At 37.0% G+C, this 144,179-nt stretch overlaps 1 non-coding gene across 1 annotated transcript; it reads right to left on the reverse strand.

Annotated features, from left to right (window-relative positions):
• Positions 1–79,926: 79,926 nt before the first annotated feature.
• LOC115524319 lies at positions 79,927–80,034 on the reverse strand. The gene has a single exon (XR_003972032.1). It is a non-coding gene; the product is annotated as a U6 spliceosomal RNA (small nuclear RNA).
• Between the last annotated feature and the right edge of the window lie 64,145 nt (positions 80,035–144,179).

Raw genomic sequence — 144,179 nt, forward strand, 5'->3', positions numbered from 1 at the left:
TGGACGCTTAATCGACTGAGCCACCCAGGCGCCCCTAAATGTATATACATTTCTATGTACATATAGACTTACATAAAATATTACATACCACATTTAGGAGAGCAATTATTCCAACAGAGAAAAAGGGTTCAGGAATGAGTACTCAAAAGGTTGAAACTACATCTACAATGTTATCCTGCTTCAAAAGTGTAAAAGAAATACTAAAATAAATTTGGTACACTTAATATGATTTAGCAAGTTTATAATGGGTTCTCACATCTTTACAATATCATTTCTTTACTTTTTTGTAGAGATGAAATACTTCATAACTATGGAAGACAAAATATTACATATTTGTCCTAAATTCACAATTTGGCAAACTATTTAAGATACCTAAAGATATGTAGAAACAATAAAACTAAATGACCAAGAGTCATTGTCTTAAGTCCCCATTTCTCCATAGCTCAAATGGATTCTACTCCAAGAAGTAAGATCCACACTAGAATCTTTGAACAGTGCATTTTAAATTTAATATTGTTTTTGGCATTCTAATCAATATCAGGTGCATACTTCCAAGATTGACTGCTGAATATTTTGATGAATGAAAGCATTCCAGGGTTAGTGCAAAGAAATTTAGGTTTATTTTTGGAGGGACACAAAAAATAACTGAAGGTCTTCCATTCCTGACTGCCCTTGTCGTAAGGTAGATAGCTTCAAGACAACCAGAAAATAAAAATTTTCCATTTTAGAAGTCAGTAAAGGTAAAGATAGTAAAACCAGACTGTAAGTCTCCCCCAGCTGCTTCTTTCGGAAGAACAGAGAAAAGGTACACACACAACTGACATTTTTCCAGAGTCTACTGGGAATATCTCAGATTGTTTGGGTCATCTAGATTTATGACTAAAAAAAAAATTAAATTCAACATAGACTTTCATCTGCTCTGGATCATCATGAAGAGCAAATAATATTTCACAGGCATTAGTTGTTTTTCTCCTCGTTTTCTCTAATACTACTTCTTATTTGGGAAATTTTTAATATCAACATTTTGATTAAAATTTAATAGTATCTGCATTAAACTAAATTGAGAAGATCTTGACTATGCTACTCAACGTTTTATCTCCCTACTTTGGTGTAGAATAGGCTTACATTTTTTTTCCTATTGATGCCTCAAATGTAACTATAATCCACAAAGGCAGAGATACAAATGACTCCATAATACTTTATTTCTCATATACATGATTTTAAGTCTTTTTAAAATGCTATATTTACATAATGCCTGAGATTATTTTCACAAGAACAAAACCCATTTTTAAAGCCCTGAAAATCCTGCTTTAATAGCTCAGGGGAAGCATCAACATAGAGGAGTTAATGGTAAATTATATAAAGGGAATAAAACTGATTCCAGGTATAAGACGAATATCAAGCCTTCATCTCCCAGATGTAACATTTACCTGCTGTGTAGTCTGATGGGTAAGAACTAAGTCTATTTAGATGACAACCTTGACCCGTACTCAGGTCTTTGGGACTTTCCATCAAGTCTGTCTTTCTGAGGTAGTAATGTCTCCTTGCTGGATCAAAAGAAGCTGAACTCAGCTATGTGAAGGCAACTGTCCTGAGCATTTCCCCCTTTTGACACAGAGCAGTTTGATTCAAGAAGAGAAAATGATACTGTGCACAGGCTTAAGTTAGTTTTTGAACTTCACTTCTGTTCTCATAAGGCTAAATTCCTTGCTAACTCTGAGGCATAAAGGAAACTGACTCCTCCCCTTCTGTTGGGTTGTGCTTTTAGGTTTATTCTTGATTTCCTGGAGTGCATCAGTAAAACTGAAGCAACATTGGAAGGTTCCATAGAAGTACCAGCCCTCTATCACATGTGTCACTGTTATCCCTAAATCTGTAAAACTAAAACTTTGTACAAGTACCTAAGAATGTCATTCTTGTTCTTCTTTGGAGAAATAAGTGCTGACTTGTTTGGGGTGCCTGGGTGGCTCAGCTGGTTAAGTATCAGACTTGATTTCAGCTCAGGTCATGATCTCATGGTTTATGAGCTCAAGTCCTGCATCAGGCTCTGTGCTGAGAAGCTGCTTGGGATTCTCTGTCTCCCTCTCTCTCTGCTCATCCCTGTTTGCTCTGTGCTCTCTCTCTCTCAAAAACAAACAAACATTTAAATGCTGACTTGGTCACTATAGTCAAAATGTGTGTTACTAAGCTGGATGGAGGGTCAAAGAAATCAACTGAATATGTAAGAGCACTTACTATGTGTTGTATCAGTCAATCTCCATGCAAATACTGGGAAATGCCATCATCTTTTTGTTCAAAGTCATGTTAAATAACTTGGCTAAGTGACACACTTTGTGGTATAAAACTTGGATTAAGCATCCAACTATTTCCAACTATGAAACATTAATTATTTCCATTCCGTTATCCTTCCTGTAGCATTGGAATTTTAGTGATTGAAAAGCAAAAGAATTATATTCCCTTTTATACATTGATAAAATATGTAATATGCTTACCAATGTACTAACCTAAGTTTTTTTTTTATTTTTTTTAACGTTTATTTATTTTTGAGACAGGGAGAGACAGAGCATGAACGGGGGAGGGTCAGAGAGAGGGAGACACAGAATCTGAAACAGGCTCCGGGCTCTAAGCTGTCAGCACAGAGCCCGACGCGGGGCTTGAACTCATGGACCGCGAGATCATGACCTGAGCCAAAGTCAGCCGCTTAACCAACTGAGCCACCCAGGTGCCCCCTAACCTAAGTTTTTATGACAGCATTCCATTCACCCTCAAAAGGCTTACAGTCAAGTTGAAATAAATAAAGTATAGCAACTATGACGTAGTACTGATACCAGACGTACCCTTTAATTGAAAACAACTCTAACAGGTTCATTAAAACCTGTGATATTGAAGAAATTGAGAGCATTTTAGGCACCCAACACTTGGAGAGCTGAGATCCCAAGAGCCTCTGAGAAATGAACCAATGTTCTACATGCAATTTCCCCTAGAGATATTTGTCAGTTTCTAGCTGTGCGTATGCAATATAAAATGCCAAGACCAACCAGAAAGCAATGGCTAAGGGGTTATAAAAATAATCAGAGATTTCTGTAATTTCACAATTCTTAGAAGACAAACATTGCTGTTCAAGGATTCCCAAGGAGGAGGGCAATTGACTCCACTCCTGGCTGTCTATTTAAGATCCCTGTAAGATTCTGCCATAGGAGAAGGCATAAACTGAAAATACACAGCAAGAAAGAAAGAAAGAAAGAAAGAAAGAAAGAAAGAAAGAAAGAAAGAAAGAAAGAAAGAAAGAAAGAAAGGAAGGGAGGGAGGGAGGAAGGGAGGAAGGGAGGAAGTAAAGGCAAAGAAAATACACAGCTTAACAAAAACCGACAAAATTAAAGGTAAAATAGAAAATGCAAAATCTAGATTGAATGTTTCAGCAGCCCCCTCTTTGTAATTGACTGAAAAAGTAGAAAACAATATACACAAAGTATGTTTTCTGACCATGATGAAATTGATCAAGAAATAAATAACAAAAGGATAACCAGCTCATTTAAAATGAATAAAATATAAGTATCACTTGGGCCAAAACAAATTTAAATTGATAATTAGAAAGTATTTTGAGGGGCACCTGGGTGGTTCATTGGTTAAGCATCTGACTTCAGCTCAGGTCATGATTCCAGTTTGTGGTTGGAGCCCCACGTCAGGTTCTGTGCTGACAGCTCAGAGCCCAGAGCCTGCTTTCGATTTTGTGTCTCCCCCACTCTCTGCCCCTTCTCCCCTCTCTCGAAAATAAATAAACATTAAAAAAAGAAATTTTTTCAAAAATATGACTAATTTCTACTCATAGAATGCAATGCTTATATAGCTTAGCTATATAAAGTTTCAAAAAGGCTGAAAATCAATTATCTATGCTTCCATCTCAAGAAGCAAGAAAATATTTTTTTTTAAAGAGCAGAGATCAGTGGAACAAAAACCTCACATACTATGGGAAAAGCAAACAAATGCAAAAATTGGTTGCTAAAAAATATTAACAGGTGTAAATTCTTGGCAAACTGATGAAGAAAAAAAGAAAGAACACAAATTACCAACATCAAGAATGAAGGAGGGCATTTTACCACAGGTTCTCCAAAAATTAAAAAGGTAATAAAAATATTTTATAACTTTATGCCCAAAATATGATAGTGAGTTTAAATAGACAAATTTCTTAAAAAAAAAAAAAAAAAAAAAGAACCACAACTTGCCAAATCTGACACAAGGAAACATAGAAAATCTGATTTGTTCCTTAGCTTATAATGGAATTTAATCTGTATTTTAGAAACTTCTTATGAAGATAATTTCATGTAATATTACTGGCAAATTCCTCCAAGTATTTAAGGAAAAAATGAGACCAGTTTGATACAAAACTTTCTAGAGATTAAACAGAAAATGTTTCCAATTTATCCCAGGAGGCTATGTCATCCTTAATATACAATGAGAAGAATACAAAAGAAAATAAAATTACAGAGTAATGACATGAACTTAGATGCAAAATTGTCAAACATAATACCAAATTAAATTCTAATTTATGTAAAAGAAATAAACCAAATTAAGTTTATTCTAAGAGTCCAAATTTGGTTTAAAATTTGAAAATCAAGTTATTTTTTCACATTAACAGAACAAAGGTTAAAATATATGATAATCTTGGGGCACCTGGGTGGCTCAGTTGGTTGAGCATCCAACTCTCCATTTTGGCTCAAGTCATGATTTTGTGGTTCGTGAGATCAAGCCTCACATCAGGCTCTGTGCTGACAGTGCAGAGACTGCTTGGAATTCTCTCTCTCTCCCTCTCTCTCTGCCTGTCCCCCACTCATTCTCAACATATATCTCTCTTACTCTCAAAATAAATGAATAAAAAACTTTAAAAAAATATATAGAGAAATAATCTCAATAAATAAAAAAAGATAAATACTAACACTCTTCCAAGTTACAAATTTTTATCATATTAGTAATAGACAGGAGCTTGTTTTCTATTAAAGAATATTCATAAGCATATATAATAAAATTATACTTAATATGAAATATTTTTAAATATCTTTTTAAGTTCTGGAATCAAACATAGAAGCCTATGCTATCTCTATTCCTATTCAGCACTGTATTTGAAGTCCTAGCCAATACATTAAGGCAAAAAATAAAAATAAAAATAATAAATAAAGGCACAGGGCTTTTCACAAAATCATAATGTTGTCATTATATATAGATAATAAGATTGTGGAAGACAATTCAAGAGAATCTATAATTCAATATCTACGAGAATTAAGAAGTAAATTTTAGCAAAGTCATTATACACAAGGTTGATATTCTAAAATCAAGCTTATTTCGGTATGTTAATAACAATAATAAATTTAAAAAAACATTTTAACATTTATTTATTTTTGAGAGAGAGAGACACACACACAAAGAGAGAGAGAGAGAGAGCCTGAGTGGGGGAGGGACAGAGACAGAAGGAGGCACAGAATCTGAAGTAGGATCCAGGCTCTGAGCTGTCAGCACAGAGCCCGACACAGGGCCTGAACTCACATACCATGAGATCATGACCTGAGCCGAAGTCGGATACTTAAGCAACTGAGCCACCCAGGTGCCCCATAAAATATTTTTTAATGGATACTATTTTCAATCTTCAGAAAATACTAAGTAACACAGATGTCATGACCTTGCTCCTGATTGTGGGAACCCACTTAGTATGCTATTAGCTGCAGGTTTGTCTTTGATCTCTTTTATAATGTGGAGGAGGTTTCCTCTATAACTTAATTTACTGAGAGATTTTATCAGCAATGAATGGTGAATACCAAATGTTTTTTTCCTTCTGCATCTATTAAGATGATCATACGGATTTTCATATTTAGTCTGTTAATGTAGTAAATTACATTTATTGATTTATGAATACAAAAGCAATATTATATTTCTAGGATAAAACCTATTTGGTCATAGGGGAGCCTAGTTTGCTCAGTTGGTTGAGCATCCAACTCTTGATTTCAACTCAGGTAATGATATAAGGGTCATGAGAATGAACCGTGCATCAGGCTCCATGCTGAGCATGGAACCTACTTAAAATTCTCTCTCTCTGTCTCTCTGCCCCTCTCCCCCACTCACACTCTCTCTCTAAAAAGAAACAAATAAACCAACAAACCATTTGGTCATGATGCATTATCCTTTCTATATATTGTTGGATTCTATTTGCTAAAATTTTGTTAAAAATCTTTGCATCTATTTGTTTGGAGATAATTCTCATGGCTGTTCTGTATGTCTCTAGAGTTCCTCTCTCCCATTCTCTCCTCCCATGAACTTTACCTTGAAATCCCTGGCATCTCTGGCTTCCCCAGATTCCTAGCTCTGTCTCTTCAGTTTAGGAATATTATCAGGTTTTTCCTGGGCTTCCTCTCCCTGTGTAGAAACCTGGAAACTCTCCAAGGAAGTAAGCTGTGGCAAGCATAAGGCTCACCTCATTTATTTCCAGTCTTTCAGGAATGGATGAACCTTTTATTGATTTATGGCCAATGCTCTGACAGTTATTGTTTCATGTATTTTGTCCATTTTTTAGTTGTTTCAGGTGGGAGGGTAAATCCAGTTCCTGTCACCTCAGGATTAAATTAGAATTAGACTTTTTTACTACATTAATTTTATCCTACAATAGACCTCCCATGCTCCCAATCTCAGGAACAGGCATCACCATCTAAACAGTTGCTCATACCTGAAACTTGGTGTCATCCTTGATTCTTCCCATTTCCTCACTTGTATAATACAATTTATCAAATCTTACTAAGTCTACTCCAAAAGCTACCAATACATGGACATTTTTCCACTAATACTGCCACCACCCCTAGTTCAAGTTATAAGAAATCTTCTAAAACACAAGGTAAATGTAGGTGTTTCCACATTTATACTGGTCCATATGGCAGTGAAAACAAACTTCATGAAATGTAGAAATAGTAAGAAATCCAAATTTTGACAGAAAGAGGGCAAGAGGAAAATTTCCCATTCTTCTCAATATATTTTAATCTGAACAGAATTCTTTGCAAGTATCTAGCTACCAAGAATATTAGCTCAAAAATTCTCCCTCCCACTCCATCCTCACTCCCATTCAATTAGGGAAAAAACAAGTTGGGAAACAGGGGCAAGAATGTACCTTCATATTTGTCTTAGATATGCCATCCATGGAATTACTGCTTACACTTGTAAGGTCAAAGGCACATGCCAGTTACTCAACATGCTATTCATTCATTCATAAAAATGTCTTTGGGTTTCCTCTATGTGCCAGTATTTTGAGTTCTAGGATTATAATATTGAATAAGATATTATTCTCAACTATTTCATCTTCTAATAATGAAAGTAGGCTTATGAACATAAAAACAAAAAAAATCTCTGGAAAGTTAATTTTTAAAGGATAATGGTTAAGAAATTTTTATACGCAGTCTCAAATTTCAAAACTTGAGGGTGCAGGACATGAGCAAATATTTCCACCAAGATCATCTTCTACCACAAAAGAACTCTTATCTAAGAACAACAGTTTGGCTACTTTACAACCAAAATGATTAAAGTACCACTTATTACTGCTTTAGATGAAAAAAACAATCAGTAGAATACCTAACATCTCCTTAAACTCGTAGGGGAAAAGTTGCATAACTGAAAGATAAGAGGTGATCAACCGCAGACATTTATATGCTTTTCAACTTCAAATTAATATACATACATATATTAATGCACATGTAGATTAGTCTCTGTACATGGCAAACATGTTTAGAAATGGTGTATAAATTCATATAAAGGTGTATCATATTCTACTACTAGAAAAAGACATTTAGCATAGTAGAAAAGACATTTAGTTGCATAGTGATTCCAATTAAATAAAAATTAAATGCTTAAAAGTAATTACAAAAGGTTTTATAGTCTCCACAAAGAAAATCATGTACTTTTTATTGAACTATATACGTTTTAGTTTGACTAATATAATCAGATAATAAATTACATTTAAGTACTCAAGGAAAGGCAAAGCCTCACTTGACCCTTTTTTGTCAACTATGTATCTAGTTCACGGAATAGTTCTATTTAAAAGTATATTAAAACATTTATTTTTGTTAAATTAATATAAAGTATTCTAAAATTAATGTCTTTATACTTTGTGTCAATATTATAAGTACTATATGACCACTTTCACTATATAGACAATAGAACAAAAGCTGAAAATACAAATATATATTAATATATTAAAATATATATAACTATATACATTTGCATATGTATATAAAATATATAACTATATATGACTATATATAGGATGACTTAATTTTGGTACCATCTTTTTAAAGCTTATTTTTGTAATTTTATTTATTTATTTTGATAGAGGAAAAGAGAGAGAGGAAGAATCCCAAGCAGGCTCCACATTGACAGTGCAGAGCCTGATGTGGGGCTCGGACTCACAAACCATGAGATCATGAACCTGAGCTGAAAACCAAGAGTCGGATGCTTAACCAACCGAGCCACCCAGGTGCCCCTTGTACCATACTGAACTGATTAACAGTACCATTTCTGGTATCAAACAGACCTGGGGACTCACCTGGTTCTGTTACTTACCAGGTCTCAGTTTCTCATCTATTAGCTATAACAAGAGTATCCAAACAATTGGGCTGTTGTGAGGACTGAATGAGATAAATCCTGTAAACTGTCAGGCTTAGTCTCATCTGTGTGCCTGTACTTGACAACTGCACTTCCCTTCACAAGTATATCCGGGTCACATTTCTTTACTATGTTAAACGAAAGGGTCTTGCTTATCCTCAAACTTGCATTACTTAGCACATTTACCAGGGCAGAGCCTGATGCTCAATCCTGTAGAAGGGAACTGGCACCAGGCACCCAGCTCAGAGCCTGCTGCAGGATTGTCATGTAAATATGGCAGGCTTTTCCTTCCAAGAGTTTTAGAGCAGCAGAAGGCTCACACCTCTCGGGCAGAAACCTGGAGAAGCCTGGAGAAGGACAGACTCAAATCTAAGATAAAGCAAGTATGTGGATCAGCAAGGAGATAAGCCATCAGGAGTACCAAATCCCCTAGTGGCTTCTTTACAATCAATTCCATCTTGGAACATCTGTTCTAAAGTTTTAACTTTGCTCCACATCTCAGTAGGCAATCCAGATTTGCACAGAAGTAACTGTGATTCTAGCCAAACAGTCTGGCAGATTTAGTGCTCTGAGGCTAAGGCTATCTACCCACTGTGTAGTCAGACACATGAATTCCAATGCTTCAGCAATATTCTTGGAAACTTTATGGTCAAGATTTCTCATTTACCAAAAAAAAAAAGTAAAAATTTCTACGAAATTTGGTCGTCTTAAACTAAAAGAGATTAATGTAAAGTCTGCATCTCATACTTGGGAAATCAATCAATCAATCAATAGCTATTAGAACAATCATCAGCAAACTGTAGCAAAAATGGGAAAGACAGGTAGAAAGGGAATAGGTAACAGAAGATTTCTGAGAAGAAAATTTCAAGTAGCTGACACCTCCAGCAAGGGAGCAGAAGTGCTGGGTATCCTGGAAGAAGGGCAGATGACTGTGAGTTATCAGAGTGTGTGATTGGAGGAGAGAGAGGAGAAAGCTAGTTGGAGTTAAGTTTGGAAAGAAAGGGTCAAGAGCCAACCCATAAACCTTATTTAAGTTAAGCTCCATAAACCCATTGGGGGTGTCATCATTTCAAATACCAGGGATTCTACAATAGAAGAAGATACAACCATAGCTGAATGTATATTGAGAATGCATTAAAAATTTGGCTTTTTTTTTTTTTGCTTTCACTTGTGTAGTTTGCATTTTAATCCTCTAAGGTTTCCTTCTAGTGTGATAAAAATATTCAAAAATTAGATGATGGTAATGGTTGGGCAACTCTATGCTAAAATCATTGAAATACATACACACTTTCAATGGGTGAACCTTTGGTATGTAAATTGTATCTCAATAAAGCTGTTAAAGCAGAATGAAGAAAATAACTTTTTGTTAATTTATATTTCTGGGAAGCAAGATAGAATAGTGGAAAATAAGAACTTTATAATCTGAGAAACCAGGGCACACATTCTTGCTAGCCATCTACACCTGAGTGACACTAATAGCTGCTTGTCACTTAGAAGCTTAGAGACTTGACAATGGCAAGTTATTTGACCATTCTGGTATCATTTTCTTCATCACTACAGTGAGGTGTAATACTCTCCTTGCAGTAGTGTTAGGATTACATGAGAAAATAGATGTAAATTCCCACCCCAGTCCCATGACAGCTACTCAGCAAGTGACAACTATAATTTCAACTTTATTATTTGTAAATTGCAGCACTCTTATACATTAAGGCTAATGCAAAGCAGCATGACAAACTTTCATGGTTCTGAGTGTGTGAACCAAAACCCAGAGCAAGTCAGTTTATGGTCAGGCCAGAGTTGGCGGGTGGACCCTTGGGCCATTTTCTAAGTTCTCCCTACCAGCTCCTGTCAGGCCTACTCAGACCTACATATACAGAAGCATTAAAAAATCCTTTCTTGACTATTTCAGCAAGGGGATGTGACACTGGACAAAACATAGTTGATTTTCACTTTCCTCTACCACAAAACCTGATATTTCTCACAGAAAATGTACCGGACAGACTTGCTTTCCAGTCAGCAGAGACTTCCACACTCACGCAGACTGTGCTGCCCTGCATTATTTATTTAAGGAAGGTGAGGCAAACGAAAAGAAGCTAAATATGGAAACTGAAATTTCCCATAAAAAGCAAAAGCTACCTTCTAAATTCATAGAACCTACATGCAACAGAAAACAAAGCCATTACCAATGAAACTTGAAGCAACTTCCAATATTCTTTGAAAATAGAGCCTGAGATTTTGGTTAATTGCCACATCTCATTTTATTTGATAGGTTCACCTTCTTTTTATAATAAGCACACAAAAAATGCGATAATGTACCAAAATTATTTCAAATTTAATTCTAACCACTCCTAAAAGCATGTGTTGATGTTTAGTATTGCTCCGGTGATATGTTGAAAGGCATTCAATCCATAAATACTGAGTATTTCTTGTATACTTGCCACCGATTCATATGTTCTCTACTATATCCTACATAACAACCCAGGAAAGATGTTGTTATTATCACTCATGTTTCACTACTAATAAAGAATCAGGTTCAAAGAGGAAAAGTGACTTACCTAAGGTCACATAGCTACCAAGGGACAGAGACAAGACTCCAACCCAAATCTGATTTGGGCTAATTTTTCAGTAAAATCACCAGAGTATGGTACTTACTGAGATTTCACATAACTTGAACTCCATGTCTCAATATATGGGAACACACAATTTAAATATGAGGTAAAATATATGTTAAAATAGCCGAATAACCTGAATAAGCTATCTCCCTTTCTCAGAACTAACAACAACAAATCCAAAAAGAAAACAATTACCTGGCAACAACCAAAGACGGGAGCATTGTTCATACCCAAAACCTTCCAAACTCATGATCAAAGTAGGAAAGAAAGACTTTGAACAGAGGGAAGAGGTAACATATAATACAGTGTGGCAAAATTCCTAAGAACTTTCAGTAAAAGTCTTCAATAAAAGGAAGGCAAACTGAGTAAGTAGCATTGTCATTCCAATTCCAACTAATGAAAATAATTGTTGGGGAAAATAGGTAAATGAGGGAAGTAAACAACAGGGCTGACTGACAGAAATAAAGCTTCTAGGGCTCCACACTGACCTGGAACAATGGGCTGAAATCTAAGTGTCCCCTGTGGAAATCTAAATTCCATCTCCCCACCAAAAGGAGTCAAACAGTATACAATACATTTCATAGACTCTCAGAAGAGCATACCCCAAGTAAATCTGTGTACCTCCACAGCTGAGCTCTCACCCTGCCCCTGACAATTCCCAGGGCTACAGAAAAATAGAAAGTACCTGAAAGACTCTGTCTTCAAACTGCCATTGGAGGAGAAAAGGCACAATTCTCAAATACAGTGCGACACTGTATCAGACTGAATAGACAACTCGGACAGGACCACCCAAGCCTAAACAAGATGACAGAATTCACATGGCAACTAGGCAAAAGCACTGCAGTGAAAAGAAAAGGAAAGTCCTTTGCAAGGTAAATACCTAACCTAGAAGAAACATATCCCCCCAACAAAAAGAAAAGTTACCATGCTATAGAACATTTTATTGTGAATATGTATTGTACCAGCAGGAACTCAAAGATGAGATGATAAAGCAATAGAATGAGATGTTTAAAAAGGGGGAAGTTGGGGCGCCTGGGTGGCGCAGTCGGTTAAGCGTCCGACTTCAGCCAGGTCACGATCTCGCGGTCCGGGAGTTCGAGCCCCGCGTCGGGCTCTGGGCTGATGGCTCAGAGCCTGGAGCCTGTTTCCGATTCTGTGTCTCCCTCTCTCTCTGCCCCTCCCCCGTTCATGCTCTGTCTCTCTCTGTCCCCAAAATAAATAAACGTTGAAAAAAAAAAAATTAAAAAAAAAAAATAAAAAGGGGGAAGTGACTGCTGACCTATATCTATATGTATGATATTGTTGAGGATAATACTCATGTAACAACTAATGAATATAGTGAAAAGTTATGGGACAAAATAGACACATCTGGAAATCAATATCACAGAAGAAGAGTTTGAGAAAAATTCAGTGAAAGCGGAAACAAAACACAAAAGATTAACTTAATGGAAGGAAGTTAGTAGACACAAAGGACACACAAGTGCAAGCCCACCTCATATCTGGTATCCCTGAACTCAAGAATTAACAAATGGAACGGAAAAAAATACAATATATAATACAAAAAAAAAAAAAGCAACAATAATGAAATCCATGAGGTTTCAGGGAAATTTGGTATAAGATGCTCAACATGGAGATATATCTTGGGGAAGAGTTTTTAAGGGCAAGTAAGACCACTCCATGTATCTAGGGAGAACAAGCTAGTCACATGCAAAGGGAGAAAATAACAGAGTGGCCTCACGCTGTCTTCTGTAATATATAACAACAGACTCTGTGTACAATAATATGAGTAAAAGAAACTATTATCCAATGATATTATGTGAAGCAGAGTTACTGTAAAAATACAAAGCAAACAGGGAAGAATCCAGAGAACAGATGCCCATGAACCTTTCCTTGAAACACTACTTATAAATGAAATACAGCCAAAATAAAGAACAAGAAATGCTGGTGGGCACCAAATACAGTTAAATATAGAAATAACAGGAAACTGTTTTGTGGATATGCTTACAGGTCACAATATTATGTTTGTATACCTGGAGCAGGTAAAAATAAAAACAAATAAAACTGGAAATGTGAAGAGGATAGAAGAATTGTGAGGGTCTGTCTTTCATAACAGAGAGTCAAGTGATACAGAGTTAAATTGAGTCTAAACTCTGAACGGCTTTCATAACTATCTTTTTCATATGAGAAGAATCTTTAGGCAATAATATCTCTTTTTTATGTTTATTTTATTTTTGAGAGAGAGAGAGACAGAGCATGAGCAAGGGAGGGACAGAGAGAGAGGGAAACAGAGGATCGGAAGCAGGCTCTGCACAGAGCCCAACACAGTACCTGAACCCACAAGCTGTGAGATCATGACCTGAGCTGAAGTCAGACACCTAACCAACTCAGCCACAGGAGCCCCAATAATATCTCTTATAAGAAAAGTATATGAATCTGCAATGGCTCCAATCACTGAGGTTTTTCCCTCTGAAATATTCTAATACAATTAAATTAAGTATCTTCATTAAAAATTGTATGGTTGTATTTAATAAAAGTCTTCATATTAGTTCTCCTCACGGTATATATGTGTTAAAAGATTCCTGGAACAATGTAGAACAGATGAAAACAGAGATTATGTCTGGGTCATAAGGATTTCTCTCTTTTTTTCCTCTTTCCTCATTCCCATAACAATCTTGCATTATGCTTACCAAAAAAAAAAAAGTTGATTTTTGGTAATTAAAAAAAAATAAAACACAAGGAATAAAACTAAGGAATTTTAAGTCAAATGCTTTTAAATATACTAACACACAGCAATACCTGAGGGAATTTGGATAGAGGGGATATCATATGGGGAAAAAGGTGACCTGAATAAATTAATGCTAATTAGAAGATATTTCTTGAAGATAAATACTAATTTTCTGAAGGAAGAAATTAGAAAAGATGGATATACAGAAGTGAAAGTTTCCGTGAAAAGATCAGGGAAAGTGAAAAATACATCCAATAACATAGTGAATACATTTACCTAGACCAATGGTCCCATATTTCAAAAAGTAAGAAAAAGGAAAAGGGAGGAAGGAAGGATAGAAGTGGGGAAAGGGGCAGAAGGAAGAGGGGAGTATGGGGGGAAAGAGAGAGAATGGAAAGCAATGGAGGAGGAGGAAGAAAAGGGAGGAAGCGCAGGGGATGAGTTGAGCCCTTTCTAGATTTTCTTGTGTACTAATTATTACAATAGTGTGAGGTCTTGAAAGAACAATACAATGATAAAGAAAAAGAAAAGATACAGAGGTTTACAGAGATTAAGTACCATATCCACCTGTGGGTAGCTAATAAATATCACAGCCAGGATATCCCCCCCAGAAAGTGGTAGGATCTTTCTAGAATGGCTTCCAAACTAATGGGAGAATTTAAAGACTAAGTGCATCTACACACACCTTATATAAGCATCCCTCATGATGGGTTAGACTAGCTACTCAATTCCAAGAACTTAAAAAAGGAAGTAGGATCCATTGAATGGGTTTCGCGAATGAAGAAAAAAATAAAGAGACATTGATACAAATTGTCCATATTTAGTTTTCTCTGCCAGGTCACACAGAAAGATGCTTTTCTTCTCCGGGTATACACTCTGAAGTTTGAAGTAGCTGGCCAAAGAAGGGTATAACACTGACCCTCATGAACCCTGACTTGGCAGCTGTTGGCCTCCTTTTTCTGTCTACTCTGTTCTTACAGGAGATATAACTGGACTCATGTTGGATTTTGACACATCATCTTAACAACCAAGAGGTATAATCCTAACCCCTGGCCAGGGTTCAGTCTCCTGCAGTCCTCTGCCTACACCAAGCAGTTCTGCTTCAATCTGTTCAGTATTCTCTGAGGCATTTGCTAGGATAGATTAGTCCATGCTGTGATAATTTTTAAAGAGTCACTCTCATTATATGTCCTCTGGCACTGGTGGGTATTTCTGACCTCTGCCATCCTAACTTTGCCAGATTGATGAAATCTTTTCATCTGGAAAATCACAACAGCAGCAGCAAAAGACTGAAGTGGATAGCACCTCAAAACAGTTAAATTCTTCCACCGACATGTGACACATGTGATGGTGCCTTGATCAGAGCAAGTCAATTCAGCAGGCCTAATTTCAAGGAAAGGAGAAGCATAAGAACCCATATGCCAAATACCAGAGCAGAACCAAGCATCGGCTATTAGCTAAGATCTCATACAATCAAAATCATTGACTGATTTCTACTTAAGTCCTAAGTAGAGATATTGGGTTATATTATATAACGTTAACTTAGTTATCTTAAGTAAAAATTAAAAATGTATACAGTCAAGTATTGCTAAGCCAGTCAGTTATCTTTAATTTACCGTCAGTGTTTAACTAAAACGTGTATTATCCTGAACATAATCAACATAACGTTTATGTCTTTATCAAGAGGAGAAAATTGCAGTGACATTGTGCCATTCTGCACATACAGGCTGACACCCTGATTCCAGTTTTTCTTGGTCTCTCCCAGGTGACATCATCACAAACAGATTTTTTTTAATAGAAAAGAAAAAAGTACAGCTATTCTGAGACTCAGCTAGTGAAAATAAATAAGGTAAGGAGAGCTACTACAAGTTGTTAAAGAGGTGAACTTTGTGAGAAGATGCGTTTGAATTAAAATGTTTTAGACATTTAGGATAATATACAGTTTTAAGATAAACTAAAGAGACAGAAGAATTCTTTTTCTAGATTTACTGAAAAACTATAGTAGATAATACCAGAGTGAAACAAAAAATATTAATTCTCGAAAAATCAGAATCATTAAGAGATGAAAACAGAGAAGTAGTTCATGACTAGGCCTACATCAGCCAAACCCTAAATACTGTGTCAACATAGTAAAATAATCTCTAATTTATAGTAATAGGCCTAGAATGACGCACACTTTATAAATAACATAAACCAACTGGAGAAGTGAATTGCCATAGTTGATGATGAATATACAAATGTAATAAAAATTATAGCCTTTGCTAAAATGTCTCCAAATAGAGAAAATATGATGAGGGCAGAAAAGTTGAAACTGGAGATACCTGCCATAGCAATGGTCAAGGATGCACACTGCTTCATGTGTGACTTTTCTTTAGGGTTTTGCTTTCTCTGATTGTGCTATTATCCATGCAGTGGGAGGCTGCTGAGATGGGTGGCAGTGATAGAGAAAAGAAACATTTTTTAGAGATGAGAAACATTTTAGAGATGAGAAACATCTCAGCAACCTCCCACCGTCTCAGATTTTTGAGCACAGTATTCTGTTGTAGCTATGGTGCTTCCAGGGACCTGGACCAGTAACCAAAACTGGCCAAAAAAATATACAAAATTGGCCAGGAAATTGTTTCTTTCAAAGTACTTTATCCGTGACAGTTGGTGTGATAGTTAATTTTATGTTCAACTTGACTGGGCCATGGGTACACAGATATTTTTCAACAACATTCTGGGCATGTCTAGGAAGGTGTTTCTGGATGAGATTAACATTGGTAGACTGAGTAAAGCAGACTGCCTTCCCTAATGTAGGGGGCTCTTAAAAACAACCCACTGAAGGGCTGAGTAGAACAAAAAGTCTGGCCTCCCGCAAGAAAGGAGGGGATTACTCCTGCAGCAGGACTGAGCTGAGACCTGAGTCTTTTCATGTCTTCGTACCTGAACTGAAACATCAGCTTTTCCTGAGTCATGAGCCTGCCAGCTCTTAGACTGGAACTTGCACCGTCAGCTCTCCTGGTTCTTAGGCCTTTGGACTTGGACTGGACTTACATCATTGGCTCTCCGGGATCTCTAGCTTGCCAACTGCAGAGTCGGGCAGTTTCTTAGCCTCCATAATCTTGTGAGCCCACTCTTTATAACAGATCGCTTTCTATGCATCCTATTGATTCTGTTTCTCTGGAGAACGCTGACTAATATAGTTGTTAAACTGGCTAACGTTTCCAGTGACTGTATTATCCAACATAAGAACCAAGTAAAACTGATGCACCACTGTTTAGAACAGTGTTCTCAAACATTACTTTGCATAAGCATTCCTGGGGATCTACACAGATTCTGACTCGCAGGTCTGAGGTGGGGCCTGAGACTCTGCATTTCAGGCAAGATGCCAGGAGATGCCAATGCTAATGCCAATGCTTCTTTCTGATCCAGGTACATATTTTGAGCATCAAAGATGTAGAGACTCCATCTTTACTTCAAAACAAAGGGACTGAAGACTTCTACAGGCCTAGCAGACTCCACTGCACCATATCCAGTCTTGGGTCTCTTCCCACATCAAGTATCAAAGCTGTAGTTAAAAGTATAAATCAGAGGTCATCTGTGAGGGAAATGAATGTCACTCACAGTGGCTGGTCTCTGTTTCTGCTATCAGCAAGCCACAAATTGGTGCCTGTCTGTGCATGAAGAAGAAAAACAGAAATGGATAAAAACAAAAGCATCTCCCTTTGGGCAGAAACAATCCACTGTTCCAAGTATTATTTTCTGGCTACATAAGCGTGGCAGACAGAACCCTGTCCTCTAAGTGGAACTAAGTCTGTCCTGAAAACCTTTGCTTTCTCAGAACATCCCCGTATCAATGCATTCTCTTGACAAGTACCTGAGCTTGCCTGCCTATCTCGCCGGAACAGAGAAATGTGCATTTCTGAGTTACTTCTCATGGTATCAAGCCTATCGATGAAAAAGATTATGCCATACGTTAAAATGTCATTTTGCCAATTTTGGAAAGAAAAGCCTTCATTTGTGACAATCCAAATACTCTTTTCAATACCCATGTTAGAGTTCATAGAAAATGAAATGCCAGCTTCATTTCCCATTTAGTTTTAGGTTAAAATTTTGCAATAACTTGCCCTGACTTGACCAAAGCACTTGTTTAAGCAGTAAATGCTGCTGCACATTTACCTAGTAGACACCAGGTTAATGAAACATGAAAATATTTCGCCATGAATGACAAGAGGCAGCTGCGACTTTTATAAGAAAAAAACATGTTCTGTTTTATCCAGACTTCTAAACAGTCAGCCTCATGATTGGAAATAGCAGCCCAGGTTAGAAGACCTGGCGTTTCATCAGATGTATTACCTATTCTTTGGACCGCACAGTATTTTAAACTGTTTTGTGACAGGAAATATCATGCAGGTGTGAAACAAGGTAGTTGAAAGGTGCTTTCACTCACTTTACATTATGAATTCCATCCAGTGAAACCATTCACTTCTGCTCTTTCCTTTTAACATCATCCTGAGTTTCTCATTTCCTCAGCTGCTTTGGTAGATACTTTGACACTTGACACTTTTAAAAGGAGCAAAAAAGCAAAAGGTTTTTCTACAGAGACCTCTCTTTGTCTTCGAATACTGTGAAAGAACTCTTCCAGAAAATCAGATGTTCTGATTAGAGAATCTTCACATATGTGATTGCAACGCATTTAAATAGGGGTACCACTAAATCTAGACTGTGTGCAATGTAACATTTCTTTGATGACCCAAAGGCTTTAAAGGTTGCATGACAGATGTGTGGAAATACTGGTTAATAGTGCAGTCTAGCTGATTAAATGCAATGTGACATTTTTACTGAGTGCCAAGACAATAATGGTACCCAGTTGCTAGATTGCTAAAATAAAGTGAGTTACTGGCTCACATAGGTATTATCTAACATCTGGATCATGCTGTTTCTCAAACATAGAAAAATCATTAGTCTAATGAGTTAAGGTTGCTTGACACCTTATATATATGGGCTCATACATTTAGGTAAATTGCTTCAAAAGATCTGGAGAGGGTTTTCAGTCTGTTTAAGTTTCTAAGTAGAACCAGAAAATGCATTTGCATCCAAAATATTCAAGAAGTTCTGGTGCCATGAACTGAGAAATTTGAAACATTTGAACCCCAGAATTACATGCTACTCTCTGTCCTACAATCTCACATGACCCACTCTCTCCCCTGTCCCTTTCCTCCCCAGCATCCCTGCTTTGCACTACAGTAAGGAATTTCGGCAACAGTATACTTGATTTTTTTTTTCAACGTTTATTTATTTTTGGGACAGAGAGAGACAGAGTATGAACGGGGGAGGGGCAGAGAGAGAGGGAGACACAGAATCGGAAACAGGCTCCAGGCTCCGAGCCATCAGCCCAGAGCCTGACGCGGGGCTCGAACTCACGGACCGCGAGATCGTGACCTGGCTGAAGTCGGACGCTTAACCGACTGCGCCACCCAGGCGCCCCTATACTTGATTTTTAAAATCAGGCTTTTGTAACTATTTAATGAAAATAGAATTTTATACCTTTTATTAATAAAAAGTTATGAGTTCATAAAGGTGAACTAATTAAATGAAGTGAACATTTATAGAATGGCTACTATCTCCATTTGTGTACACATCTTATATGCATTAAATGCATGATCTCACTTAATCTCTACCAAAAATCTGTAGTGTGGTTATTAATTCCACTTTCCAGATAAGAAAATGGAACTTCCAAGAGTGCAAAGGTATCCCTGGTCACACAACCAGTTATCAACAGAGCTAAAATACAAGCCCATATCCATGTGATTCCAATACATATTTTGATCATATCATATTCTCACAAATGATAAATTAACTAAAATAAAGCATAATTTAACCTACCCTAAGCAGTTTATTTCCTTGTTTTACATCTATTCATTATCTAATTAACAAAGTTATAGTAATATAACTCATGATGAGAAAACTAGGAGCATAGAGAAAATTGCAAAGAGCATAAATATCTCCTGCTGCCCAGAGATAATAATTGCTAGTATTGAGTGATTTTATGTAAATTTAAATTTTACAAATTTAGGTTCATAATGTATCTTTTATAACCATATTTGCACTTAATATGTCAGGACCACTTTCCATGTTATTAAAAATGTTTTTAACCAGGATTTCCTACATGTTATTTTACATTACAGAGAAACCATAATTCAATCTGTTCTCCTTTGTTGAATGGTCCTGTTGTTTCAAAGTACAATTAGTCTTTAAAAATAAGAAAAAATAAGAATGCAATATGATACTATGAAAACTTGGCACTGGAAATACTGAAAATTGAATCCTAGATTTGTTATTTGCTGGCTCTGAAACTTTAAGAAAGTCATTTAACCTTTCTGGTATTGATTTTTATCTGCAAAATAAAAGAACCCGAGTAAATAACACTTTTTTCACATATCTTAGGTTCTATGATTCTAGGAATACCATATAAATTATTCTAAAACTCTGATGCTCAAAAGTAGGATATCTGTGTACTCTTCAGGCAATTGTTGACAGAGGGGAGGTTACAAACATACAGACATTGGATCAATGAGGCAGGCTTCACTTCCTGGTTTATCCAATCTACTCAAATGAAATTGAAACATTACTTGACAATTACTAATGTGTTACGAAATAAAATGTGGTATTTTCATGGATTTTACTCCTTAAACAGAAAACTTCAATATCAAACTGCAACACCCTAAGACATATAATATCCCACTATGCTATTAAATCCATTTTGTGGAGTGTTTTGAGTATTTAAGCCACACTGCCTAAAGCAACTGAAACTGATCCTAAAACACTGCAGTTACGTTAGTAACGTATCAGGTATTCCTGTGTAAATGATGCAGCTTATTGGCACAGATTTTCCTTGCAAATGTCTTCCTCCACATCCTAGAGACAGCCTAACATGCTCTATATTGAAATGACAATAGTAATACCTTTCTTTTGTTCCCTCAGATGGATTCTTCCAAAAGAATGGAATCTAAAATAATAATAATAGGGGCACCCGGGTGGCTCTGTCTGTTAAGAGTCCGACTTCGGCCCGGGTCATGATCTCATGGTTCGTGAGCTCGAGCCCTGCACTGGGCTCTGTGCTGACAGCTCAGAGCCTGGAGCCTGCTTCAGATTCTGTGTCTCCCTCTCCCTCTGCCCCTCCCTGCTCATGCTCTCTATCCTCCTGTCTCTCAAAAGTAAATAAACGTTAAAAAAAATTTAAATAATAATAATAGTAATGATTATAATGTTTCCTGAGCTCCACTTAAAAATATGAATTGTAGGGGCACCTGGGTGGCTCAGTCAGTTAAGCGTCTGACTCTCAGTTTCATCTTAGGTCACAGTCTCAAGGTGTTGAGATTGAGCCCCACACAAGGCTCTGCACTGAGCATGGAGCCTGCTTAAGATTATCTCTTACTCTCCTCCTGCCTCTCCCTCACTTGCACTCTCCTCTATCTCTCCCCTAAAAAAATGAAAGAAAAAATTAATTTTAATACCATTAGCAAAAAGTGGCTTTGAGAAGGAACTTAGTCTTTGTGGCTCCTAAGCATGTTTCTTCCTTATTCTTTTCCTGTTGTTATTTGATATTCTTTAGTTTGGTTCACTTGCCCCATCTCAGGAGTTACTTTCTCCTTTGGTTGCTATATTAGAGACAGTTTTTCACTAATTATTCCTTTAATAAATAAATCTGATATTTATGAAATGTACACGATGAATCTCTTTCAAACTACCTCTTCCGAATAAAAGTTAAAAACGTGTATGTGTACAACATGCACATGCAGACTGTTATACATGGAAATCCTTGAGATTTCTCTTTGAATGGTTTGCAAAGCAACCTATAATACTCTTGTTGAAATGAGAATCACCATCTGCACCAGTGAAGACAAGGTGAATCAGTTGGAATTATTCATTTAGATAGTCAGTCCATGAAAACTAGCAATTTCATACAGTGTAAAGAAACAAGAACTGGCCTTACTTCTGAAGAAATAAGAGTGGTCTAAAGAAATAAGTCAGGCATAAGACATAATGAAATTTAAACGGGGTCTTCAATAAAGGGATTTAATATGCTCTGCCCATCCTCCACGCAGAGCTTGCTTTGGGGGGAACCTATGATAATGGGGAAACGGTGCATTTTCACACATACACCTGTGTTTTCTCTTACCTGAGCATCTAGTGAGACTGAGATACTCCATTCAGTAATGAGAATATAAATATGCATGGCATACAACTTTTATCCTGAATGTGCTCAAAATATTTTGCTCAAAAGTGAAAGGTCCTAAACACAGGGAGATGGTGCTTCTGAGGGGATTTTTCTTGTTTTGCTTTGTATTGTTTTTTAGAACTAGCCCAACTCATAAAGCTATCTGTCAGTTTTCCAGCATCATGCAGATACCAAGGCTAATGTTTCAGCATTGATGATATGTTATGTTTGCGTAGAGATTTACAGTTCCTTTCCACAGACGATGCCCCCATTTGATCTCACAGCAGGCATGGGAAGTAAGGAAAGCAGCAGTCATCCACATCTGAGAGCCAAGCCAGAAAAACGAAGTAACTTCTTCAAGGTCACACAAGTAGACAGTGAAAGTCAGGACTCAAACGGACTGTTGCAGATTACCAGTCTAATGTTGTTTGCACTCTTCTTTTTGATACAATTTGATACCAAATTGTTTGGAATTTTTGGTCAATTTTACATTAGAATCAAGAATTAGATCCAAGAATCTAATACTTAGATTTAAGAATTAGATTAATGTAGAAAACAGACATGTATAGACAACACAATCCCCTATATTCCACCTTTGCTGGCCTCAGTTTTGCTAATCACTCTGAGAGGAGTAGAAAGATAGGGCAGAATTGGATGCCACGCAATGGTAACTTGAAGAAGAAATGCATTTATTGAATTAGAAATAGAAAATCAGTAGTAAAATGTTTTACATTTAGTAAGAAAGACTTGACAATTTGGAAATAAATCGCTGGAGGTGTTAACGGGTATGCTGAAATTATCCTGGCCAAACGATAAGGGAGAGGAGGCTATGAAATGTTCACAAGAGTGAAGTAAGTGGAGGAGCCAGACTAAGTGAGATGTGGGATTTTCCTTGCCAGAACCTGGACTCCACAGGCTCCCCTCAGCACCGCCACGATTAAAGACTCCTCCTCCCACTAAATACATTATAATAATAAAACTTACCTATAAAATAAATAGTAAATAGGGCAGAGCAATATTTAGCCTTGCTAGTTCCACTTTGGGGGAGGATTAAGGAGAAATCTGTGCAAAAGACAAAAGAATGATGTCATGAAAGTTGTGAGTAAAAGAGATTTCTATTTTTCTGTGCCAGCATGTCTGTCAACTTCTCAGATGCAGAGGTCAGCTGGATGTGCTTTTGGCTTTTTCAGTTAATGTATTCAGCTCCGTGTTGTTGGCATCTATGCTATGCCTCTACTTCTTCTACACGATGATCAATGGGAGGAATCTCAAGACCAGAAGGTTGAATACCTTGATGGGTTTGTCATAGGTTGTGTGTGGTTGTGATAGCGCTACCTGCAGGTATCTTCCTGGATCTACTGCTCCCAAGTGCACTGGAATAGCTAAGTGGGTTAGAGAGAACTGACGGGGACATCTCAAGTTCTACATCGCTGCTGCACTATACAAATGTGCCCCCACAGCCATTCCAAACCACTTCTGTGTTTAGTCATTGGTCCATACTCTGTAAGGGGAACCACCACAGAAATATTTAAATTATCCACAGAAACTCCTGTGACGTTGATTTTACCCTTTCTGTGAGCCAGAGTTCAGCAACAAAAACCTTTGTATGAAAAGAGTAGAAAAAAACGCCAGAACTCAAAATGTCTCCTGGTCAATGCCCTATTTCCTTTAGCACAGAGGGACAGCTTTGCCTTCGTCTATTACCAGATACGTCCTTCAAACTGAAGCCATCTGTTCCATGAACTTCTAAGACTTGGGCCAAGGGAACTTTAAACCAAGAAACCATTTCGCCAAATGTCAGTCAGAGTGTCTGGCATCTGGCTGAAACCTAAAAGCTCAGAATGTGATGTTTCAGAAGACTGCAGCCTTTTCTGGAATTTCACAAAGTGTAGTATGAACTTAAAAACAGCTCTTTATGTTTCTCATTAGAAAATGATTTGATATTTATTATAAAAAGTTTAAAATATAAAAAATGAAAGAAAATAAAAATGATTCATGATCATACCACACAGATATAACCATTATTATTACGTTGTTATATTTCCCCATTGTCTTTTATATACTGTTTGTTTTACAAACTTAACAACATCCTCTATGTACTGCTGTGTATATCTACTCCTCCCTATATATTTTCCATGTAATTTAATAGTGTATTAAAACGTTAATCTATTATAAGCCAGTGCCATTATTAATCAGTTCTAAACTGATGTACATGTAGATTTCTTCCAGTTTTAAAAGAATATTTTAGAGAATGTCTTTGTTCGCATAACATTATGTGTATCTTTGATTTCTGCCCTTTTATTTTCTAGAATTGTAATTACTACGACAAAGATCAGTGAATATTTATAGAGTTCTGACACATTTTGCAATATTGACTTCTGGAAAGCTAGTACTCTCTCACAAGCAGGGTGTCTAGACAGAGCTCTGTCTCACTCTTACCCTGTCAAGAGAAGAACTGCCCTGGAAGGATATCTGAAAAACATCCAAATATTGGTATTTTTAATTTTCACTAGTGAGAATAATTATCCATGTTTCTCTCTCTCTCTCTCTCTCTCTCTCTCTCTCTCATAAATGCTGCTTCCTACCACAGAAAAATGATCTAAATTCTGTGACGCATCCTGTTCCACAGCCTGCCCTAACCTGGCCATCGAGGACTCACTGGAGGAGTTCTGTCTAGATCTCCTCTACCCACCACCTGGTCTTTTGGCATTTCCAGAAGGGAGAGGTGCCTGGCAGCGCTCAGTGACACTATTCAATCTGATTACACCTACAGCATACACAGCAGAAATTCCTCAACATTTCCACCTTACAATTTCCAATTAGTGCAGGTTTCCTGCTATTTTTTAAAAAAATTCTGTATATATTTTAATTTGCATTTCTTTTAGTATGTTTACACTTTTCATTTGTACTTCATTCCACCTTTGAGTCTTCAATGTTCTGTGGTTTTGTTTTGAATGATCTGTACTTTCTCTTCTCCCAAATGCAGATTCAGCTTCTTTAGGGCCTCCTCCATCAGCATCTTTTCCTTCCTGCTGGAGACCTGTTCTTCCCAGTGGAATCCTCTCTTCCAAACATCTACTAGAAGCCAGGTTTATTCTCAGCCAGCATGAATTAATCCCAAATAGTGTTAGATGATAATCAATATATTAGCTCAATGACTAATTCTGTGCTTTATTTTAAATATTTTAAGAGAAATTAAAGAAACATAATAGCCTTCGAAGATGCAAGAAATAAGAGTTAATTACAGATATGGGGAAAACACTTTGGATCTGAGAGCCTCATTTGGTGTTCTCTGAGAACCTCATGTTGCTGCCTTTTGAAAGACTGGTACTTTGCCTTAAAATGTAAATCTAATTTTAAAAATACATAAATCTGAGTCCCAAGTATATCTTTTATTTTCTTAGACTCAAGTCCATATTTATTTCTGTTTTTAGCAAAATAAAAATCTTGTTTTCTGAAAAATGGCTAGCATTCACCGTTTTGTTTCCTCTAATGGGCTTCAGTCTGTAAGTTCATTGACAACAGAACAGGGCCTACTCTGTGAACTTTATCATAAGCTCAAGCTCAAAGCATTTTAAAAGGAGATAGTTTTCACAGAACTAGAACAAATAGTCCTAAAATCTGTATGGAACCACAAAAGACCCCAAGCAGCCAAAGTAATCTTGAAAAAGAAGAACAAAGCTGTAGGTATCACCCAGATTTCAAGATATACTGCAAAGCTGTCATAATCAAAACAGCATGGTATTGGAACAAAAATAGATACATAGATCAAAAGAACAGAATAGAGAGCCCAGAAATAAACCCACGATTGTAGAGTCAATTAATCTATGACAAAGGAGGAGAGACTATACAATGGGAGAAAGACAGTTGCTTCAACAAATGGTGGTGGGAAAACAACAGCTACAGCCAAGAGAAACTGGACCACTTTCTTACACCACACACAAAAATAAACTTGAGATGAATTAAGGACTTAAATGTGAGATCTGAAACCATAAAATTCCTAGAAGGAAATATAGGCAGCAATCTCTTTGACAAAAGCCCAAATCAACGATTGTGACTATGCCAAAATAAAAAGCTTTTGCATAGCAAAGGAAACCATCAGCAAAATGAAAAGACAATCTACGGAATGGGCGAAGATATTTGCAAATTATGTATCTGAGAAGAGGTTAGTATCAAAATATATAAAGAAGCTATACAGCTCAATACCAAAAAACCCCCAAATAATCCAATTTAAAAGTGTTCAGAGGACATGAATACAGATTTTCCCAAAGCAGACATACAGATGGACAACAGATACATTAAAAGATGCTCAACATCACTCATCATCAGGGAAATGCAAATCAAAACCCAATGAATCAAACACAAGAAATAATAAGTGTTGGCAAGGATGTGGAGAAAAAGGAACCCTCGTGCACTGTTGGTGGGAATGCAAGCTAAAGGAGCCATTGTGGAAAACAATACAGAGATTCCTCTAAAAATTAAAAATAGAACTACTGTATGATTGAGTAATTCCACTACCTGGTATTTACCCAAAGAAAATTTGAGAAGATATATGCAACCTTATGTTTATTAAAGCATTATTTACAATAGCCAAGATATGGAACACACACACACACACACACACAATGGAATATTACTCAGGCATTAAAAAAAAGAATGAAATCTTGCCATTTGTACCAACATGGGTGGATCTAGAAATCTAGAAGATATTATGCTAAATGAAAATAAATCAGTCAGAGAAAGACAAGAACTATATGATTTCACTTATGTGTGGAAGTTAATAAGTAAAACAAACAAACAAAGAAAAAAGAGAAAAAACAAAACTCCCCCTTAAATACAGAGAACAAACTGGTGGTTGCTGGGGCAAAGGGTGCAGATGAGTGAAAATAGGGGAAAAAAAGGAGGAGACCTTAATGTTATCTGAAGAACCTCAGAAAAACAAGATCCTGAGAAATCACGCAATTTGCAAAGTGATGCAGATGATTAATATCTTCCAACACTCAAACCAACTCTTTTTAAAATTTTTTTATGTTTATTTTTGAGAGAGAAAGAGAGAGACAGAGAGACTGAGCAGAGGTGGGACAGAGAGACACACACTGAATCTGAGGCAGGCTCCAGGCTCTGAGCTGTCAGCACAGAGCCCAATGCGGGGCTCAAACCCATGGACCGTGAGATCATGACCTGAGCTGAAGTCAGATGCTCAATTGACTGAGCCACCCAGGAGCCCCCAAACCAACTCTTTCTAATACAATTATGTCATCTTCTATGTTTTTATTGTTAAAAACTTCATGTGAGATATTTTCTAAAAGAACTCTTCAAGTGTATTTTGTCTTATGTTATTATCACAGCCCCAGGATAACCTATTTCTTTGTTACCAACCCCTCCTAAAAACACATCCTGTTCCTATGAAAAGAAGTCGTTCCTAGTTAAAAATAAAAGTTGTAAATACACAGGTGCAACCTCAGATGAGTCAAAAAGCTAGTGTGCCATTGCTACCGTCGTGCTCCTCACAATTACATTTTCTCTTAATCATGTGCTGTGCACCTGCTTCTAAGGGATAGGCTTCCAGGAACTCAAATGATTCTTCGTCTGAATCCACATTTATTCAGCTTAATGAGCTTTATGCATATGCTAATCTTTGAAATATCATACCTTAAAGAGATGTAAGCAAAGCAAAATATATATATATATATATAAATATAAATATATATATTTCTGTTCTTTATTGGGATATATATTTTCACTTATTATGTAAATATATGTATTATTTATGTTTAAATATATATATCCCAATATAGAGCCCAGATTTTCAAAGGCAACAAAAGTTCTAATAGTTCAGCAGTGTGGTATAAAATATGATGGCACAGTTGTTTCTCCAGTAAGCAGAGAGAATAGAGACATTCAGAATCAAGAATAGCTTTCCTCTTGGGTTAAGTTTTTTTTCTTCATATAATGCACAGGCTTTCAGTTTTGGCAGGTTTACTAGAGACTAAAAATGAAACATGATCATTGTCTTTCAGGACAAATAATTCTTGTCCTGTTTGACTAACCAAGGAAATGACATCGTAAGTACTGCCATTGAATTTGGAAGAGAGCTAAGCTGCTTAAGAGGGAGGGTTTTGCAGCAACAAGCCAGAGCGTGTGATCTGGGCAGATCCAATCCCCACACACTCACCTAAGTGAGAATGGGACTCTCTTAGTCTTCAGAATGTGTGCTTGGCAAGAGGATGTCCCAGATCCAAGGGGGACTAAAAGGTAAAATGACTTCCACTCTTTGAAGCCATGTGAGGTTGCCTGCTCCCTATTGTCATGACTCCTGCCCTTCAGGAGATGAAGTCAGGACAGTCTTGGTCTAATTTCATTCCATCTTTCACCAGTCCTTCCATAGGTCACTATATTTACACATAAGTCAGTTCATTTAACTTGAGAGATTAGCTTGACAGGGCTGATTAAGTTAACACATACATAAATCAGTAATTTGACTATATTTGCCTATGTTAGAATAAGGTTAAGTCTGACACAGTATGTCCATATCTTGAACCAGGACTAATTTTTTTTTCTTCCGACCTTTATTAAGCAGATTGAAGTTGGTTATTCGGAAGGTAAGTTCTGAACTCCGATGAACAGAACATAGACAAACTGGGCCCATTTTACTAAATTACGTATTTTACACCATTAAGGAAAACAGCAAGAAATGCAACAGGTAAAGTAGAATGGAGGGATTCTAGAAGAGTGAGCATTTTCAATTTACCAGGAAGAGACTCGTTTAAAGACAGGCAGAATGGGCTCTGGATTTCCCTTGGTTAGGAGTTTAGTCTTCATACCATGAAGATCACTTACATCTATAGACTTTAGACATTTAAGAACTGGTTCACCTACTTTATTTTCGTTGGTTCTTTCGAATAACTTATAAATTATTCGGAGAAGGGATTTTTATTTCAATTTTAAAGCCATGAAAACAAAAGCTGGGGTGGGGGGGGTAAGATTCTGTGCACTCCAGAAGGAAAGCCCATTGACAGTGGCTTTAACTTACAACTGAAGCTTATTACTTCTATAGGGAATTCAAGTCAAAACAATCCATCTTACCCCATTTACAATTACAATTAACAACTACTTGTTAAAGTACTTTCACATGTACATTATCTCCTTATTTGATCTAAAAGTCTTTAGAAGCAGGAAATATGTCTTACTCATCTTTATATCTTCTATACTGTTCAGCCTCATAACTTGCGCACCGTAACCTATCTTGACAAACTGGACTGTACTTTTAACAGATATTCATTATGTAATAATTAATAATAAATATATAATACTCATCCATTAATATTTATCACTGAGAAAATATTGCTTTCTCCATGTGAAGTCCATTTTAGAGGTAAAGCAAACAATTATCCAGCTCTGTTTTCTTTTTTTTTTTCTGCATTTCTCCAAGTTGGATTTTCCAAAAGATGGATTTAGACTGTCTTTTGGCTATTTCATCCCAAATCCCTTGTCCCACACATGAAAGTTGGGGTCCCTAGTGGATATTTAGCCTTCTACCCTCACTCAGAATGGGGTAACATTCCTTAGCATTTAATAAAAGTCTTCATTTTGGGGCACCTGGTGGCTCACTCAGTTAAGCATCCAACTCTTGATATCAGCTCAGGTGGTGATCTTGTAGTTGTGAGATCTAGCCCCATGACGGGCTCGGAACTGAGTGCGGAGCCTGCTTCAGCTTCTGTCTCTCCCTTGCTCTCTCTCTCTGCCCCTCCCCCACTCACTCTCTCTCTTTCAAAATAAATAAATAAACTTTAAAAAAAAGTTTTAAATTTGTTTTGGTGTTTATGTCCTATAGTCTTGTCTTTGTTTAGGCTGTTACATCAGAATACCATAGACTGGGTGGCTCAAATACCAGAAATTTATGTCTTACAATTCTGGAGGCTAGAAAGCCCAAAATCAAGTAGCCAATAGATCTGGTGTCTAGTGAGGCCTGCTCCCTGATTCTCAGATGGATATCATCTCAGAGCCTTTGCATGACATATAGCAGTGAGAAAGAAAAGCAACCTTCTTGAGACTTTTTATAAGGCACTAATCTCATTTATAAAGGCTCTGCTCTCAAAATCTAATCACATCCAAAAGCCCTCACCTCCTAATACCATCACCTTGGAGGTTAGAATTTCAACACATGAATTTTGGGGTGACACAAACATTCAGTATTAAGCCTACAAGTGCAATATTTTTGACACACTTAAAATTCCAAATCAGTTAAGAAACTACATATTATTCAGATTTTATACATTTCTCATTTGAAATGAAAATTTATATAATTTTAACTAAAATTTCTTAAAAGAGATATATTTCTTCTGCCAAGAAGACCTGATCAAGAAAATGTAAGAACGCTCATGTTGGCCCCAAACGTGGCGAATGCTATGATTTTGCCATAGGAAAAGGAGAAACAAATTTTGAATGATTCGTATGATTTTATGAGGCATTCCCTATCCAACCCCCAAAGGGTAACTGCAGATCAAAGTGACCTTGGGCAAAACGGTTATCATGCATGGTTGCCAGCTTTGGGGGACCTCTTCTATCCTAAGTTAACCACCATAAGTTCTAGGCTTCTTGCCAACACCACTGACCCCAAATATGTTCTCTAATTTCCCTTACACACGTGTTGATGCCAGGGATAATGAGAAACAGGGTGGGTATAATAATCTGAGGAGCAGTTGTGAGTGTTCGTAAACGAAGACCCCAATTTGTGGCACACATCTAGAACTAGTATATCTTGTCCCTTCATCCTACTCCTTGTTTCAAAGCCCATTCTCAAAATACAAGCATTATGGTCAAAGTTAGCAATTCTATATTGAAATGTGAAAAGGCATTTTGTTAAGACTTACAGTGTTGGCAAAAAGTCAAATGAAACCATGGTGATACAAAAGTAGCAATAAAAAACATAAAGCCTTGTGTTGTTTTAAATTTCAGAAGCTCAATTTAGCTCAACCAAAGCAGAAAGAATGTAAAATAATAATAATGAAACAGAAACCACAAATAACTTTTGAAAATCTATTTTGTACCACTAAGAAGTATTTTTCTGTTCTCAAAAACTCTTAATGCTTTAGTTTAAGAGCAAGCTCTCTATCGATGTTTGGGGCTAGATAATTCTTTGTTGTGAAGGTTGTTACGTGTATTGTCAGATGTGTACCAGCATCTCTTGTTTCTATCCACCCAATGCCATAGCATACCTCTCCTGCTCCTACATTTGTGAATAACGAAATGTCTCCAGACATTGGCAATTACCACTTGAGGGACAAATCTCTCCCTGTTGAGAATCACTGGCTAAGAGTAACGATAGAGATATGCACAAAAATGAATATGAATTCAAGTGTTACAAGTAAAATTTTGTGTGATGGAGACTATGGTGTTTATAGGAAAAGCTGGACCATTTCCTCATGAACTCTTCCAAGCATTAACTGTGCACTGGCTTATACTTGCTCACTTTCACATTAATTGACTTCAGGAAGGCAGTCAGGCCCTCTCATAACACAGTCCTCAGAGACACCTCTGAAAAAGGAACACCAGTTTGGTGGAACATGGGTCTGAAAGATTATTAAGCATAACCAGCTTGCTGGAGCAGAAAGACTCTGAGAAAGGAAGAGCACTGGCTGTGTTACCACAGCTGCATTACGAGGTATAATCTTGAGGAAGTCACTTGATGTTCCAAGCCTCGGTTTTCTCTAATTATTGATGAAAACACTAAGACATAGTGTGTTGAGATTTAAAGATAACATAAGTGCAATACCTGGCATATGGAAGGCATTACTTTCCATTACCATTACTTTCCATGAGTCATTTGCCAGGCACCTGGGTAGCTCAGTCGGGTAAGCATCCGGCTTCAGCTCAGGTCATGATCTCACGGTCTGTGAGTTCGAGCCATGCATCGGGCTCTGTGCTGACAGGTCAGAGCCTGGAGCCTGCTTCGGATTCTGTGTCTCCCTCTCTCTCTGCCCCCGCCCAGCTCACACTCTGTCTCTCTCTCTCTCTCAAAAATAAATAAATATTTTTAAAAAATTGTTTGCCTACTATTAATCATGTCCATTATTATATTATTATTATTTTCTCCACAACTATTACAGTTGTGCCAGGGAATTTGTGATGTTATCCTGTATCCTGAGTTCAAAGCCATATCAACTGACGGAAAATACTATTTATAGTGGTATACACTTTATTTGAGTCACATGAACAAGGTCATTTTATTCCTTCAAAACTAAGAGTTGAGAGTTCACCTGAACATGAAGGAATTGGGTTTGAGGGCCCTATTATTATCCTCTGTACATTCCTGGGCTGTAAATTCAATTCTTTTGTTTCTGTCTACTAACATCAACATATCTCTATTAGTACCTTTAATTACTTGGTTTCTCACTTTGTAAAATGCATTACTGCAATTTTTTTTTTTTTTTTTTTCAACGTTTATTTATTTTTGGGACAGAGAGAGACAGAGCATGAACGGGGGAGGGGCAGAGAGAGAGGGAGACACAGAATCGGAAACAGGCTCCAGGCTCCGAGCCATCAGCTCAGAGCCCGACGCGGGGCTCGAACTCACGGACCGCGAGATCGTGACCTGGCTGAAGTCGGACGCTTAACCGACTGCGCCACCCAGGCGCCCCTGGTTTCTCACTTTGATACAACCCAACTAAAATTCTATTTAGCCATCTTTTGATGGAAACTATTTGTAGCTGTCTTATCTTGAGGGAAAAAGATCCTCCATCATCATCATTGTGGTCTGGCATCCTTAGACTAGATTCATGCATCATTAAACTCTGTGGAACACCTTTATAACAATTTCAGGTTTTTCCTCCTCCTTAAAAATCCATATATGTTCAGGGTATCTAATTTTACAAATGCAAATATATGAGGGGCACCTGGGTGGCTCAGTCAGTTGAGCGTCTGACTTCAGCTCAGGTCATGATCTCACAGTTCGTGAGTTCGAGCCCCGTGTCAGGCTCTGTACTGACGGCTCAGAGCCTGGAGCCTGCTTCAGATTCTGTGTCCCACTCTGTCTCTGCCCCACCTCTGCTTGTGCTCTGTCTCTCTCTGTCTTTCAAAAATTAATAAACATAAAAAATACAAATGTATGAAAGGAATAAAATTTAAACCTTAATAACCCCTCCCTGAGGCATCCCACTACTAACACACACATACATACACACAAATGTATCCATATTGACAAATCAGACAGAATTATGAGATCCATATAACATGACTTCTAATTTTACAGGTATGCACAGAATGCTGTGAGCACACGGAAGGTTTCTTATCCATTTTTGGTTGATCATGAAGGATTCCTGGAGGTGAGCCCCAAAGGATGAGAAGCTAGCTAATCAAGGGAATAAGGATATTGGAATGAGGAGTCCAGAGGGTAATGGTAATGGCAGAGGAAGGCAATGGTGTGAGCAAAAGCCTGCCATGGAAAGAGTGTGAGAGGTCCTGAGATGTTCAGTGCACAGTATGTGGCTGGGGTGTGAAGGTGCTAGAAATGTGTAAGTGATAAGCCTGGTGACATACACAGGAGATAATATGCAAGACATGACAAACCATGTCAAGCAATCTGGTATTTCTCTTGAGAGTAATGAGAACCACTGAGAACTTTTTTAAACAGGAGGAAGATATATGCAGATTTTTGTTTCATAAAAAACCATTTATTGTGGAAAATGGATTGGAGAGAGCCACACTGAAGCAGGCAGTGTCAAAGGGCTGTTTGGTCACGGGGGGATGAGGAGAGCTAGGCTCTCATAATAGCTGTGAAGCTAGAGAAAAATGCATAGATTTAAGAGATATTTAAGAAGTAAAACTGTTTCCTTGTTTGTTTGTTTGTTTTTGAGAGAGAGAGAGAGAGAGAGAGAGAGAGAATGAGCAGAGGAGGGGCAGAGACAGAGGGACAGACTCTTAAGCAGGCTCCCCACCCAGCATGAAGCCCAACGTAGGGCTTAATCTCACAACTGTGAGATCATGACTTGAGCCCAAATCAGGAGTCAGATGCTTAACCCACCGAGATACCAAAGTGCCTTCTTTATTTTTAAGAAGAATAATTGCTTTGATAAGAGTGCTGAGAAAAAGAGGTGAATCAAAAATAATGCCCATAAATACTTCTGGTTTAAATGGTTAAATCAAATTACCTCACAGAATCTCCAGTTCCAAATACCTAACAAACTGAGCCAGATCAGCAAAGCCTCATATTCTCTCCTTCTCTCTCTCCTTAAATGCACATATAGCATCATTATATATTGTGTATGTACAAAGTATATTTGTGAAAGTATAGAAATACATATACAGAAAATAAACAGCAAATAAAGAAAGGAAGGGGCCCAGCCCAATGCCATAAAATTCAAAAAGTGGCTACCAGTTGGAGAAACCAAACTTCCTGAAGCAGAACAAACTGCAGGAACTCTCCTATCCCATCCCCAACCTCTGATACTTTTCAATTGGAGAGAAAAATTATATAATGATAATTCTCACTGCCACTCCCCAATCTGGGTATCCTGAAGCTTTCGAGGAATAACTCCTGGCTGTTTACAGAAGGGAAGTTTCCGGAATGGAAGAATGATATGAACACAAAGGTACCTCCACAGGTGCGGAACATCCTTCCCCACAAGGTAGCATGGAGTCCTAAAGAGTACATGTAAGTCAGGCACAATCACAGATCTGGTTATTTTTACTAAGTACAGTTCTGCAGCATCCCCCAAGACCCCACTCCTATTGTCATGCCCTCAGAGCTGGGTAGAAAACCGAACACTCAGAACTCAAACACTGTCCCTGTTTGGGTAGGTGGTGATGGGCACAGGTTTTATACACAGTGAGATGGTTAGTCAAAAGTTCCCTACACTGTGATGCAGCAAAGGACAGACCTGAAGAGCCGCCATGGTGTGCAAAAAAATGGCACAGCGTGCTAGCAAATGAGCTGAAGCAAGGAAACAAACAAAAATACATCATTTTTTAGAGAATAGAAACTTAACCCTCAGAACAAGAGATTTCCTGAAAGGACTTCGAGCTATAATATGATTTAGTAAGAACATTTATATAAGAGCTTTCAATGTAAAGATGTTAAAACAACAGAATGACACGCGTGGAGAGACTGTCGTTCTTAGGAAATAAAATTATTTATCTACAGAAAAAAAGTAAATTCAAAACATCAAGGAATGGAAAACTCGGTTAACTGACATAGAGAAATGGCTTGCTGTAAACAGTGCCAACGTAGATATGAAGGATAGAATTTAAAACAATCAAATCTAAACTAATAAATCTGAAGAAAAAAGACAATCCAGCATGGGTATTGTTAGTAGCTCTAAACACAAACTCCACAAATAGTCTGGAAAAGGCATTTTAAAATGTAACACAAGAAAGTTTCCCACAAAGGAAGGAAGGAGGAAGAAGAGGAGAAGATGAAGAAACACACACACATGTGCACGTGCGCACACACACACACACACACACACACACACACATACAAAGTATTTATGCAGAACTAGCTCTCTCAGGCATTGTTCTAGATGCTTTAAATATGGTAACTCAGTATGAAATAAATACTATTACTAACCCTGTTTTTGATGCCAAAACTGAAGCACAAAGAGTAAGTAACTTGCCTCAGGTCACAAAGAAAATGGCAGAGCCAGAATTTAAACCTAGGTAGACTAATATTAGAGAATAAAGCAAGACATGTTCCAGGAAGATAGGAAACAAAAATAAGTGAATCATTATTTGAACACTTGAGGCAAGAAAAGAAAATTTTAAATTATCCCTATTGTCAGAATTACCCTAGTGATTCTTCAAAAAGGAATTCATTTCTTCTATAATCTATGATTTCAAACCTGTCAAGACAGCAGGATACCAACTCTCCACCCCACCCCCAGGCTCTCTCTCAGCTCCTTCACCTAGAACATCAGAGGCAGTTTTCTCTATATGAAAAGAAGTTTTTTAAGTGATGGCCTGATTTTATAAATTATTTTCTAACCTACCCCCAAGCAGTGACCAGAGATAAAACATCACCCTAAAATGAAGCCCAAAGGCCACAAGTCTCAGAAACATGTTTGTGAGCATGCGAGCAGATATTTAATCTTAACCTTTAAACATAAACAGACAACCAACGGTTAACACATAGCTGAAGAAAGCTACTTCTGTGAAAGAAAAATAGCAGGCAAACAAACAAGCAAAACCAAGAGGAGACAGACTATGCAAAGAAGAAATGTTCAAAACCTTCCATTAAAATTGTAAGAGAAATTTGATGCATTAAACAAGAAGAGTTCCGGGTTTCAAAATTAACACGAAGCTACAGAAATCCACATAGTGTTATATTGACATAGGATAGATAAAACCCATAACCTGTCTAACCTTGAGAAAAAAGATTGGATTTCAACTGAAGAACACTCTATAAAATATCTGTTCAATAATCCTCAAAACTGTTAAGGTCAAAAAAATACAAAGAAAATCTGAGAAACTGTCACAGACCAGAGAAGGCTAGGGCACATGACAAGTAAATAAATATAAAGGGATGAGACCCATGAACAGAAAAAGGACATTAGGGGAAAATAGTGAATTCTGAATAAATTACAGAATCTAGTTATTAGTAATATACTACTGTTGGTCCTTAGTTTTGACAAATATACATAGTAATGTAAGTTTTTAATAGAGGAAATTGAATGAGGGGTATTTAGGAACTCTTTGTGTGACATGTCTTTACATGTTTTCTTAAATCTAAAACTATTCTAAAATAAAAAGATTATGTGAAAAATAATGGAGGTCTGCAATGATGTTCACCTAATGTTCAAAATGGTTTTCTCAGGGGGTAGGAGGTTGGCATCTTAAACTTCTCTTTCTTTCCTCTTTCTTTTTCTTTTCTTTTCTTTTCTTTTTTCTTTTGTTTTCTTTCCTTCTGTTCTTTATTGCATACATTTTATTTATTTATTTATTTATTTATTTATTTATTTATTTATAGAAAACCGTAACCTAGTTTTCCCTAAAAACAAATCAAAACTCAACAGTCATTATGCCCAGGATTCCAGCTTGGAGTACTAGATGAATAGTACTAGATGAATAGTGGTTATGTTAGCTAACTATTACTACAATGATACAAACCACTCCAAATTCAATGGCCTATATTGAACATTTTTTTGTTTGTTTGTTTGTTTTCATGAGTTGGCTCTGATTGGGTAGGCTGAGCTCCAGGCAACTGGTTAGGTTTAACTGAACTAACTCCCTATGTCTCTCGTTCTCCTTGGGCCAGTATCTACCTATTAGTTTTTCTCATGGTGACTGGTAAGACCACAAGAGAATGAGAAGAAATACATGATGTTTCTCAAGGCCTGTACCCCAAACTGGCCACTTTCACCTCACCAACATTCCACTAGTTTGCAAGTCATATGCCCAATGTCATCATTAATAAGCTAGAAAAAAATATATATTCTACCTTCTCCAGGGAGTAGCACAGCAAAGTAATATGGCAAAGAACACAGATGCACAATTATAATAAGAAAAGGCCATGGTAAATTAAGTGTGATGGATCATTCTATGTTAGTAGTACAATTTATTGAGAGGAGAACAAAAGTCATCCCTTACCTATGTTTTCATACAAAACAAGCATCAAGCAATCAATTTTGTCCTTTTGGGGATTAGGGGTATGAACCCCAGTAGTCAGCACCCGAAGAAGTACTAGCCTACTCCCAGAGCCAGATCACCTGATCTCTTTCTTTGGGAGTAGTGATAACTCCCCTTACAGTAGAGTTTAATGAAGAGTAGAACCAATATTGACACTGCCCCACTATGAATCTTCTCATCAACAAGCATCTTTGAATACTGAAATAACTGTGGCTTTCTCCCCATAAACCCTGATCATTTATTCCCCTTCCTATATAAACACCACTATTCTTTTCACGTTCCAAAAATATTTGGCTAGGATTTTCATCTTAAGATAATAACTAAACTCTTGAGTGTTAACAGACCAATCAAAATCCATACCCCATGGAAATACCAGTAAAAGTCTTTGACTCTATTTCCCATTCTGTAAAATGGAACAATTAGCACATGCCCTTCCTTCCTTGAGTGATTATTTTGAGAATCAATAACTTCATTCACCTGCAAATACTTTAGAATTTCTAAATTGATGTACAAATAAAATACTTTCTTGTTGAATTAAAAATAAATTTGAGGGGCACCTGGATGGCTCAGTCGGTTAAGCATCCTATTTCAGCTCAAGTCATGATCTGCGGTTCCTGAGTTTGAGCCCCGCAACAGGCTCTGTGCTGACAGTTCAGAGCCCGGACCCTTCTTCAGATTCTGTGTTTCCCTCTCTCTCTGCCTCTGCCTCTCTCTCTCTCTCTCTCTCTCTCTCTCTCTCTCTCTCTCCCTCTCTCTTTCTCTCTCAAAAATAAATACACATTTTTAAAAATTGATGAATTTGAGTCAGTCTGTATATCCCAGGAATTATTACAAAAACCTGATTTGATCAAAGGGTTAAAGGGAGGTAGTTTTGTTTTCTCCTCTCTTGTCAAACATATTGAACTGCAGAATTCAGTCTCATCAATTTCTTCTGCCTTTTTCTGACAGCTAATGCCGTTGGCAGACATCCAGTAAGAACAAGTTTTCAGGCTTTGCCCAAAGGTAGTCTATGATGTTATTCCTCGGGTAAATAATTCAGCTTCTTCTTGGCTGCTATGGAAATTAATATATAGCAGTATATTGCTAACAACTTAATTTAATGTTTTATTGCTTTACACCTAATCTTATGTTTTTATTTATTAATAGGCATTTTGCATTTTAAATAAAGAAATTTCTTTCACTTCATTATTCACTACTCATTTAGTGTTAGTTAAACTGAAGGTTAGATGTGACAGGAATAGCATTTTCTAAATAAGAGTTTGGGTAAAATATTCCATTATATCACCCACATTAAACCTTCTAGAAACTCCACAATTGGATATTAGTTACAGTCCAGTTATGGGCTACACTATGGATGGTTTTTGTGTGCAAAATTGTAACTTTAATTAAATGAAAGAAGTTGCTACTTATGCTTTATTTATGGATTTTTCATGCCAGAAAAAAAAAAAACAAAACTCAGTTTCAATACTAATAAAATATAACAAAATACAGTTCTTTCATCTATGATTTATATATTGGTAACTGTAATAAGAATGCATTAGTATTTTTCAATGCCCAGACAATGATGGATAGCTACTTAATTTTCCTTAAAAAAAAACCCTCTAAAATAAAAAAAGTAAATAAAAATATTAATGGCAAATGCGATACCAGACGATTTGCATAATATACATCTTGCTAAATAGAACTTGTACCATTTACTTGTTAGTGGTACACACAAAGTTAGGAATTCTATTTGATACTTTCATAGTCAAAAAAAAGACAAAAAAAAAGTTCTTCTTCCCAAAGTATGTTAATTCTCTGTTATAAATTCTGAGTCTTAAAACTAACAACCTCCATAGCGCAAACACAGCAAAGAAGGGGATAAGCAGCGATTAAACCAAGGCAGAATAAAAGATCCAAACGGAGGAGGGAGAGCCAAGTGGGACAACAGAGGGCCCCCACAGGCTTTTCACAACTCTCGCCACTATTACAATAGCCACAAACAGGAAGCTACAGAACATAAACACTAAGCCATTATTGAGGTGTATATATACATTGACATTTCCCTTCCAGTTGTCTGCTTCGCAAACATTCCGTCTACCAGAACAAAGCGGAGAGGAAATGTAACTGCAATATAAAGTAGAGAGATTGAGAGCTCAGGCCAGAGAGCCAGACTACCTGGCTCAACACTTACTCTACCAGCCTATTAGTTCTGTGTATGGCCTTGCACAAGCCACATACGACTTGTGACCCAACCTCAACAGGTAAGCACGTGCCCATTAGTAATAGTGGCACTCTGTGGGTTGTTACAAGGATCCATGGAACACACTGAAGCACTTTTTTGTACAGGGCCAAAATATGATCCTAAATATGTTACCTTTAGTGTTTGATTTATTTGAGAATCATTATCTCCAGATAATTTAAATTCCAAAGTGTTTTGGAGGCACATACATATCACTGGTCAAAAGTATGTTTCGACAATGTCTTTCACTCTGGCCATTTACAATCCAGTGAAATGGTCCAAGAGCCAAAAGAGCCACAAAAAAATAACACCTAAGTGCAACATCTTATGTGTCTGTTAAAACCCCTGGTTTGGCCAAAAATCATCAGTGTTAGGTGACCTATCTGGGGGAACATTTAATTGCAAGGCAAATCTGAAATGTGGAAAATAGTATTAGCTCACAAGAAAAGATATTATTGCTACTTCTGTTCTTTTCGGTTTAGATTATTCACAAGATCTCAGTCAATTCTTGTTTGGCAAATGGAGTTGAGACAATTAAACACTGAAATATCCCAGAATCTTTCTGATATATGACATATGGATCCATCTCCATGGGCTTTTCCTCAGAAGTCAGTGGGATTACTGCCTGGATTTCAAAATTGCAATTTGATTTATGCTATCCAATTCATTGAATCTCCACTTGTATGTGTGCACTGTAATTCCCATCTGGGTACACACAACCCACCAGCCTGGAGTTTGGAGCAGACAAGTAATTTCATTTAACAGCTGTTAAATAGGGGAATCCACAGGTAGCTTTCATTCAAATGTTAATTGCTCTCAGCGCTTTGCTCATAAACCCACCCTGAAGTCAGGTACTTTAAGCCCTTATTGCAGAGATATATAAAAGTAAGATGAGTTACAGGCATCCTGACAGAAAAGGAAGACGGATTCAGTCATAGGACTGTCAGAGCCTAGGCTCCTGGAACCAGTACCAGCATGGAAATTGATGGATGTTTGTTGGGCAATAGTTGTTTCCCAGATGGTAAGAGTGTGAAAAAAGACTCCTAGGGCCCAATGGTGAGTCAGTCAGAAAACATTTGCAAATTCAGATTGTTAAAAGAAGCTGGATGGAGTAAATTGGCAAATTACCAAACTATAAAACTATGCTGAGCCAGGACAGGGGTATCCTGTTGTCAGTTGTTTTGGAACACACCAAGTAAATTAAGCGTGGATTTGGAACTAAACAAATAAACGTGGTGATTTTATTGTAGCCAGTCGTTTTGAATGATGCATAGACAATCACTTTCTACATATTTTTTCAGCAAAGTGCCCGGACGGGATGTTGGATTATATTTTACTAGCAACTGTTCAGAGGAAACGAGTAGCCTAAGGGGGAAAAAATCAATAGCATGATTTGGAGTAAGTCAGTTTGCCACTCTGGACCTCAGTTTATTTCTGTCTAAAATGAGATGATTAAGCTAAATGGGTCCCTGAGGTCCTATCATGGTTCAGCTCTTGGGTTTCCAGTATTTGACCATCTCTGGGGTCACTAAAAAAAAAGAAATCAAATAATATTTTTTTATTATATTTTAGATTGAGAGAGAGAGAGAGAGAGAGAGAGAGAGAGTATGAGTGGGGGCGTACCAAGGGGGAGAGAAAGACAGAGAGACAGGGAATCTCAAGCAGGCTCCACACTTAGGGCAGAGTCCAATGTGGGGCTGAATCCCACAACCCTGTGATCAGGACCTGAGCCAAAATCAAGAGTCAGACACTCAAACAGCTGAGCCACCCAGGTGCCTCAGGAATCAAATACTCTTATTCAGATACTATAAAATGCTAATCTCTAACTGAATGGGCTAGAGAAATAGCCATGATCATCTGTAGGGACATTAAGTCTCGGAAAATAAAGGTGCAATTAGGGTCAAACTGGGTGATCCAGGAAAAGTGAGGACTTTCTGAGACTAATGCCTCGTAATTCTTAATCCGTTTTGTCCATTTTACTCAACCATCAAAATTTATTTGTTCATTTAGTTACATTTATTATTATATGCCAGATATTCTTAAGGTGCAAGGGTATACACAAAACCTAATGGTTAGTAATACAGATTTAAATCTTTTTAAATTTTTTTATATAAATGCACAATATTTCATTCACATTTCCACTTTAATTTTAGGTTGTGCGCACTTCTAGAGGACAGAATGCATTCAAACAATTTATTTTTACAATCACTTTGTTGATGATGGAGATGACATTGATGATAAGAAAGTATTTCATCTTGAGCATTTTCCGGTCTTGCTGGTAGTTGAGTATGTATGCTATTGGCCACAATCAGAGATTTGGGAAATTCAGTTACTCTTTTGAAAGCTGTCTTGAAGCTAGAGACAGAGGATGTGTGTGTGAGTGGAGAAGGGAAAAGGGGGAGTATTCTTTGTCAATTCAGAGATAATTTCTCAGTAATGGCAATTGATTTTTATATATTGTGTGAGTTTATAAAAATATCATTTCATTCATAACATTCATGATCATAGATTATTAATCCTCATGAAACTTCCAGACTCTGTTTTTTAAATGATTGAGTGCACATGAAAATAGCAAATATATATCCATACAGAAAATGTGGGCTTGCCTCATTCAAAAAATACAGACACTACAGAAGATAGAAAAATGATAGACAGAATATCTCATGATTTTCTAATTCTTCTAATATTTTTTTTCTTTCTCAATGTGCTTCCCTTCCATTCATTTGCTTTATTAGCCATTCTTATTTACTGCTTCTCTGTTTACCTGTATTTTCTGTCTTCACCATATTCTAAAAAAAATTCCCTCTATTTCTACAAGTTCATCTTCTGGGCCTTTCTTGGTGCTACACAGCCAGGATAAAATGAGATGTCCAAATTTGGAGATGTCAATCTTAGGAGCTCTGCCACCTATGGTTACAAGAATCCAAACAGCTAAACACACATCCACTGATTTTTGCCCCATCTCCTCATATGTAACTATACTGCTACAAATTACTCCTCAGTACATTAGAGAGTCCCCAAGAGATATTTCACACATGCTTACAAACCAGTCCCAATTCACTTGATGCTACTCCACTGGGTACCACAGTTCTCACTGGGAACCACCAAGCTCATTCCTCTAATGTAAATCCCTGATTAGCACAGCTACTACTACCAATATATTCTGCCACCATAATTGGTGCTCAGGGACCCAGAAGATATCAAAGCAACATGGCTCTGTATTATAGAGTTTCTCAAAGTAGCAAGTTCACAAGAGTAAGGAGGTCCTGCACTCTCTCCTTCAAGAACATCTTGCTATAATAAAAAGAAAAATATTAGCTGAACTAAACATTATGCTCAACAACATGGTTTATTATTTATGTTCTGACTCAAGCTCCTTTTTTCAACATAGACCAACTGATAGACTGGCACCAGTCCCTGGTCCACACTTTGCATAGCTCTGCTCTATTGTGCAGTGAGGAAGAACAATGCCTCTCTCCGTTATGATCTTCAAAGCTTTACAGGGTATCTGGAAAGTAATGCCGATGCCCGGTGCCTGAAGTTTTCAGGGAGAAAGTTTTCATGTTTATTCAAGTACAAGGACTCATGCTTGAGTCCAGTGGGAAGGGCCCTGGGATAGTGTCAAATCCCAATATCTCCTCATAGTCAGCCCACTCTTACAAATCACAAAGATCTCCTTCTTGGCAAGCTTATTATGCCAGATTCTTTCCTCCCTTATGATAACATCTCTTCCAAGAGGCTCCTTGATCTTCATGTAAATGAGCCTTTGGAAAATCTGTCCCACCAGATCACCAGACATGTCTTAATCCCACTTGGGACACAAGCTTGTAAGCAAACGGAACTCAAGCTGGATTCATTCTCAATGTCCTTACTCATTTATTCACCACTGATTGAGCAGTACGTGCTAAGTCATACATGGGGTAGAGTAGAGATGTGGATCAGGTATGGCATTCACATTAAGAAACCTGAAGAATAAGTGGGGATAAGATACGCATACAAATGCACAAACTATTACATTAACTCTAATGAGTATAATGAGACAAATATAAAATGTTTATAGGAAGCAGATGTGACGATTAAAAGAACAGAAAAATATTTGAGTAAGAAGCTACATTTGATCTAAGTTTTAAAGCATGTTTAGGATTTATGATTGGGCAGAAGGGTTAATGCAGAAATCACAGTAAGAGGACCGTGAAACTCTTGGACATTTTTGGTTGTGCTATTCTGTACCCACTCTGTGCCATGTGAAACCTGAGTTGATTGTTGATAATTGCTCATGCTTTGGTCTTAAATGACTATATAAAATAAAACCACCAAATGGTTCAAGGCTAATACTGTATCCACTAAATTTTTTGTCATAATCTTAGTTTATACCACATAAGCATTAAAAAAAGGAAAGAACATGATTTATTTCTGGTGTTTTGTCAGACCAACGCTTTGAGGATGTGAATAAAAGGACAATGATTGATCTAAATGATTCAAAAGTTAATTTCATAGCAGCTATATTTGTGCAAGACAGTGATTATTATCTTGGGAGGCCTTATCATTATTTAAAAGCATTTCTCCTTAAGTCAGAGAAAACTTTTATACCATCAGTAATTTCCTTGCATCCTTTCCCTACTAAACTTTAATTGCTTCCTGTGCTTCCAGTTAGATTGATTTGGATCTCATTAATGTACTGTCTAAAAGCTTTAGTTTATAAAAATGAATAATTTGATGAAGAATGGCAATTAGGACTTGTTTCTTTAACAGCAATTTCAGTCAATTTAATGCAAACCACTATGGTGTATTTGGCTCAATTTTGAGACTTCTGCTTCCGATTATATTTTGTGTGAACTAAATTTTTCATTGATCCCTGAAAAATAAACATTAGTAATAACTCACAAGGAAACAACCTCCCATTTCCTGTGGTAGTATAACAACTTAAGATGTTTACATATATGATCACATGAAAAGCAACTTCCCTCCCATCATATAATAAAAGACAATGGTTTCTCAGGGGCAGCTAAGAGATTCCACAGACTAACACCAGAGAATATTTTGTTCTAAGTTTACCTCTTAAAAGAAATTCTATGGTCCTTAATAAAAGAAAGTTAATAGATAAGATCCTTCATGATCAGTACCTGAAAGGAAAATCATTGGAGAGGACAACTTGGACTCCTTGGATCTCTCTATCCCCAAGATCCCCTTTTCTCTCAGAGACTCATTAATTTCCACTGTTGTCATCCTCAGTGGGGGGCGGGGGGCGGGGGGATGATTTCTCTTAACAGTGCCCCACACCTGTTCCTCTTGCACTGCTAAGGCAGTCTGGAACATTTAGATAAGACTTATGGAATGTTGGGGAATAACAAAAGGCATGTCAATGTGGATACTGTTGGCTTTAGATAAACTGACTAGCTTTTTCTCTATATTCTCAGGTCACATGTGTCCTTGTATGACCTCAATAAAAGGGGAATCTCTCTAAATTCCTCTCTTTCTAGTACAATGGTGAACATATAGAAAGACCCCATCATCTTTCACTGATCAGTAAAAAGATATAATCATCATATGCCTTAGGGTGAGGGAGTGAGTTTAATCCCTGTCTCCCACCTCCCAGTTCCTCAACTTTAGTGCCCACAAGAATCACTAGAGAGATGAAAGAAATGAGAATCTACAAACCCACTTCCAGAAAATTTGATTCAGTAGGACCAGGGTAGTGCCCAGAAATTTGTATTTTAACAGATACCTCAGGAGGTTTTAATGTAAGTTCTTTGAGCCACACATTGATAAACTCTATACTAGAGACTTTGCTATGACTTTTCCAGATATTTTCTGGTTATTGTCTTGGAATGATCTCAGCCAAACCTCATCACAAAATCTCAGCATGGTCTTACCATTTCAATAGGTTAAATTGAGCATAATGATCTTTTCAGAATTGAACTCAATTACATTTATATGAGACAGATACAGAATAATGAAGTTCCTTCTATATAGGACCTACCACCATGTTGCACCACAACCTTAGGAAAGTCATTTATCTATGTCCCTGAAATGAAAAGGTTTGGCTAGATCCAGAGTGAAGTTATTTACTCCACCATTCAACACATATCTGTTGAATGTCAATGACGTTGCTAGGCACTAAAGTTTCCAACTATTAAAATAGAACCTTTTAAGTTTTCAAACTATCACAGACCATATTCTCCAAAAGATTGCCAACAAATTTTTAGATTCCACTGATTAGGAAAGCATTGTCAAAACACCACTGCAACTTCAGAAACACTTTAAAATAACTCTATTTGATACTATTCAAAATAATACCTAAATTGGTTTCAAAACTACTGACAAACAGTTCATATAAATATGAGACTTCTTACTTCAGCTAAAGACAAGGATTGGTGTCCATATGGAATTATAGATTCCACACCACAACCCTGAGATCCTCTGTAGACCACAGGCCATACAAGGAAATCACAGGACTAGATGCTCTTCAAGACTCTCTTCAAGGATCCTTAAATTTCAGTTTGTTGAGACTCTAAGACTAGGATTATCAATAGAAAATATATTGATAAACTGGAAGAAAATCTTAAAGTATACAACTTGATTTCTTTCTGATTTCTTCTTTCAAAATGTCAAAACCTGGCTGAGAATGGAATGGAGTTCTCAAGATGCAAATTACTCTAGGAAGAGGCCTTTATGATGGGAGTAAACAGAACTATGAAATTAGCTTAATCAGGTTTATTTAAATCCATCTTAGGACACACTAATTGATTGTGTTGATCGGCTTGTGCCTATAAAACCAAGCCTAATTGTATTAAAAATATTAGAGTGGCATCCTAAGTAGCCCTCAATTTTTCATGATCATTTCTGGGAACCACAAAGAGTCAAGTGGCCTAATATCATCTTCATTACAATTTGGTTAATCTCAGCCTCAGGGAGGCATTTTTGTGTATAAATGCCTTTATAAGTATGGAGGTTAACAATCTGCACAAGTTAGTCAATTCAGTTGGGAGTCTGTTAAACTAAATACTTAAGTTTATTTTTATGATAATGTAAGCAAACACCTGGATGGAACTGCTTGGTTTTTAAGTCTGTTCATTGGGCATAAATCTGACTCTTATGCTATAGGGTCCTCAAGAGCAGTGGCCATGTGTTATTCAATGTGCTGATCCTCACACCTCAAGATCATAAAGGCCATACAAAAGACCCACAACTAATATCATCCTCAAAGGAGAAAAACAGAGCTTTCGCCCTAAAGTGGGGGAATAACACCAGCATTCTTCACAGAGCCAGAACAATGTGCTGATCCTGGCTCCCATCAGAGCATTCACACATAGTAAATGCTTCACAAATTTGCGCTGAATGAATAAACCAATAAAGGTACATAAAGGCCTTTTCTCTCAGCTTTCTTTGTATCATATGACAGATAGTTATGTACACTTGCTTTTTTTAAACCTTTATCCTTCCTGTGTTTTTGTGATAAATATTATCTAGTAACCAGGAAATTTTAACATTGATTCTTGAAGTGTCTATCTCGTTATCAGTGACAATCTTACCTGCTAAAAGAATTCAGCTCAAAAAAAAAAAAAAAAAAAGAAAATAAGAATTCAGCTGAATGTTCTTTACATACAAATGCAGGTCTTGAATTTTACTCCCACGAAACTGAACAGAATGTCAATTTATTTAACAATAATCCACTGAATACTAACAATTAAAGGTGAAATGAAGGACAAAAAGAGCATTCAGGCTAAAGCCCTACCCGCAAGATTTTAAAATATACTGGGAGACAAAAGGCTGATACACAAATACCTAACTGTTAATAACTACTATAAAGTGCAGGCAAAGTGTTATGAGAAGTAATTAAATCAGCTATAATTACCCTTAGCTGGATTTACATAGACTCAAAGAAAATGCCTAAAAGATTCAAGCCAATTTCTATAGTCCTATTTCATCTGTTCTTTATAAGCAAAAGTTCCCATTGCCTTTAATGCGCAACAGTTGATTCACATTTTATTCTCCTATCTCTACTATTTAATTATAATACTTAAGTATATAATCAAATGTTCATACCCAAATCCAGAATTCAAACTGAAAGGGCGGGCCTACGCCGGCCGACTCCATCTTGTTCTGTGTCCTTCACCTTGACCACACCTCCTCCCCTTAGGTAACCTCCTGCTCACCTGCCTAACAGAACTCCAACCCTTCCCCAGCCAATCGGCTGAGGCCACAGCCATTACCTCACCAACTGCCCCTAGGCCCCAATAAAACCTTTGTCCTTTTGAAACTCGCTCTCTCTCCCCGGTATCTCACCGCTGCGTTGGTGCAGGTAGGGGATTGAGCTCGAGCTAGCTCCAATAAAGGCTCTTTTGCTTTTGCATTGGACTCGGCTCCCTGGTGGTCTTTGGGGATCATGAATTCTGGGCATAACAAAACAAGTTTCTTTGCTTGAAATTGCAAGCCCTTAATTTTATATTCACCTGTCTACCTACCAAGATTCCTAATAAAACAATTTGGATTAAACAACAACTGATATTCAAATGTTTTATGTGGTCTGGGAAGTCCAATGTGGTATGGTACTGACTACTTCTCAATAGTGTGCCTGAAACCCACATTGTTTGCATTAGTAACCCTTAATTATAGATGATGTTATCTGAAGACTTTCCTTTATTCCTAAATTTGCAACTTAGTTTGTAGCATTTAGGAGCAGATGAATTACCTTCTATAGCTTTGCTTTTCCACTGTACTTTTAAAGTTTCAATCTCTATGTTATGTTTGGAGGATACAGAATAATTTATTTTCCTAAGCATCACCAGCATTTTGTAGAGTTAGATAGATTCTTAGGGGGAGGAATTTGGGGGAAGGGAAGGAGGTAAGTACGACATAAAATCCACTAAAATCCACCTGTTACCTCTCAAGTTGAAGTATTAAAGAATGTAGATAAATGTGGAGATGTAAGAATAATATCAGAATATAACACTAGTGTCATCTTTGTAAAAAAGCGATTGATAGCAATTTACATCTCATATTGGATAAACAAAATGTTGTCAAGCCTGATTAATATTAGAAATGACAATATATTTTTCAGTTTAATAACATATACTCCAATTACTTTACCTGCTATGATTAAGGAGAAACCACAAAACATTTGATAATTATAGACGAGATTGTGACAAATTTATTTACCAAGCTGAATTTTTCCTAATTGCTAAGATAGGTGCATACCATTTAGTAATTCCTGGAATGCAAACAATATACATACCTTACCCAGAGATGGATTCAGGTTTTAGGGACTTGAAGTTTGCACAAATTTGGGAGATCCTTTTAGGGTAAAAAAACAAAAAGAAAAACCAAACACAAAATCACGAATTCAAAATCAAGTACAGAGCCTTGGAAGGGTCCAGACCAAGTGAGAAAATATGAAGAAGAGCATCCTCAGCTTCATGGTAATCCCCTCTGACCAAAATTTATGTTTATTTTCCTGCAATATATTTGGTCTGAAAAGGCACACCCATGCACAGGTTGGCTTAGTCCTCCTTGATAATTTGCCCTTCTAAAATTAAGAAATGCTATTTCTACTGGCTGGTTGAACTGGACTAGTTCAACCTAGTATATGGAGTCATCTCCAGTCTTCTCCCAAGCAGCAGTAGCTAAGAGCTGTGTCTACAGTCAGATTGCTGGGATGTGAACCCTCGCTCTACCCCTACTTGTGCAACAATGAGCAAATCACCAACCATTCCTCAGGCTGCTTCCTCAAATGTAAAATGAGAATAACAATAAGAACACCTATTTCACAGGGTTGTCAGAGCATCAAAGCATTTAAAGCATGTGAACTATCTGATACAGCATCTTAACACCTACCAAACAGGTACTGGTTCTCACTAAAAAAATATACTTGTGGGCTTTAAGTACAGTGATAACATGATTATTCCTATGCGCTATTCCTAATAATTTCTACAGAGACTCCTTTGCCAGACAGTGCGATAATATAATACGCCTGGCAGTTTATGTAGAGTTTATCCTATTGATGGATACCAGACATAAACCTCAGAAGAGATGCATCAAATTGTTAAATTATTTTATCCTTTCATTCTATGTGAAAAAGTTTTTACAAAATTGCACAGATGACTGCATACATCAGACAAGCCTTAGATATTATTAAAATTAATAAATATCAGATTCAAGCTTTGATTTCCAGATACATTCATCAATGAAAGTAAAACAAAAAATCATAATTATTCATACATTTGACCTTCCTTTAAATCTAGTTGACCTCAGTCTCCAAAATATTTTTGATAGATTGGGACCAGAGCTCCGTATGTGGGTTGATTACTTCAAGGAAATTAAAACAGTGTAGAAAAGAAGAAAACTGTTGAATGAATTGCCCTGACTTTTTGATCACAGATAAATAGGTAACTGTTTTTCCATTTTCAGTTCTAGGGAATATGGATGAGGGCCTTGCAATAAAAGACTTTCTTAATTCTTAATATTGGAAAAGAAGTGATTGAACACTGTTCTCTCCTTTAAAATTTCCTTTCAAAGATTTTCTTCAGAGGCCATAGGGTTTTGATAGATTTTTTTTTCACTTAGCTAGTTCACAAAGTTTCAAATCCTTTTGCCTTCACAAATTTAAGTACATTAATCCATATTTTATTAAATGTGAGTCGATATGTTTCTGAGAAGCTGATAAAGAACAGGTGTGTGCAGAAAGTCTGTATGTGTGTTCATACATATACATTATATATGATATTCTCTCTCTTTCAATATATATATAGAGAGAGAGAGAGAGAGAGAGAGAGAGAGAGAGAGAGAGAGAAAGGCATCTATTGGTTTTAAGCAACAAAAGTAAATCAGATTTATTTTCTTATTGAGAAGTTTGGATATGGCAGGTCACTAGTGTTAATATAATTGGTTAATAATACCATAAAAGACTCAGATTCTGCTCTGCTGCTTTGCATACTTTGGATTGTATCACTATGTGCTGACTGCATCTGTCCCTTTTATCAGAAAAGCCAAAGCCTTCCCAGAATCTTCCTTAGCAGATGCCTGCTTAAACCTCTTGGCCAGAAATGTGTCACTTTTCTTCCATAGCTGAGAGGCTGAGGAAGTGAGTACCTGTCCTACAATCCATAGGGGAAGCAAGCCAGGATCAAAGGAATGGGGACGAATGTTATATTTGTCACCAAAGCAAACACAACATTAAAAATAACACCATACAATTATTATACAATATATACATCTCAAAGCATCTTCATATCTATCATATTAATTAGGGGAAGTAAGGTTCCTTGCTGGATAGTAACTGAGATTCTCTATTTGGGGCTAATTATTTAAAAACTTAACTCTTCATTCATTATTTTAACACGTTTTGAATGACAACTGATGACCAGACACTATACTATTAAGCACTGCAGTTACACAGATAAACTGTTCATAGTTCCCTTCCTCAGGAATAAGCAAACCCATTAAAAAATCAATTACAGTGTGTGGTAGGTAAAAATAAAATACCCCCTGTACCCAAAAATGGCCACATCCCAATCCTACAAACATACTGCTTCGCCTGCCAGAAGAAAATTAAGGCTGTAGATGGGATTGGAGCTGGGGAGAGTGTGATGCATTGTTTATATGGGTCCAATCTAATCGTGAGTCCTTAAACATGGAAGAAGAGCAGAAAGATGAGATGTGACTTGCTTGCTGACTTCAAAGATGAAGGAAAGGGGCCAAGAATGACAAAACGTGGTGAGCTCTAGAAGATGGCAATAGCTTTGTTTACAGCCAACAAGAAAACATGAATCTTGCTCCGATAACTGCAAAGAACTGAATTCTGCCAACAACCTCAACAGCCTGGAAGGTGATTCTCCCCTGGAAGAGCCTCTGGAAAGAGATGCAGCCTGCCAATACCTTGATTTTAGCCCGATGAGACTTATCTATATAGTTACAAGATCATCAATTTGTGTTATTTTAAGCCACTAAAGTCATCACCATTTGTTATAGAAACAATAACAATTAATACATAATAATATGGTTAATGGCTACATAAAACAAAAGATTATGGTGTAGCATGGTAAGAGTTTAAGAAATGTCTGGGATGTAATATTAAGAATTTTAGATTCTATAAGTAGTAAGTCACAAGAAACCAACAGTAACTTCACTATGGCTGAAGCCACAGGAGAGAAAAGTTGTAGAACTTCTACACAGCACTTTCCCAAATGACTACTTCCCTAAGTCCTACAATTCCTGGAACTTAAAATGGGTAACACCTATGGTTTGGATTTTTAACTTATTACGGAGAGCTCCATTTAGTAAATCTCTTTACTAATAAACATCTGATACGGGCATCTTCTGGAAAATAGACACACTATTTCTGTGAATTTGTTTTCAGAATTGTTAGTAGGATAATTCATGCTCCTATGAAAAGAATGTGTGTAATCACTAAACTAAATACAAAATATTATCTTTCTATTTGAGTTCTCTGGTTAGAATAAAGCAGTGCACATAGCAACTTATTTTCCTGTTTTTAGTACTGTGAAAACCCTTGTTTACCTATGGCAAGCATGCCTCAGGCACTAGTTTCTATTAAAGCTTATATACCAATGCAAGTTTGAAATTTAATAAGGGCCTCTACAGTGACCTAAATAGAAAGAATACATTTGTCTTTAGTTTAATTAGTGAATAGATCATTCTCCCTGCCATACACCACTGAAAATATTAGAGCAAGAAAAGACAATCCCAGCTCTTCCAGTTGAGGCAAGAAAAAGGCAACTCAGAATACATTGTTTAATTTAAGCAACAGAATTAAAGTTTTTAATATAGCAACATCAGTATCATCAGAACAAATCTGAAAAAAAAATGCCTGCTGTGTCTTTCAGTGTGATTTTCAAACTTTATATGTTTACTTTGTTGGAAGATGGCTGGAAATAGAGTTTACTACCAAGTGTACATGGCATGGCCAAATTCACTGGCTAAGCAGATTTGCAATTTTCTGTTGTCTTAGTAACTGGCTGTGAGGCTAACCATCAGCCCGCCTGTGTGGTAAGCCAATTTGTTCATCAAGGAGATATAAAATCCTGGTTCAACTGTGCCTCAGTACATTTTTTGCAGTTGCCTAGCTGTTAGGAATTCATGTCCAGTTTATGACTGGAGGGAAGGATTTGGGTCTTACATTGCAATTACTATCCTGCATCAGGATGCTTTAGTTGTTTACAGCAAGACAGTCCAGGAGCTGGCAGTAGACCCAGCCAATAAAGAAGGACAAATATTTGAGAGATGACAAAGGCAGAGGCTTGCAACAAAAGTTCAGTCTGGGGAGTAATTACTTCCTTTAAAGACCCAACAGTCTCCAGTTAAAATTGAGGCAAAGTATGTAATTGGTTAAAATATGTAATTCTATCTTAACAGCCTCCTAACTGGCCTGCTTGAATTCACTCTGATCCCCTCCAGTTCTCTACAAGGCTGTGTGAGAGATTTTCCCTAAGATATAAAGCTCAGCAAGGCACAACAATGCCCACCCTTCCACCTAAAATCCTCCAATGGCTCCCCATCCCCTTAGGATAAACACAACCCTCAGCAGAGGATATGTGGCTGCCACCTGCCTACTACCCATCTGATATCACTGGCCTTCCTTTCTGTTCCCCAGTTACACAGGTCTTTGTGTTCCTTGTACCTGCTGTGCTGTCTGCTGCCACAGGGTCTTTACATGCACTGTTTTCTCTAATTGGAAGGGGTCTTTACATGCACTGTTTTCTCTAAATGGAAGACTGTTTCCTCCCTATTTCCTAAATAATCTCTACTTTCCCTTCAGGCCTTAGCTCAAAGATCCTTTTCTCAGTGACATCTTCCCTGATCGTCCTAAGATAAATCCTTTTTTCCAAGTTCATACCCCCATGCACCAGTTTGTATAACTTTTACATATAATTATTTGACATTGTTTACCTCTGCCACTAATGGTAAGTTCCATGAGTGCGTTTTTGCTCGTTATCGTTTCTCTAAAACCTGGAAGTGCCCAAGACATAGGCACTCAAGAAGTATTTCTTAAACATACCAACAAATAAAGTAAGAATATTTTCAGGGATTCCTGATTACATAACCTCTATTACACATTGTTAAGCCATTATCCTCCACAAAGAAAATGAACCACCATATTGTCCAGCATAATCCTTTCAACTATCAGTTGCATAATGCATGTTTAAGAACTAAAATTAAAGTGATATGGACATAATTGTGTTTTACAGACAAAATTCTTTATACATAGCCCAGGGAAAGGTTCACAATGGTTGTTTCTGACCTATATAAGGTAAGAGCAGAGAGAAAGAGCACCAGTTTTCCTACCTGGAGTAGGTGGTTCTGGAAAACACAGCATATAATATCTTTACAAAGTCACTGAGAGGTAGCAGATACTCTTGGGTTGTACCTTATGTAGATCAGCCAATACTAAAAAATCAACTTAACCCTAAAGCAGGAGTTATAACTGAACAAACAGGTTAGGGATCCATGAACCCAAGAGTTAGAATATACTTCATAGATATACATCTTCATTCTCTTCATTCTGTAGTAGATAGACTAAGCCCAAAGAAATATGTCCAGGTTCACATCTCTTGGGTCAACATCAAGGCTAGAAGCTGGATGGCACAGTCAGACATTCTTGAGTGGTTTCTATGTCTAATACAAACTGATTCTTTAGAGAACTGAATTTTTAAAAACTCACCCATCCATTTGTGCATATGGAAAACATTATTAATAGATATTTTTAAAATATAAACATATAAATAAAATATAAATATAAATAGAAGTTCTGATTTCCAAAATCATAATCAAGGCAATTATTACTTCAAAAATAAAATTTGAAAAAAAATCATACAAGAATGAAACTATAATTATAGAACATTACTTGGCTGAATGGCAAACAATATTTCTATAGTCATAATAATGTAAGGAGTAACTATATTAATTTAACCAAATATGATATTACTATGGGGAAGACTGGAGAAATATAAGAATGGATAATGTCTAAAATTGATAAACCCAGAAGTATAGTGTAAATAAACTAAGTATATATGTATGAAATATGGAAGTATGTGAGACTATTAAAGTATTACTTCTGGGGAGTGGGGACAGGTGGTGTGGGGAATAAGCTTAGGAATTCCCTGAGCCTGCACTGATGGGTTAACAAGGCATAAAGAATTACAAAGCCACAGGATGTTCACACCCAAGTTTGGGTAAACAAGATTAGAAAAATAGGGATAGAGTGGGGGTGGGGGGCAAAGACCCCCAGGATAGAGTGGGGGGGGGGGGAGGGACAAAGACCCCCAGGATAGAGACAGTGGGGCAAAGACCCCAATACAAAGGTATATAAGGTAAGCAAGATCAGGTATTCAGGACAAAAGCTCCTCCCAATTTAGTACTGTAGCAGAATGCTACTTTCACAGGAAGGAAGGACCAAATTAGTTAAACAGGTAAATAGGGCCATTTAGATGCCTAGAGCAGAGCTGATTAACAAAAGAAAGGTGCCTTGTTAACCCTGAGGTTGCGTGCTCTGTCTTATCCCCTAGGCTAGCTAAGATAAACAGACACAGCGCCTCCTGTCTGCCGTTAACAACCATCTACCCATCTGTCCGGCGCCAGGATTTTGTTTTATATTAACCCAAACCCCTAAACCCGAATATCTTCAAGACCCCCCTTTCCCTCAGATCCATGAGTTAATGTTCACAGTTTCATTGTCTTTTTGTGCATGTCCATCACCATGTTTGTAAGCCTTCTGATCCTAATAAAAATGGAGCAAGGACCCTTAATCGGGGCTCTTGTCTTTTCCCAGACATTAGCCTTCTCTTGCTTTTAATCCTGCGTCCATTCTCTTGCTGGACAAGAGAGAACTGTAGACTTAGAGTCTACAACAAGGTGGTACAACACAGTCATAGAGTCAGGTACTACTGCTTTTCTTCAGCCTTTCAGCACTTGTTTCAGTTAGGGTCCGCTTAGGAGAAAGTAACTACCTAGTTATTTGAACAAGAAAACTTTAATATAAAAGAATTATTAACTATAACAAGAGATTGGAGTACTGAGATATTAGCTACTAAAGGATAAAGAGGACTCCAAAGAATGTAAAAACAGATATATAGAGAAGCCACTACTCCTTGGATGGTGGCAGAAGATGCAAGGAAGGAAGATATCTAGAAGGTGCCCCCCCCCCCACACTCCAGGGCTAAACTCCAGATCTTGCTTCAGAGAGTCCAGCTGTGGCCTACTGCATGGCATAAAAGTTCTTTGAGGTACCACATTGGCAAGATTCACTGGGAAGTCATCCTCCCAGGTGCCAAAGTAAACCATCCATAAAAGAGATGCCACAAAAGGGGCTCTCACCAGGAAACTGGTCTCTGGAGTGCCAGAGGCTGTACCCAGGAGGAGGTGTCTCAGAATGCCCTTGGAAGCCACTTGAGTGGTAATTCTGAGGAAAGCTCTACAGTGAGGTGCCACACCTCATGACTCACTATGGGTGGTGCATGGCAGCTGTCCATGGGGAGATACTGTTCCTGGGGCTTGCTACCAAAGTTCCAGGACTTTGGCACAAAGAGGTGCCAAGGGAAGCCATCCACCAGAAGGAGCAACGCTAGGATAATGGGATGCTGGGATACTGTTCTCAGAATGCTATGAGAAGCTGCCCATAGAGACATACATGTTCTCCAGAAACCTACTAAAAGGAGCAGGTCAGAACCAGGAAGAGAAACACCTTTCCCTTCCAGTGTCTTTTTAAAAAGTATTATTATTTTAGAGAGAAAGAGAGAGTGCTAATGGGGGGGGGGGGGGGGAGAGAGAGAGAGAGAGAGAGAGAGAGAGAGAGAGAGAGAGAGAATCTTAAGCAGGTTTCATGCTCAGTGCAGAGCCCGACACAAGATTCTATCATATGACCTTGGGATCTTGACCTGAGCCAAAATCAAGAGTTGGGTGCTCAACCTACTGAGCCACCCAGGCTCCCCTTCTCCAGTGTCTTTCTAAAACACTCTACAAACAAAGTTTAATGCCATGATTGCTAGCAAAGGAGTGATATTTAGTTAAGCTCTGGTTTTGCACAGCAGGCAATGACTTGGAGCTGAGGTACTACTGTCTATAACTTGCTAAGTAATGTGCACTGATATAAGTCAAAATTAACCTTTTAAGAAAAATTGCTAAGAAAAGTACAGCTTGTCTGAGGAAATAGTATGTTTTTTTCTCTTTGATGGTAAGAAGTATATTACTCACCTTGCTCCCTTCCAATTTGGCACCTATAAAAAATCATGTTTTCATTCTTAAGGTGTGCATATTTATGTCATTCCCCTTACTATTATCCTCATTTATTAGGTCACTGTTCTTTGCTCTGAGATGTATTTACAACTGTTTTATAATACGCATTTTTGAAGGTGGTATCAACAGCTTCTAATAAGTAAGAGTTAGTCTCTGATTTCCAGAAGTGTATTGTCTGACTGAGGCCGTAAGACAAACTCCCTTAAAACAATTAGGAAAAAAAAAAGTACAGAATCTTATTAAGTGATAAATTTTACAGGACAAAAATCGATGCTCTGGGAGTTCCTTGAAGGGAAAATATCCAAATTGTAACAGTCAGTAAAAGCTTCCTGAAGACTTAAAGTGACCTTTAAAACAAGAAAACAATTTGTTTCCTCCAAGTAGAAGCAGAAGAGAAGCAGAGAGAATACGTTGCTTCATCCTCAGGGAGTTCCCAGGCCTGGGGAAGGTCAAAGTTTGATAAACTAGAATCCACTGTTGGCCACAATCTGGCCCCACCTGACCCTCACACATCAATCATCTTTGACCCCTGTTTGACAAAAGTTCTTTACTTCTTTTGCTTTGGCGTATCTATTCTATTGCCCCCAAAACATCTATTCATATTTCTTTTTTGTGTGTGAGAGAGAGACAGAACAAGAGAGAATGAGAGTGAGCATGAGAGGGACAAAAGAGAGGGAGAAAGAGAATCCCAAGCAGTCTCTGTGCTGTCAGCACACACCCCACGACTGTGAGATCATCACCTGAGCAGAAATCAAGAGTCAGACGCTCAACAGACTGAGCCACCCGGGTGCCCCTCTTATTCATATTTCTATTAGACACTCTCATCTCTCCTCCTTGGAAGTCACCTTGCTCCCTCCTCTTCATCTGTCTGAGTCTTGCCCATCACTCAAGACCAAGTATTCTGGCTTACAGGGAGTTTTTCTTTTCTGAATTTCTATAGTACTTAATTCTGTATCACTTGAAGGTCATAATATTGTGTGGCAAAGTGGAATAGTGAAAAGCACATGGGACTATTGTCAGAAAACTTGGTTTTAAGTTCCTGGCTCTCTAAAACCCTTGCTGTATTCTCTACCCTTTCTCAGCCTGTGTTTTTGCAAACTTAGGGCTGGTGATACAGGCTTCATTGAGCTGTTATAAGGGCTGAATGGTATTATAGCTGTATATGTACCCTGAAATTTTTGCTGAATAAAACATGAGCTATGGCTTTGTGTGTGTGTGTGTGTGTGTGTGTATGTGTGTGTGTGGTGTGTTTCCCCCCTACCTCAGATATAAATTTACAGATGAAAGAATGTCTAATAATTGTTTGCATTCCCCTTAGACCTACAACAGTGCTCAGGCACTAAAGAAACTCTAAATAAATGTTTTAAAAGAAACCAGTTTCCATAAAAATAAAATAAAATAAAATGATACATCTGCACTGATTTGCTTGTTTGTATGCATTAGATGCATCTAAGTTACAAAATTAGTCACTGCAGAAATTACTGGTGAAAAACAATTTGAACTGGTAATAACCGTCTTTGCTGTATCAAACCCTGGGCTTATAAAAGCAGTCTGGAACTCATGAGCTGTCATAGCAATAACGCTCACTTGATACATTTTACAGATAGCAATTGCTGGTAAGTGTTCTTGCAATGAAGTACTCAAATAACTGGTATGACTAGGAATGTCAGTCACAGATCAGTCAAGTGGGAAATCTTAGGAAATCAATTTCACCAGCCGTTGTGGAATTCCTAATATTTTTTTTTTCTTTCAAAATATAAGTCATGTCCAGGAAAGTCCAAACAAACTGTATTGACAGTGCAGTTCGGAGGCAGGGTGGAAAGGGGCAGAGCTAAAAGGAGTTGGTTCTGTGTCATAACATAAACAGAGCACACTTTGGAGCCAGTCACATCAAGGGGCAAATCCCAGCTCCATCATTTACTACCATCTAGGCATCAGGCCTTCTTTGAGTCTCGATAGTTTTGTATATAAAATGACAATAATGCAGTTGTCCTGAAAATTAGAAATAAGATTCTAAAGGACCTAGCACAGGGCCCTGTGTGAAACCTGGGTGATAAGCACCGTGTAACTCAACAAGATGAGATAATATTTTAAGGCTTGTGCAAACCTGTTCCAGGACGTTTCCAACATTCAGGTCCAGCAAGTTGGCCACCTCAACACATACTCATGGCCCACACCATCCCAAGTGTCTTGCCCAGGGTCATAGACTCAGTTAATAGTTCACTTGGGCCCAGACTTGCCGTGTTCAAGACAAACTCTGTGACAGCTGTATTTACCAACATATTCTCCCCGACCCCCTTACCCCCATGAACAACTCCTTGGGAAAATCATTTGGTACCCATGGAGTAAATAGCAGTCCACCTGATACCATCTAATGAATTCACTTGTGATTAGTAAGGACCTCTGCTTTAAAGGAAAGGATGATCCCTCCGTTGTCCTCACTGGGACACTACAGGAAAGGCTGTGACCGAATTTGATGAGATCTGACATTGCATCTCTTAAAGAACTTAACTTCTGTGAGATTCCTGTAATATGCTTGGGAAGGTTAAATAAAATGAGATCTATGAAGCACTCAGCATAGCGTCAAGCATACAGTGACCAATAGCAGCAGCAACAACAGTGTTATTATGACAAATCTTTCCTTTAAGGACAGCTCCAAGAACCCCCAGAAACATCAACCTTAGAAGCTGCTATAAAGGCTTATGCATTCTTTGTAAATTAGATCACTTTTCAAATGTTAAAGTGAAAGAGGGAAACAAGTAGGAAACAGCTGTGGGAAGGTAACAGTGTGACCTTTTACTGTGGGTGGCTGTTTAAGGGAGCTGAGTTCTACCCCTGGCTGTGCTGCTGCTTTGTGGTTGAGGCAGCACCTTGGGCAAATCACTTCATGTCACTGTGACTCAGTTTCTCTGGGTAGGCTAAGGCTGTTGGAATGGAAGTGTTTGGGTTGCTTTCAGCTCTACTACACTATGATTCTTATTTTAAATTTTTTAAGTTTACTTATTTATTGGGGGGGGAGACAGAAAGAGAGGGAGACGGAGAATCCCAAGCAGGCTCTGCACTGTCAGTGCAAAGCTCCACTCGGGGCTCGAACTCACGACCATGAGACCATGACCTGAGCTGAAATCAAAAGTCAGGCGCTTAACCAACTGAGCCACTCAGGTGCCCCTACTACACTATGATTCTTAAACATGGAATCTGTTCTGGTGGTGGTAGAAGAAAGCTCTGTGGTAAGAGAGAACAGGAGCAAATTTAGTGATAGAAGATCTTGGAGTTGAGATTAAAAATGAAAATGCTTTAAGAGAGTAACCAAGCAATATATTTGCTTAGAGCTATGACTTTTTAAATGTCTGCCACTGACTGCATGACATATTTGCTTGAACACAGCTCCTAGAGTAAGTTGACAAGAATTTGATTTTCTCTGTTGCCTGACACTCTAAATTCTTATTTCCTAGGTTACCAAAGAGCTCTCTCCAGCCAATGTCACTCAGTAAGTTTTGACTGTGCAGGCTTAATGGGATGGCAATTTTGTGCAATGCTATTTACTCTCTATCCCTTCAAATTAGATATTCTTCTATTCCTGAAAATAAAATATCCACAGAGCTACTAGACAAGTCTTCAACTTAGTAACCTCTCAAAAAATATAGCCCTTCTATTTCCGTCTGCTGAGAACATGAGGTTTTTTTTTCTCTTATTTTGGTGCAATGTGTGCAAGGGGGCAGGGAGAAATGTGCTGGATGGAATGGGTTGGAATCTTAAGCTAGAGTAGAGGCAGGTTTCCTCAGGGGAGCCTCTAAAAAGAAAGAAATACAGTATGTGAAGAAAGCAAAATCTTTCATCTCAGAGCAGGTCAAAGGAAGCAGACGCTGAAGTGTGTATGTGAGAACAACAATGAACATAGAAAAAGGTCCACTCCTCTCTAGCTCTTTCTCCAGCACAAGGAATACCCTCCAAAATCTTCTCAAGATTCTCGTTTCTCTTGCAAGCCCCACATGGGTCTTGCTAGATGAAATGCAATTGCTAGGAGGGCATATTTATTCGCCACTCCTCTGGTTTCACTTCCCTCGAAACCCCAGGCCTCTTGCTCTGCCTTTCACTCATTTCCAAAGAGGAGGAGCATGTGACCTGTTGGGTGAAGTCGAGAGAGGAACACCGCATGCCTCACTCAGCCTCTTGCACCTGCTGCCCTCTGGGAAGCAGCTTCCTGCACAGGAAGGACATCTGCTTCTGCTGAAGGGCCCCTGCCCTGAGGGGAGGCTGTCTCACTTTGTGTCCCAGCATTAGGAAGCCTGCACGCAGGCACAATTAGATGTGCAATTGATGTGAGTCCTTTTTGATCTCTCATCTTCCCTATTCTTTTACCTTACTTCACCATTTTGTTCAGAAAGCAGGTGGGAGGAGAAAGTTATTGCGGCTTCTCCCCAATCATAATTACATGACTATATGTTCTAGGGGGAAATCTGCTATAACTTCTTCAGCCATTTCCTTCATTTCTGTTGGTTCCTTCCCCTTCCAGTACCTCTTTTTTTCTTGACGTCATGTGCCTGCTGACTCATGGATTGATTATCAAGTGAGCCATCTGTGTGAGCCATTGATTAATAAAACAGAATAGTCTAGACCAAGAAAAGATTAGCTTCATATTTAATGTGTTTCAGCCATCAGTTTAACTAGAATATTAACTGCTTAGAATTGAACCCTGTTGTAGTGGAAATGTGGGCTGGAAATAACTCTGTGTCTATCTAAATGGGCTGTCTAAATCATGGAATTAAACTAGAAGGAAGCATATATGGTCTGAATCCTCTCTTTTTTGCATCTCAAGTACAGTGACAGGCATAGTATAGGGTTAAAAGTAGCATGGTTTACTATCTAGGTTTTGTCACTGATCCATCTGTAAAATTTTCCATCTGTCACTGATCTGTAATAAACACTTCTGAACCTTGGTGTTTTGTTTTGTTTTGTTTTGTTTTTTCTATAAAATGGGGACAGTAAAATCTGCCTTGCAAAATTCTAGAAAGATTAAATTAGATAATTCATGGGAAAATATTTATATTGTATAAAATATATATGTATGTGTGAATTGCTAACCCCATAGACTGAGAAACTGAAAAGAAAACATTACATGTCCAAGACCACATAGCTATTTGGTGCCCTGTCAAGAGTAGAGCCCTTCTTCTTGTTGTCCAACTTCTATTAGAGTTTCTCAAAGTGAGGTCCGGGGACTACTTTAAAAGAAACACATATTTTTGAAACCACCCAAGCTGTAAATCAGAATATCTATAGGAAAACCCTTGAATTTTTATTTTAACAATGAACACAAAGTTTGGGAGCCACTGTATCTGGTCCACATTTTTTAAAACTTATACAATGTTGCATTCCCATCAATTATAGATGTGACTCCCCACCCCCTTTACTTGAAACCATCTTAAAAGAATCAGTTCAGTCAAAATATTTATACTTCACTCTATTTTAAACCAATTGGGTCACTCTAAGTTGGAAGTACATCTCTGCGCAGTTTAAAAAATAGCCTTCATATTCTGATAGCCAAACATCTCCAGCTCAAATTTTCCACTCTCCTAATGACTAATTCTAATATTTATTTTCTCTTTCGTTAAGGTCAGTTTGCAACTCTCAACCCTTGGGCAGTGATAGGCCTAGATAAAAATCATTCAACCATAGTGTGACCTATAATAAGTTTAGCAGGTGAAACCCAATTATGAAAAACTTCATGATACTGACAAACAGCTATATTCTAATACAATTGGGTTATAATGGACACAGTGCCAGAAATTAGGTCCAGCTTTGTGGAACTTGGAAAGCAAAATGGTTTGACTTCCAGAATCTTTGAAGTGAATTAGAAACTGCTTTGAATACAATACAGATACAAAGACTGCATTATGTAGGCTGGGAGCTGCAGAGCTTCTGTTTTTTTCTGCAGGGTGGTCTTCCTGTAAGTGCTGACCATGCATGGATTAGGACTGTGAGTGAGCTGGAGAGCCTTTAGATTGTGAGCAGAGGGGTAGCATGACATGGCCTTCATTTTCACGGCATCTCTCTGGCTGTCATGTTGGGGCTGAGGTAGGAACAGGGAGACAAGTTAGAAGGCTATGGCCACAATCTACTGAAAGACAGTGGGTAGCAGCAAGGGAGGAGATGAGAAGCAATTAGCCTCTGGGTATATCTGAAAGGTAGAGCTGACAAGATTTGACCCTCAGAGTTAATTTAACTGAGCATTGTCCATATGAAAATGGCTCTGCTCTATAAAACACTTTTCAATGACGTATTTTTCAAGGAAATAACCTTAATCTTAAAGAAAAATGGACACCAGAACAAAACTAAACAATTATATATACACAAAGTATAACATATAACATACATATGTATCATATATGATACATAGTATAACATATGTATCATATGAAACATAAAATAACATAAGAAAAAAACATACATAAATACAAAAAATAAATATAATCTATTCACACATGCAACAAAATATATAGCCTGCATATGTTTCAGTGCAAGCATTTTATAAGCTAGGTAGGTATACTCTCAAATATACTCAACCAAATTCAGTTTTGCTTTGTTTAAAACATGGTATTTTGAAAAGCTCCACAATATAGCTGTTAACAATAGCTATATTGTTATTGCCACGTTCCCTTTTTTCATCTATGAATTTTATTTTAATATCCAGTTTGAATTTTTCTCCCTTAAACCAGCTGTTCACTCATAGTATAGCAGAGTTTCCTCCCTTTCTATTCTTCTTCTGTAGGCTCAGCTTATTATCTTGCCCTTCCATTGTCCTCCAAGTTCTTAGTTTTTGAAACTGATCTTCCACTCACACACATTTCCCCCGGGAAACTTCTGTTCCACCTTTCACATTGCTGACTAGTTTTCTTCATCTTCTCTCTTTGTTTCCTTGAGCTCGCTTCCTATTGGTGGACCAATCAGGGAGGACTATTTCCCTTCACCCAGGAGGCTTATAAAACCATCTCTGCAAACTAACTAGAGGTTCTGTGATTGAAGTCAAGATATCAGTTGAAGCTATAAATAAAATGTAGCACTCAAAGCTGAAGCAGTGTTTTTTTTTTCTTTAAGTTATTCAGCAGGACACCATCATTTCATCTCTTCTACACATCTTTTTATTACATTGCATTTTAATGTTCAATATGACACCCCAAATGAAATGCTGAAGCCCCCTGTGGACACTTTATTGTGTATTCCATCTCTTTTCTGCTTGGAATCAGGATATTAGTTTATAAAATGATTTTCTCAAATGAAATTAGAGAGTAAAGCAGTGTGATTCAGGCATTCACAATTGTATATCAGCCTCCTATTGTGGAAGGATTAAATGTGATTTCAAACAATAGAAGGCAATCCTAGGAAAAAAAAAATTATGCAGGTGAATGTGTTGATTATGATGTCACAAGTGGGCTTTGGGTTAATATCCTTCAGCAAAGATCTACTGATAACAGCTTTATTAGAGTCATGATCATTCTAGGATGATCAACTTTGATCACTTGGCTATCCAAAGTTTGCTTTACCTTTGAGGCTCCTCCATGTATATTTTCATGTCAAATCTCTTTTCTTGTTTTAGTGGGATAAATTTGCTTTATGATTGTCAATAGATTACAATACGCTTGGTTATTACCATTTTGTGTTAATCATACAAGTCTTGAATTCTCAGTCAGTATTGTTTCATAATTACACTTGTCATGAAAACACAGCCTAATTACTATCCTCACAATATTTTCAAAGCACAGAGATTTAATCAGCCTGTATATAAATAATTCTTTTCTATTGTGGTTTATGACTGCATCATCTTCATTTATAAAAATGTGTACATTATGCCCACCATGTTGTCAAATACCTGGACAGAAAATAAAATCTCTACTAAATGCCTAGGTAGAAAAAATTTGATCATATTTTCTAAAGAATGTTTCTGTTTCCATCCTATCTACCATCATATTTGTTGGCCATTAGAAGTAGTCAAATTCCTCTCTCTATCTTCCATTCATCTCCTTTCAAGTATGAATCACAATTTATAATAATTATTACCCTACAAACATAATTACTATGAAGTAGTTACTGTTATTACTCCCATTTTACAGATGAGATAACTTAACCTATGTCATAACACTTAAAAGTGGTAGAGCTGTTAATTGAAAACAGAAATCTGATTTGCTGCTCTGTCCCCTATGTGACATCAGTACCATCCCACCACCCCATTGCTGCCAAGGAAGAGGATTGGCTCCCATTTGAGAAGCAGTGCTTTAGCTATGTTTTTAGGAGTGCCATTTTGGAAAAAGGTAAATATCATCAAGCACATGGATCTGAATACTCATCTTTCCATTCAGAGTGGTTATTTTCGGTCCAGCTCAGAATTCCTGCATCCTTGCCCATACACTATCATATTAATAGCACCCAATACAACAATGAGTTCTAACAGTACTAACAATGACTAAACAAATTTGAAAATGTAGGCAGTTACATAGAAAACATCTCCCAAAAAGGGCAAAGTAAAAACATTCAAATTATCAAGACAAAATGAATTGGTACCTAACTTCCACAGAAAAATTCTAAACCTCATTTTGCTTTTATTGAGCTCTTGTGGACTCAAGGACACAATCTATATCTATATTGTGAAAAAAAAAAAAACAATCATTCTTTTATCCAATAGATATTAGATGAAACTCACTAGGCACCAATTGTATGTACAAACTAGTACAGACCATGAGTGACTGTACTACAGTGTACCTGGTTAAAAAAACAAAATTGTATTCCCAACCCCAGAAAGTACAGACAAGCTAAATATTTAACATGATATTTCTATTTGAAAAAAAATTTTTTATTAGTTTTCTTTATTTTTGAGAGTCAGAGAGAGACAGAGTGCATGTGGGGGAGGGGCAGAGAGAGGGAAACACAGAATCAGAAGCAGGCTCCAGGCTCTAGGCTATGAGCCCAATTCGGGGCCTGAACTCACCAACCACGAGATCATGACCTGAGCCGAAGTCGGATGCTCAACCAACTGAGCCACCCAAGCGCCCCTAACATGATATTTTTATATTTTAAATTTGTATTAGGAATTTTACATTCATACACATGCAACAAACAATGACAATAGGACCCCTTCTTAGATCACAGATAATTTGTTTTAATCCCTCATCTCCCCCTCCCCTAGGGCTTTGAGGCCATGGAGACATAATTACAAGCAACACAATCTCTGCTGTCAAGTTCAACATCTGGAGGGGACTACCTCTCTGGCTGGCAGGAATTTCACAGGACCCTTTCTACGTGTATGCACACCTTCTTATTCACTGCCTTCAACGTGTGTCCTCTGACTGACCCAGTTCTAACTGCCCCTTCATAATTCTGGTAGGTCATCTTTGTTCTTATTCTCATCCATCCCAGCTTGATCGAGGACTGCTCCCAGGTTGTGGGCATGGACTTGCCCAGCACCTGTACTCCTGTGAGCCCCATCTGACCCACCGTGGGCTCCCAGGCTCTGCTCCCGGGCATGCTTCCTGCTGGGCAGGCACCTGGCTCACCATTTGCTTGGCTTCTCTTGCAGCCTGGCTGCTCTCCTCATACCCACCTCACCTCCCTTTCCCGCCTCCCTGGGCTATAAGAGCAAGCACATAAATCAGTCAGTATTTACTTGTTGACATCCAAGAACATTTCACACAAAAACATTCCATTTTCTAAGCCAGGAAATAAAGTGAAATCAAAGACATGCTTACAGGGTAATACATTCTTAAAGTCTTTACTAGCTGAAGTTTAGAGGTTTAGTAAGAGTTAGGTTTGCTCTTTTATCTTTATTTGAGATATTAAAGAACTAAATGAATAACATGCTATTCAGATCACCACAGGCAATGGAAAAGGACACGGTGTAAAACCCAGTTTGTAAATCTCCAAACAGTCAATTAGCATACCAATATGAGCAATGAGTAGACCTTACAGCCTTTCCCAAGCAAACACGGTAATTAAAAACAAATTACTATGTAGCCTGGATGTGGTGCTTTACAATATACCCCACCTGCCAACCAGCAGCTAGATTCATTCCAAGACTGTCTGGCCAATTAGCTGCTTCCCATTGGGTGACTCAGGCTTCCTGTGTGAACACCATTTGCAAGAATCCACATCAGATCAGGCCTTTTGTTCTCAGAAGGCAGATTTTGCCGGAGACTCAAGAGTGGGTCTCTTTCTGGATAAATTCTGCCTCAGCCAGAGAATGTATTCTTTGTACTTCACTTCACAAGAGGTTGGAGATATTCCAGTTCCAACACCAGAATAGAATCCCCAGGTTCTAACAAGAAAAGAATACTATCACATATTTTTCCTACAGGTAATTGTAATTAGTAAAAGAAAAATCAAACATTGGATTTTGACAACTTCATCAAAGGCTCTTGGCAAAAAAATTCAAGTAAAATGTCTAATTTTTTCTATTAAATAAAAATAAATCCAGGAAACCAGGTCAAGTGAGATGTACCGGCTTATTTTTGTGACTTATTTTGCACATGTGTGTCGAGATACAGATGATTAGAATTAAAAGAAAAAAAAAAAAAAACCCAGAGCTTAAATCTTACAGCTGAAAAAATGGAGACCCAAGGTCATATAAAGGGGGAAACACAAGCAAGGCCTAGCACCCTCCACTTCACTATACTCTGAGTGAATTTAGATTTATGTATATACTCATAATATATGTATTTATTTCATGTGCATAAACTAAATAGTTCTTCACATGCATTTTTATGTGAAGGTGAAGGTGTGATCCTCACCTTCCGTATTCAGGAGGGTCCAGTAGCAAAAGACTTTGCTGACAGAATCACTCTTACTTTATGTCGTAGGAGAAATGAGATCTCGACTATGCAAATAGAGAATTTTTTTTTTCGTTTTTGGAAATCTGGAACATTTCATCATCCACTCAATGAACATTTATTTAACCCCACCATGTGCCAGGCATAGAGACAGTGAAACTCACAGCAGGAACCATAAATAGGGTTCAATTCTTGAAATAAAACCAATCAGCAGCAGCTCACTTCTAGTGCTGTGTTAAGAAAGATGCTAAGGAGCTATCTGAATTCTGGACAAAAGAGGGATTATGTATGATTTTCACTGACCATAATAAGTGTAAGGATGGTAGCAAGTGTTTTATTTAAATGATGCTCCTATTGTAGGACTCTTCTTTCAGCTCCAGTATTCCCTATAGGTTCTATCTCCCCTATTTCTGTTTAAATGTTTGCCTGAAGTTGTAAAAAAAGAATAGTTGCTTGTGGATATTTGCTTCCCTCCTTATTCTAACATGAAAAGACAAAAAAAGGGGGGGGGAGAATCCAAAGAGTTAGGATTGGGGTGACAGAAATGCAGGGCAATTAAAAACAACCAGTGTGTTCACTAGGGAGGGATTTCCTGAATCTGAGCTTCACAGCTGCAGCAATAGACCATGTTAAAAATTACTGCTTTGCTTTAGCGACTGGGACAAAACACGAGAAGTATTTTGGAAAGGTTCTTTATTATAAAACTTTGTTTTTCTCTTATGACTTATAATAGTGATTTATTGAGAAAATTCACTCTTTCCTCAATGATAAATGCAGTCCAATCTTCAAGTTAAAACACTTTCTGAGTAACTTTATCAAATCAATGAGTCTTTCTTCATCAAAATGAAATCACAGATATACATTAAGTATGTGTTTAAGCTGGAAAGGAAAGAAAATCGAAATAGTTCTATTATTTCCCTGTTGAAAAGCCTTTTTGTAATCAGTACAAGTCTTTCAGTGGTGGTTTCTTTAATCATTTGGTTGGTATAAAACCATAAGTGACATGCCCTCAAAATCATGAAGAGAAGCCAGGAAGTCAATATTAAGTTCACTGTAAGAATATGATGAATTTGCACTATTGTCTGGTCTCATTATATTCTTTGTCACAAAAATGAGTTATCACAGAATTATAATGTCTAGTATGTTCTTCTTTATAATACATTCTTATTCACATGACAAGAATTACGACAAGAGGAGAAAATGGACAAAATTAATCCACCCTCATGACAGAAAATACTGCATCAAATTAACTTGTGACAGGCTAGTATTTTTGTGAAGGCATTTATTGATGGCATCTGTCTTATCAGTCTACCTACATCAGTTCTTTATGTGCCTCATCAAAGATCTATCACGAGTAGAACCCTGGAAAAAAACATCTTCTGAAAATAGTTTAGATGTAAAGGAAAGAAACAAGGGTCATTTTGTACATGATCTTTGGAGGAAATCTCTAACTAAATCAATAACTTGGATTTTACAGCCCTCCTCTTAAACAAACTCCATCCTATTTTATCCCCTTTTTTGAGAACTTCCTACCACTGGGTTTGGCAGTAGAAATTTACTTGCAGACTATATTTTAGGATTAAAAAAAGAGAGATAGTAACATTTCAAACACTAAATTAATTCACACTTTAAGGTATATTTGCTTTCTACTTTGGATCTAGGTAGTAATCAATATAAAAAATTCTTACAATAATAGATATATTGCAAATCGTTTAGCCAACACAAATTAGCTAAATATGAAAATATAATGTAGTTATTCTAAGCAAGAGGGAAATGATGTCGAGGATGAACAACCATAAATGACTATAATTCATATGTAGATAACTCTGACAAAGGTAGGCTGGAATAAACGATGTAGAGATTTTTTAAAAGAAAAACGTGCGAAGCAGTGTGATGAAGCAGAGAGGTCCCCAGCCTCGGCCAAATAGTTATCTTCAAAAAATTAGGTCTTGGGAAGTATTTTCTCTGGGAATTTACCAAAATCCAGGGTATGGCCCACAGTACTGTAAATTCTGAAACTTACGCATGCTTACTGTACAAGAAAGTTCTCTGATATGCGTCCTACCGAAAGACAAGTATTTTTTGTTCATTTTGCTTAAAATGACTACTTTAATGATTGAATTCATTTTCAATGACCCATAATAGTTATGGGTTTTTTTTTTAATGTACCCAGAAAACTACATGGAAAAATGTTCTTCTTGTCATTAAACAAAAACAAAAATAAAACTATCACTTCATGGGCACCTGGGTGTCTCAGTTGGTTGAGCATCCAACTTTGGCTCAGGTCATGATCTCGCAGTCCGTGAGTTCGAGCCCCCTCGTCAGGCTCTGTGCTTGGAGCCTGGAGCCTGTTTCGGATTCTGTGTCTCCCTCTCTCTCTGACCCTCCCCCATTCATGTTCTGTCTCTCTCTGTCTCAAAAATAAATAAATGTTAAAAAAAAAACAAACCTATCACTTCATTTCTGTGTAACGGAGGTAAGGAAATATGACAAAATATGACAACTTCCACACCATGCCTCCATTAACTCTCATTTGGATATGGATGTAAGCTAGATGATAAATGAGAAAAGACATACACGGAGCTAATCAGATCCCCAGTGATTATTCAACTGCACACATAGCAGAACACAAGTTCCTCAAGCAGGGTTCTCATTGATGCCTAAAATATCTTTGCTGGTCCTCCACAGTCAGAAAATGTGATTTAGCATGGTATTGTATTTTATGCCAGATCATATGCCCATTTAATTTTCTTCCAAGGTAAACACAAGTAGCATTTAGCTCAAGTGCCATTTCTGTAGGAAGGTATGAAATTTATACAAGTAAACGCCAAACTTGAAAGTACCACAAGTTTCAAGTCAATCTTGGTTTGAAGAGTTATTCTAATGTCGTTAAAACACACAAATAAGACATCTACTCTTCCAGGTAGGTTTAACCAATGGGTATTTGCCATTGTAATTACCTATTTCTTATGGGAAACACACACTAATTACCTGACCTAAATTTAGAATGAAAGTATGGGGGCTAGAATCATTATTCTGAAGACTCTTGTCTGTGCTTAAATGAAAAACAGTAATGAACTAGTCAAACCAAATTGAATTCAAGTGCTTTGGGAATTGCTTAATATTTTTAACCAGTAGAACAATGTATCTTCTAAAGAAACTGTCATATGCATTATAAACAATTAAATTGTGGAGACTGACTTATTATAGATGTATATGCTCTGTTAAAATAATTTAGGATTACCTTTCACATTAAAACAAAAGAACAACATCTTGTAAATATGTGATTCACTTGTCCAAAACATTGTCTTCAGTGTATTATGAGAAATTTAGCAATATTTCATCACCAAAAATAATAAAGGAGGCCACAGTAGTTATTTCAAATATAATGAACGTAACAAAGCTCATTTCATCAATTTTACACTGAGAAAAATTAATTTCAAGTTAGAAAATTAGGTGAATTCAATTGAAAACACACACACACGCAATCTCATAAGCCTACCATGGTGAAATACTATGTCTAAGAGGAAAAAGAAGTGATCTAATTAAATCCTTGAACTTTAAATCTTTTATAATCATACAAATGTTGACCTCCATCATTCTTACCTCAGCACCTCTGTGTAAGGAAATAATATAGGATGTCACCAGTACTTACTACACTTCTAAACTTTTCTTTAGAAAATAATCTTTTCTTTTTAATAATCCTTTATAAATCTTGAAATATTCTGGGCTATTCTGCCATTGGCAATTACTTTTTAATAGAGTATAAGTAAATGATTTTCATGATGCTGTTGTCTTTAAAATTATCCAGTCTCATATTTTTCACTGAGGATAGTGGGGCATATCCTATTCATTCTGGGATAACACATGTCGGCTATTGACTGTTCCTTCTCCCACCCTCACTTGCAGCCCTGCAGACATCTCTTTAAATTTATCCTGAACCCAATTCCATGCTTTGAGCTGCGGGAATTTGGCTGATTTCTTCTTTATGCATCTCTACACCATAGAGTCTCCTTCATACAACTCGAGTTGTGCTGGGACTCTCTAGATGAAGAACCAAGATTCTTTACTAGTTTCCACATGAAATTCACTTTTCTTACATATTCAGGACTTGTTAGCTTGACTGGGTTTGAGGGAGGTCATGGTCTCTGCTCTCTCCAGGCTGTACCCAGTCTCTCTCATCATCTCTAATCTCCCCCTCCCCCTCAGGAATAACAAGCAAAAGCTCCCTCTTACCCAGAAGTATAGCTCCACCCAGATCTCAGCCCCTTCCTTCTCAGATCTCAGCTTCTATTCTGAGCAATGATCAAATCATGTTACCAAAAACCTTTATGTTCTCCCCTCTTAAGACAAATCCTGATTAACTTAATCTCATTCCATTTCTATAACCCATGACTCCATGCACACAAATTATTTTTCGTAAATGTTTGTGAACACACACTTCATTTACCACTTAGGGGGCTCACACAAAACTAATGAGGTTGGAGTGGAAGAGTCCTGATATCAATCTCCTATTACACTTGCTGTGAAACCTAGGAAAATTACAAAGCTCTCAGACTCTTACTTTCTTCTTCTAGAAAATGTGAACAATACAATGTGGTTGCTTAAATCAGAAATCAGTTATGACAAAGTGAGAGTATGAGACAGAAATAACATTTCGCATAAAGCAGTAATTCTGTCCACTATTTCACTCTTTGAAGTCATGCCCACCGGCAAGGGTAAGAAACCTGTGCTAAATCCATTGATGATCCTGTTGGTTAAAATTATGAAAAGAATGGGTAAATTATTTTAAAGGTCTCCTGGCCTTTGACAAGTGCAACATTGTTCAGGTGGCTAGCAAGCTCATGCAAAGACATCTTAAACATTCCAAGAAAAACACTAAGGAGTTAATAGTCACTGAGAAACACTGACTGAAGGAAAGTTGTAAGAACCGACAAAAATCTTCTCTAGATAATGATGACAGCCAGGGAGAGCCTAGTCTGCTAGGTGAAATCTTTCTTTTTCATTTGTTGAAGTATCTCCAGGAGGGAAACATTGAATGGTTTGATTTCTGAATGGGATCTCTACTGAATTATATACAAACTATATTACATTACTATATGCATCATATAGATTTGCATTACTGGAGGATTCATTGTAGAATTTGTTTAACTATACTGAGTCTATTTACATAACATCTTATTAATATACAAATTTTCAGGAGTACATCTAAAGACTTGTAGAGCTAGAAAAATCCATAAGATCTTCTAGTCTCATTTCTTCATTTACAACTAAGGAAATAGCTATATAAAATAGTTGTACTATACTGCCTGTCCAAATAATAATTCAAGACTCTTGATTGCTAGACTAGAAGATTTGTGTTTTTTTTTCATCTCTTCCATCAGTGATTCTCAACATAAGCTGCACATTAGGATCAACCAGGGAGCATTTTAAAAACAGCCATGCCCATGTGTGACCCTAGAGATTCTAATTGAATTGGTTTAGGGTGGGATCTGTCATCTACATTTGTTTTAAAGCTTCCCAAGTGATTCTAAGATGTAGCCAGAGTTGAGAACCCACTATCTTCTTTTGTGTGTGATGCTGGGCTATTTACCCTTAACTCCACATAACTGATGGCAGAAGGCAGGGTGCAAGGAATACACATGGTGATGAAGTTTACACCACTGCCCCGTGGAGGGCATCCTCAAAGTCTGACCCCTAATTCTCTAGTTCTTAGATCATGCTCTTAATGAGCTTGGTCAAAATGTATAGTCCTGAAACATACAACATTGTATGTTAACTATAGTGGAATTAAAAGTTTTTTTAAAAAAAGTGCAATCACTGAAATCAAATACTCAAGTTCTTCTCTTAATTCAGAGAACAATATTAAGCTAATGAAATAGCATGTCCCCGGTGTAAAGATTTTCCCCTATAATTATTTCTAAATCTTTGACAGATGTTAGAGATTATGCTAAAATCTAACGCAAGATGGTATCTGATTTGTTTCCTTTAAGTTTAGGATAGCAATATTTTATTATTTTGCCTATTGCCCAGTAAGCATCCTGAATGTCAGATGTATTGCCATCTAAACAAAGTAAGAACAACTAGCCAAATTCCTTAATCTGTATCCCACTTGATTTCAGTTTCCAAACCCAGAAATTTTACATTTGTTTTGTCTAAAACAATCTTGAAAACAGTAGATAATAAAAGAAATATTCACTGGATTGGATTTTATTTTTCTCTTCTAGTTTTCTAATAATCTGTTAAGACATTTCCTTTTTTTCCTAAAAAATAAAAGTCTAAAAAAAAGATATTTCCTTTTTTTCTATTCACAATTTTTTTCAGCTTTGTCTCACTCACTAAAGATTCTAGTTTAAGATTCAAAGAATAAGCCTAAGTCACTAGATAAACAGAAAATCATGCAAAATCTCTGAAGTTAAGACTAAAAACTGGTTTGGTGAACAAAAAGCAGAAATTCAGTATAGTACGTGGAGGGAGAAAGAGCATATGAATGCTAAGAAATAAGGCCAAAAGGCAACCAGCTGACCATCAGCCTATTGTCAAGACTGAATGACTTCCTATATCCCCTGGGTCTTCACTCTTATCTGATTAGATCTTCCTGTGCTAAAGCAGTGCCCTGATCATCTTCACAACCACTGACTATGGCTATAAATTTCCTGATCCACACCAGCTGCCAAATTACAATTCCTAATATACTACTTGGAACTTCTTGTTCAAAAAATTATACAAACTTTCCTTAGCTAGATGAGTTTTAAAGTTCTACAGTCTAGTCCCAATTTACTTTCCATCCCTTCATTGTCACTGGTGAGGAAAATGAGGCCAAGGTCACAGAGTAGTAAGTAGCAGTAAGTAAATGCTCTGTCTGGGATTTTAACTTAAGTCAGTTTAAAATATATCCCTCTCACACATCTAGGAAGCATTATTAAAGGGTGAATATTGTGGTTATAGTGGTATTTTGAGCTGGACTTGGAAGTCAGTAGGGGTGGGAAAAGGGAGTAAAAAATGAGCTAAAAAGGGCATGTTGGGGGGCACCTAAGTGGCTCAGTCAGTTAAGCATCTGAACCTTGATTTTGGCTCAGGTCATGATCTCATGGTTCATGGGATGGAGCCCCATATCAGGCTCTGTACTGACACCATGGAGCCTGCTTGGGATTCTTTCTCTCCCTCCCTCTCTGCCTTTCTCTCTCTCTCAAAATAAATAAATATGAATTTAATTAAAAGGGGGACATTTACCACCTAGTAACCCTGGTATTTTGGAAAATATGTCCCTGCCCCACCTCCAACAGTCCTATAATTGCTATGAAGATAGCATATTATCAGACATGACCCTGCCTTCTTGGCTACAGCTGAATGATCTAGAGATGGGTGGACCCATGTTAGACAAACCAGAGTCCTTCCAAGGTGGGTGGTTGTTGGCCATATTTCCCACAGTGGAGAATACATCTAGGCAGTAATTAAGAATGACACCACAATGGCAGAGAGATTTCTAAAGGCAGTTAAGTCCAGGGATTCATTTGTTAATGCAGCCTAACTGCTTTGTGATGCTTCCTCCTGTAACATTATAGCTCTATAAAACAGTCCAGTATATTTTGAATAAATCTCATCTTTTCCTTAAACTGAGTCTATCTGAGATGTTGTCACCAGAAATCCAAATAATCCTAATTCATACATACACTTTCAGGGATGAGTTGTTGCAAGTGACAGACCTGACTGAGTCTGGTCAAGTGGGAGAAGAGTGAAAATTCCAAGATCCTGAGCAGAGCAGATGGCAGTCCTTGCTCCATAACAGCAAAACAGTTGGTTAAACTATCACTGCTTGTCTTTTGAGTGCAGATTAAATGCTCTCAAATCTAGAGCAACTGAGGACAAGAGATCAAAATTTAAGGAAACTAGAGAATGTTGGCTAACTCTTATAACGTAAGTACAGTATTAATGGGGAAAAATGCTGCAAGCTGGTCCCCTTGAAAGCAGTAGAGAACAAATGGAAGAATATAAATTTGTTATGGAAAATGCTTTCTATCTAGATATTTGAAACCAGATATTGAGACCAATGAAGATCAGACAGTCAAATGTTTTTGTGAATAAGAGAAGAAAACACAGTATCATACTCCAAAAGAGGAGGCCAATTAATAAACTGTAAATACTAGAAACAGGGGTGGAAAAATATGAGAAGAGTCAGGGACTCTGTGAAACCTGATCATCCTAGTGTCTCCATGTGCATTATACTTTCTAACTCCTGTCTGTCAAGGAAAATAATGCTTCTAATTGGAAAGCAGTTTTTGAGCAGCAGTAAACTTTCTAGTGGACTTTAAACCTGTACAGCCTCCTCCCTTTTGGGTCCATTCATGTTTTATTAGGTTGTTAGCTGCAGAGAAAGAACTCCCAGGCAGAATGTTTAAGAAGCAGAAGCCCAGGGTCCAAATACAAAGAGCATGGGCTTGACTTTCAAAGGTAGATGAGATTTCAGCAGACAGAGAAAGAAGCAAAGAGAAAGACAATCAAGTCAAAGAGCAGGATGGAAAACTCCACTTTTTGTAACAGGAAAGGTGTAGTCTAGTGAGACTGAGCGAGGTGCACATGTGTAAAAGAACATAGGGAATTAAAGTTGTCGGCAACATCTGCACCACACAGTACTTTCCAGAGGCCACTCAGAAGCCTATTTCATTATTTCTGACTTCTTAGCTTCCCTTCTTATAAGCAAAGTTAACGGAACACTGTCTGCTGGATAAGTAGAGTGTTACTTTAAGTCCTCTTAGTTCTAAAGTAGCACATCACCTGGCTTCCTTTAAAATAAATCTCCAAATTCTTAATAGTAAAATATACTTCCTATAAAAGAGCTTGAGCTTTTTCTGATTATAATATAAATAAACATAAAAATGTAATTGTCTCTATCTCCGCTTCTACTACCCACTTCTCCCAACACCAACAAACACAAATGTACCGTGTTGAGATTACTCAATAAGACATGGCGTCTTAAGTAGAAAAATATTTTGAAATGAATATCGTTGAACTTGCTCGAGAAACGAGTGTCAACTACTGCATATATGCATATAACTGCACTGTTTCAACCTGGTAGCCGGTAAGCATATACAAGTCTTTAAATTTAAATTGAAAATGAGTTTCACAGGCACTCTGACCACATGTCAAGTGCCTAACTGCAACACGTGGTTAGTGGTTACTGCATCAGACAGCACAGTAAAGAATATTTCCATCACCAAAAAGGTTCTGTTGAACAGCACTGGTTTACATATCAATTATTTGGAATGATCTAACTGTAAGGCTCAGTAAAGTGGCTTTAAATCTTGTGTAACAAGCAGTTAGACTCCCCGTTTATGAGGGGTGCAGGAAAAAAGGTTTGTAAAGGGGAATTAAGCTTTGGGGGAAAATTATAAAAGAACAGAAAGATGGACATTAAAAGTAACTAAACAAGGTCAAGACGAGCTTGATGCTGGTTTGGTAATATTTCAGTGGTATTTTTAACCCCCCTATGGGTCTTTTCCCAGCTAGAGTCTTTTCAGATCCGGCCATTATTCTGAAACCTCCTTTAGAATCCCTTTCTTATGTTTTCTAGTCACTGAAAAGGAATAAAAGCAACAGGATAGTGTGTCCAATAATCACAAGATTTGAACTGAGAGTCAGAGCCAACAACAAACAATCATTTCCTCTTTTCAATATCTAAACAAAACAAAACCCAACATGACAACAAAAGCCCACAAGCATCCACGTGTGGGGTGGCAGAGGGGAGGGGATGAGGCACCCTCCTGCAAGCAGGTGTTTAGAACAAGTGCACGCATGAGCACCTCCACACACAAATTGCGAGCTTCATCTCTGCCGTTAAAATAGTCATTCCTCCATGAACAGGAAACTTCCTCAGATTTTCTGGGAGATTTTGAACGTATATCAGAGATAGAAACTGAAAACACCCGAGTAGACAATATTTGATTCCCCTCTTTATTTCCTTCCCAACTATTGTACAACTCATACTTCTCGACCTGTTGTAACTGGGACCTGAACATTACAATGAGTCAAAATCTTCCTTTTCAACGTAGAGATTTGAAATAAAAGGCAAAATCAAACAACTTCCCAGAGGCATAGTGTCTACCTACACATCCACAACCACTGCTCGCCCCAAAAGCCGGGCCTTTAGTTTTGCTTAACCTCGACTTTTTAATGTGACAGTGCAACCAAGAGATTGCAACATCGCCATGTACTTGATTAAAGATGCAGCCCCTTTATAGCACATTTCCAGTAAGATAAAATATTCAGTAGCATGATTTCTAGACAATAAATTTTCCACAGTATGACTTATAGCTGGCTCATCAGCCACAAAAGCTGAATAATAATCAAAGTTAACCTCCATATTTCTAAAAGGAAGACACTGGTGTTTCCGATCTTAATTCTTGCCTGACATTGGTTAAAGAGGTGCTAATATCCCACATTTTACAGTGCCATCAATATTGCAAATAAATGCACAACACAATGAAAATATTTATGTGTGGTACTATCCAGAAAGATATAGTTAGGAAAAATATGGTAAAGTAGAAGTAACCTTGACAAATTAGGCCTCATTGAAATACTTCCCAGGCCTTGCCCAGAAACATAAATAATTCACAGAGCCCAGCACCAAATACAGATGAAGAGCATTTGTTATTAATCCATCCCTCTTTTATTTTGGCCAGAGCATTATTCTTTCATAATGAAACTCATTGTGAACCACTTTCTGTGCTCCCTTGTATCATAACCTGCAAGTTATGAAATGTCAAATTCATCTTTATGCAACTAGTTATGCCCAAATATGGGGTGTTTGTTTGTGTGTATGTGTGTTTGTAAGCAGTCACAGGACTCTTGCAACACTAAATCATCATCAGATCATATATGATAAATTAATGTTTGGAAAGTTAATGTCACCTAGGAACTCAATATAGACTGACCAATCCATCAGTAAAACATGTGGCTATATGACAGATGTCCTTTACCTGAGAGTGGGAATTATTTAACCAGCAAAAATTTAAATTCAATTTTGAAAGTTAAAGAGACACAGTTTATTCTTCAAGAAAGTTAGTGAGAAAATGTATGGATAGAACAGGAATTGGTGAACTTGGACCTTGTCCTAAAGCCCTCTCATTAAAAACCAGAACACTTTATTCAGCTGAGTCCACTTTAAAAAAGAAGGAAACGAATTGTTTGACCTGGCTGACATCTGAAAAGGCAGTTGATCTGTTCTGTTTTAAATAGTAGCTGATGTTCCAATCTCTTTAATTTGTAACTATTATTTGGTACAACTGAATTTTTCTTATCCTTTAATCTGAGGGATATATATATATATAACATTGAAGATCTTCAGTGAAATGAGAAAAAAAGCATAGATTATAAAGAATGGGGGGGATGATGGGATGAAAGAGAGATAATATGTAAAAATAGAAGAAAAGATGACAGGGAGACAAAGTTGGAAAATCACATGATAGAGTATATGAACTCATCCGTACAATAATCTATGGGGGAAACAAAAGAGATATCATTAACCTTTTCAGACTCTGCATGAGATACTGGAATGGAGTGAAACTTACACCTGAGTTTGAATCCCAACTTTGCCCATTATTAGCACAGTGTCCTCGCCAGGTTATGGAACCTCACTGAGAATGATTTCTCCCAATTGTTAGACAGATAAAATAATTTTGTTAAGGGTGCCTTGAGGATTGAATGAAACAACCTATGTAGAGTGTCTGGCACATGGTAGAAACTTCATTAATGTTAGTTTCCATCCCTACTTAATTGAAGACACTTGTCCTTTGGTGCTGGGTAAGCATCTCTCTGGGCTCTATTCCTAGGAATGGAATCACTAAGTTAGTGTGTGTGTGTGTGTGTGTGTGTGTGTGTGTGTGTCCCCTCCTTGTGCACGGGCCATGCTAGTCTTCTCTGTATTGTTCCAATTTTAGTATATGTGCTGCTGAATCGAGCACTCCGTATGTGTGCTTTTATTACTTAATCCGGTTAAGTGCCGCCAGTTTTCTCTCTGAGCTGGTTCTCGCCAGACTTCACACCCACAAACAGTGCACGATCATCCCTGGTCCCCACATCCTGCAGACTGCTGTGCTTGACTTACCTCATTTAATCTGCATGACAACGCTAATTTAAAAAAATAGTGTTCTTCTCTCCAGCTTGCGGATAAGAAAATTAGGACATGGAGAACTAAATAACCTGCCCAATTTCACAGCTGACAGTGGTACAGACAGGGTCAAACCCAGGTGGTCTGTTTCCAAACTTTCTTTTTGTTGTTATATTCAATGTGAAACCTTTGCCCTCCTTGGCCCTGGGCAAGAAAGGTAGCCCAAACGAGTGTTCTGATTCACAGTCTCTATTCCAAATCTGTCTATTTTACACTTTGTTAACAGAAACTAGTACACTAGATGTGCAGGAGACTACCTAAGAAAATTTGAGACGAAACTCAATAGCACACTCTTTGAGCACCCCATTTTGGCCAGATGCTTTCTAGATGGAACACTGCACAGACATTCAGTTGAATAAAAGTTTTCGTCTTGAAGGAACAAAACATATGTTCCTAGAAATCAGGAACATATATAAGCAAATATTTAGTCATTCCCTTTTACCCCCAAAATGCTGCCAGCACTTTCTCTGGTGATTCTATAGATGGAACCTGGTTCTTTAAGCTATTAAACAAAAGAGAGTTGCCATTTGGGGAGATTCCAAAAAGTGGCAGGGAGGGGGCGGTAAGGGGAATAGTCCCCCCACTTGCCATCCCACTATTCTCCCTGTGCAGGCAATAAGAGGGTGTATTGTCTGTAGAATATTTAAAAACAGTAATCAAATCAATTTAAAGAAGTCTGCTTTTTAAATTATCACCATGCAGTGGCAATTCTAAACAATGTCAGTGATAAAATATTCAGTTTCCACCCATTGGGGTAAACCTAGCTTTATGACACTTATTCTAAGAAACTGCTATATTTCAAAAGCAAAAGCTAAAATTTGACCTTGGAGAACCTGTTAGATCCTTGTTTACCACCTTAATGTAGTTTTATTCGTTAGTAACACAAGCAGTGGCCCATTGTTCTAGGGCAATCCCTCACTTGAGAAAGAAATGTTAACGCATTCCATCTCATAATGTAAAAACTCACTTCACTGGGAGAAGTATACAATTCTATAGAGGTTATTCTGCCAACTGTTTTTTTTTTTTTTTTTTTTTTGCTACCTTTGTTTGAGATGGGATATAGAAAGAAAAGAGAAAGAAGGTTCCCCAGTACACGATGAATAAGCTGTTGGCAGGCCCAGGTAAAACGCTGGTTTTAGAAAGGGGCATAGAAAACAGACTCCAAGAACCATGGTGTCAGATATCTGTATTTAGAGTTTCCTACTCCATACTACAGGAAAGCTTTGTCAAAACACTGCAGTCTAATGTTATTTGCACTTTGAGGAATCACAGGAAGGATCCATGTCCACACAGAGGATAAGAGGAATACACAAATACCTTCAGGAACATGGGGTAGCATTTATGAGATGATAAAAGGATACCAGCAGAGAAATCCAGAGAAATTCGGAGGACAGTGTGTCTAGGAACAAGAAGAATGAATGTGGGAAATGCATAAGCCTGAAAATCACAACTGTATGCCTAGAGGCACCATGACCATGAAGGGTTGAGTGGATCCTTGAAGAGTTCACATCTCTCTAAAAGTTCAGCCAATACCCACCACTAGCCAGTTGTTTTCCTGTGTATAAAAGCGTCTAGATCTACTACTATGCTAAGGGAATTCCAAACTTTGAATTTAAATAGGAAATCTCATTTCTTAAAGGCTGGAAAATAATGGAAAAATAGTATCCTCCCTTATTGTAACTGCTGATACTCATGACTTAGAAATTTTCATAATTTCCCAAGGCTCACATGAGGGGGATTTGAAAGGCACGTGACGAGAACATGGACTCTTATTGTATGATAGAGAAAGGGATGACCCATTAAAAGCAGAGCTTGAATGTGTTTCTTTTATAACTATGATACAAGGCAGATCATGCTACGTATGTATAACTATGATACAAGGCAGATCATGCTACTATAAGGATATCGTAACAGATTATTATAGAAGATTCCACAGAAAAAGGGAACTTGAACTGGTCATTACTAATAGGTAAATTATCAACAGGGAGAGTGGATGGGGAGAAGCACAAAAAGAAGGAAAGGAAATATAGAATAAATAAATGCATTAAGAGATGCAGTTAGAGATTTTAAACAACATAATGTGTTTGGAGAATTACAGTGGTACAGATTCACTGGATAGGAAAGTATAAGAAGGAGGGGGACATAATGCTAGAAAGGTAAGTACAGTCACACCATAGAACCTTGGAGGACAAGTTGAGTGATTTGCACAATGTCTGGTGTGCATGTGGAACCCTTAAAGAATTTTAACGGTCAGTTACTATAAATTTGTTCATTCATTATGCAACTAGATTTCCAAAAACGTTATCAATAATGGAAAATCCATAGAATAATTTTCCAAACCATGCCATAGTACTAGCATCTTCTGTTAATCTTTAAGCAACAAAAGAAAGTTGTGATTAACTAAAATCACCATACCTGCTGCAATGAATGATGATCATGGTTCCAGCAAATACAGCAAATACACAAGATAATGTGAATATACTTTTGCTAAAGGAAAGGATAAAAACCTACATTCAAATTTAAGGGGGGAAACAGTGTTGCCCTATGGCTACTGGGCATATTTTGTCACAAACACAAAACATTTATGGACCCCAAATGCTTAGCATTGTTTTTCAGAGTCCCCAACGTCCAATGTTTTTCCTGCAGTGCAACATATGTAAGCTGCTTAAATCAGCTTCTGACATCGTTGCAACTTCAAACTGGAGGCTATGTGAGGCTTAGCAGATGGCAAAACCCATCCAGTTCTCTAAGTGTGTGTTCAGCATAAGGTGCTCGTATGTTCTCTTGGACCCAGCTAGGCAGAAATCTTCCCTTGGAGAAAAAAATACACGGTGTTCAGTTTTATAGTGAAGAGTCAGAACTCCAGCCACTTGAGCTGTATCTTGCTTTTTTTTTTTCTTTCACAAGGTTAAGAGTGTAGTCACACTGGCTTACCTGCCTCTTAACCAGGCTTACGAAAACGGAAAGATGATTAATTGCCTCGTGACTGTGGTTAAATTTAAATCTGGATAATTCAAGATTCTCTAATCATTCCAGAAATTTAAAATTTCCTTCCTTAAAACTCAAGTCTTCATTTTTAGAATCCTCCTCATGAAGTCCAGACTCAGAAAAAAAAAATCAACAGTAAAGACAGATTCAATAATAAGAAGGTACCGATACCTTCCAGATAAAAAAAGAAAAACAAGCAAACAGAACAAAACCATGAAAAAGCCAAGCATCTCAATTTACTGTAAAACAATCCTAAAGTCCCCAATCTGGCATTTGGTGCTTTCCACAGTCTGACCCCATCTTGTCTTTCCAGACCCGTTACTGTATGCATCTACAACCATTCAAACTGGACTGGTCCCTATTTTCTCACATCCCATGTTGCCTTCACCTTGGTCCCTTTGCATAAGCCGGTTGCTTTTCCAGAAAGGACTTTTCTCCCCGCCAACTCCAACCTGTCCTTGTGAGTCTGGCAAGGTTAGAAAATAGAGTCCACAATGGAGGTGAACTGGGGGAAGGGGGAAGGGAGTTGTCAGAAGGGAAATGGAGATTGAAGCCAGAGGCAAAAGGCCATGAATCTTTTACTGGGGAACTTGAACTTCGTCCTGTAGGCCACTGTTTCATAAACTGTCAATAGGCCATTTGCAACTGAACCATCTGGGGGCCTTTTTAAAAAAACATATTCTCAGCTCCAAACAGCCTAATTACATCCAGAGGTAAACATACCTCTGGGTATGAGGCCCAGGACTGGATTTTCAATAAGCCAGTTTAGGCTTATGCGATGATTTAGACTTAGGTAATTCTTTTATATATGAAAGTCTGAATGCTATAGACATCCGATAACTACAAGTCTAAGAAAGCAAAAAGATTTGTGTGCTAGGAGAGAGACTTAGGACAGCAGAATGAGGTTAGTGAACATGGGAGAAGGGACTAGAGGCAGAGAGACCAGTTAGGAAACTATAGCAGTGGTCACTATTAACCTCTCTCTCCTGAAACCTTCTTCCTTCCTGACTTTCGAGGCACAACTCCCTCTTGATTATCTTGCTACCTCTGCATCCACTCTTCTGAATCTTTCACATTTGCCTTTTATTCTGGCATCTCCTTCAATGTTAATGTTCTTCCAGGTTCTGTCTGAAGTTCCCTTCCATGCACAGTCTCCTTAATATCTTATCTACTCCCTGAGCTTTGAATACCACATTTACACTGGTACCCCAAACATTTATATCTCAATAGATCTCTACCTAATGAGATAGTCTACCTATTTCGTGGGCATATCCAAAATTTATACTCTTCACTATCTCTATACCTACTTCTCTTTCATTGGTACCTATCAATGAAATACCAGAAAAATAGAGGGACAGAAAAATTCACCCAGTACCCCAATTCAGACAACTGAGCATCTCACTTAAAATCTGCCCTGTCCTTCATGCCACTCCCACATTGTTTGGTTTTTGCCCTAGTTCCTACTAAGAGTTATCTCTTCAAACCATACCTTCCTATACATCTCCACCCCCATATCTTTGGTAAAGACCTCAAATCCTGAAAACTCAACCTTTCTGCAGCAAAAAAAAAGCCAAATATCACATGCATGACAGAAAAACATGGGGAAAATCTCCCTAACCAAAGGTAATTATGAGTGTGACGTGTCCTTATTGAAGAAGAAAATCTTTAATTTAAGGATTTATATAAGCAGAATTGATTTGCCAAAATGTAAATACCTTTCTATTATATAATTCTAATTGTACCTTGCTAAAATTATAGCATTGGTAAAGTGGCCTCAACTTGTCACTAACAGGACATAGTGTGATCTCATAGCTACCATGCTGATGGCATGGGGGCAGAGAAACACTGAGGAAAATTAGAACTGACTCTTTCAGACCAGCTTGTTCTCTTACCATTATACATCAAAATAGTAGCTTGCAGAGAGAGGGGAAAAAAGTGTGTGTGTGTGTGTGTGTGTGTGTGTGTGTGTGTGTGTGTGTGTAAACAATTATGGTCTCTTCCATCTGCCTGTTAATTGGGACCAAAGTGAGTAATGATGGTGGATTTAATGTGATTCAGTGTTCCAAAAACTCAACTGAAAATGTTCCAGAGTTGCTAGATTAACTGAAGGCTCTTGAAAGAATGGAAGTTTCCCTCACGTGCATTTTCAGTGACTGCTAGAGAACACTGGGCATGGGCAAAGCACACATCCACACAACTGAGCCCTCAGTAGCAGAGGATTTTGAAGATGGGATCCTTAACTCAGCAAAGGAGGTGGAAGACATTCTCATACCCTGGGCCCGTGCAGAATCTCAGCCTTCTTGTGGCCCTGAATGCAATCATGACCTTGACTATGACCATATTCGCCACCACTGCCCCCATAACAATTGTTCTTTCTTTAGCACTTTGTACAAGATACACCATTTAGTTTTCTCCTAGAACCATATGAAGTAAGTGTTATTTCCAATTCAAAGGCAAGGAAATAGTTTCAGAGAGTTAGGAAATTTCCTAAAAGCTGTACAGCTGGTGGGTGTTAGATCTGAATTACATAAATTCAAAGTCATCTCTTTCTATTTAGCTATGCTACCTTTACTGCTCTGTGTCCTGTTAATTGTTTTCTTCTGATAACCCTGTGATAAAAATGCTAACAAGTATCAACAGTGCTTGTCACATATTTCAAATAGTCCCAGGAGAACAGGTGGGGAGAGGGTAGATATGTCATTAAAGGCAATATTCCCTGAAATTAATTTCCTGTATGATTCACAGAAGGGTATACTGACACAAGGATTATGTCTTTAATGGTTTTGCATCTTATAATTATCAGTAATTAAAAACCCAGTAGGAATTAGTTTATTAGAGCACTTTCTAAAGTGGTGGTAACTGAGCTCTAAGATGGAATTTAAGTTGGAAATTGTCACCATTTGAAGACCTTCTTAGTCCAAATATAGAAAGAAGGTGGAAATCATGAATTCTGGCGAAGTCTAGCTTTTTTTTTTTTTAATGTTTGTTTATTTTTGAGAGAGACAGAGAGACAGAGATAGAGCATAAGCAGGGGAAGGGCATAGAGAGAGGGAGACACAGAATCGGAAGCAGGCTCCAGGCTCTAAGCTGTCACCACAGAACCGGATGCAGGGCTTGAACTCACAGACCGGGAGATCATGACCTGAGCCAAAGTCAGATGCTTAACCCAGTGAGCCACCCAGGCTCCCCTGGCAAAGTCCAGATTTTAAGGGTATTTCCCTCCCCTAAAATGTTGTCCTGAAGCCATAGCTTTGAATTTAATTTGTTTCATTTGCTTAGATTTTAACATATGAAGTGTAGCTTATACTTGGTCAATATTTTTATTTGGATTGTTTATTCTTCCCTAAAAACAAAACTGGAAAAGAAAGAAAGAAAAGGCTTGACTGCATTTACTTTTCACACACTTGACACATGCTGTTAAAGGAAGATTTGCACTGCAAGTATGAATCTTCTAAAGATTCATAAAATACGCCATTTGTATTTTTTAGCATCCCTTTAGGCATACATCCATAAAAGAGTGTGTACTCAGTCTCCTCTGTAAACAAATTATGCACACATTTTTCTTCTTTCAGATTTCCCAGATAAGCTCTTTCCCTTCTCCCTGTTTTGTTTTTTCCTTTTCTCTATTTTCCTACATGCAGGACTTAATTTCTTGGAAATTAGAAAACAAGTTTGGGATGATGTCAATGAGAATGGTGGAATAAGGACCTCCAAAAATCTACTCTCATAAAAAGCAACTAAAACACTAGCAAAAAAAAGCCAAAGTCATCTCCTACCTGAACCCTTTATTCTAATTATACTTCTATCACCAGTCTTACATCATTTAACTGTCCCTATTCTATGCTCAACTGGTACCCTGTAAGTGCCTTTATCATAGCTACTAACATGCTGTATTTTAAAAATGTATTCACTTAACTGTGTTATCTAGCATAATAAAAGTTTCCTCAGTATAAAAATTACATGATTATTTGGCCAAGTATGTTCACAAACTGTATAGTACTTTGTTTTATGGTTACATTTGTTAAACGGATGCTTCTGCATTAAAAAAATGTTTTAAAGCCAGAAAAAGTAAAAATTGTCAAAACCAACTTCTCTGAACTCTGGAAATTAACTAAAGCCTTGTAATAACGTGGAAAAGCTTTATTCAAGAAAATTGCTGATTTTTGGTATGAACAGTGAGTTTTGTGGCATTTTAACTTGCCCTATTCCTGTCCCCCTCTCCCGAGTTCTCTGATAGTCACAAAAATCAACAGCCCATAATTACAGTGTAATCCAGCAGTTGAATATCCACAGGAAGAGTCAGAATGGGGCTGCAGCTCTTTCAAAGCCTCATCTCAAAAAACTGTAGTTATTTGACTGGTCTGGTAGTTCCTGGGAACCCTAATCACAAGGTACATCTTCATTTTTTACTTAAAGTTCACCCAGTGAAAATAGCCTTTTTCCTGGCCAGGTTTGTCAAAAACAATTAGTGGCAGTATTTTACTATCACAGCTGGCGAGGTGTTGATAACAGTTGAAGCAAAGAGCAAGCTAATCCAAAAAAAAGAAGAAACTTAAAAGAAAAAGAATGGGAAAAATACGGCAAGAATGTGGAAAAATTGGAACCCTAATACGTTGCTAGTGGGAGTATAAAATGGTATAGCCACTTTGTTTTTTTTTATAAAGTTTATTTATTTTGAGACAGAGAAAGAGAGTGGGGGAGGGGCAGAGAGAGAGGGAAAGAGAGTATCCCAAGCAAGCTGTATACTGTGAGTGCAGAGCCCTAAGTGGGGCTCAACCCCACAAACTGTGAGATCATAACCTGAGCCAAAACCAAGAGTCAGACACTTAACCTACTGAGCTACCCAGGTGCCCTGGTATAGCCACTTTGAAAAACATTCTAGCAATTCCTCAAATGGTTAAACATAGAGTTACCACATGACCAGAAATTCTAGTCCTAGGAGCACCTGGGTGGTTCAGTCATTTGTGCATCTGACTCTTGATTTTGGCTCAGGTCATAATCCCAGGGTCATGGGATTGAGCCCTGTGTTGGGCTCTGCAGTGAGCATGGAGCCTGTTTAAGATTCTCTCTCTCTCTCCCTCTGCCCCTCTCCCCCACTTGTGTGTGCTCTCTGTCTAAAGAGAGAGAGAGAGAGAGAGAGAAAGAAAAAATTCTAGTCCTATATGTATATATCAAAAAGAACTAAAGCATATGACTACACAAAAACTTGTGCATAAATATTCATAGCAACATTATTTATAATAGTCAAAAAGTGGAAACAACCCAGATGCCCATCAGTTAATGAACAGATAAACAAAATGTGGTATATCTATACACTGGAATATTATCCAGACCTAAAGAGAAATGAAGTGCTGATACATACTACAATATGGATGAACCTTGAAAACATGATAAAGTGATAGGAGTCAGACCTAAAATGCCACATATTTTATGATTCCATTTATAAGAAATGCTCAGAATAGGAAAAGAAATAGAGACAGAAAGTAGATTAAAGGTAGTCAGTGGTTGGCAGTTGTGGGGAATGGAGAACAATTGCTAATGGATGTGGGATTTTATTTGGGGATGACGAAAATATTCTGGAATTTAATAGTAAAGATGGTTGCCTAGAATTTCAAATATAGTAAAAACCACTAAGTGATAGGCTACAAGAGTGGATTGCATAATATATGAGTTGTCTCTCCAAACAAATAAATAAAACCAGAATCTGTGATTAAATTCTATGTTCTGAGGGAAACAAAAATGATAACACAACATGTGGGACAGGCACTGACTGGGGAGTTAGTAGTAGTCTTGAGTTCTAGTACTAGTTCTGTCACTAACTATTTAAGTTACCTGTACCAAGCTACTAACCATTCTGGGCTTTATTTTCCTTTAACACAAAATAAAAATATTTCAATATATGATCTTTTCCCATCACATCCTATGTAGTCTTGAAATTCTATGACTCTATATATTGAATCATTGCTATTATGATTAGAATCCTCATGCATGAACCCAAGATAAAAAATGCCATCCTGGTTTCTGATAAAAACAATAACAATGATCCATGATGTACTCACACTATCCTGAGTAATTGAGATACATCATTGAATAAAATATGCAAAGATCCTTGTCCTCATGAAGCCAATATCCTCACTAAATGTATTCTTCCTGTCTGACCCTACCAAAATTACTATCAAAATATAGTAATTTTGAAATTTTGATACCAAATAAGTTAGTTATATTTGTCTTCTTAAAAGTTACACCATGGAAGTATACCAAGATCAAAGTTCTATTGGCCACATTTCTTATAAAAAAGAGACATAACCATCCAAGGAGAAGATTATTACCTGGAGGAAAAGTTAATGCCAGGGTCTACACTTAGTAAGTCAATGGCAGAAGACCCTCACATTGGACCCAGAGTAATAATAATTTTATTGTAACATTGAAGGCTTCAGAATCCTATGAGCCTGGTAAATAATTCGTAGCATATCACCTATTCATCGTATTTATTAACACATATTAGATTTTAGAATCCAAGGCTAAACTGGTTGGTCGTAACTCTCATGCCCTATATTTTATAATCTTCTGCTTCTATTTTAATTAGAATGAATTTCACAGCATTGTCTCATCACTTACGTTTTCTATATTTCATCCATAAGGCAGAATCAACAACCTCCATTTTCCACTCCTCCACATTCCTTAAAAAGTAGGTCAATGAAAAAGTCCATATAATATTCTCCTGTGGAAGAAAAAGAAAGCATGAGCCTTTATGTATTTAACTTTGTTTTTAAAATGTATGTTTAAAAAAATGAACCATTAGGACTTTCTCAAGATAAAAACTTCTGCACTACAAAGGAAACAATCAACAAAACTAAGAAGCAACATACCAAATGGAAGAAGATATTTGCAAATGACATATCTGATAAAGGGTTAGTATACAAAATATATAAAGAACTTATCGAACTTAACAGCCAAAAAACAAATAATCCAGTTAAGAAATGAACAGAAGACATGAATAGACATTTTTCCGAAGAAGACATACAGATGGTTCACAGACACATGAAAAGATGCTTAATATCAGTCATCATCAGGGAAATACAAATCAAACTAGGATGAGATAAGACCTCACACCTGTTAAAATGGCTAAAATTAACAACACAGGAAACAGAAGATGTTGACGAGGATGCAGAGAAAGGGAAACCCTCTTACATTGTTGGTGAGAATCCAAATTGGTGCAGCCACTCTGGAAAACAGTATGGAGGCTCCTCAAAAAGTTAAAAACAGAGCTACCCGATGACCCAGCAAATGCACTACTAGGTATCTACCCAAAGGATAGAAACATGCTATCCGAAGGGGCACATGCATGCATTTTGATATTTATAGCAGCATTATCAACAATAGGCAAATTATGGAAACAGCCCAATGTCCATCAACTGATGAAAAAATAAAAAATAAATGTTCATCAACTGATGAAAAAAATGGAATATTACTCACACACAATGGAATATTACTCACCATTAAAAAAGAATATAATCTTGCCATTGGCAACAAGGTGGTTGGAGCTAGTGTATTATGTTAAGTGAAATAAGTCAATCAGAGAAAGACAAATACCATACGATTTCACCCCTATGTGGAATTTAAGAAACAAAACAAATGAGCATAGGGGGGAGGGAAAAAAAGAGAGGGAGGCAAACTGTAAGAGACTCTTAACTACAGAGAACAAACTGAGAGTTGATGGAGGGTAGGTGGATAGAGGATGAGCTAAATGGATGATGGGCATTAAGAAGGGCACAGTGATGAGCACTGGGTGTAATGTGCACATGATGAATCACTAAATTCTCCCGAAACTAATATTACACTATATGTTAACTAACTAGAATGCAAATAAAAATTTGATATAAACAAAAGCAAAACAACAACAAAAAATAAAATAAAATATGTGTTTAAGTTTGTTTTTGTGTATTGGTCTACTTGTGTCTTGTGTGTCTATGAGGTAAAGAATGTTCAAGATCTAACGTCTATAAAGACAACTATCAGTATTTAATTATGCAGAGCTTTTGTTTTGTTTTGTTTTATCAATTCAAACCATAAAATAAGAGGAAAAATTGAACCATTTTTGAGGGATTTTTTTTAAGATACTAAAATCCTTTGAGTTCCAAAACCTCCATCAAGGACATTTTCATTCTATATTCTTCACTATGTACCCATTTTTCTTCTGATTACACTGTTCTAGAAAGCTTTCCTGAAGACAGTAATTATGAATTGGCATCTAAACTTTTTGTAAAAGAATAAAACAGTATCAAATATATTGATTCTTAACTGTCTGAATCACATTTCAAGAGCTTAATGAAAATTATAGATACAGATCATCTGAAAATATATATTGCTACCGCACATTTTTGCACACAGATTCAGGGAACATATAAATACCTAAAGCCCATCCACCCAAAGAACCACCAGACACAAAACACCAGCTCCAAAAGATAAATGATTTAAAATTTTAAATAATGCTTTATTCCCCCCTTTCCTTTCTCTCCTTTTATTGCATTTTTCCTAGCTGGAAAAACAGAAGAATAGCAAATTTATAGAAAATAAAAACCAATGGCCCCCCACCATATAAAAAAGATGATCTTCATAAAAATAATAAAAGAAGCACACATTAAAACACATATGAATGGTTGCATTGTTTTATTAATAAGAGCAAAATTTATCAAGGGTGCAAAATATTAGGCACTAAATATTGCTGACAGGATTGCAAATTTGCCCCTCATTTTGGGAGGTGGGGGAGGCAGGAATTTTGAAAATGACCAGGCTACATATCCTTTGATCTGGAAGTTTCATTTTAAAACTATCCTCAAGAATTCACTTTCAGATACTTTTTTATTTTATTTTATTTTATTTTATTTTATTTTATTTTATTTTATTTTATTTTATTTTATTTTATTTTATTTTATTTAATTGTTTTAATTTATTGTCAAATTAGCTAACATACAGTGTATACAGTATGCTCTTGGTTTTGGGGGTAGATTCCAGTGATTCATTGCTTACATACAACACCCAGTGCTCATCCCAAGTACCCTTCTCAATGCCCATCACCCATTTCTCCCCTCCCCAACTCCTCCCCCCATCAACCCTTAGTTTGTTCTCTGCATTCAAGAGTCTCTTTATGGTTTGCCTCCCTCTCTGTTTGAAACTAGTTTTTCCCCTTCTTTCCCCCATGGTCCTCTGTTAAGTTTCTCAAGTTCCACACATGAGTGAAAACATATGATATTTCTCTTTCTCTGACTGACTTATTTCACTTAGCATAATACCCTCCAGTTACACCCACATTGCTGCAAATGGCAGAAATTCATTCTTTTTCATTGCCAAGTAGTATTCCATTGTATATGTAAACCACATCTTCTTTATCCATTCAGCAGTTGATGGACATTTGGGTGCTTTCCATAATTTGGTGATGGTTGATAGTTGCTATAAATAACCATGGGTACATGGGCCCCTATGAATCATCACCCCTGTATCCTTTGGATAAATTACTAGTAGCACTGTTGCTGGGTCATAGGGTAGTTCTATTTTTAATTTTTTGAGGAAGCTCTGCACTGTTTTCCAGAGTGGCTGCACCAGTTTTCATTCCCACCAACAGGGCAAGAGGGTTCCCCTCTCTCCACATCCTCACCAACATCTGTTGTTTCCTGAGTTGTTAGTTTAGGTCACTCTGACTGGTGTAAGGTGGTATCTCAATGTGGTTTTGATTTGTATTTCCCTGATGATGAGTGATGTTGAGCATCTTTTCATTTGTCTGCTGGCCATCTGGATGTCTTCTTTGGAGAAGTGTCTACTCATGTATTCTGTCCATTTCTTCACCGATTATTTGTTTTTCATGTGTTGAGTTTGGTAAGTTCTTTATAAATTTTGGATACTTAACCCTTTATCTGATATGTCATTTGCAAATATCTTCTCCCATTCTGTCAGTTGCCTTTTAGTTTTGTTGATTGTTTCCTTTGCAGTGCAGAAGCTTTTTATCTTAGGTCCTAATAGTTCATTTTTGTTTTTATTTCCCTTATCTTTGGAGATGTGTTGAGCACGAAATTGCTGCAGTTGAGGTCAAAGAGGTTGTTGCCTGTTTTCTCCTCTAGGGTTTTGATGGTAACCTGCCTCACATTTAGGTCTTTCATCCATTTTGAGTTTGGTTTTGTGTATGGCATAATAAAGTGGTCCAGTTTCATTCTTCTTCATGTTGCTGTCCAGTTCTCCAAGCACCATTTGCTAAAGAGACCGTCTTTTTTTGCATTGGATACTCCTTCCTGCCTTATCAAAGATTAGTTGGCCATACATTTGTGGGTCCAGTATCAGGTTCTCTATTTTATTCCATTGGTCTATGTGCCTGTTCTTGTGCCAGTACCATACTGACTTGATGATTATAGCTTTGTAGTAGACGCTAAAGTCAAAAGACCTCAAATAGTCAAAGTTATGTTGAAAAAGAAAACCAAAGTGGGAGGATCTCAGAAACTTATTGTTAGGGGGGTGGTGAGCCAGATAGCCTGATGAAACTGGTACACGATGATAAATATCCTTCAAACACATACATAGATTTGCCGGAAAATAAGGGAAATTCTCAAGGGCCAAAAACAAATGGAGAATGGGAAACCAGGGTAATAAACTAATGTTGAAACAATAATTGCTGTGGGAACATTTGAAAATCTTAGCAATCAAGATGCTTAGGTTTTGATGGCCATGCAAAGCACAGAGCACAAGGTCCACATGTGAGTTAGAAGTGTGACCAGTACATAAATTCAGATTATTTTACAGAATATACTCTTGATTTTAAAATAAATTAGCTTCCACCAAAAGAAGATGATGTGGAATTTCTCTCTTATGAACCTGAATTCTAGATAGGGAAAAGTCTGCCCTAAAATGCATAACCACAATTCTTGTTTCCCATGAGGTTAAGATATGGATTTATGCAATCTGAATGGTCCTGAGAACCTCAAATTAAGAAATCAATTTAAAGTAGGGTTGGGCTGTTAATACTTCTTGATGCCTAGTAGGAACAGATGCAAAGCTTCTCTCAAAGGATGAATCCTCAAACCAGGCCTTTTAGGATTTTCACAAATAAAGCCACCAAACAAACATGATAAGGAAATAAAACATATACAAATACCGAGATAAGACGAGATCGGGCGCATTCAGGGTGGTATGTCCGTAGACTAAACATATACAAATACTTAAGGCAAAATTCACCAACAAGAATAAGTAGAACAACAGAAATCTCAGATATTGAGTATTAAATAAGAACAATTAAAGTAATAAAGAGATTAGAAACATAAGAATGCTAGAACGCACTATTCAAACATACCAGTAAATCTTAAAAAGAAAAGGAAACAGATTTCTATAATGAAAAATTAAATCAATGCAATTAAAATCTGATATATGAGTTAAAATATTTAACATGAATAAAAATAAAAGGTTGACAAGGCAGAAAATAGATCAATTTTATGAACATTCTACATGTGCTCAGGAAGAATAAAATCTCCAATTGTTAGAATAAAGGTGCAACATTCTTTGGGTGAACTTTTATGTTAAAACCTGTACACACATTATAATGTATCTACTTCATTCATCAATCACTGAGAAAAGTATGTTGTTATGGAAGTAAAAGAATTTCATTTACTTATGCTCATTTAGAAAATGTGGTTTTAGGGGTGTCTGGGTGGTTCAGTTGGTTGAGTTTCCAACTTTGGCTCAGGTCATGATCTCGTGGTTTGTGGGTTCAAGCCCTGCGTCAGGCTCTGCGCTGACAGTTCGGAGCGTGGAGCCTGCTTTGGATTCTGTGTCTCCCTCTCTCTCTGCCCTTCCTTGCTTGTACTCTGTCTCTGTCTCTGTCTCTCTCTTTGTCTCTCTCTCAAAAATAAATAAACATTAAAAAATTTTATAGAAAATGTAATTTTAGAATTATACACACACACACACACATATATATATAATTTACGATAATAACCAAAATATGTATGTAACCAAGAATAAATCTAATAAAACATTTCTAAGACCCTTTTAAGAGAAACTATAAAATCTAACTGAAATACATGATCAATTATCTAAAATAGTGTATTTAACTATTAACTATGGTATATTAAATACACCATATTCATGGATAAGATATTATTAAATCATTAAGATAAAAGTTACACAAAAATGAAGATTAATCAATTCAATACAATTACCATCAAAATCCGAAGAAGGTCTTCCATAGCACTTGATAAACTGATTAAACAATGCACATGGACAACTAATAACCAGCACTAGCTAGGACTCTAATAAAAAAAAAAAAAAAAAACAAGGAGAACAATTAGACCTACTAGATCTCATAACTGATTGTGAAACTCTATAATTAATTGTGACTAAACACTGACACAAGCAGAAAGGAATAAGGATAATAAGGAAGGCCCTTGTGAGGAGCACTGGGTGTTATATATAAGTGATGAATCACTAAATTCTACACTGAAACCAATTTTACCATGTATGTTAACTAAGTAGAATGTAAACAAAAACTTGAAATAAAAAAGAGAGAGAGAGAGAGAGCTAGGAATAAGGAGCTCAGAAGAGTATAAAGAACCCAGAAAGAGACACTGGAAATTTTATACATGATAGATCAGTGGAGAATGGGTGAAATTTTCTATAAATCATGAAAAACAATTGGTTTTCCCTTGAAGAATAATACACCAGATCCCTATCTCACACTGTACATGAACTTCAAATCCAGGTGTACTGAAGGTACAAACATAATAGAAGCAAAACTTTAAAACTCTTAGTATAAAATATGGGAACCTAAGTATTTGGTATAAACAAGATGTAAAAACAATCCCATAAAGGAAACTAATGATAAATTTACATTGATTACACTGAAAACTTCTACTCAACAACAATAACAACAACAAAAACAAAAAACAAAAATAAAAGACAAAGCTCAGAATGGAAGAAGATGCAGTATTAAGTGTAGATTACACATAAAATTTTGAAGACTTAGTACCTTAGAAAATAAACCTTGGAGTTGATATCATTGTCATCAACTTTTATTTATGTTCTTCCCACATAAGCATTATTTTTTACTGTTTGTCTTAGCTCAAGCTACTATAACAAATTACCATAAACTTGGTAGCCTATAAAGAATGGAAATTTATGTCTCACAGTTCTGGAGGCTAAGAAGTCCAAAATCAAGTCCCTGGCACATATGGTGTCTGCTGAGAGCTCACTTCCTCACTCATACACTTGCCATCTTTTTGCTGTGTCCTCACATGGCAGAATGAGCAAGGAAGCTCTCTAAAGTCTTTTATAAGGACATGAATCCCACTGATGGGGGCTTTACCCTCATCACCTAATCACTTCCAAAAGGCCCATCTCCTAATTCCATCACATTGGGGATTATGTTTCCACAATGAATTTTGGGGGACACAAGCATTCAGCTTATGACACTGCTTTTTCCCACTTTGTTTTCATCTTTGGTTGTCCTAGATGCCAAAGGTACATGTAGTAGGCATTCAAAAAGCATACCCAAGTCAGTACATGTTTTTTCTTATTTCTCATATGGATTTTTTAAAAGAAAGTATTGTTGCTTTTAGTAAACATTAAATCCATACAAACATTTTTAGGGAGTTGAAATATTTAATCCTCATTTCAAAATATAATACGAAATATCTGAGACACAGAGGTTAGGTATTATAAACTAAACTTGCTTCCAAATTTTAAGCTGTATTTCTGGTTTATAGACAATCATGGCATAAATACATATACAATTTTAAATTTTAATACAGGGGCACCTGGGTGGCTCAGTCAGTTAAGCATCCAACTCTTGATTTCGGCTCAGGTCATGATCTCATGGTTTCATGAGTTTGAGCCCCATGTGGGGCTCTGCAATGACTCCTGCAGAGCCTGCTTGGGATTCTCTCTCTCTCTCTCTTTCTGCTCCTCCACAGTTAATGCTGTCTCTGCTCTCTCAAAATAAATATATAAACTTAAAAAATATTTTAAAAATAAATAAGAAAAATAAATAAATAGATAAATGGTAATGCAATTTGCATCCATTAATTAACAAATGTGAGTCACAATAGGGACAACATTGCTCTGTTATTTCCATACATATTTAAATACTTCTTGAGAAACATAACACCTGCAGACCCAATACACAGGTTACATTCTAAACTTATTGGTGAAGAGAAAGTGAATAGATATTCAATATGTACCGTAATCACTAATCCAATCAACTAATGTCAACACCCTTGGTAAACAAATGTTCCCACAGTGCCCACTGAATCCTGCTGGCATAGCAGAGGGTGCTGCAGAATGAACACTGAGCCTGTTCCAAAACCCTGCAGTAATGTTCTAAATAAACATGTCCAGATTTCTGAGATGCATTTCATACAGCATCCTCACACTCATAAAAGAAGATGTCATGTTTATCTCTGCAGAGAACAAACTGAAGGAAATCATAGTTGTCTGGTGATTCAGCCTATAAATGAGCCAGAAAGACAATGTAACTTGTACTGGTCTTGCCATCTGTGTGACACTAGGTAATCTCTAAACTTACTGAACCTCAAGAAACACAAAGTTCAGTATTCCACAAGGTATATTCTTAATCAGTTATAAGATTTTGCTACAATCTAGGATAAGCAATTCTTAATAATATATTCTTACTTATTCTGATTGATAAAGCACAGTATGTGTGTTATTATAACCATGTAGACCTGTATCTTTGACCAAAAGAATACAAAAAGCAGTTAATAGGCATATTTACATCTGGGAATGGGTAATGAAGTTATTTCCATGTGGGGAGTAATTTAACAGTTTACAGAAAAGATAATGATGTTAAGAGAATGACAAGTAGAATTATATTAATGTCAATGAAATTGCAATACTTCATAAATTCACTGTTCTATACCAGAGATCAGCAAACTTTTCCTGTAAAAGGTGAGATAATAAATATGTTGACTTTGTGTGCCATACAGTTTGCCACTACTCAACTTTGCCATTGTAGCATAACAGCCACAGACAATACATAAGTGAATGAATGTGGCTGTGTTCCAACAAGATTCTATTTACAAAAACAAGCATTGAGCCAGATTGGTCCATTCAAGGTAGATTGGCAATTCCTGTCCATACTAGTCAGTGGTTTACAAATTGGACCCAGCAATAGCACTGCTAGGAATTTACCCAAGGGATACAGGAGTGCTGATGCATAGGGCACTTGTACCCCAATGTTTATAGCAGCACTTTCAACAATAGCCAAGTTATGGAAAGAGCCTAAATGTCCATCAACTGATGAATGGATAAAGAAATTGTGGTTTATATACACAATGGAATACTAGGTGGCAATGAGAAAGAATGAAATATGGTCTTTTGTAGCAACATGGATGGAACTGGAGTGTTAATGCTAAGTGAAATAAGTCATAAAGAGAAAGACAGATACCATATGTTTTCACTCTTATGTGGATCCTGAGAAACTTAACAGAAGACCATGGGGGAGGGGAAGGAAAAAAAAAGGGAGCCAAACCATAAGAGACTCTTAAAAACTGAGAATAAACTGAGGGTTGATGGGGGGTGGGAGGGAGGGAAGGGTGGGTGATGGGTATTGAGGAGAGCACCTGTTGGGATGAGCACTGGGTGTTGTATGGAAACCAAATTGACCATAAATTTCATATTTAAAAAATTGGTGATTGTAATCTCCCCATTCACAATGACATGGATGGAACTAGAGAGTATAATGCTAAGTGGAATAAGTCAGTCAGAGAAAGACAAATACCATAAGATTTCACTCATATGTGTAACTGAAGAAACAAAACAAATGAGCAAAGGGGAAAAGAGAGAGAGAGAAAGAGAGAGACCAAGAAACATATTCTTAACTATAGAGAACAAACTGATGGGTCCCAGAAGGAAGGTGGGTGGGGAGGTGGGTTAAATAGGTGATGGGAATTAAGGAGTGCACTTGCCATGATAAGACTATATGGAATAGGTGAATCACTATATTGTACACCTGAAACTAATATAACATTGCATGTTAATCACATAGGAATTAAAATTTAAAAAGATAAAATAAGAACTATCTAGAATGACTACTTTTTAATTCTTGAATTGTTTAAGTAGCATTGGTTTTTCAATCAGTTCATCACTGATAGAATTTTTCTGGAATATATGAAATGGGTACCTTTACGTGAGACAAATTCTTTGTCTTTTTTTTTTTTAATGTTTATTTAGTTTTGAGAGAGAGCACGAGAGGGGGAGAGGCAGACAGAGAGGGAGACACAGAATCCAAAGCAGGCTCCAGGCTCTGAGATGTCAGCACAGAGCCTGATGCAGGGTTCAAACTCACAAACAATGAGATCATGACCTGAGCCGAAGTTGGACGTTCAGCCAAATGAGCCATCCAGGCACCCCAACACAAATTCTTTATATAAATGTCTCTGTTTCTTCTATGAATACTGTTCTTTAGAATCAGTATCACTATGTAGGTAAATATTGATAAAATACACATTCCTGGAACATATATCATCTACATTTGCTCATGAATTTGCATTGAATTGAATAAATTTGTGCCTATTTTCCACATAAAAAACAAATTTGTGATTGTATACAAGACTGTACTCATTTTTCAAACAGATAATACAGTTTTAAATCTTGTTGCACTCATCAGATATTTAAGCTAAAATAATCTTGTCTTTTATAAAATATTTTTTTTTTTACTAAGCTAGACATGGGAAGAAAAAAAAGCCAGTTATATTTGTTCTTTATTATACTGTTATATACCATAGTAGATTTTTCTTTACTTTTTAAAGGCAAACTTATGGTCAAAATCAGTATTGCCAAAGCATTATGATAAAATTGGTCAGAAGGTAAAATGAGAACAATTTACAGAATGAATTTCCAGAGCCATACCATTTATGAGACGGGGAATATTGATTATTAAGAAAACTCAGCAAGCTGTACTGATCAGATTTCTCATGCCAGGGCTTGTTTGTTTCACCACAAAGAAGCCGTCCTTTCTTTTATTTCCTTTGTGAAATTTCAAAGACAAATATATTTTGTTCCATATTCAGAGAGGTAGTGCACTCTTGAATGAACAGCTGCTGATCACTTTAGGAGCTTTTGAGCTGAAAATCAAGGTAGATAAATATTTCGGCTCAATCAAAACACAAAACAAAATTATCTCTTCATTGTGGATTCTCTGCAACACTTCTCTATTTCAAAAACTAAAAATCCTCAGTGAAACTGAACAATAAACATAATAAACCAGATGCTTTCTGTCATTTTCCTGTTTTATGACTCACATATCCTGAAAGTATAATTTATGTCTATATGTTAAATAAATTGTGTTGCCAGCAGCCACGGCTTTGTTTGCTGTGGAGAGATCTGTGGACTGACAGAGAGCTAGATTCTAGTTCTTATTCTGCTAATAGCCAGCTGTGTCCTTGAGTAGTCTGATGAGGAGCAAATATTATTCCACAGAATTGGAAACAGGGTGAAGACATACAGACTGTATAGGCTCCTATGGACATAGCTTTACCTGAAACCTGACAAATAACAGTATTTGTCAATGAACATCCAGCAATCCATGAAAATAAATTGGTGTGCCTTGTCAGACTCTGAAGAATATAGATGCCCCGTTGGAGAAAAAATGCCCCAACATACTTTTGAGAAACAAGAAATGGGCCAGGTCAGGAGAAATTTCTAATGCTAATGAGAATGGGCATCTCGCTGAATGAGGGGCTACAAAGCTCTCAGGCAACTTCTGTGTAATCACAGGCAACTGAACTTCCAGAAGAATTTCCTGATCCTGAAGTGTAAGAGTGTAATTCACAGTTTTGTGAGCAATGCTGCAAATAAAACAAAACTAAACAAAAACTCCAGGACAAATCAGAATTGGGCTTTAAAGCTTTTCCAGCAGAGGGCAGCAGAGGCAGGAGCAAAGAAAGCAAACCCATAATGGTGAGAAACCATAGGAAATGAAGGCAGTGTGTAGATACAAAGGACAGAAGGCAAAGCTTCAGATGGTTCCCATCCGCAAAAATGTTAGAGGTTGCCACTACTCAAGTTCTATATCTTACGGAATTCGGAAAGACAGCGGACAATGAAGTGATGTCTGGCCTTAAAACCAGTTACAATGATCATTCGTCCTCTTAGTTACTTTAGGTTATAAGCAGTGTGCTCACCTTACATACACAACCATACAAGAATTCATACATGCAAACTGGACATATGAACACAAAAGAGTTCAATAAGCCACCATATATCTGTTTAAGCTACAGTCCTAAGAACAACATTGTCCTTTCTTCTCCAAAGTTTCAGTGGTGAGAGACAGGGAGTAAGTATCATTTGAGGCAAAGATTCAGTCAGTATTTGAGCAAGGAGAAAAAGCCATCTAGGGAGTACTAAGACCAGAAGATACCCATGTATCTTCTAAAGCCATGGTCAACTATGAAATGTTTCCCCATGCATCTGTGGACAGCTCCCAGAAGCCATATTGATGTTGCTATACAGCCACACCAGAATCCTGCTTCACCCCAATTCTTCCATATCAAAAGGAAAATGAGTTCAAATTGTAAATGGCGTAATGAAAACATCATATTGCTTAAGGACTGGTCCAAGCATTTTTAGGTTAAGAAAAATAGAAATCAGGGCGCCTGGCTGGCTCAGTCATTACAGCATGAGACACTTGATCTTGGGGTTGTAAGTCCAAGCCCCATCTTGACTATAGAGATTACTTAAAAATAAAATCTTGGGGGTGCCTGGGTGGCGCAGTCGGTTAAGCGTCCGACTTCAGCCAGGTCACGATCTCGCGGTCCGTGAGTTCGAGCCCCGCGTCGGGCTCTGGGCTGATGGCTCAGAGCCTGGAGCCTGTTTCCGATTCTGTGTCTCCCTCTCTCTCTGCCCCTCCCCCGTTCATGCTCTGTCTCTCTCTGTCCCAAAAATAAATAAACGTTGAAAAAAAAATAAAAAAAATAAAATAAAATCTTGGAAAAGTAAAGTAAAATTTTTAAAAAAGAAAAGAAATCACAGCAATTGACCCAGAGTGAGTAAAACTAGGAAGGTTTCAGTGTGTTCCAGACCTCAAGACAGTTACAATGCAGGTCAGGTAAGATAGGACAGTGTAGAATCCAGAATGCACTGAAAGAAAAGGATCCACAGTACTGCCCTGATCATTTGTGGCTAATATCTTTACCCTTCTCCTGAGGGAGTAGGGACTTTGAATTAAGAGAACAATACTATATAGTTCTTCACAATGTGATACTATGCCCAGATCAGTTCAACAAATCTATACATATGAGAAAAACCTATGCTAAGATGCCATTGTCATTCCTAAATATTTGTTCCTAATATTCTTGCATTAGCTTCAAGTATCCCCAATAGGATTGTGAACGAGTTGCTCCTTAGGTATGTAGTGTATGCAATAAATAAATAAACAAATAAATAAATAAAAGACTCTCTCATCAGTTACGTGTTAAGTGTTTATACCATAATTTTAGGATATATTTATTTATTCAACAACTTCTTCCATTTATTGAGTAACTTCCTTTGCCAGACACTGTGCTAGGAGCTGGCAATTTAGTCATGATTCATGCCTAGATATGCTACCAGTAATTAGAAGCTGTTTATCCAGGAGAGAAATTGAACAATTTTTAGTTATGTAGCAAGGACAACATAGCTTATATGAGGAGTAAGGTACATATGATTTGCATTCAGTGTGGGTTCTATTGAGGTCAACCAGTTACCTTTAGGCATAGTTATCTACAGAATCCCCTATGAAATGGACCCTACATATTAAAGATTTTGATGCTCAGAATAATCAAAACAAATGTCAATCTTACCCTTGACCCCTTATGGAACTTGGTCTTACCAAGACTTATTTATGATCAAGTAGACAATATCTTAAATTACACTACAAGGATGGAAATTAGTCTTCCTAGACAAGAGGATGGAGAACATGTCCATTAGATCAAGGTTCGTCAAACAGCACCTACATCAGCAGGTCCTAGCAGGACCTAAATAGCAGTTGGAGCATATTTAAACCCACTGGTGAAGTACAAATGCCCTTTGTTTCTGAATGAAGGGGAAAAAATCCATAGGTTCAAATACCCATAATATAAGGAGCAAGGAGGGAGTTCTATATTGACAGTGAAAATCCCAGCTTGTATATTCACCCAGAAGAGAAGCCATCTTAGTACCTCAAAGAGATAAGCTATAAGGGTGCCTTCAGGCAGACCGGTATTTTCCTCAAATTGGATTTCTCTAATCCCTGAACTGTGACCAGCAAAGACCTCAGCCTGGAAAATTGATTTTTCAACTACACTTCCTGAGGACTCACCAGAGCCACAAAGTAAAAGAAACAATAATTCTTCTTTGTCCACTGCATTGATGAAATGAAATCACATGGTATTTTTATACCCACTGGTATAACTGAGAAGTGGTCCTGCAATTGGTTACCTCTTCATAGTTAAAATATTACATTCACTATGGGAGGAAGGTTGTTTATGTGCCATGTGGGGTGATACCATCTATAAGTATTTTGTTTATTTGATTCCTTTTAGTTCTGTTCAATAAATATTGAACTGCCTGGCCAGAGCTTCTTCAAATGCTTCTAGGAAAGAAGATGACTGAAAATACAGTGTGGCCTCCACCTGAGGCTTTAGTAGGAACACAAAGACAAATAAAACACGGTCTAGACCCCCAAGGAGTTATAATCCATAGGTTGTTGCATCCTACAAGGATGACATAAATAATCAAAATAAAGAAGTGTTTTGGTAAAAGTCTGCCATACATTTTTATTTTAATAGTTTTGAGTTCATATCACTGCGTGTCACCACGTGTGGGCTGATAGACTAGACACATTTCACAGCCCATCAAAAAGGACAGTATTGTCACAGGGGCCGAGTGTTCCACTGGATGCATATCCAACCACCAGCAGGAAAGCAATCCCTTGAGCATCTTAAAAGGAATAACAACTCCACCACGGAAAACAGATTGTGAATCATCTTCCTTTGACACCTCCAGAGGCAAAAGAAGAGTTGTATTTTCTCTTATCCCTTCAGTCTCTTTTGGAGTACTTTCTAGTTCTTCCTGGTTTTTTACCCATAAATAATTCAACAGGTAAGTTCCAATAATGACATGGGTACATGTCATTTGGAGTCATTTATTAAGATTCATTTACATTTTAAAATGTCTCTTACCTATTTTTATTAACAGAAATTTTTCATTCGTTATTTTTAACTTCCAGCATTAGATTTTCTTTCTTGTCAAAAAAAAATTAACTCAGCAGCTTAGTCATATTTTAGCACTATTATTAATTTTCAAGCCATGGTGAGTTTTAAAAGATTATTTTCTCTGTCATTTCCATCTTGAGGTAGTTCTATATAACACCAAATACTCAGTAATTATTTAGGTTTTATCTCAAAAATTTGCAAGTTTCTTAAGGACAGGATTTATTCAGAATGGACCTATTTTGTTCATAAATAATGATGTTATATTTATTGTTTATTCAGCATCTCAAGACGTTGTCGATTGGTCTCAGACATAGATTATTCATGTACTCTACCTTTTAACATCTATAGTGGGCTCTTCAACTGTTACATGAGATGCAAGGAGATGTGAATTTCAGGCAGTAGTGGTCTTGACTTTTTAATGAAATTTCACTTATATGGACTTCAATATCCTCCTATATAAAATAAAGGTGATAGGCTGGGTGTATATGTATAAAATTCATTTTAGCATTTACATTTTATAATAGAATAGACATTTTATAATGGAATTTCCTATGACTAGCTTCAGAATATATGCCTTTCTTGCCAAAACATTTCAAAATATTCAGTTAAAATTATATGAAAAGTCAACATAGCATTTACTCATCCATTTAATATAGCATTTAAGTATAGATAGCTCCTTAGAAAATGTGTAAGCATAAATGCTTTCTTTAGAATATAAACTGTTGTTTTTATAAGGATAACATTATTCTACAAAACGGATTTTCCAAAAGTAGAGCTGATATCAACTGTTGTAGTTTGCAAAGAGATAAATCCAAGCTCAATATAGCAAGACCTTTTTAACAGTCATATTTCTCCAACAAATAAATTGGCTGCTCATAGGGATTTGGGTTACCCCTCTAGGGAATTAAGGCACGCTACAACTAACCACTTGCCATTAATGAGAAATTAGACTAAAATATCTATACAGTTCCTTCAAATCCTAAGATGTAGGGTGTTAAGACACAAGCAGGACTCTGAATTTATTTTTAAAAAATCAGTCTCTTTCCAACAATCAGATGTGTTAGCAGATTTAAAAGCCTTTCATCAATTTTTTATACTGCTAAGCCATTAAGATACAGCCATTTTAAAGATCAAGATTTACAGAGGGCTTACAGAGATATACTTGCTTCTTCCAAAAAAGGGATAAGTATCTGGCAGAGTTCATATAATAAGCTGAATTTATGATGTTTTGCTCTATAGGAAAAAAATCAGTTGCAATGGGTAGAAACTACAGCCCCCTGTCTGGTGGATTTGATGAACATATGACAGTCGTATGAATTTCAGATAGACATCATCATCCATATACAAAATCATTCCTAAATAAGTGCATTAAAGACATGGAGAAACCATAGCTCTGGCAGATTAAATTTTTATTATCCAGAGAAGCATTTGCTTTATGGATCACAGATTCATTTGAAAATCCAACAAAGCAATGGGCATGGGATTATGAAAACAGGACACCATGACAATGGCTCCTTTCTCACCTCCTCCCAACTCTACATCATGTAGAGTAGACTTAATTTTATAGCCTTACAGTATGTGGAGAAATTAGTTTATGTTCCACAAATAATAATGTTATATTTATTGTTTTTTCAGAAATTCCAAATCATGTTTAAGCGGGTCTCTGGCCTATTGAGACTTAGAGACAGCTTTGCTTAAATAAGATCTGGACTCTATTGTGTTCCAAGCTGAAAGAATTGTTGAGAAACGTTATTCCCTATGCCTGCACAAGCATCTGAGAAATAACTTCAGAGCTCAGAACCAAGGAGAAAAGTTGCTGTCTTGGGAAGATACTGGTTCCCAGAAATCACAAGCCTCTACTAAAAAAAAAAGAGTCTACATATGCTCACTCAAGTGTGCTGGCTTTCTTTGATTGCAGAAGGCAGGAGATGAAAAGGCTAACCCCTGAAACAAGAAGAGAGCAGAGAGACTGGAGAGACCAGAGATCAGAGAAATTTCCACCAGCAATTTAACAGGGCCTGACAACCTCCCAATTATGCACTAATAATGCAACTGCTCTAGTAAGATTCCTGCTATTCAAAATAGTATGAGTAATAGACCTGAGCCCAAAAAAAATTTCAAGCAAAATGTCAACTCAGCTGAGAGTGCTAAAAAGCTACAGTTAACAATCAGTCAAAACAGTCAGAATAGATATTTTGTGACACAGAACTGCTAGAGAAGATAAACTAAGATTTGAACAAAAATACATGCATCTTAGAGTTTTTCAAGCATAGAAACTTTGTGGAGCCAAAAGATACAATTTCCCAACTTTAAAATTCAGTAGATGAATTGAGGATTAAGGTACTCTTGAGATCCAAATTAGTGACTTGGAAGATCAAGTATGAGAAATCTCAAATTATCTTAAAGTACAGGGCAAACTACAGAGATGAAAATCATGGAAGGAAAATAAAACAAGAGAATTAAAGGACAGATTCCGAAAACTTCACATGAAAATATTAATTCCATAGGAAGAATAGAAACAGATGGAGGAAAATCAAACAGATTAAAATTAGAAGACAAATTTCCCCATGAAAGGGAGAGACCTGAATCTGTCAATTCAAGGGGCTCACGAAGGGCTGGATTAAGGAGAAAACATACACAACTAAGCACACTCTGGTAAACTTCTTGAACTCTTAAGATATTTTTTAATGTACTAAAAAGTTTTCAGCAGAAAGAATAAAGTGAAAATCAAAGTTAGACTGATACCAAAAATCTTAAATCTGGGATAACTAATAGCCAGTGCAATAGCATTCACAAGACTACTAAAAGAAAAGGACTGTAATCTCAGAATTCTACACCCAAGCAATATAACAATTACTGGTGGAGGTTAAAGAAAAAGTTTAGGATATATAGGACATCAGATATGTCTTATATCTGAGGAAAATACTGGAGAGAATATCTTAATCAAGGAAAAGATCAACAAAGGATAGTTATTAACAGTATTGTTCCTAAACTATCTTATGCAAAACAAAGTAATCAGGTAGGAGAATGAATGGTAAAATCAATCCAAACATAATAATAAATGGGATGGAAAAGAACTTCCAAATTAATAAGGGGGAGGGTGAGCAGACTGAATGGAAATGTGATCAAAGCAATAAAGAAAAAAAAACAAAATTTGAAAAGAAAAACAGAATCTGAGAAATAAAAATATTCTAACATTGGTTGGGGGAGGGAAGCCTAGCTATATTTAAAGGAGGTGATTTTTTAAAAATTTAATGAAAGGATAGACAAAGAAATATCATGTAAGAGAAACAAAATAAAAAATGGGAGTGGGGAGGAGAGGAGAGCAAAGGAGAATTTAACATTAAATACACTAAGAGATAAAAATGCACGTAACATAAATAGCAAATATAATCAGTTACTATTTGATATTGACAAAAAAAGTGTGTTGGTATTGTCATAAATTTGTATATAACAATCAAAACAGCTGTTAACTTACAAATCCAAAACTTTTTAAAGTGTGTGGCTAGCTTAGGAAAAAAGTACAATTATTTTGGGAGTTTTCAAAATGTTTCCTTTAAAATTAGATCTAGTGAACATAAGCATGGGTCATGTTAAAATTGAACATTACTGGGGCACCTGGGTGGCTCAGTCAGTTAAGTGTCTGACTCTTGGTTTCAGCTCAGGTCATGATCTCTCAGTTTCGCGAGTTCAAGCCCCACGTTGGGCTCTGTGCTGGCAGCCCTGATCTTGCTTGGGATTCTCTCTCTCTCCCTTGCTCTCTGCCCATTCCCCACCCACACTCTCTCTGTCTCTTTCAAAATAAATAAATAAACTTTAAAAAATTAAAGTGAATATTACTGTTTCATTTAGTGTGAATTAACATATACATGGAAATTATACATCCCTCAAAAGAAATAGAATTTCACTAAGTGTATATTCAGAGAATATTTACAATAATTAGTAATCTTGTTCACAAAGACAATCAACAAAATTTTTTTAAAGACCAGGTCACATTCTCTAAGCATAATGCAACACAATTAATTTTTAATTTAATTTTTAATATTGAATTAAAATTATTTTTAATTTTTAACCAATATTTTAAATTAATAAATGTAGAAAAATATAATTCAGGCACAGACTAAGCATTCATATTTATGATATAAAAAGAGCTCTTAAAAACTGACATCAAAAAGACAAACAACCTGACAGAAAAAAATGGCAAACTATATGAATGACCACTCACAGAAAAGACATCAAGAGCCTAAAAACATGGGAAACATGTTCAAATTCACTGATTATCACCAATAGGAAAATGACTGAATATTGTTATATGTATTATATGCAATATGTATTATATTCCATGTACATAGAAACATATACCTAAATTCAAAACAATGAATTCAAGACTCATCATTTGACTTGGAAGAATTTCCATTGCACAATATCAAAAAAACAAGGTAGGCAAATTTGCTTAAAGACAGAAAATAGATTAGTGATCACCTAAGGCTGGAGTAGGAATTGATGTAACTACAAATCACAGGACAGATCACACTGGGGTGATGAAAATATTCTAAACCAATTATGTGATGATTGCATAACTCAATAAAGTTACCAAAAATCATTGAGCTGTGCATTTGAACTTGGTAAGTTTTATGGTATATAAATTATATCTCAATAAATTAAAAAAAATTTAAATAGCCACCTGTGGTTACTTGCTACCATAAAATTTTATTTAAAAAAAAAAAGGAAGAGGGGCGCCTAGGTGGCTTAGTCGGTTAAGCCTCTGACTTTGGCTCAGGTCATGATCTTGCAGTCCATGGGTTTGAGCCTGGCGTCAGGCTCTGTGCTGACAGCTCAGAGCCTGGAGCCTGCTTCAGATTCTGTCTCCCTCTCTCTCTCTCTGCCCCTCTCCACTCATTCTCTGTCTCTCAAAAGTAAATAAGTGTTAAAAAAATTAAAAAATAAATAAAATTTTAAAAAGAAGAGGCAGAAGAGTAGGCTTAACATGATACTGTTTTTAGTTTTTATACAAAATAGTAACTGATGGAAATAAAAGGAAGAGCAACCAAGAACTAAAATAAAAGAAAAACAGAATATTACACTAAAAATAGAATATATATAACATGTCTGCATTTATATAAAATGATATAAGTGTGGTATATGCATAAATGTTAAGACACATGTAATCAACTTTAAAATACTTCAGCATAGAGAGTATATCATTATTAATATATAAATAAGTTTATGATTCCACTCTAGGGATAGTCAATTGCCCTAATTATGCATCCATACTCTAGTTGAAAGTAATATAGATTTTTATCAGAAGTCCATAAACCAAAAGTGGCCATTACAAGTGCTTCTATTTTCATTATCTTGATCATTACCTGAATATAAAGAATATCAGAAAAAGATTTTTTTAGTGCAATTATTGGCCTGTTAATCACCATGGCAAATGTTAGAACTGGGCTCTCAATGGTTAATTAAAAGTATTCAAAAAACGAATATTGGTTAAAATACTTTAAGAAGTATTTCCCTCTTCTCTCAAATTCCCTGCATGAACAAGACATAAAAATATAGCTATGTATGGCCTGAATTCTTAGGAAGGTATCAAAGCCTGATCAATAAGCAGCCTTCTATCCAGCCATTGTAAATAAGCGTGACTAGGAGAATATCAAAACCATGCCTCCAGAAAAGCTGTCATGCCATCCTCAAGTGAACCTTTCATCCAATATAGAGATTGAAACTTAAAAGTATAGAAAACTGGACTTTGTCAAGCTGACAGAAAAGGATATGTAAGTTGTTTCCTGCCTGTTTATTTATGTTTGATTATTTAGTAAATTTACATGTGGAGGAATTTGGTCTGATATTCCTTTCATTATAACTTACTAGTTTAGATTTGGGGTACTTCTAACCCTCACATCAAACTGCATTGTCTACTACTTTTCCCAACCAAAAGAACCTACAAGTTGTATATAGCCAGGTTAGTTTATGTCGGTTCACAACAATAAAAAAATAGATACTTTTAAAAAATAAATATACTGTTATCTCTTCATGAAAAAAAAATAAAAACTCCATAAGTACATATAAACAAAATGTTCATATGCAATTTTAAAGAGGCCACAGGTTTGCCCAGATCTATTCATAGATTTCTAGCTGGATGGCTAACAGGTGAGCACTTGAAATGTAAATCTAGACATGTATATTCAAACCTGACCTCAGTAGTCAAATGTGAAAATTGAAGGACACGGGTAGGATCCCTGATTAAGTTCAATTTATTCCAGCATACCTTCGGGAGTGAACTTAGAACCATGTACTGCAAGACAGAGTAGTTATCTGGTCATAGGGATTTACAGTTCTTACTCTGCTAGCACAGACTAGTGTGTATGCATCTCTTTGGCTGATTGCTAACCATGGTCTATTAGAGAACACCTGAGATTTCACCATGGGAAAGTCACTGTAGAAGTTTCCTTTATTACGTGGGAATTTGGAAAACAGAGGCATTAATGAAAGGATGGCCAGAAACTTTATCTCACTGGAAAACACACAGTAGAGGAGGCTTCCTAAGAAATTAAAGAAATTAAATTAGGCAGGGGAAGGACAAGGGAACCTTGAACACATAATTGGAGATTTTGATTTAATTGAAATAAGAACACCAAGAGAGGCTTTTGAGTAGCTCAATGGGTGACCTTTATCAACAAAACTTACTAAGAAGAAAAAATAACTGGCATTTTAGAACTAATAGAAGGCAAGCTGGGGCAGGGGGCCGAGGGCAGAAGGGAAGGTGGTCTGAAAGCACATAAGAGAAAAACAGAAGGGATAGTGGCTAAATATGAAACTGAAAAACAGAAGAAAATATAAATATATTTAAAACCTATTTTAAAAGAAGCTACAAGATTTGTTGATAATGAAGCTATGAAGGACACAGGATCGTTTCCCATTGATGTAAGGTGATGTAAGTATAAAATCCATCCACACATTAACACCAGATGAACCTTCCAAAAATGCTATTTCCAACATGCTGCCTTTCTGTCCCTGAGGGAAAGAATCTTATTCTAGAGTCTTAGAATAAGGTCTAAATTCTTTATCTTGAAATTCAAGATTATTTTTTATAGCGTGGTCCCAAACTATCTTTTTCAAAAGTACCCTTAAAAATAATTCTGATTGCAAAGGTTTTGTGAGTTTCTGTTTTCCAGAACTCAGAAGAAAATTTTAAATTAATTTGTTAGACTAACTAGGTAATTTAATTAATTAGAGCAAGATTTTCCCTTCACTCCACCATCACCTTCCTGGGCCTTCCACCCATATTCCTGGGTGGGAAGATGTGCAAGGGTGACATATATGCCCTCGCATCTTGGTGGGATACTGTCCAAGTGGGATGGATGGATCCTCGGGGGACCAGGCCTGGGCAGTCATAAGCACAGATGAGTTAAGCAAAGGACCATGGCACTGTGCTGGCCTCACCAGAGGCCATCTCCCTCTTGAAGAGCTTTTTATTTCTTCATTTCACGCTCTCCTGCCAATGGGAACCCAACTCCCTTTCCCCCAACTTCTGGATACTTTTTAACTCATTCCTGTCTTTGAAACTGAATCCTTAGCATCACATTTACTTTGCCTAATGATTACATATTTGCAATCATCCTGGCTCTTCAATGGATCACTCCACACTTGCATCAAGTTCTGGCACAGTTCGAACTATAGGAAAGAAGAGGCCTTTGGGGTACAAGTAAAAGGAGGAAGGCCTTTGGGGTACAAGTAAAAGGAAGTCACAAAAATAACTTTGAAATAGTAGACTAGCTTGCCATGATGTTACTTCATACGTCCTAATTCATGACTGATTCATTCTCAAGTAAGAAATCCTTCAGTTTCCTTAGTATCTTCATTTACTTTAGGTGTCAAAGCCATGTTCTCCAACTCGGCTTTTTCATGGTCTCATTTCCAGTTACTTTTATTACTATTCTGTTTCAAACTCCATGACTGATGGCCACACTCTAAACACTTGCATCACTAGAAAAGTCTTATACCTATACTATTAAGTGTAACTACCCTGACCACAGTGTCTTACCTCTTTAGAGTGTTGCTAAGTTCCTCTCATTATACGTGCATTTCCACTTTTCAGGGACTTCTTGGTCCTTGATCTCATCTCACTTTGCTTCCTACTTTTTTGTCCCCTCCTAACTACTTTCCTATTCAGCCTAGTTTCTAGAACACATTATTCGGCCGCTCTCTTGCCAAAGTCACTTTCCTTACCCTATTTTCCTTCTATCATACCTGTATGAAAAAGTCAATTCCAACTCTACCACATTCCAAAGCCAGCTTTTTCCATGTTTATCCCTAGACTGCTAATCTATCACTCCTATAGAAAAATCACACAACTACTTAGGTTTGATACCATTAAACATTCATGACCTTAAACTTTAACTGTCCAACAATCCTACAGTTCTTCTCTAGGCAAATCTCTCTCTTCTTTTCCACAGTGACTATTTTTAAACTTCTCCACCTTCCTTAAACCTCTGAACTCAATGCTACTTCCCTCTCAGCAAATGGCCTGACTTCCTATTCATAAAGAAAATAAAAAAAATTCCAGTGTGTAATTACCTCAGTTCCTTCCCCAAACCCACAAACTTATCTGCTTCTAAATACATACTGAATTCTAATAATTGCAGAAATTACATTTTTTTCTCACTCCATTATGCTCTGTTTCATGTATCATTTTGGGGAAATGAGCAAGAATGCCCATTCTATGACGTTACGGCCCCCTCTTGTTGCCTGGCAAGAAGCTAGCTGAGATTTGTGGCTCCTCATTCTCAGTGGGAGGGGTTTCTATGGTTTTCAACTTCACACAAGGTGTCCGGGTTCTATCAGACCAGTAATCTGACATCCATGATAGTCAATATCCAGCTGCAAGATACCTGATTCTGATTCCCTGGAGTAGCTGGTACCCAAGCCCAAACTGTGTATCATTCACTTCTTTGTTAATGCCAAGGGTAACAACAGGGGGGTTAGAGCCCCTTCTCAAGAGTATTTCCTCACTGTGGGGCCAACAGTGTCCAGCTGAGGACACCCCTCTGCAGAAGGTTGGAGAACAAGGTGCCTGCTCACCTCATGATCTGCTCTCTATGAGTTCCAACTGGCATGCCATGATACTTGCCCTAGAATTTCTAATCTGCCCCCACCAGACACACTACCTTCTTCCCAATAATATCTAAACATTTTCCAATCAGGAAAATAAGATTCTATAATTCCACCTCCAAACACCTCTCAAATCAGTCTTCCTTCCCCCGTCTGCATGCCACTCTTCTAGCCAAAGTTTCTCATATTGCTAGAGTCTCCCCTCCAGTCCAAATGGACCCACCCCTCAATTTATTCTCAAGCTATAGTCAGAGTGACCATAAAATCACAAATGTGATTATGTCAAGCTCCTTCTCAAACGCTTTTAGTGATTTTCCAATGGTTTTAACATAAAGTTCAGACTTCCTTGGAAAGTCTATTACTATCAACAACAATTACAATAACTAATATTTACTGAACATGTACTGTATGTTAGGCATTAAGCCAGGTGCCTCATGTATCTCAGCTTTCCAATCTTTACCAAAATGTGACAACATTGGTAGCATTACGCTCAATCTACAAATAATAAAATTCATACTAGATGAAATAACAAGGTTTTACAGCTATCAGGAAGTTGACCCAGTATTCAAACGCAACTCCACTTGTTTCTTCTGCCTGAGATCTTTCCTTTATACTGTAATTCCAGTCATTGTTAGGGCCTCCTATCTCTCTTCATGGCTCAACAAAAGCTGACATTTAAAAAATATGTGGTCTGCACATAGTTTTTTCAAATACTTTACGTATTTCTCCAAATTAAAGAAAAGAAAGGTAAATTAATTTGCCCAAGATCACCCATTTAATAATGGGCAGAGTCCTAACATCAGTCAATCCAGTCTTGATCTGCATGATAGAAATACTGCCCTCCTTCCTTTATTGAATATAAATTGCCAAAGGGGCATGATTTCTGGATGCTACTTGAAATCCCCATGAAACCATGAAGAAGACTTCAGATAGTAGGTTAGGCATATGGCTGGAGCCAACCAGACAGGTAGCTATCATCTTACTTGCCAACCATCACTATTATCTTCATGGCCTCATTTCCCTTCCATAGGAAGGCATAGCACTTGAGCTTACAGCACTGAAGCCAGTTTAATAATAATGGACAAAGTTTGGCCAAAAATTGTTTGGTCTTTAGCAAAACCATAAACATTACCATCCATTCCAGATTGGTATTAGAAGTACAGAGCTGGATGCCAGGCTTGACTTGAATTCCAGAGGCAGCCACCTGGAAAGGCAGCAGGATCCGTTAAGAACAATCAGATAACAAGGGGCTAAGCCATTATTTAGTTGAGACAGAAATCTGAAGTCAATTGTCAAAGCCAATCTGAGGGCCAAAGGAGTCAGTAATCATTCCTAGATCAGAGACTAGCATACAGCCAAAGAGAGGTTGTTAAGAGTGAGAAAGTGAAACAAAATACAGTAATCAAGAATGGAGTGTGGGGGTAGAAGGCAGAGGAATAAGGCATAGATGGTTCTAATGCATTTCAACACATGATCCCTTTAATCATTATGACAGAACAAATGAGACATTCTTGCTCCAGAAATATAACAAGGTTACCTTAATACTTCCTCCCTTTGATGCTATCAATCTCATTCTGTCCATATGGGCACATATTTATTAAGCAGCACAGCTGAGAGTTCTGCCACTTAGCATATTCAGGGAAGGGACAGTCAAAGAAGTCCTGGGACCCACCTCATTAGACACCATCTCCCTGACTATGGTGTAAAGTAGGGAGTCAGTGTGACTTCTAGAACTTTAGGAGATTATAATACTTTTTTTTCTTTTGAACTAAATAATACAATATCTCAAATCATTTATCTGTAAAATGGGAATGATATTAACCTTATGGAGTTCATAAGAAAATTAGATGAGTTCTTGTATATAAAGTTAGTACTTGGCACAGGACTCAGGAGAAAATAAAAGAAAAAAATATCTAAAGCACACCATCCATACTTTTAAATATTTCCTATAGCCTTCACAACTGACAACTCATTCTAAAGAGCACAGGCATCATCATGAGAGGTAAGAATCAACATCTGTGACCTTCGCCTCAATTTTAAGACATTTTTCCAATGGTGTGGTGGATCTCATCCTGTATTGTACCTCCTTGAGAGCTCTTGGTGTCTTGTGTCAGAGTCCTGGCCCATTAGCAGTGAGAAAATCCCCAATATAGAGCCAGATACCCTGCTCATCCAGACACGGGGTTATCATCTCCCTAGCATGCAGCTTTGATAAACACCAAAGTGACATGAATCATAAAAGTCACAGTCCAAACGGTATCATAATCACAAAAGCAGCCCAAAGTGAAAGAGAACACAAGGTGTTAAAGAGTGATAAAATCCCAGAAGAACAAATAGGACAACACAGGCCACCCCGAGATAACCAAAGACTTGAATGGGTTAGGCATGATTCTATTTTTTTAAAAAATCACTTTTTAACTCTCCCCAGGGTAGGATATTGAATGAATGAACCTAGCAAGCACTTTGAGCACTCCATCAGCACTGACTCAAGGTGACTGGCATCCAATTTGACTTTGCCTTTACCTACAAGGCAGCAGATGGTTCCAAAAGAGGCTTTCTAGGAAACTGCCGACAGGACCTAACTGCATAGTAGTTTAAGAGCTTAACAAGCCAATTCTAGCTGGTGTTGTTTAATGTATCAATACGCTCAATGATAAATGACTAGTATCCATCTTCCAGCAATTTAGGGGATGTAATTTCTTCCTTAAGTTTCTATGGATTTTAGTTCCTGCTCCATTATCATTTGGGTTTTAGTTTACTTCTATACGGGTGGCTTTTCTTTGGTTTTACATTTTTCTCACGTGTGCTGTGAACACATACAATGGGCTTCAAACGAGAGCATTTGATCTCCCCCTGTGCTTAACTTTCCAGGAAGATGTCACAATTGCCCCTTCACAGTAATCAAAGGGCATTTCTATCTCTTCCTCAGAAAAATCACAGCTCTCGGGTGGGGAGGCAAAGGGAAATGGCACATCTTTCACATCCTTAGTTCAGTTTTGAGAGTGAGAAGAGATAAAAGAAGATGAAAACAGGCTTCAAAACACGCAGAAAACTGTATTTACAAAGGAAGAAAATGGTGGCATTCAAAACACTACAGACCAATGCAAGCAATACTTCTAACTCCCAAACAAATAAAAGACCTTTCACAAAAGAGATCTTATGTGACCTGAGACAATAAACCCCTATACAGTTTAGCAGTCGATTTTATAGCTTAAATAATCAAGCTTTGTCGTCACATACCCACAAATCTGGTACTTAGAACTTTTCAATACCTATTGTGTTCAAATTATTGCTACACTATAATTTTCTTGATCCCGTTCAACTGAAAATAGAAGGTAAAGGTACCCTATGTTAAGCAACCTAACTTTCCTTCATAGCAGCCATTTAAATCAAGAGAGGCTGAAGGTTACATATATGGTCTGTTAAGAACTTCCTAGATTTAAATGAGAAATTTTATACTCTGGGCAAGTAGAAACCAATGATAAACTTATGGTATGTTTTATTTGTTTTTTGTGTGTGTTTGTTTGTTTGTTTGTTTATGTATTTGAGAGAGAGAGAGAGGGCATGAGTGCAAGTGGGGGAGAGGAGGAGAGGGGCAGAGGGAGAGAGAGATAGAATCTCCACGCGCAGCTTGGAGCCCAATACAGGGCTCAATTACACAGCCATGAGATCATGACCTGACTCAATAACAAAAGTCAGACACTCAACTGACTAAGCCACCCAGGCACCCTTGTTTATTTCTTTTTAATTAAAAAGTTTTGAGGAAGAACTGACAACCTAAAAGGTTCAGAAAGAGGCAAAACAAGTGTACTGGAGACAGTTTCAGAACTGGACTGTGGAGGCCAAGCAACCCTGGAAGAAGCTATGACCTGGGTATCAGGTGTCAGCACTAACTTGGAGGGAAGACCACGGCAAAGCAGGTAGTGGGGAGTGGCAGACTGAGCAGGTGGAGTTTAGTGTTTAATATGGTATCTGGTGGCAGGACTGGTGGTCATTGTCATCAGAGAGGTAATTGATAGGGTGAAGTCCGTGCAAGTACACACTGTGATGGTATCTGAGACAGTAGTCAATAGCAGGCAAGACTGGCAGTAAGGAAAGAACTTTGGCTCCTGTTGTGTATCAACGTGGTTTTAGTTACTGAAGGAAATTGGAAGGGGCAAGTCACAGTTCCAAAAAAATTTTTTAACCATTATCAACCACGACCACCAACAGAGATTTGCTGAAAGACTACAGAGGGTCAGTCCTCATATTTAACACATTAAGAGAATCATCTCATTCATGAAGTACTAGCCTCAATTTACAGGTGAGGAAACTTAATTACTCAGTCTTCCCAAACTCTCTCAGTTAGCAAGTGTCATGGACAGATTTATCCCAAGGAGGACATACTTGGCTCCAAAATTCTTGAGTACCATGTTTTACTCTGCCATACTAGAAAAAAAAAAAAAAAAAAAAAAAAAGCAGAGGCACACAGGGAACTCAAGGAATGGTGAAAAAGGTTGTGGTCATAAGATATTTGCATACCATGTTGTGCTTTCACAGTTTTATACATAAGGAATTGGAACCCAATTAATTGACCTGTGGAAGATCACACAGCTGAAGAGCCTACAGCATTCTAGAATTTACAAAGTAATGTCACCTGGAGGCATGGTCTCAGACTCAAGATACAAAACTAGATATTCAAGAATCTAAGAGCAGCAAAGCGAGTTGAACATTAAGTCACCCTAAGACACACCTATAAGAACATATTAAGGGAGTATTTTTGAGACCCTGGATTAGGAAAAGTGTTCTTAATTATAACACCAAAAGCATAAACCATAAAATATATAGTTAAATTTTTTAAAAAAGGTTTTAATATGTGAAAGACACCATTAATAGTATGAAAAACCAAGCCATATTAGAAGAATTTATTTACAAATCATGTCTCTGAACAAAGGCTCGTGTCCGTAATATGTAAAGCATTCCCAAAAATTCAACATTAAAAAAAAAACAATTTAAAAAGTGGGGAAAAGATTTCAGTAGACACTTCACCAAAGAAGTTCTACAAGTGGAAAAGAAGTTCAATATCATTAGTCATTAGAAAAGCAAATGTAAGTCCCAATGAGATTCATACCTAATTGACTAGCAAAAAGCAAAAGGACTGACAATATCAAGTCTGGCACAGATATGGAGCAAGTGGAACGCTCACACATTGCTGGTGAGAATGCAAACTGGCAGAGGCACTTTGAAAGACAGTTTGTTTCTTGTACAGTTAAACATACACTTGCCACATGACTCAGCTATCCCACTCCACAATATTTATACAAGATAAATGAAAACTTAAGTTCACAAAAACAGCTGTAAGCTAATGTTTACAAGCCTTTTATTCATAATTGCTAAAAAACTGGAAACAATCAAAATGTTCCTCCTGGCAAAACTGTTGTGCGTACAGTCAATGCAATACTAGTCAGCAGTAGAAAGGGTCAAACTACTGATAATGTGCAACATGAATGAATTCCAAATGCATTATACTAAATGAAAGAAGTCAGACTCAAAGACCACACCCTATACATTTATATGACATTCTGGAAAAGCCAATGACCATCAGCCAGAGAACAGATCAACAATTGCCAGAGATTGGAGTGTGAATGGGGGTGATCGCCAAGAGTGAGCACAAGGACTTTTTTTTTTCTTTTATAATGAAACTCTGTATCTTGATAATGGTGGTAGACACAAGATTCCACGTATTTGCAAAATTTATAGCACTAGACACCAAAAAAACAAGTTTCCTGTAAATTAGATACATTTCTTAAAAAGACAAAAATTGTTAAAAACTGTGTGTGTGTATGTGTGTGTGTAAAGGGAAAGGAGAGGAATATTTTGCCAACAGACAGAAATTAACATGGAAGTTGGAAAGCATGGGTCTTTCTCACATGGTGTGCCTTGTGCAGAGCATTCAATAAACATTTGTTAAGTCAAAATAAAAAACCGAAAGAAGAGCAGAGCATACAAGTTACCTCAAATTAACTTCATTTGCAAAATATAAATACCAAAATTAAATAATCAGTGCCATTCATAATTGTCTCAGTAGTGATTCAGAGCAAGATCTTTGAAATTTTACCACTGTCTACTCACCAAACTTGGAAAGTTACATAAAAGCAAAAAAATCCATTCAATTAATATATTAGTATATTTAAAATTCAGGATGGCTAATGGTAATTTTTATTGTCACTTAAAGTTACAAAGTAGCAATTTGAAAAGCATAACAGTGAAAAGGAAGAATAAGACTTGTACATGTTATGTATAATTATGATTGGACATATTAAAATTCATCTTTATTATAATTGATGAAATATAATATAGAACATTACTTTAGAACAATGTGGGCACAATGAAAGTGCATCAAATGAATAATATTTAATATGCTGAGTGCTTTTATATTTTATTTTTAAACCCAAATTTTTTAGAATGATTCAATGCTACTTTAAAAAGTAAACTACCTGTAAAGGAAACAAATTACAGTCATTATCATGATTTGTTTTAAAAACAGGTCATTACAGCTTAAGTAAGTTTCATGAGAAGAAATCAACTGTAATTCAAAAAGCTAAAGAAAGTATTGAGAAAACAATGTAAGTGTGATATTTGTGGATGTATTTCACTTCTGAATATAGATAAATGTCAAAAGAAATTATCTTTTTAAAGTATAAACTTTTATGAGATTATTTCAATTTAACAAAATAGCTACAACTGTTAGTACAAAAGTCTAATAGTATTCACTGACATGCACTGAATTGCAAAAATAAGGTATCATAGTGAAATAAAAAGTGAACACATTTCATTCAATTTCAAATCACTTGTATATTGTCTAAGCTTCCACTTTTTGAGTAGGAAGCAAGAATCAGATTAATAATGGAACTATCCTCAATCTTAGAAACTAAAGCAGAAAATACTTTCAATTGTCTTACTTTGCAATTATCTACTCCAATTTTAATTTCACTTTGCAACTGGAAGCATTATTTTCAAGATAAACAATGCAATCTCGCTTATTAATACTTGTGTTGCATTTGCTTTGGTAGCAACTTGACATGTGCAGGGACAAAGATGTGGAACTGAAGTCCAACACACGTTTCGTCCAGAATAACTGGTTCAATGTCTGCCACTGAACCAGTAATGCATTTTACGGTGATTACTAATACTTTCCTAGAAGCTCAATATATATTGTGGTAAGCATGGATCAGACAAAAGTTGTATTTACTTCTCTCAAATATAAGCCTTAAATATTTGGAGAAAATGTTCATCTTTGTGTCACACACCCAAGATGATGGTAAATTATTTTCCATGGATTGATTGTAGTAATAATCACAAAATAATTTTTTGTGGTGCCACAAAATAATTTTTTTTAATTTTTTTAATGTTTACTTGTTTTTGAGAAAGAGAGAGACAGAACACGAGCAGCAGAGGGGCAGAGAGAGAGGGAGACACAGAATCCGAAGCAGACTCACAGTAAAGGCAATATAGTGAAGCAGAAACAAAGTATATTAAGAGTCAGGAGCTACAGATGGAGTCTTGGTTTTACCTCTAGTTTACTTTGTTACCTTAAACTAATTACTCTGCCTCTCAGGACCTCCTTTAATTCATCTACAAAATGAAGGAGTTTACTCAATTAACTCCCAAAGTATCTTCTCACATTATGTAGCTTTGTGTGTCTGTCTCTTTGTTTCAAGTTATCAGAGTCAAGGCCTAGATGGAATCAAAAAACAGTAGTCTAGGGGTCCACTGCCTGTTTTTGCAAATAAAACCTTACTGGAACTTAGCCACATTTGTTTACATGGTGTCTACAGCGACTTTCACATTATAATGACAGCTGAGTGGTTGCAACACAAACTGCCTGGCCCACAAAGCCTAAAATATTTATCATTGGTTCTTTACAGAAGTTTGCGGACACCTGGTCTACAGTCTAGGATTATGTTAAACAGGAGTTTGACATGTTTAAGACATACCTTATTAGCAGAAAGTATGCTTCATGAAGTAGAGATTTTGGTTTATTCTGTTCATTAGTGTACCCTAAGCACCTATGATAGTGCCTAGTAGATGCTGAATAAATATTCATTAAATAAATGAATGCATAAGAATGAATGAAAGGAGTGAATGAATTGTAGCTTGTGCATGCCTGATATTTACTCATCAGTATCCTTCCTGCCATGGCATGGTTTCTACTTGCTGTGGAATTTAAAATGTATTCCGATGGAAGGAAGTCGACATAAAATGCCCCTCTACGGTATTGTATATAGCTTGCCAACTATATATAATTCCAACTGCATAACAGAGCTTAGCCTGAAGTGAATTTCAGCATGAATTTCAAATACAGTGGTAGCATACAATATCTGATCCCACTTAGAAGACAAGCATGGATTAATAACAGTAGACTCTCATATTTCTATAAAAGCATTCTTTTTTGGTTCAAAAGATAATAGAAGCTAATGAAAACAAAAAAATAGCTATCAAATATTATAATCCTAGTACTAGTATCCATTGTTTTCAGATCAAAAAACTTTTTTTTACATTTATTCATTTTTGAGAGACAGAGATCTCTGAGACAGAGCACAAGCAGGGGAGGGGCAGAGAGGGAGGGAGACACAGAATCTGAAGCAGGCTCCAGGCTCCCAGCTATCAGGACAGAGCCCGACGCGGAGCTCAAACTCACAAACCGTGAGATCATGACCTGAGCCAAAGTCGGATGCACAACCAACTGAGCCAACCAGGCGCCCCATTGTTTTCAGATTTTTAAAAGTAAGGTTTGCTGCTTATGCAACAAAAGTCACCAGTAACGGACCCAAAGTCAAAAACTAGGTTTATCAATATACATACTGGCACATTCAGCAAACTTTTACTTTTAGAAAAATGTGTTTTGTTTTTTACTTGATAAAAATATTTCCATCATGCTGCATATAGGCTTCATGTTTTACATTATTTATTTTTATTTATTTATTTTCCAAGTCGTCAAAGGTGATGGTGATGATAAATAGCTACTAACTAAAAGGTACAGCCACCGGAATCACAGATCTGGCTCAAATTTCCAGCCCTATAAACATACTAGCTCTATTGCTGTAGCTATATTATTTAACCTCAATATGCCTCAGCTTTCTCATCTTTTAAATGTGGATAATAAAATTTACTTTATGCAGTTGTTCAGGGCAATAAATAAAATGACACCTATAAGAGCCCAATACTTTTTCCTACACACAGTCTGTGCTCAAAAATTGACAGTGATTATTGTATCTGTATCTCAATTGCATTATATATTTAAATTATATTATTGCCATATATTACATAATCATAGTGTATTACTTATGACATGTCTATGAGAAAACTTATTGCAAATGGAAGGACCTAAAGGTTTTAAAGTACTGTCTTCCAGTGTCACGTTTACTTTGGAGCTTAATTTTTTTTTTTACCTTTTGTAGGGTCAGCATCACCCAAAATATTTTTCCAATTATGAGTCTATTTTGTCTTTGAATAGAAAGTCTATTGCATTGTTTCACCAGTATTCTTCCCCAATAATAATACCAGGGAGATTTGCTGTTCCTCTCTCTCAAAGAGGTCATAAAGGTCCAGCATTGCTTCAGGAACTTTCCTAAATAAAGTCACTCATTCCCAGCTGGGCATACAGTGAATGCTACAAAAGTGCTTACATGAAGACACAGCAAATATGCATTGATTGCATGTATCATTAAGGAGTACAGAAAATGTTCCTTTATTTTATGAAAAAGCATGCTGTAAAATTCTGAGTATTTACCCAGTGCTATTCAGAATTCTCCATATCAGTATAAAAACCACTAGAATGGTCATGAAATCATGAACCATTTTTTGTTTTGTTTTAAAATTTCATTCCAAAAATATCCAAGTGCTAATTTGAGTATAAGATTATATTAAGTGAAGTACTAGATGTCTGTTTCTACTCTGTTTCATACTGGATCCAGCTTGATTACCACATATTACACAGGGTTTACATATTGTTTTATATTTGTGTTTTAAATGCATCTATTAAATACCCTTGGATATGCCTCAGCAACTATCTCAAAGAAATTTGATAATGTGAACTTTTTGATCTGAGTTTCTTAGAAGACCAGAAACACTGTCCAAAAAATAAATAAATAAATAAGTTCTGTGAATTCAGAAGTATGCTCAATATTTATTCCAGTGCCTAAGTTAATTACATTCTTTCTGACCACTCTCTATGGCCAACTTTGTTAAGGAATAAAAGGCAATGCAGAAAAAAAAATTGTGGATAGAAAGAAACTTTAAGAATATTACAGAATCAATAAAAATAGTAAGAAGAATATTATAGAATCATGGAATTTCTTAAAAAAAATTTTTTTAACGTTTATTTACTTTTTGAGAGAGAGAGACAGAGCATGAACGGGGGAGGGTCAGAGAGAGAGAGGGAGACACAGAATCTGAAACACGCTCCAGGCTCTGAGCCGTCAGCAACAGAGCCCGACACGGGGCTTGAACTCACGAGCCGTGAGATCATGACCTGAGCCGAAGTCGGATGCTTAACCGACTGAGCCACCCAGGCACCCCTAGAATCATGGAATTTTTAAGAAAGCAGATGATACATACTGGGTTTTCTAGGCATGAAAAATTTACCTTGGATGCTGTCAGGAATGCACATCACCTTTCTCCTAACCCTCCTGAACCCACCAATAAACTCTGAACCTGAGAGAAACATTAATGGTGCTCAAGATGACAACAATGGCATTTTGGAGAAAATATGCTAATGTCAAGAGTTTAAACTTTTCTTTTTTGGAGAGAGGACATTTAAATCATTTTAACTCAAGTAGCTTGATCCCCTGGGGTTTGTCCTCATTTAGGGGGTCACCTTATTTTGATTCTTTCTTCCCCAATTTTAGATGGGCCTAGCTCTACTCTCTGCTCGGAAGAGGCTTTATCTTTAGAAGATGTTGAGACCAGCAACTAGGGAAGAAACATCCCCATGTTACCCTAAAGAGATTTTCCTTAGAGTTTTCATCTTGTTTGTTGTCATCATTTATTAGAGCAGCATGAACTAAGCCTCCCCCAGTGATCTATCATTTATAATTCATCCTTTTGCCCTTTCTAGTTTCCTGATTCACTCATTACTCTGGTGGGTAGGAAAGGTCTGAGCCTGGCTGACATATATAGGAGAAGGCAAGGGAATGCTGGGAGGTTGTTAAACCTAAAATGTTAACTATTTTTAAAGACTTTATTATATCAAAAATTTTTAATTGCTAATACTAGTGTTATGTCTGTGAGTCTTACAGGTATGTATCTTTTTTCCACACGCACATACCTTTCAAATTCTATCCAAACCCACCCACCCCATCACCAGACCTCAACTTCAACTTTCATCTGCTTCTCTTCAGTTTATGAACTTCTTATAATCCCTGAACACACTATGTATTTCCTGATTTCTATGCTCTTACATGCTGTTTCTTTGATTTTAGTAAGCTCTCTTCTCTAATTTGCCTTGGTGACTACTCACACAAATTTAACACTCAGCTCAACTATCACTCTCTGAAATCTTCACACACCCACTAAGACAAGTTTCTTTCTCCTGTCTAGTTCCATTACCCTGTGTACATACTTCTTACGGTGCTTTTCATGTTACATTGGAACTGTTGCTTTATAAGTCTATCAAACCAGGTGGAATCATTTAAGGGCTGGAAGCACATTTTATATATGGCTGCATCCACAATTTATTCATCTGGACTTTTGACTACAAAAGACGGAAATCCAGTCCTAACAGAGAAAGTAGTGAGGAAACTGCAGTTTTCTCCTCATACACCCTGGATTATGTGATCCCAGGTCAGCAATGCGAAAGAAATACAAACCTTTCTTCCCATACACCCCCAGATTAATCCCACAGAGTCACAGGCTCATCTATGAATTTATCATCATGCCAAGTACTCAGAGGACATCACCATCATGACCATTGCCTATCAGGACCAAAAGGTGACAGAGGAATTATGCAAAGAGAGAGCAAGGGAGAGAGGGGAGATGGCTATGTGACAGAGAGCTGAGAACCAGAGAAGCTTCAGCTCGCCACTCTGACACTCTAACACGGAATTTGGCACTTGATAGGTGCTAAATAAATGTGGACTTAATAAATAAACACTGGTTGTTCTCCTACATTTTAATAATGTTCTCAGGATCTATCACCAGATTTAACACATTACATTTCCAAAGTCAATTGCCCAGAATAATTCACCTCAAATTTCACAATAGTAAATTCCGGTACTTCGTGGACCAGCCAGTTTCTCCAACATTTCCCACTGATGACTTGGGAAATCTGATAGTAATGCCACCTAAAAAGATAATTTTGAAATCCTACAAAAAAAATCAGTAAGCTTTTTCAAGATTTAAACACACATATGCTAACAGTAACATATATATTTGTATTTATGTGCACACACACATTCATATGTATGCACACACATACATATATAAAAAGAGGTCATTTTCATATTGGAGAAATAAGTCTTAATGTACAGTCACCAAGCTATAAACTTGATGAAATTTGTTTTGCAACCTTCCCTACAACTACATACTAGAAATGTTCTTTTAGTTTATTCTGTACACATAACAAACAGCGTTTTTATCAAGTGAGATTTAGGTTTAAAGAATAATTCCTCCTGTTTGGGATAGTTTAGGCACTGTTTTGTCTCAAGAGAAAGTAGCAAGTGAAATGAACACAAAAGAACAATTGAATAATAGATAATGCAGCAAAGGTAAGCTTTCATGGCCCTTTTTTCAGATGTCGTATTTAGACCACTGTTACATTATTGAAGGGCACCGTCTTCAGCGATTAAGTTACAAAAACATCTCTAAAGGTTCAATCTTTATGTTTTGAGAAACTGTAATTAAAATAAGTCATTTTCTTTAACTTTGTTTTTATAAAAGAGGCCATTAGCCTTAAAATACCCTCTCACTTTGATAAAAACTCAGGATTGACACATAACCAGTGCGAATAAAAGCATAATCCCTCACAGTAACATTTTAGTCTTTTATTCTCCTTGCACTACCTCTTATCCTTGCAGTTATTCTCAGCAGCATCAGAAACCCAGAAATTGTGTGGAACAGATATTTTGTCCCAACTTGTCAAAAATAAGCAACAGACACAGTTACATACAAATAAAGCCATTACTGAATCTGCAGGAGCCAAATGAACTATACAAGGTGTTAATTAATTTTGCATTTCTAACATTTCAGTCATCATTTCCTTGGAAGTGGACACCTACGCGAAGAAAAGAAATGTAGCCACATGTAGCTATTAGGTTCAAAAACTATTCTTAATATACAAATGTAAAACTTTTCTTGGATAACATTTATATTTTCCATTAGCATCTGGCTCCTTTTCCAATAAAGTTCAGTATTTGTGACAGCCTTTCTTTCAGAAATGTGAAGGCTTTCTTGCCGTGAGCATTTCAAATGTTCAGAAATACCAACTGTGATTCAAATGATTTATAAGGTCATCACCCAAGAAAAGCCATGTATACTGAATTTCCAAGTAGCCAAATGGAGGGAAAATATAAAGAGAGATACATACATGTGAATGTTGTGTGTGTTGGTGTGAGGGTGCAGGCCCACACTTGGGGAAGTAGCTTCTAAAATGGATAGTGAGACAACCCAGTAATAAATAACAGAAGTAAAATGTAGAATAAAAAAAAAAAGAGATCTTAGTTCCTAAATATTTCTTTAGCCTTCTGCAGCATCCAGCACACTGCCTTACACATATTGGGTGCCCAATAATAATTTGTTTGAATTAATTTGACAGAGTATAAGAAAAGTAAATTTGTGTCCATAGAGTAAAATACCTAACTAAAGTCTCCCTTCCTAAAAGAACTATGTGTTCTACTTTATTCTTAATATCATTACTAAAAAATATTTGTTTAGTGCTTACTACCAACCAGATGGTAGGAGAGATGCTTTATATGGTTGATCTGATTCAAGCTATAACGCCCTCCTATGTGACAGCTACTATTCCCGTCTGAACTCACATGTGAGTGAAGGGAAGCACAAAGTTCTGAGGAACTCTCATTTACTGTACCTTCCTCCTGAAACGCTCTCTCCCTATTTCTTCCTTAGCTGGCTCCTTCTCCTCTGTCCAATCTTAGCTTAAATGTTGGCTCCTCACAAAGGTACCCTTGTCCCACATAGTTATACTCCATTTCCTTTCCCTCACAGCACTTTCTTAACATGTTAACATATATATACATACATATATACATATATATACACATATGTATGTATATGTATGTATGTGTACATATACATATGTATATGTATGTGTGTGTGTGTGTGTGTGTGTATATATATATATATATATATATATATATATATATATATGATATGAACTCTGACCACTCCATGTCGCCATAATTGGTCACCTGCCTCTCATGTACTCCCCTGGCTATAGCACTTACCTCTCAGTAACTGCTTTTTCATTTGTCTTTTGCACCCTTTATAGTGTGTTGTCCAAGTTCTTTTCTCACCTTGCTCACCTTGCTTTCTCACCACTCAGAAATTGATTGGAATGTGATGGGCACTCAACAAGAATGAACACAAGGAATAAATTAATAGACAGCATTGCTGGGAATCCAACAGCTCAGGTCTGGAGTCAAGTAAATATCTGTTGGAATCCCCTCTCTATTCTTGTTACTTCTGATATTCATAATTTAACAAACAGAAGTATATATATTTTTATATAGTGTGTGTATGTGTGTGTGTGTGTATATATGTATATACACACACACACATATATACACGCCAGATATATACATATGTATATATACATATATAAATATATGTATATATGTATAAATATATGTGTGTGTGTATATACATATATACATATATATATATATATATATATGTATATGTATATATACACACACATATAATTTAACAAACAAAGAATAACATGGGCTGAGTCTTACAGCTTGCCAAGGAAAGCAACAGGAGGAAAAAAGGCCAGTAGGAAGTGCCAGCTCATGAAGATGGATGTGGAAGAATTAAGCAATCAGGAATTTAGGCTAAGAAAAATGAGACACTACTGAAAGATGGTGACATCTTTTATTATAATGGCTTTCTGGAGTAGAGAAGCTGACATGAGATGGAGGCTAAAGGCAGCGAGAGCTACTACAGTGAGAGCAGTAGTCTTATTAAGAAACAGAAGGATGGGGAAAAAATAAGCACATTTGAGAAATATTGGAGATATTTAGAAGGGAGAATCAACAGGAGCTGATTGACTTTATATAGGATAGATGAGGAGGAAAGGAAAAAGCAAAGATAACTTCCAGTTTTATAGCTTAAGCAACGAGATACCAATACTGAGATAGAAAAATAGAAAACTACGTTCTCCAGGGGTGCCTGAGTGGCTCAGTTGGTTGAGTGTCTGACTTCGGCTCAGGTCATGATCTCACAGCTCGTGAGTTCGAGCCCCGCATTTGGCTCTGTGCTGACAGCTCGGAGCCTGGAGCCTGCTTTGGATTCTGTGTCTCCCTCTCTCTCTGCCCATAACCCACTTACATTCTGTCTCTGTCTCTCTCAAAAATAAATAAACATTAAAAAAGAAAAGAAAAGAAAAGAAAAGAAAAGAAAAGAAAAGAAAAGAAAAGAAAAGAAAAGAAAAGAAAAGAAAAGAAAAGAAAACTACATTCCCCAGAGCAGTGGAATGGGAAATGGGGACATGTGTGGTAGAGAAAGCACTGAATGCATGGGGAACATGTTGAGTTTGAGACCTCTCTCAGATCTCCAAGTTGACAGACCCAGTACCAAATCTTACACAGGCCTAGGGTTCAAGAATGAGTTCTGAACTGGAACTGTAGATTTTGTCTTCATGAGTATCTAGATGCTCCCATGTCAGGCATGAAGGGGTGCAAGGAAGGTATGTAGAATGAGATGGCCCCAGGAACAAAATTCAGGGGAAGTATGGAGAATTGAGAGTTTTCAAAAGAGACCTATAAGAACCATTCAGAGGACAGGGAGAAAAGGTGGAGGTGTCACAGGTACCAAGGAGCAAAGACTCTAGAATTACAGGAGCCCAATAGGCCCAATTGTGGATGTATGTAAAGCACATGCGGACTGAATGTAGCCCCAACCAAGACAGAAATAAGGAAGAGGTAAACATTACTGATATTCCAGGACTGAATGGTCAGTGAGTTGGAGCCAGAATGGTGACAGGACATGGAATGGCAATAACTGTGAGGCTAGTGCTTAAGACTTTAACAAATGGTATCTGGGTGTTCATGGACAACAACGATACAGAGATGATAGAGTAGGACCAGAGGCATGAGCCTTGCAGGGCAGGAGCTGTTCACTTGGGTAGAGGAGTAATGGTGTGCACAGCAATGCACAGTAAAGATTAACAAAACTGCCTCCCAACCTAGAAACTCGCTGTTGGCCTTGACACATGGAACTATCTATGCAAGGTCTTGTTCCATCACACACAAGACATAATTGATTCAACTTCAAAACTTATGTAATGTTCTCAAAAAATTTTATATCATTTTTATATCAGGAAAAAATATATATGCTTACTGCTTAAAATATTTCATAAAAACTCCCACACACCTCAATGCTCCAAATAAGAATAGCTAGGATTGGATGTCCTCACGGTTAATCATGTAGATTTTGAAAGAGAATGTCATATGAGTCCCAACTTATTCAAGTAATTATCAAAAACCTAGATGGTAAACAAATCTCTCTGTGTTCACTGATTTCTATCTCTTGGAGTTCTGAATGTGTATCTCACTGCTTTCTAAAACACCCAATTCACTCATTAAATCTCAGCAAATAAAAGGGCATTTCCTTTATCTTGCAGGTTTTCTTAAAAATGTTCTGATACTGAGGATGGAGATTCATAACAGCATTTTTATCCACTAGAAGGAATGCATCTTAGAAATGATAAAGATCTCAAATTTCTAAACTTTCACACAGATTTATTCTTCTATTCTGGGACTAGTACTCATTCATCTTTCAATCAAAAAGTTTAAAATAGAATCTTATGTTTTAACCTTAGATGCTCCATGTTATTAAGAGTTTTAAATTATCTGTGTAGAATTTGCCTTTCCACACGACCCTTTTTAACCTTGATCTCTATAAACACAATTTTTAACTAAAGTAGCTTCTTTTATGTTTGCTTAAGGTAAAAAATCCAAGGTCACAGATTTTTCTCTAGAGTCTGAAATAAAAACAGAAAAATTAACTCATATACATTAAAACAAAGTTTATAGTTACAATTGAAATCATAGAGTCAGTTAACTTTTTCCACCATACCTCCATGGCAAGAGGAGACAGGCATTTGGATTGGGTGGTGCTTTTAGCAGGGAAAAAAAAAGATGTCTCTAACACCTCACATCAGCTTTCTCCACAGTTCCTAGGACAAGAACCCCCCGGTTCAATACAAGAGAATTCGTTTGAATGAAGAATTTGCTCTCTCCACATGTCTAAAACTGTCATTGTCAAATAATCTTAGGCACATGTAAAAAACCAATGGTGGTACCACACTTTAGTCTGAGTCTAATTTAGAATCTTTTAAAATAAGCAGTAAGAGTAGACACTATAGGACTCCAAGAGGCCTAGAGACCATTCAATTATTCTGCTATCCTTCATGGTTGCCTACCCCTAATTCTGCACCACCCCCCCCCCCCGCATTCCTTTGTTGGCCCTTGCTGCTAGATCCTTCTTTTGCGTGCCCAGGACCAATGTGCCCAGGACCAGAAGAGACCATGACTACTCCATGATCTCCAGCTTCTATTGCATCTAAAGGTGCCCACAGGATGCAGCTGGAGCCAATGAGGCATAAATAAGTTTCCTTGAGAAATCTGATAAATTTTTGCCTTCCTGGTGAGAGGGGATAGATGTCATTGGCTGCCTCTGTCAAGATGGACATAATACCTTGCATACAAGCAGCCATCTTGTGGTCAAGAGGGTAGCAAGTACAAAAAGAAGGACCAGCAGAATCAGATGGCAGAGCAGAAGAGGGGAAAGCATCCTGGCTCTGATAATAACTTGAACAACTGAACCAATACCAGAAAAATCCCACCTCTGGATGTTTTGTTTTATAAGAATAAACACCTACTGATGCAGGTCTTTTAGGTGGATTTTCTATTATCTGAATCTAAATGTATTCACAAGTGATGCACCCTTTTGTTATTTTCTCACATGAGTCACCTTGATTCTAGCATTTTGCTTGTCATTTTTTCCCCTATTTTTTTCTTCTTTTCAACTGCCTGAGCAGATTCAGACTTTTCCCCCATCCAACACTTTATGGAGTGTGACACCAAGGATGAGTTCCTTCAGGTTTAAGGCTGTTCTAGCTCTTTCCTCTCTCAGGGCATAAGTTATTGAGTGTGGTGAGGGGGGTCACAGCCCCCTACTTCATTTAAGTGAGTTTATTGGTCAGGTCCCACATTGAATGGCCAGCTAGAACAATTTGGGGATAGAAAATTCTTGTAGGAACTTTGAAAACATCTATTTCATTCTTTGCCAGAATGCAAAATATGTCATTCAGGAAACGGTACACACAAGTATTTTCATAGCTTATTAAAAACAATAACTAACAGAACAATTATAAAACTATATTTTTCCAAGAAAGAAAAAAAATATTACCTGTAAATGCAGAGTTTGAAGGAGCCTCAGACCACTGAGTGGGAAGTTGATCAAAAAAGTAAGATTGGTCTCTCCATTAATTGGGCAAAAGGGAGAGCCCTATCATTGGAGAAATTAACTTACTTAAGACAAGAGGTAAAAAGCAATGTTCAGAGTTTCCAGAGGCTCTGTGGAAAGTGTAGAACAAACGGGAAAGTGCAGGAGAAAACTGTAATAGACAGCATCATGGAACAGGAATGCCTTCAGCTTAGATTAGGACGCAAGGCAGCTGATTCACAGGCTTCCAAGAAGCTATTTGAGGTCTCAGGGCTTGAAGAGCCTGTAGGTGGTATGCTCCAGGGCATGAGTGGAGGCCATTCTCATAGTCTGAAAGATTGATGAAAGCCCTGCAGGAAATCTTAAAATGGAATATATTTTCTCTTGTGTCCCCCAGTGCCTAGTAAACATGCAATCAATGTGGTAAACTGAAATGAACTTTTTGAAAGACAATGCCTTTAAAATATAATTGCTTATAGTGCACATTTATGCCACTTTTTCCAGGGTAAAACAGCTTTATGAGTGCTGTGCTCTAGTTTTGATTTTTCTCCTCCAGGTTGCTGATTATGTAGCATGTCTACTATTGCCAATGAGAAGCATCTCCATCAAAGTAAGTGTCTGGAATATCTTCACTACTTAATCTAACCTAATTTAATTTAATGTAATTTATTGATTTTTTCATTTTAGCATTTACTAGGTTTTTAACTATAGAAAAACAAAGAAGAAGTAGATCCCCCCATCTAGACAGCAATGTAGAAAATTCAAACAGTAGACAACTGCTTCCAACTCTTTCACCAATGGTAACCATTGTTAGCATCTTACTGTGCCTGTATCCAGATTGTCCTCACCCTCCCCCCTAAAAAAACCCAAAAACTTGTTGGAAATCTAGCCAGATTCTTTAGTTTTATCTAAGGAATACCAACTTGCTTATCAGCTTTCGAAAGTAAGTACATGTACCCTCAACTAATAACTTCAAATACAAGCATTCCAAGTCCTTGTTAGACAATACAGTAATCTTACCCACATCCTTGAAAGTTTAGTTGAACAAAGTGATATTCATTTGGAGGAGATAATATATTTTATCATTTTGCCTAATCTTAATTTCATTTTTTAATTTATTTTAATGTTTATTCATCTCTTAGAGAGAGAGAGAGCAAAGCATGAGTGCGGATGTGGGGGGCGGGGCAGAGTGAGGGAGACACAGAATCCAAAGCAGGCTCCAGGCTCTGAGCTGTCAGCACAGAGCCCGACGCAGGGCTCGAACTCATGAGCAGTGAGATCACGACCTGAGCTGAAGTCAGATGCTTAACCGACTGACCCACCCGGGTGCCCTGCATAATCTTAATTTCTATGCTTACATCAAATGATATAAATTTCAACATATTTACTGCCTTAACTATTCACTAAATCATCTTCATTTGGTTGCTTCATAATCTCATGAGGCAAACATTTATCTTAGAATTAAAGGAAACAGTTATTTTATTTTACCCATCTTATATTTATTAAAATATTGTTTTGGACAATATTACCCATCAAATCACTCAGCACTCCCTATGTAAAAAATTAAGTGAAAAACATATTTTCTAACTTATTGCTGGGAGAAGAATGACTTCCCCTAAACAAATGAAGGCATCCTCTTCTCTGATAACAAAAATTGTATCACTGACTCTACCTTTCCAAATTTATTTCAAGAAAATTAAGAGCTAAATTTAAATGTAATTTATAATAACTTGATAAATCCTTATTACTTGCATATATATGTTTTTTCTCTTGACTTTCTAATTTTCCATGTTCTCTGGACTTGCCTTTTATATTTCTGCACTAACATTTATTTTATTTATATTCTTATTGCAAATGTCTTTAATTCCCTTCACAAAATATGTAAATAAAAAATAAAGCTATAGAATTCTATACACGGACACAGATAAATGAGTGATAAAACCATTGTATTCCCCACTGAAATCTACTCTGAGTTTTCTATTTTCTCCTTTCCATCTGCCAACTCCCTACCTTGCAAATGAAATGGAAACCAACTAAAAATCCCCACACTAAGAAAACATGATTTTTTTCCTCATGTAAGTATCCCTCCTCATATTTATCCCTCTTGATAGAGCCAATGTGAAACTTTTGACCAATTCAGCCAAGGTAATTAGATGAGGCCAAAGGAGGTAACAAAATGAAATTTATGGGTAGGGTTCTGGGACTGGGCCAGGTGGCTGAGTAAGCCACAGCTCAGCTCCTGCCAGATGTACAGAGATCAAGAAAATGGTAGAAGATCCAGTGGATCAGGTCAGGACAGAGATGGACCAGCAGGGAAAAGAGGAGCTCAGGCAGTGGTCTGGGTGACAGAAGAACCAGAACTAGTCAAATCTATCCAGGAAACAGTTATGAGCAGTGACTGTATGATCACAGTCAAAATTAACTTACTTACAAACTTTATGTTAGAAGCCAATTCCTAATTTTGTGAAGTAGCATAGCATAGTGAAAAGGCTGACCTGAGTTTCTTTCCCTACTCTGCCACTTACTAAGTGAGTGACATAGTCTTTCTCAAATTCACTTTCATTTCTTTATTTGTAAAAAATACAAATAATAATAACACATGTATTAATAACAACACATAGGTTATATAAGGATTATATATATATATATATAACATATATAATCATATACATGCATATATTGTGTAGGCATATATATTTATTAACTTATTTATTTAACACAGCCAAGGATAATTTATGTTGTTTCTTCTTATCCTTAGTAGTATTGTTGGCCTTGGGTTTTCAGTGGAAAAATTAGAAGTGCTTGCTTTGAACTGGGGTAAGAGAAGTAGAAATGAGAACACAGCTGGATACAGTTGAATCCACTATCTGTCCTTTACAGTTCAAAACTGGTTATGGTATTACACTGTTTTTTTTTTCAAAGTAGAGCTTTAGGAATACATATTGAAATATTCATATAAAATGATATGTCCAGAATTTTTTTTCAAATGCCCCAGGGGGAAGAAGGAAGTGGATGGAGTGTAGATAGAAGATTGGTCATGAGTTCAAAATGGCTGAAACTGAATGATGGCTACATAAGAGTTAATAACACTACACTACTCTTACAAATGTTTCAATGAAAAATTACAATAATAAAGAACATACATGAAATCTTGTATCAGAGTAATCATATATCAAATAAAAATTTTAACTTAAAATAATTGAAATAATTGTTTTGAAATAATTGTCTTGAAAATAATTGTTTTGCTGTAATATGCTATCTGTGTAATTATTTTTTACTCAAAAGTTACCTTTAAAATTCAGACCAACAAAACTGGATAAAGTATATTTTTAATTAAATAAAAATATAAATCTTTGTAGCATTTATGCTCATTTCCTACACATTCCTTTTTTTTGTTTGTTTGTTTTTTACTTTCAGTTCACATTAGTGGGATATTTATTAGAAAGAGACAATCAAAAGAATTCAGAGTGGCACTGTGATCTGAGCAAATTGGCCCCTCGGTGAAAAGAATTAAATTAAGTGAAAGTAACATTAAAAAAAAATTATTTTCTTGCCAGGTCATTACTAGAAAAAAGAGATGTGAGACTAATCAGGGATAATGGCAAGAAACCAAGAACTCTGAAGAGTAGGTGTTAAAGGAGGTCTGAGATAAAGCTGAAATAACTTTAGTAATTTATGTAGATGATACAATGAAGCTAAGAATAGGAAATGTGTGTGTAATAGAATCAGGTTAATTAGAAGGAGGGAAATGACTTCAGAAGAGCACACTGAGTTCAAAATTGGAAGCAAAACTAAAGTAGAAATGTAGACATTTTAGGAGAATATTCTAAGAAAAAATCAAATGTTAAGGGCATTGGAAATTTTTAAAGGTGAGGAAAAGAAAAATGCCAAGCTTTCCCACGAATACAAAGATTTGAAGGATTGATCATGGACACATGGCACCTATTTGTGAACTCTTCGGGCTGGGTTGGGTGAAAAGACCAAAGTGCCATTGTATCAAAGACTAAATGACCTCTCTGCAGTAAAGACACATTTCAAAAACTCTTTGGTACCTCTACAGCAGCATAGACTCCAGCAATGGAGGATAATAATTCTACAAAACATAATCCAATCACCTCCTGAACCTTCAAATTGCATGTTACAGTTAATAGAAGTATCGATTCAATTGTCAGAGTTACTATGCAATTTTTCATTGAACCTAATCCTGGATGGTGAGAAGTCTAAAGCTGAGCAAAAATGAATAACGCACATTTTTCTTGATTTTGCAATGATACAAGGAAAACCTCACCCTGCTCCTCCCAGACACGCACACACACACACACACACACACACACACACACACACACACACACTTACCCACAGACATTCAATACCAACTTAGCCCTGTTCTCATCAAGTCAGTCGTTGATACAAAGGCAACGTAGATTAGTGACAAAGGTTATAGACTTTGAATTCAAGTAGATCTCAGTTCCTGTCTTAACTCTTCCATCCACTAGCTGTATTATTGCAGTTATTATCCTTAATCTATTACCTACTAGATAGGATGGTTATAGGAATTAAATGAGATAATAATTACAAATCACTTAGCTTGAATTCTGGCACATAATAATTTTCAGTGTTGGTAGTTCTTCTCAGGCTGCTATTAGAAAGAAGGAGCCACTGATAAGACTCAGAAATGTGGTAAAGTGTTCCTGGGAAATCCTGAGGAAGAACAGCTACCAAAGCCATGAATGTTATATATCTCAGCAACTTCCAATGCTGCTATCTTGGTGACATCAAGCATGTTGCATGCACAGATCTCACTAAAGATATTAACCACATGTTCAAAAGAAGTAGAGATTTGCTTATATGGTATGATTTGGGGACCAATTCATATTATTCTCCTGTCAGTCTGCCATAGTGTCTGAAATTCTCTCATCGGAGACAACTCCTCTGGGGGAAAAATCATGAACTTCTCTAAAATATGAATTACGCTGTAACTTATTTTTAATCCCTAGCACCTAGCATAATGTCACACAAAGAGTAGGTGGTTAAAAAATTATTCTTAAAATTTCATTGGATAAATATATATTATGTATATACTATGCCTCAGACACTGTGCATGGTTTTGGGGAGACAACAGTGAACAAAACAGATGGAGTTATTACCCTTACAAAGCTTATGATCTAATGAGTAAAAGAATTCCCTCATTAGTGAAGTAATAATAAAACTGTTTAGAAGTTTGAATCATAATGTTTTCAAGTTCTGTTTATGTTTCATGATATATAATTGATAAACCTATTATTGTTCAGGATAATTATATTAACTACCATAAAAAATAACAAATAAACATGCTAAGCAAAAGAATCTCAAATTCATTTTTCTTAAAATGCATTTTAAAATGTCTACCACTCCCCTTCCCCTTATTCTATTCACACAACAGCTTCACCAAATCAGCCAAATGTGATCATTTTCAGATGCTTTTCAGGAACATTTTCCAATTTTAAGATATGGTCTTCTCCAGTACACATATATGACTGAGTTGCCTAAGAAGATGGAGAAAAGGAATGGTGGGCTTAAGCAAAGATAATAAAAACAATTTTGAAACACAAATTGGAATATTACCTCTTCAAAGACCATTAAAAGGCTTAATGTCAAAAGAAGAACACACTTGGGGCACCTGGGTGTCTCAGTTAGTTAAACATCTGATTCTTGATTTCTGTTCAGGGCGTGATCTCACAATCTTGTGATCTAGCCCTGTGTTGGGTTCTGCGCTGACAGTGCACAGAAGAGCCTGAATAGAATTCTCTCTCCCTCTCTCTGTCCCTTCCTCACTTGCACTCACCCTCTCTCTCTCTCAAAAACAAATAAATAAACTTAAAAAAAAAAAAAAGAAAGCACTCTGTAGGGAAAAACTGTGAAAGCTAATAACGTGGACCAAAAGATGAAAGAGTGTCTTCAACAAAAACAATGCATTGTTTAGAATATACTCAGGGCTAAATTTTATGGAGTTTGTACCTTTCGTTGTCTTTAGGTATTCTATAATTCTGTAGAGATAGACATTAATTGGCAAAAAAAAAAAAACTTACATTAATCCAAAGAATTCTTCATTACAGGTATGTAAATAAATTCTGTCCAGTTCAGAGGCTGAACTGACTCCCCTCTCCACTGTTGAAGAAGTCAGCTTTGTTTCTATTAAGCAAATTTATTTATTTTTTTTTTTTATGAAATTTATTGACAAATTGGTTTCCATACAACACCCAGTGCTCATCCCAAAAGGTGCCCTCCTCAATACCCATCACCCACCCTCCCCTCCCTCCCACCCCCCATCAACCCTCAGTTTGTTCTCAGTTTTTAACAGTCTCTTATGCTTTGGCTCTCTCCCACTCTAACCTCTTTTTTTTTTTTCCTTCCCCTCCCCCATGGGTTCCTGTTAAGTTTCTCAGGATCCACATAAGAGTGAAACCATATGGTATCTGTCTTTCTCTGTATGGCTTATTTCACTTAGCATTACACTCTCCAGTTCCATCCACGTTGCTACAAAGGGCCATATTTCATTTTTTCTCATTGCCACATAGTATTCCATTGTGTATATAAACCACAATTTCTTTATCCATTCATCAGTTGATGGACATTTAGGCTCTTTCCATAATTTGGCTATTGTTGAGAGTGCTGCTATGAACATTGGGGTACAAGTGCCCCTATGCATCAGTACTCCTGTATCCCTTGGATAAATTCCTAGCAGTGCTATTGCTGGGTCATAGGGTAGGTCTATTTTTAACTTTCTGAGGAACCTCCACACTGCTTTCCAGAGCGGCTGCACCAATTTGCATTCCCACCAACAGTGCAAGAGGGTTCCCATTTCTCCACATCCTCTCCAGCATCTATAGTCTCCTGATTTGTTCATTTTGGCCACTCTGACTGGCGTGAGGTGATACCTGAGTGTGGTTTTGATTTGTATTTCCCTGATAAGGAGCGACGCTGAACATCTTTTCATGTGTCTGTTGGCCATCTGGATGTCTTCTTTAGAGAAGTGTCTATTCATGTTTTCTGCCCATTTCTTCACTGGGTTATTTGTTTTTCGGGTGTGGAGTTTGGTGAGCTCTTTATAGATTTTAGATACTAGCCCTTTGTCCGATATGTCATTTGCAAATATCTTTTCCCATTCCGTTGGTTGCCTTTTAGTTTTGTTGGTTGTTTCCTTTGCTGTGCAGAAGCTTTTTATCTTCATAAGGTCCCAGTAATTCACTTTTGCTTTTAATTCCCTTGCCTTTGGGGATGTGTCGAGTAAGAGATTGCTACGGCTGAGGTCAGAGAGATCTTTTCCTGCTTTCTCCTCTAAGGTTTTGATGGTTTCCTGTCTCACATTTAGGTCCTTTATCCATTTTGAGTTTATTTTTGTAAATGGTGTGAGAAAGTGGTCTAGTTTCAACCTTCTGGTATTCCAGAGGAGGAAGAGAGAGGGAAAGGTGCTGAAGGGGTACTTGAAGAAATAATAGCTGAGAACTTCCCTGAACTGGGGAAGGAAAAAGGCATTGAAATCCAAGAGGCACAGAGAACTCCCTTCAGACGTAACTTGAATCGATCTTCTGCACGACATATCATAGTGAAACTGGCAAAATACAAGGATAAAGAGAAAATTCTGAAAGCAGCAAGGGGTAAACGTGCCCTCACATATAAAGGGAGACCTATAAGACTCGTGACTGATCTCTCTTTTGAAACTTGGCAGGCCAGAAAGAATTGGCACGAGATTTTCAGGGTGCTAGACAGCAAAAATATGCAGCCGAGAATCCTTTATCCAGCAAGTCTGTCATTTAGAATAGAAGGAGAGATAAAGGTCTTCCCAAACAAACAAAAACTGAAGGAATTTGTCACCACTAAACCAGCCCTACAAGAGATCCTAAGGGGGACCCTGTGAGACAAAGTACCAGAGACATCACTACAAGCATAAAACATACAGACATCACAATGACTCTAAACCCGTATCTTTCTATAATAACACTGAATGTAAACGGATTAAATGCGCCAACCAAAAGACATAGGGTATCAGAATGGATAAAAAAACAAGACCCATCTATTTGCTGTCTACAAGAGACTCATTTTAGACCTGAGGACACCTTTAGATTCAGAGTGAGGGGATGGAGAACTATTTATCATGCTACTGGAAGCCAAAAGAAAGCTGGAGTAGCCATACTTATATCAGACAAACTAGACTTTAAATTAAAGGCTGTAACAAGAGATGAAGAAGGACATTATATAATAGTTACAGGGTCTACCCATCAGGAAGAGCTAACAATTATAAATGTCTATGCGCCGAATACCGGAGCCCCCAAGTATATAAAACAATTACTCATAAACAGAAGCAACCTTATTGATAAGAATGTGGTAATTGCAGGGGACTTTAACACCCCACTTACAGAAATGGATAGATCATCTAGACACACAGTCAATAAAGAAACAAGGGCCCTGAATGAGACATTGGATCAGATGGACTTGACAGATATATTTAGAACTCTGCATCCCAAAGCAACAGAATATACTTTCTTCTCGAGTGCACATGGAACATTCTCCAAGATAGATCATATACTGGGTCACAAAACAGCCCTTCATAAGTTTACAAGAATTGAAATTATACCATGCATACTTTCAGACCACAATGCTATGAAGCTTGAAATCAACCACAGGAAAAAGTCTGGAAAACCTCCAAAAGCGTGGAGGTTAAAGAACACCCTACTAACGAATGAGTGGGTCAACCAGGCAATTAGAGAAGAAATCAAAAAATATATGGAAACAAACGAAAATGAAAATACAACAATCCAAACGCTTTGGGACGCAGCGAAGGCAGTCCTGAGAGGAAAATACATTGCAATCCAGGCCTATCTCAAGAAACAAGAAAAATCCCAAATACAAAATCTAACAGCACACCTAAAGGAAATAGAAGCAGAACAGCAAAGGCAGCCTAAACCCAGCAGAAGAAGAGAAATAATAAAGATCAGAGCAGAAATAAACAATCTAGAATCTAAAAAAACTGTAGAGCAGATCAACGAAACCAAGAGTTGGTTTTTTGAAAAAATAAACAAAATTGACAAACCGCTAGCCAGGCTTCTCAAAAAGAAAAGGGAGATGACCCAAATAGATAAAATCATGAATGAAAATGGAATTATTACAACCAATCCCTCAGAGATACAAACAATTATCAGGGAATACTATGAAAAATTATATGCCAACAAATTGGACAACCTGGAAGAAATGGACACATTCCTGAACACCCACACTCTTCCAAAACTCAATCAGGAGGAAATAGAAAGCTTGAACAGACCCATCACCAGCGAAGAAATTGAATCGGTTATCAAAAATCTCCCAACAAATAAGAGTCCAGGACCAGATGGCTTCCCAGGGGAGTTCTACCAGACATTTAAAGCAGAGATAATACCTATCCTTCTCAAGCTATTCCAAGAAATAGAAAGGGAAGGAAAACTTCCAGACTCATTCTATGAAGCCAGTATTACTTTGATTCCTAAACCAGACAGAGACCCAGTAAAAAAAGAGAACTACAGGCCAATATCCCTGATGAATATGGATGCAAAAATTCTCAATAAGATACTAGCAAATCGAATTCAACAGCATATAAAAAGAATTATTCACCATGATCAAGTGGGATTCATTCCTGGGATGCAGGGCTGGTTCAACATTCGCAAATCAATCAACGTGATCCATCACATTAACAAAAAAAAAGAGAAGAACCATATGATCCTGTCAATCGATGCAGAAAAGGCCTTTGACAAAATCTATTAAGCAAATTTAAATCAGCCTTTCTGATGAGCTTATATATTAGGTGACTCTTTAGATTCTCTTTTGTACTTATTAGTTTTAATATCTTTTCCAGTTCCTTCACTAGTTAATGAGTGAAGCAAAATGTCTGACATGTATTCATTCTACATTTGTGTAAGTCATGATTATATTCTCTTTCAACATTCATCCTTTACCAACAGTGTGCAAACCAAGTGAAAAATCTCTACTGTGGTCTTTACAACTCCTTTCTCTTAAGATAAGTGAAGACTGAGACAAGCTGATCCATAGAAAGTGTCATTTGATCCAATAAAAGAAAACAGTTCCTTCAGACATGGATTTGATAAAGCAATCACTTTACCTCAAAAAGGGCATTTCAAAAGTCCTAAAGGAACTATGACTTGCCTGTAGTGGAAAAATAATTATTATATTACCTGAAAACCATTACCATGGGCTAATTTCAGATGACTATGAGGAACTACAGGTATATAAGCCAGCAGGTATTTATTATTGTATAGCTCTATTTAGAGATGTTCATCTAGAGAAATGAATCAAATTTTATTAGTTTACTAACAGAGATTTCACCTCACCAAAGTTATGCCCATAACTACGTGCACTTCCCTTACTTCTAGAAGTTACAGAGCCCACATTATTTTCAGCTCATTTTTTGTCACATAATAAAGTCATTCCAAAAGTGGAACAGCATTTCTTTCTTTAATGTGTTCATAACGTAATTTGTTAAATCTAAGATAATTGATGTTGCTGCTAAATTCCCATTATCGTGTCATTATTCTTAGGCTGATTATTATAAAAATTGAACCTGGCTAATTATTTGAGACTGGCCACATGACAGGTTTCAGACAGTGACTCTACCCACAGGAAACAAAGTATGAAGAGGCCCAAAGATATACACCCCAGGCCCCTGGATGAAATATATCCTTGAGTCAGATAAAACTAAGACCAGACTTTTAAACATGGACTTTTACAAATATAAAGCATATAATTCCCAGACATAACTGTTGTTAAGTCTGAAGATTTGAAATGTTATGAATAAAGAAATGGAGGTGTACACACCTAGAGAGATGTGAATATGTAGTTAACAACAGTACTTTTCTCATTATATTTAGTAGAAGAATAGGCTCACTATAGGCTTGGAAACCCAGTTCACTCCTGTCTGCATCTGATTCTTAGTCTATGTAATAAATAATTATACTAAGTGACCTTCAGTATTCTTTAAGGCACTTTTAAAGTGTATATTTTGAAGTAACTGGCAGTTCTTCATAAAAGTTCAAAGCAATTAAAAATTTTTAAACAGTGAATTTTGAAAAACAAAACAAAATAAATCCTTGAGCTCAAATCCACCCAGGAAGAAAATAAAATAAAATAAGGTTTTCTTATAATTTCAATCATCCTCTAAAAATCTAGCACAAGTCAATAAATCATAGAAAGCTTAACAAAGCTCTCTAGAGCTTGAGTACATAGGGTAACAACTTTGGTACAAAAATATCAAAGGACAGAACAGGAAATCCATGAGCTCAGTATTAGATAGGTTGGGTCTAAGGTAGAAACTCCATCAGGTATGTGAAAATATAGACCGGGAGCTCAAGAGAGATGTCAGGGAAGGAGACATAAAGTTGAGCTCTGAAGCCATAAAAACAGGTACATTCAAAATTGATGGCATATTGGAAAGAGAAGCCCGTGAGAGTGAACACTGAAGAAAACATAAAATAAGAAAGTGAACAGAAGTGTAAAAGCCATCCAAGAAAACGGAAAAGGACTGAGAAGTAGGAGGAAAACTACTCCACAATTCTCCAGAGCCAAGTAAGACGGAAGAGATTCCAGGACCATGGACAGTGAAGGCAGGAGTCCATCTAAGTGCTACTGAAATCTGGTGAACTGTGTTCCAGAAAGTAGGTGTTAATGAAGAGCTTCTATTTGCAAATAAAATGTGTCACTTCAGTTCTCTCTTCCTAAAGTTAAAGAGAGTAATTCTGCATTTCCATTCAAAAACAAGAGTATGTAACAAATTTTTTTTCTAATTTGGGCAAATATGTGTGCACACCTGTGCTTTCCTGCTGTACAATATCAACCTGGGATCACCAAAAAAGAAGTTTCCCATCTCACTTTTCTTGTTTGTTTGGTTTTTTTGTTTGTTTGTTTCTTTGTTTTGGAGAATATTTCA

This window comes from Lynx canadensis, chromosome C2 (genome assembly GCF_007474595.2).
Source record: "Lynx canadensis isolate LIC74 chromosome C2, mLynCan4.pri.v2, whole genome shotgun sequence".
Lineage (NCBI taxonomy): Eukaryota > Metazoa > Chordata > Mammalia > Carnivora > Felidae > Lynx > Lynx canadensis.